Below are 143,813 nucleotides of genomic sequence, written 5' to 3'. Positions count from 1 at the left end.
AAACAATCCTCTTCAACTCTTATTGGTTTCAGTTCCCAACCTCGTTTTCAAATACCGTTTAAAAATATTTCTAGGTATTTTGCCGTCTTTTGTATACTTTTATTGGACCAACCACCTATCCTCCCCTTGATGGAGAACATTGCCACAATGTGGGAGGGTAGGACTGTCTCATTGTTGCACACAACTACACAACCCATTTTCAGCACATTGTTGATGCCAATAGTAAATTTTCCTGGGTGGGTGGGGTGTTTTGAACAGCCCTCCAAACTTTGGTGTAACTCATCTTTTTATATATAAACCAAATAGAGCAAAGTGGACCAAAATGGGTTGAAGTAGACCGAATGGACCTAAAAGGATCTAAGTGGATTGAATGAACCAAACTACTACGTTGATGTGGCTCAAGAGCGTAGCAATAATAAATGTTACACTTTAGTTTTTTTATATTACTATATAGCTATCACGTAATGATTTGGATTTGGTCATCATTATAATTTTGGAAAAGTTTTATTCATCTTCAATAGTTGCCAAAGGGGGGAGGTTTGGCTCCAGTGTCCAGTGGCATAGGACCCATTGAGATTGTTACACGTGTTCATTTTGGGACACGTGTCATCATCCGACCGGATCCAATGCACTGAAAGTACTAGACCTAATTTGGACCCTTGCCAAAGAGAATGAACACAATTGAATGGATCTATTCATTTAATTCAGAATGTTGAGTTCGTAATTCTCAAATGGTTAATGTTGCTGTCGATTAGACTATCAAAAGTTTCATTTCTTCTCCAAATATTATTATATGGGTGTCTAGACTAGTGTGACATTTCCATGGAACAGTTTATTGGGCTCTTTGCTATTTTGTATGAATTTGATTATTATTTATAAGGTGTTTTCTATATTTGTATTCTAATTAATATTTTGTGTTATTTTTTATGCCACGAGGGAATTCTTTATGAAAAAAAAAAAAAAAAAATTCTACATGTCTACAAACACAAGAATTTTAAGCAAGTCTATACTAATATGCCAATTAATGTTATATTTTGAGTTTTCTATTTCTTTTTCTTTTTTTAAATATAGTTACGTTATATTTTTACTTTTAATTCTATTATTATTATTATTTTTAATTTAGTGAGTGTTTGCTTGTGAAATGTTCCATCTAATGTAACATATTATTACTAATGATGTTTCCTGTTTCTGGTCAATACAAATGGAATTTGCAAAATATTGCTAATTTGTATTAAATAAGTTATGTGCATTATGTTCATGTGTCTAACTTTAGAGGCAGAACTAGTCCAGTTAGGGTTGCATGGCGCCAAGCATAAAAGTGCAAATTTTCAAATTCCAATTTGGTTTAATTATCTTTTTTTGATTTGAGAATTAACATGCATAGGATTGAAACAATGTCATTAGCTTGGCCCTGTTTCTAGTTCAATGTGCTACCGTACATTTAATGTGGATAATCTTGACAAACGAATTGTTTTTTAAAATTTCTTGATTAGGGTTTACCATATTGCATATAATTTTCCAATGGTTAGACGTTGAATGCAAGTATAGTCATGGACTCAATGGTAAATATATATATATATATATATTAAATTAAAAAAAAAAAAAAAAACAATTCCCTTTACTTTTGTTTTCCCGTCAAAACTTTAATCACATGCATGATTTCGTCAAATTATTAGGAGAATAAAAAAGTATAAAATGTAAATTCTTTCATTTGTTATTTTGTTCTAATAATTTATATTGTTGTATCAAAACTTGAGTTGATGAAATATGACATATATGGTTGCTTCTTAATAATTGCAGAATTATAACAAATTTGGTAGAATTTTGAAGGGAGGACATGACTGGGCAACTAATACTGCAGAGAATTTAGCTTAGTATGTTGCTATTTTGGTGGTTATAAAAGTTCCCAACATATGTTTATTAAAACCAAATATTTGTTTGTTTCCTCACATGATGGTGTGAAACACTGACTATTTAAAGTCAAAAGAAAGTTTCTAACTTTTTTTTTCTTCATACATTCAAAACTTTAATGTTTGATTGGATTGAATTTGTATCTTTTACTCAAATTAAGAATTATTAGCAAGTTCTTTCTTTGGGTAAAAGAGACGGAAAGAGCATAAATTTGGGTGTAATTGTATAGCTATATAAAAAAAATTTTAAAAATAAAAAATAAAGAGAAGAAGAAGAGAGAGAAAAGTTGGGTGCACAACAAGGCAATGTAGATGGTCCCATCAAATCACCACTCTTTCAAAGCCTGTAGAACAAAAAGATAACAACCCATTGGGCCCCATTGCTCTCACACATCGCTGGGCTGGGCCCCCTTTTTTACTTACCCAGCTGCTTAGCTCCTAAAAATAAACGAAGATAGATAGGGTTCATAAACTATTTCTCGATTGGATTTGCACAAAAACATCATCGTATATTTACTCTTGATTTGAAGAAAACATGTTTCACTCATTTCTTATTAGTTGTTAGAGATATTAATTAGTATTAGCTATTATAAGGATGTGCAATTCGCTATTAATTGAGCTGTCAAAATATATCAAAGATGGTTAAGGTCACATTACAATGACTGGAACAGTTATTTTTCTCCTTCAATAAGTCTCAGTCACTCATCTTCCAATTAAGGCTGTACCAAAAAAAATGAGGACATTTTAACAGATCTATTCATTCATTTCATCAGGAATGTTGCACGTGTATGTGTGCTGCATAGTCGACTTATCGAACATTTCATTTCTTCTTTCAATTTTATGATTTGGGTGTCCAACTTTAAGTAATGTTTTTGGGTGTATCGATTTATTGGGTTCTTTTTTTGCTATCTGGATTTGCTTATAAGTTACACCTTATGTACGTATGCCAAAATGCTGTTAAAGTATCTCTTTTGACTTGATAATGCTGGAACATGCATAGAATCGATTCGCTCTATCGTTGGCTTGATTATTTCTAATTGATTTGTTACAATACCATATGGACAAACGTTACTGATAGAACTAGTTCTTAAATTTTCCCAATCAATGCTTTACATTCTTCAAGTGATCTTTCAATGATCAGAGGCACTTCTAAATAATCTGATTGAGAGGTTAGCATGTAAGACTCAGATTAGCTTGAAACCTGGACCAGAAGTAAACCTTGGCCAAAACATGATTCAGAATTAGCAGCTTTGAACTGCATTGTAGTTATTAACAAAGCATAACAGGATAAGTTCAGCATTAAACACCCAGAACAATTTTAATACTTCCATTACTTGCATAAACAAGAATAGGGACTTGATTTCCCTTCTTTAGTCCATTTTAATCCTTTCAAATTAGCTGCTCAAAAAACCATTAAGGCAACAATAATTTGATGGGAAGCTATTCACTCTACCCTCAATCTTTGAAAAGGATTTGGGAATACCAATTGCAACGAGTGTTTAATTCCCCAGACCCATTATAGTTTGTCATGTGCCTTCATTTTTTAGGATATTTCAATTGCACATCTTGGGATCAAAGAGGTTTTGTTATAATTCTTTAGTCTCTTGAGCCAAGAATATGTTTCTGCCATTGTAGCTTTGCTATATCAACTAGTAGTAGCTTTGTTGTTGTTATATGCCTTTGCAGTCTGTACGAAGTATTACAACGTGATATTGACCTCGCTCACTCATCTTTGATGGACTAGGACCCTTATAATGAACCAGTATTATCGTTATTGCATTTACTTCCTACTTCACTAGAATGGAAGGAAGAGGGCATTGCATGAGTGATATATTTGCCTACTTCGGCCTTAGTAGCTTTGAGAATGCAAGCCATGTTAATCATCACCTTGTGGTTATGGAGCTTCAGCATATTTTGACTAAAAAGGAAAGTTTCTTTAATTTCCCCCGAGTAAAAAGAAAGGTTTTTGAGATTTAGCCATTTAACATTTGAGTTAGGTTTTGTAACAAAGAAGTCTCTAGCAAAAGAAAGTGATTTCTCTTTGAGTTGACTGCAATCTTCAAGGTTTTTCCCTTGCTCAATGAAAAAAAAAACCTATTTTTAACACATGTTTCTCAAGGAAGGGCTACAATTGGATGGAGCTAGCTTGAAGGTATTGAAGCAAACAATGAAAATGGGAGTAATAACATCAAATTCCTTCTCAAGCTACTTTCCCCTCTCACAATTAGAGTGGTTGTGCTTAGAAGAGGTTAACAATTTATTTCTATGTGCTTCAATATGGACAGCGGCCAAGAAGAATTAAAAGAAAAGAGATGCTTTAAAGGAATAATTCTTTTTGAAAATTTTCTCATTTAGAGTTTTGCATTCAGCAAGTACTCGTCCAATTGTCCAAGGTACTCCTAAATATCTTATTGGGAGCATGATTGTATCACAAAATGCTAACAAATTGTTCTGCATGTAAAAGATCTTGCACTTGGTTGGATTAACTTGAAGCCTAGACCATTGGTGAAACTTATCCATTACGTTCTATATCAACACAGGCTAATTTCATTAAGAAAGCATAAATAGGCTAATTTCTACTTTCAACACTTGGAACGATGTAAATACTTTTATTATAGACTATTCAAAGAACTATCATTTTGGGGACGTTATTTAGCCTGCAATCTTTGAAATGGCTTTGGAAATGCAATTGCAGTGAGAATATGAAGCCCCGTTATAGACTATCATATGCTTTCATGTGATTAACTTTTGGTAAGAAGAAACTTGTACAGACCAAGAAGACAAGGAATATGAACTTGGTAGTTTCACCATCATCAATCGATTGTCCATAGTACATTATTTGCTCCCAACTGTATTGCAGAAGACTGCACAATATACAAGAAAACGTAATTCAATCGCAAACAAAATTCAATTAATAATAGAAGTGAACTTCAATAGGACAAATACAATACATGCTCCAGCTGTGGAGAAAATTCCTACTTTTTTGTGGGTTTTTCAGCTCTATTAACCAAAGGTTAAGAAAAAAGATCCCCAGCAGCATAGTTTAAACACGATGAACACTGCATATTAACCTAATTTAATTTCTAGAAAATTGAAGTCTCTCAGTTTTTATGTCAGTTCAAAATTAATCTGAATATAAAACTAGCCTCAAAGTGTGCAAGCAGCAAGCAATCAGATCACGAAATTGCAAATATTTCTTGAATCAAATACACAAGCAAACATTGGTTTATTTAATTTTTTTTTTTTTTTTAAATCTGCATCTTTTCAACAATCAAATATGAAAAAAAGAAAAAAATTTACAGGAGAACATTTAAAAGGAACCTAAAGAAGTACCCAAAAATGTAAATAATAGAATCAATACAAGCAGATCTTATCGCTAATAAGTAATAAATTTTATTACAAAAGTGCTATCCTACTACATGGAGTGTATAAAAGGAATAACTACAAAGAAATAATTAATTCAAGCAGATCTGCCACAAGTTTGCTGTCATGGAGACCATAAAAGGACATAAAGAATTTGGCTTGGTAAATTATTGCCAATGAAGTGACACTGTGTCCAATGAAAATTAGGGGCTGGATTTGATTTTGTATTCCTAAGATAAGATTCTCTTATCATTAATTCATTATTAATGGTACTCCTAAAGGATTCATTCCTAGTACTCGTGGTCTGCAGCAAGGTGATCCTCTTTCACCTTTGTTGTTTGTTTTGGCAATGGAGGCATTTAGTAAACTAATGTTAAGTGCAAAGGAGGGTGGTCAATAGATGGTTTTTCGGTTTCATCAACTGGTGGGGATGCTATGGAAATTCTGATTGGTACTTCGGGATGTAGGATTTCGGATTTCCACTCTTCCTATAAAGTAACTGGGTCCTCATCTTGGAGGGTGTTCATAATGGAGAACACAAATTCCACCTGGTTAATTGGTCTACACTGTGTAAGCCAATACAACAAGGGGGTTTAGGTATCAGAAGTATCAAGTATGTTGTGTTTTAATGGTGTTCTACTGCTCAAATGGCTATGGAGGTATGGTTTTGGAGAGGAAGTCCTTGTGGAGTGAAGTCATTGACAGTAAATATGTTAAAGACATATGATCAGAAATCACTCTGAGGACAAGCATTGATCCCAGTTGAAACATGGGTAATTTCATTTGGGAGACATAAGAAAACAACTCCCATATAAAGTTTCCAGCTTTTTACTTGTTCCTCTTTTTTTTTTCTTTCTTTTTTTAATTTTTAAGTAATGCTTGTAAGAAGGTTTTCACACACCAACTTTTTCACGCACTCCAAATGCTCAAATTAACCAAGGTAGAGCTGAAGTCCTACCTTGTAAATTGAGAGCCAAATAAGACAAAGGCCATTAAAACAATCATTTGAAGTTAGAGAGCAGAGAAACTACAGGACATAAAGGTAAAACTTTTAAATTAATTCTATCCAAAACCGTTTCCACCGAAGATACATTGCCCTTCAAATCATAGATCTCTCTCAAACATTCAATTTATTTTACAAATAACAACATAAATATATATATATATATATTTTTTTTTTTTTCCGGGTGAGTTGCGCATGAACCCGGTGGGTCTTGAACTTACAACCTCTCATATACTAAACAAAAATAAAATGAACAGCAGCACAACAAAGGGATAATCAACGTTTGTTTAAATAACCATAATCACACCAAACATAAAAGGAAACAAAGCTGATACATGTTGATATATGATGTGTGAAATACCTAAGGTTTTATAACTTCCTGAACACTTCCTGAGAATAATAAACAACACATGCCATGATACTAACATTAATACCATAATAACCCTATGTGGTTTCCCTAAACAACACGAAAGCCGCTCAGAGTTTTGAGTTGAACACTTAACCCACGTATAAAACAGTACCATAGGTGGGGTTCTTTTGTTACACTCAAAACCCCCTAGAAGGTTTTAATGTTTACACAATTAACTTTATCACAAGGGTTTAAGTGTTAACACTCAAAACCTCAACTCGGGTAATGATAGTTAAACTGGGCAACTTTAGCATTCCACAAAGGATATTGGTTAGGCTTTTTTTTTAAAAGTAAATAAAGCAATGATAAACATAGAAATCAGAGTTTACATCTAACAATTTTAAATAAATGGGTGGAGATTAATGGAACTCTTGAACAATACGGTGATAAATATTTTACAAATTGTTAACAGCTATGCCGTACCCATGTATGAAATTTGGGAAAATAATAAAAATCAGATGGTAAACCAAAAACAATTTAAGGGAAGAAAAAAATAAATAGTGGAATCGACGGAACAAAATAAGAAGGCTTACCATGTTGATTTGTCGAAGAATTTCAAGCAAAACCTCAGAGAAAGCAATGAATGCACTCCAATCTGGAATCGACGGAAGGAATGGCAGAGAGCTAGAGAGAAAGAATAGCATTACTGATAAAACATCGCAACGCAATTCACCAACCCAACATGATTTTTGTGGGTTGGGTTAGGTTGGTTTTAACACACGTGATGGTTATGTTGGGTTGAAAAAATCATCTAACCTAAGTTAACTCAACCCAACCCAAACTGTGTACATCCCTACCACATGTAGCATAAAACATAATGTAAGGGATGACAAAATTTCCCTACGATTAGAAGTGTAGAGTGAGTCCCAATTTTGGCTTGTTGTAATTGATTTATAATAAAATGATGTTAATGGTAGATTGATAGACTCAAATGAAAAGATGTTGCTACAACCACAACATACCATGTAAATAGTTTTAAAAAGAGATGTGAAAAACCTTGATTTGACTAGTCTCATCACACGTGGTTTACTTTGACTCAAAGAGGGTAGGATGAGATGGATTTTGCCTTTCATACGGTAGAGGTAGAGCACCATGGTTAATCGATGGTCTGGCCTGGCCCAATATTTGAGCTCGAATCAGTCAGTGCCGGCCCATAAGGCCCCAAATTCAATGACCAATATCGGATGTGAGCCGACTCCAACAAACCTTTTTAGAGGAAAAAAATTTTATATAAAATTTTACAAAAAAATATTTTTATCATTTTCTTTCTTTTTTGGCTTTTGTTAAGGAGGCACTCGATAAAGATACATTACAAAATAGCAAAATTTAATAAATAAATAACTTAATTAGTGGTTTAATGTGACCCAACACCCTAAAATGTGATGATAAAATTATTAGGCGCACTTGTTTTTGTCATTTTGATAGACTTAAATGGTACGCATTAGATAGAACTAGCTAAAGAAGTACATTGAAAAAAAAAAAAAAAAAAGTAAAATGACTAAAACGGGAAAAATTATATGATTAAATTGAAAATATATTAAAGTTAGGGGTTTGTTTTGGGTCTATTGTCCTATACATTGTGTCCGATAGGATGTAGCCATGTTTTTAGGAACCATGTGGCAGCATCCCATCAGGTCCAACGCAACTGGACCTAAGCCGGTCCCCAAAGTTATAGGATATACTTTATAATTTAGCTTTAAAAATTATTATTGCTTAACTAATTATTACTTGGATAAAAATTCATATTGAGTTATCATTCAAATTTCTAAGCATAGCAACATGTCACCCTTTTCAATTTTAATTATGGATAATAACTCTTAGGCCAACATTTTTTTAAACCAAGTTTTCCGGCTTAAAACTAATAAATAACAATCAATCGATTATCCACACATATTTAACTATATACGGAGTAATTTATTTCATTAAAAAATCTATGTAATTTATCAAGCGAGTTAAACAAATCACATAATAGGGAAATAAGTCATATAGTTAAAAGTTATAACTATATGTGAGTAGGTATTGGTGGTTACATATTGGTGTAGAGAAACTTTTCTCTAAACTAGATTTTTTTTTTTGTGTGGTTATTTTTCTTAATATTCTTCACCATTCTTTACCCATCCAATCCAAGAGGCACCATATTTAAAATTAAAGAGAGAAAAAATGATCAATTTAAAAAAAAAAATAGAAAAAAAGGCGACAGAACAATTTATTAATGCACTAGAAGCATCAAAAAGGGTTGAATAAAACCATGGCACTCCTCTAACTACACTTACTGCTATAAATGAAGTATTGAATTTTCAAAATTATTTATTTAATTTTGGACAAAGTTTAGCTACTAAATTGGTTGTAACTTAAGGCTACAAACTCACTCAATAAAATAAATACTACAACATATTTTGAAAATCTAACCATTGAATTGCATGTTCTTTACTCCCTTAATATACATATTAAATTTTGTATCAATTGGATATCATTTACTATATGATCTATAAGTTTATATTTTGTGCATAATTTTAAATTACAAAAACTTGCAATTTAAAAAATTTATTGATGACATAACTATTGATCTTTAATTTTCTTGAAATTTTGCAAGCATGGAGGATATAAGAAGACAATGTAATCCAATGGTAGATTTGTCAAAATTCACATCCAATAAAAAGATATTAAGTAAGTTTGTAGCCTAAGGCTACAACTAATTTTATAGCCTAAGGCTACAACTAATTTTGTAACTAAACTTAGTTTTTTAATTTTATTACGAGCACAGGTTGAGTTTAAGTTTTTCAATGAACTAAATTACATGTTTAAGCTTGATTTATTTTATTATTAAACAATTTTTTGGACTTATTTACAAGTTACAATGACTAAAATTTTGTGTTCCTTCACAAATATATGTTGATAATTAATAAATAAATTATAATTTAAATTATATTATTTGAGTCACATAGTTATAATGATTTTGTTTAAAAACTTACAAAATATTACATTCACTAACCTTGTGTTAGGAAAAATTATATATCAAAGTCAATAATTTTGTATACAATATATTTATGAGTTATAATTAATTTTAGTATTAAGAATTTAAGATTTTTGGCTTCAAAGAATAAAAATAAAAATTTGTATTTACACACACACATATATGTTCATGAATATGTTTTTAGCTTATTTTAATTTGTTTGTCACTATAATAATTATGATCCCAAATAAAAACTCTTGACTCTGTCACTGCTTATTTGATAACAGTTATGATGATTTGGAAACAATGTCAACAACTTTTGACAAAAAGCCTCTATATCTTTACCATTAACAAAGAGAATTATAAAGTCGTGTATTTTCCTTTTCTAACAAGCCATCTCTTTCTTCTAAACTACTACGATATTCTCTTAATTATAAAAAATTATATTCATTTTAAATATTCAATAATTAATCTTAAGCATATGCATTGTAATAAGAAGATCAATTTATACATAAAAAGATAAAATAAATCATATCTAAAATGAATATTTATGAATGCTATGAAGTATGGTACTCTAATTTTTGACAAGCTAGGAAGTCTTAAGTGATTTGTATAGAATAAAGTGAATTAAACCACCTTTATTCCTTTCACCTCAAAATTTCACTTTCTTTCGAGGACTTGGCATTAATGACAATTGCTTATATCCTATCTACTCTCTAGAGTCCTTCCTCTCTTCTTTTCTAAGTTGGCAAGATTTGAATCTATTAATCTATATTCTCTAATAGGGTTGCGTGTGTTTGGGTACAATTTATATAAGCTAGTTTTTTTTTTTTTTTTTTTTTTTTTTTTTTTTTTTTAACTTTTATTTACTGGCTGCTATTGCATACTTTGAGAATATGCTCCCTCCTTGGCACAGATGGGTGGATCCTATGGTGGGTGGGACCCACCCCTTTGTGAGATGGAGTATACAATAATTTTTCTTTATGTACAATTTTTTAAAACCTCATTTTTTTTCTTGCTTTTTCAAAGTACAAGTATATTTTAGCACAGTTTCAACAAAAAACTAAATAAATTGTAAATAAAAATTTAGGGAAATATAATTATTTCTATATATTAAAAGGATTCGGAAAGTTAGTTAAAACATTTTTTACTGTAAAAAATACCCCTAATTTAATTAACTTATCATTATTCTTGAAACATAAGAAATGGGGTTAAAACAATAAATTGACAAAAATTAAAAACAAAAAACCCACCCATGTTTATAAAACTACCCCATATTCTATAAAACTTCTCACTTCCCCATGTACACAACCAAAACTACCCCATGTTCCTATAAAATAAAATAAATAAATAAATAAACCCTACCCCATGTTCTAAAAAAAAAAAAAAAAAAACTACCATAAGTTCCTTAAAAAAAAAAACTACAAAAAAAAAAAGAGCCTCATTGCATGCGCAAATTAAGCACATGTGATGAGGCTCGTATAAATTATTGTTCTATAAATTATGAATTATAATTTATTTATTAATTTATATTCTCAAGAACAAGAGTTCTGAAACGAACACGCATATGCCTCATACTTTAATTCATTCTAGATACATACTTGCCATATCAAAATTTAAGAAAGGAAATTTGTTTTAGTGTTAGCATCATATGAGATTTGCCAAACCAAATCTCATTGTTCTACCCATGTTAATGTTTATAAAACTACCCCATATTCTATAAAACTTCCCACTATCCCATGTACACAACCAAAACTACCCCACGTTCTTATAAAAAAGCCTACCCCATGTTCTAAAAAAAAAATAAAAAAACCTACCAAAAAAAGGAGCCTCATTACACGCGTGATGAGGCTAGTATAAATTATTTTTCTATAAATTATGAATTTCAATTTATTTATTAACTAGTATTATACCCGTGCAATGTACGGCTTAATCAAGAATCATGTGTAATCTAAAGAAAATAATAAATATTTTTTTAATTTAATTAAATTAAAATAATAACATATATTTAAGTGGTAAACTTAATTTAATAGTTAAGGATTATAAACAACCCAAATTACCAAACAAAATAAATAAATAAAAGTAGTGAGATTTACATAAGAATTGAATTTTTGTATTTGAAAGCAATGGAGGAGGCACCGAATTTCAACCTATCAAAACAAATGTGTAAATATAAACTTCAAGAAATATTTTTGAGAAATACTAAGAGTTAAGACCTTGGCAATAAGTTTGCATTGATAATTGAAAATAGCTTCATTTGCATTGAGATGTCATAAGAATTAAAAAGTAAAACCTTTTTGTGAGGTCTGCACATCCTCCTAGGTTATAACTTCAAGGTGTTTAAAACTTTAATGGATCATGCCATATCTTGACCAATACCCTTTTTTAACCCTACACCTTCAATAAATCTCATTTTAGCAATTATTTTCTTATCCAATTCCAGTGTATATTTCAATTGACCCAAACTTGCTAAGCCAACTATACCTTAATTTTTGAGATTTTTATCTCTCTTGAGAATCCTTTGTTGTGATCATATCCCAATAGATTATGGTTGATGAAGATCTAGTTAATTAAGTTCCAAAAATTCAAGCTTATTGTAAATAATCACTTTCAAAATTCTAATAACATGAATACTTCCATTTTTTCCTCCTTAGAAAATTTAGGTGAAAGAATAAAGAATACATACCAAAAGTAATGAGGATTGATCATACTTACCAATTATGGAATAAAAATCTTTATGATACATGAAAATAGCATCCATGACTCCACAAATGAGTACGTGCCTCCCTCCATGGCCAAATAGAGATGGTCAAAATAACTAAGCTTTTCAAAGTCCCCTTCAAAATCTATAGCTTTAAAGAGTTCCAATATAGTTAGTTGTAGTATAAATAATATGATATATTTTATGAACATAATGAAACAAAAGAGAAAAAAAATTACAGGATAGAGTTAAATAACCTTGGAGAGGAAATAGAACCTGTAGCTTTCATTGTAGGCATCCTTAAAATATATACCAAAAAAAAAAAAAAACTAACAATACAAAAAATATAACCTTCATGAATAGTCCGAATGAGAAGTTTGAGGGAGGCAGAGCAAAAATATTTATAATTTTCTTTTTCCTGATTGATTTTTTTTCCCTATGATCTAATCGCAAGTTTTAGATATACTTGAAGGTAAGCAAAAATTGCAGCAATTTTTTTAGATAGACACAAAATCTTAATTGTTCTTATCAACTTTTCCTCTACAAATCTTTGGATAAATACAAAATTTTACTTTTTCTTATCAACTTTCCTCTATTTAGCTTAATATTGATATCAACATTTTTTTTCCTTAACTTTATGAATAATTGTAACACGGTGGGAAAGATTAATTATTAAGAGTTTGAGTTTGAGACAAAGAGTTTAATTAGAATTAAGGATTTCAATCTTTGTATATCTCCATATAAACCACAACATATAAAGCACTTCAATTATAACATACGGATTCAATGAAACAACACATGTTCATAATTCAAGATTGAAATCTATTCAATCACACGTATACGTCCAGCCAAAAACAAAAACAACTGGCAATGTTATAATAAAGCTTTTGTTATAATAAAGCTTTAATAAAACATCAATTCTACACGTCCCTTGATTGGCAATGTTATAGATTTCAATCTATTCTATAATTATGGTTTGACAATGTTGGATTTTTATCCACTTAGAAATTATAGTTGAAGAAAAATTATATCCATTTAGAAATTATAGTTGAAGAAAACTTATATATATTTTTTCCTTAAAATCTAAAAATTTAAGAAAATTTCTATAATTTGGTGTCGCCACTTGGCGCAACTACGTCGTCTAAGCTCAACTTATTCAATGGAACAACACATGTTCATAGTTCAAGATTGAAATCTATTCAATCACACGTATACTGGCAATGTTATAATAAAGCTTTAATAAAACATCAATTCTACATGTCCCTTGATTGGCAATGTTATAGATTTCAATCTATTCTATAATTATGGTTTGACAATGTGGATTTTTATCCACTTAGAAATTATAGTTGAAGAAAAATTATATCCACTTAGAAATTATAGTTGAAGAAAAATTATATCCATTTAGAAATTATAGTTGAAGAAAACTTATACATATTTTTTTCCTTAAAATCTAAAAATTTAAGAAAATTTCTGTAATTTGGTGTCTCCACTTGGCACAACTATGGCGTCTAAGCCCAACTTTTATTATATATAATATGATTTATATTCTCAGGAACAAGGGTTCCCAAATGAACACGCATATGCCTCGTACTTTAATTCATTTTAGATGCATACTTGCCATATCAAAATTTAAGAAAGGAACATTGTTTTAGTTTTAGCATCATATGTTCTTCTTTGGTTCACTCAATTTGTCTGTATTGCCAAACCAAATCTCATCAACAAACAATATTTTACTTCAAACAACTTTTAAAAAATACATTGATTAAAATTTCTTGATGTTGATTGTTTTTTTAATAACATACTAGGCCATTTTATTTCTAGTTGGATGCTTCCCATAAGAAGTTGACATATGTTCAATGTTATGATAAGTATTGAGCAAAGAGGAAGTTTAAGTATATGACTGCAATCAAGTTTGTAATCAAATTTTGTACTTTCAATATAAGAAGAGTAAGAAGATTGAATAAACATTTCATGTCATAAGCAAAAGCATTGAACTTCCAAATGCTTGATAGCTTCCATGAAAGAATTAATTCCTCAAAGAAAAGAAGGTTATCACATTAGCCCCTGTTAATTCCACTTGCTATACTTATCGGAAAAAAATAAATAAATAAATTCCAGCCTAGGATTATACATCTACATATAGAAGGCCTAAAGTAATCTTTATTTATTTATTTTTCTTGAAATATAATAAGTAAATTATACTCTTATAATATTTGATCATGTTTGTATCAAATTACTTGTAATCCGTATGGAAAACTTTATACACCTCCCATTCACCATTTATTTTATTTTTTTGTGTTTGTTTATAAAAATTCTTAATTTACATTATACTAGCAATGTAAGATTCACATTGTAAACTAAACAAATGTGTAAAGTATAAACATTATACACGCTTGCACGTTTGTTTAGTCTACAATGTAAGATTTATATTGTTAGTACAATGTAAACTTATAATTACTTGTTTATTTATTTATTTATTTATTTTTAATGATTCTATCAACCCAGAATTGCTATCCAATCATAATTTATCCTTCCCTTTCATTAGTAATAAACCAATAATTCATTATTATTAAAGATAATCAACACAATATAAAAAATGGGAAATGCAAAAACACCTATAAATCTAGGTTGCAACACTGCAACGTATCTGAGGTATTACTTGATAAGTTGGTATGCTTTCAGATCTTAAGAACCACACAAAAATGGAGGAGAATAATATGGAATAAAATCAAGCCACCCTATGAAGAAAAGATCCTCGAACCACTCACGCGCAATCTGTGAAGGAAGGAATAATTGACAAAGTTGCTGGTGTTGCCTTTTGTAGAGGAGAAGTATGCATGGCTTTGTAATATTATTTGCGCAAGCATCATTAGAAGACAATTACAAGGAAAGTCCATCCTAAGAAGCCTTCAAATTCAATATAGCAAAAGCCAAAGTGAACTTTCACTTGCTTTGCCTAGGATTGTATATTAATTCTTGATACATACGTTGGTTCCGCATTTCCAATTTTTTTTTGGATGAACTTAACGGTATGGATCTGATAGAACTAGGCAAAAGAACTAAAGTGAAAATAAAATCATATATTAACACTATACAAATAAGCCATTGAAAATAAGCAAAATCCAAACTAATCCTAACTACAGATTATTAGAGATTTTCAAGACCTATGGAAGTCCATCCTAAGAAGCCTTCAAATTGAATATAGCAAAAGGCAAAGTGAACTTTCATACGTTGGTTAATTTAATTCTTGCTTTTTACTATCTATTAATTTCCGCATGCTCTGCCTAGGATTATATATATTATATATATTTACATAGAGGGCCTTAAGTACTTGCATCCCACATGGAGTAATTGCTTTATAGATCCCACCATTCACCATTTTTTTATCAACGAACAACCTGGCTACACAATAAGTTAGTTTTTCCGTTCCAAAAATTTCTACTATTCCCTTGCATTAGCTAAATCTAACAGCCCACTATTATTAAGAAGGAAAAAACATGATTAAAAATGGTGAAAACAACAAAAATACCTTAGATGGTTCAACTTAATCTTAGTCATTACTTGATTCATTACGTGATATACTTCCCAATAATCTTAAGGATCACAAAAAATGGATGAGAATTTAATGGAATTTACCTTTTGCTGATAAGCATGGCTTTGTAATATTACTTGCTTTCACCTGAAGAATTAATATTCTTTGTGCAAGCATCATTAGAAGACGATTACAAGGAAAGTATTTAACAAGGTTAATTACCCTCAAGGCTTATAAATATTTATGTGGTCATTCTAAGTTGGGCACAACTCAACAACCTGCTTCTTTATACTTTTATCATCCCACAAAACCATATTCTATTCCTGAAAGAAAAAAAGAAAAAATGGCGCAAGGAGTTGCCTTCAGCCTTGCCGGGAAAGTCCTTGAACTGCTGAGTCCCTTAATTTGTGAAGAGATCAAGTTGGCCTGCTGTCTGAAAGCTGATCTTGTAAATCTAAAGAGCACAGTTTCCATAATCAAAGATGTACTTCTTGATGCTGAAAAGCAGGCTCATCATAGAGCTGTGGTCAAAGGTTGGCTCGAAAAGCTCAAAGATGTCCTCCATGATGCTGATGACGTGCTGGATGATGTTGCCACTGAAGCTTTGCAGCGTAATGTGATGGCTGGAAATAAGAGGACGAAGGAGGTACGCATTTTCTTTTCAAGTTCAAACCAGCTTGCTTTTAGTCTTAAGATGGGTCATAAAATTAAGGCAATTAGGGAGAGACTAGATGTCATTAACAAAGAAAAGGAGGATTTCCACTTTAATGTAGGCTCCAATGAGCCACAAATCATGAATAGGGATAGAGAGTCTAGAGACACTAATTCTTTGGTAAGGGAAGATGAAGTTATTGGGAGAAAGAATGATAAGAATGAGATTATAGGTCTTTTCGATAACAATATTGTAGATGATATTTCTATCATTGCAATTGTTGGTATCGGAGGATTGGGCAAGACGACACTAGCTCAACTGGTATACAATGATGAAAATGTCAAAAACGAATTTGATCTAAAACTTTGGATTTGTATCTCTGATAATCTTGACATAAAGCGCATTGTTAAAGAAGTTTTAGAACAGATGAAAGAGTGGAATCATGAAGAAAGCATTGAGGTGATGCAACAAAAGCTTAGAGAGAAACTAAATGGACAAAAATGCCTGATAGTCTTGGACGATTTGTGGAATGAGGACTATGATGAATGGCTTCGTTTGATGAATTTGTTCATGGGTGCTAAAACGGGAAGTAGACTAATAGTGACCACACGCTCAAAAAGCGTAGCGAGGATAATAGGGCAACTTCATGTTATTTTCTAGGAGGCCTACCTAAAGAAGAGGCTTGGAATTTGTTTGTAAAAATGGCATTTGAACGAGGCCAAGAATCAAAATATAAAGCCTTAGTAGCAATAGGACAAAAGATTGTTGAAAAGTGTGATGGATTGCCTCTCGCTATAAGAACAATAGGAAGCATATTGTACGCTAATACTTCTGAGATAAGGTGGAAATCCTTCTTAGATAATGAACTCCCAAAAATAGGTCATCAAGAAAATGATAAGATTTTAAAAACTCTTAAGTTGAGTTATGATTATCTTCCATCACACTTAAAGCAATGTTTTGCTTATTATCGACTGTTTCCAAAAGATCATAGGATTAATGTATACACACTTATTAATCTTTGGGCAGCACAAGGATTTATTGTGCTAGTTAATCCAAAGCAACGTTTTGAGGATGTTGGTAGAGAATATTTTATAGAATTACTTTGGAGGTCATTTTTCCAAGATGTAGAAAATGATGGATTGGGCAATATAGAATCGTGTAAGATGCATGATCTCATTCATGATCTTGCAGGTCTTGTGTCTGGATCGGAAAGTGTCATATTAAATTCAAGTGGGGAAAATGATATTGAAAAAGTATGTCATGTATCATTTAATCTTGTGGATTCATCAATGCAATTTGAAAGTTCAAAAACGTGTATAAACACCTTTGAACGTTTAGACCCCCAAATTACAACTTAACCAATTCAAGCAATATGTCAAACAACTAGTGTGCGGAAACTTAACATAAGCTATAATATGGAATTGGTAAAAACTATCTAAACCGAAACAAAACACAATCCACAGCAGATAATAAAAAGGCAAAGATAGAGAGGAAGGAAGATGCAAACACAAAGACAACACGCGATGTGTTATCGAAGAGGAAACCGAAGCCTTTAGCGTAAAACCTCTCCGCCGCCCTCCAAGCGGTAAACAATCTACTAGAAAATACAGTTGGGATACATGGACAGCAATAGACCCTCCAAGCCTAATCTACCCAGTGCACCTAAGCCCTCCAAGCTTCTTACTCCAACGAGGTTGCGCCGAACCTTTTTCTTTTCTAGCTTCCCGGATTCCGCTACTAGACCGTAGCATCAACCAATGAAGATTGGTTCCTTCCTAACTGCTTCCCAGAAATCTAAACAGCTCTCTCACAGTAATGATAAGGGTGAGAATCAGGTTTGGTATAATGCCTCTCAAGGATTTGACAATGGAGAGGAAGAGGGTTGAGGAATTTGAAGAGACTCTAATGTATAGATTGTGGGTGAATCAATCTTGTTTTTCTTTAGGGTTTCTCTCTCAAAATTCTCTCTGGAAGCTCTCTTACAATCGTGGGTAAAAGGAGTATTTATACTCGAGTGGAAGAGGAATGTGAAACGTCAGGTTTTACAAAATAGGGGTGACTCGCGGCTTGACTAAGTCGCGAGATCCAGTCACAAGATAACCGTATGGCCAGTTGTCCTGTTTTGTCCTGTAGTGCTCCAACTTGCATGACTGTTCACCTTCCAGCATGCTTGGCACGTGTGTTACGTCTGGCGGCTTGAAGCCGCGAGTCACCCGCGAGGCCCAGCCGCAAGTCTCTGTTTTCTTACACACTCTTGAGCAATCTTCACTCTACCTCACTCACTACCCTTATATCAAACCCACCTAAATACAGGGTTACTAAATGCTGAATTACAAGCAAATTTGGCACGGAATAAAGCCAATTAGATGGTTGAATAAATTCAACCTTACACAATTTTCAATCCCCATACCTAATGGAAGGAAGATACACACAATTCTAATATCTATTGTAAGGGGAAACTTGGGTAACTTAACTTGTGACGCACTCATCTCAAATTTTAAGTATTTACGCATATTGGATTTGAGTTATCTAGGACTACATGTAGTGCCGCATTCAATTGGGAAATTGAAGCATTTGAGATACCTCGATCTTTCTGGAAATAATGATATTAAAATTCTCCCTAATTCCATTACTAAGATGCTGAGGGCAAAATTTGGTATTTAGACTGTTTTCAGAAAAAAAAATTTGTGAACAGCATGCGCGTCAAACTATTTAGTTACTTGGACTGATTTTCGAACTCGAGTTTGCCAAACTCGAGTTCCAGCCCAAAATTCAAACTATAGTGGCGTTTTTTTTAGTGGCGTTTGTCAAAAACGCCACTATATGTACCCTATAGTGGCGTTTTCTATAAACGCTGCTATAGGAACTAAAAAAACGCCACTATAAAGTTTGCTTGCCAGCCCAAAATCGAGTTTGACAAACTCGAGTTCCAAAAACAGTCCAACTAACTAATTAGTTTGACGCGCATGCTATTCTCCAAAAAAATTTCTAAATTCAGTCTAAATAGCAAATTTTGCCAAGATGCTGAATTTGCAGACATTAATACTACGATATTGTTATTTGCTTAGAGAATTACCCAAGGGCATTAAAACGTTGGTCAATCTCAGGTTTCTAGATATTACAGGTTGCAACTACAAATTGACTAATATGCCCCCTGAAATCGAACACCTTCCTAGTCTTGGACAATACTACCAGGGGTTGTTGTGAGAAAGGAAGGTTCTGGGGCTAGCTGTAGTGGTTCGTATAAGGAAAAAAAGGCCGAGTCCAATGGTGGGCCAAGTCAATTAAAGGAACTACACAACTTGGGGGGAGAATTAAGAATTGAAAATCTAGGACATGGAAAAGATGAGGTGCGGGAATGTAAAGATGCAAATTTAAAGGATAAACAACATCTTCAAAATCTGGTATTAAAGTGGATGTCTCCGAATGGGATGCAGAAAGCGAATGTTATGATGAAATGCTGCTAGAAGGGCTCCAGCCACATCCAAATCTTAAAGGGTTGGGATTGTATAATTATATGGGTGTGAGAATTCCAAGTTGGGTCTCTTCTCTCACTAATCTTGTTCTTTTTCAATTATATGAAAATAGGAGATTGCAGCACCTCCCACCGTTAAATCAACTCCCTTTTCTTAAGTCTGTCTCTCTTTCCGGAATGGAAGCACTTGGATACATATGGATAGATGAAGAGAGTGTTAGTAACGTGTTGGGTGATTCCTCTTCTTCTTCTTCTTCTTCTTCTTCAAAAACACCATTCTTCCCATCCTTATCTTCTCTTAGAATAGAGTGGTGCCCAAAACTGAAGGGATGGTGGAGGAATTCAGATGATGATGATGATAATGATAATGAGCCACACCATCTCTTACTTCCATCATTTCCTCCTTCTCTTTCGGAATTACTGATTCACAATTGCCCTAACCTGACTTCCATGCCCCTAATTCCATATTTGAAAGAAAGTCTGTTCTTGAGTAGGTGTAGCTGGAAGGTAACGGAGCAGACAATGAAAATGAAAATGAAAATGGGAGCAGCAACCACATCAACCTACCTTCCTCTCTCTCAATTACAGCAATTACGATTATATCAGATTAACGATTTCGAATCTCTTCCTCTTCCAGAGGAGTGGCTACGGAACCTCGTTTCTCTCCGAGAACTCGAAATACAAAGCTGCGATGGACTGAGTTCTTTCCATTGGATAGGCATCCTCACATCACTACAAACCCTTGACATTCGGAGATGTCCCAATCTGACGTCACTTCCTCAAGAGATTCGCAATCTCACCTCTTTAAAAGAGTTGAGAATTTGGGAGTGTCCCCTCTTAGGGCAAAGATGCAAGAGGCAAATAGGTGGCAAAATTTGCCAAACAGTAAAAATTCTGAAAAATTTTAGCCGGACAGCACGCGTCCAAACTTATTTAGTTAATTAGACTGTTTTTGAAAGTCGAGTTTGGCAAACTCGACTTTGGGTTGGATTACAGACACAATAGTGGCATTTTTAAAAATGCCACTATAGGTTCCCTATAGTGGCGTTTTCTATAAACGCTGCTATAGCCACTAAAAAAAGGCCACTATAGTGTACGTTTTTCAGCCCAAAGTCGAGTTTGCCAAACTCGACTTTCAAAAACAGTCTACCTTACTAAATAACTTTGAACACGTGCCACACGCCTAATTTTTTCCTAAAAATAGTCTGTTTGACAATTTTTTCCCAAATAGGTGAAGATTGGCCCTTCATTGCCCATGTCCCAATCGTAAGAGTGGATGGTCAGAACCAGCAAGAAGAAACAATTTCTTCAGGTATGCATCTCATCTATCTATCTTTTAATCCCAAATTAAAAATCGGCTTTTAAAACTATTCCACTTCTTTTTTTTATGCTGAACTGAACAAGTTTAAAACTCTCTTTCCTTCTTTTCGGTATTTTTCCTTTTTCCTGTCTATAAAATGTTAATTAGACACACGATTTCTTCACAAAGTTATTTGAACAAGAAAAATTAGGATAATCTATTCCATCCTTTTTTTATTTATTCTTTTCTTTTAATTCTAATGATTTATGTCTTTGTACCTAAGAGCATGTTGATAATATGATGTGTGTATGGTTGCTTCTTAATAATTGCAGAATCTGAGTCAGATTCAGTTTGTTAACACTCCGAGAGGAGGGCTTAATCTAGCAACTACCATTGCAGGAATTAGCTTATTTTCAGGTATTTTGTTGGTTGATTCTCTTTTGTTCATTTAAAAGTCTGTTATTTGTTCTTTTATTCTTTTGTTTCTTAAATTCTTTCTTTTGTTGAGGAAGTAACATATTTTATTTTAATGAGATGATTAAACAGGAATTTTTTGTTTGCTTCCTCACATGTTGAATTGTTGATGTAAGACTGACTTTGAAGTCAAAGAAGAATGAGAGAATGACTGAATGTGTCTAATTTGTTCATTCATGCACAAATTGAAATGTAGATTGGATTGAATTTGATCTTTTACTCGATTAAAATTTACCAATGAAGGTTTTCCTTTATGCTTGAATCCCAATTAAGATTAGAGGATACTATTACTTTACACATTTTTATATAATAGGTTGTTACACTCAAAACAGCTCCCAAGTTTTAGAACTTTTGGTTTTTCCAATGGTTGGTAATTTGGCTGTTTCTCTCTCTACTAAAGCTGTGGCCCTTGGTTTTGAATTTTGGCTGCAGGGTCCCTATGTGAACATGAGGCAGCAAACATGAATATAGGAGGGAAAGAGTTGAATCAGTTGGCATCTTTAACTACTTCAGGTATTTGGTTTTTTATGCAGATCCGAACACCAATTTTCTTGTACTTCTACTTCTTCTTCATCTTTACCTTTTCAGTTTTGATATTTTGAAGAACTTCTTAATCAAATGACTTCTCATGCAGAACAAATTAAGGAAACAACTAACCTGGTGCAAAATTTGGACCCTATTCAAAACTTTCTGGCCCTGATATTGTGCAACAAGTCATGAACTCAAGGTTATCATCTATATTTTCATTTGGCAAATCTCTTATCTATTTTGTTCCCTCTTTGTATGTTCAAAGGACTGTTCTACATTTATGATCTCATCGCATAAATGGAGAAGAAAGGATAACATCTATATCTTTGTACGTAAAACTTCTTTGATGTCATGAGGTGATGTTCTTGGTTGCATTTCTGACAATTGTAGAAATGGAGAAAATCTTTTAACACTTTGAGGGAGTATCTACCCTGCCAACTAAGACTGCAGGAATTAGCTTATTGTAATGTATTCTGTTTGGTCAATTGTTTTCCTTTATATTATAAGCTTTTGTATCAAAAAGGAAAATTACTAGCAGTATAAACTTTGTTACTTTTTTTATTTTTATTTTCCTACTTTTATAAGCCAAGTCACTTTAAAAACTTTTTTCTCTAGTGATTAAATCTTTTGGATCTTGTGGCACCTGCACTGGAATCCTCTAGTTGAGGAAGATTTCAAGCTGAAAGTGAAATAACACAAAGAAAGAACAAAAAGGGGCAGAAAAGTATCATCAAGCTTATTAGAAAAAATCAAATTTCCACTAAGATCACAATTAATTGGAGTTGTGCTAATGATAGGAATGTCTGTTTCATGTTATAGTATCAGTTTCCTAATAATATTCTCTCTTTTGTGGTTGGGATGAAGGTCACTGCAACAATTTCTTTGAAGTGCAAAGTGTGAAGATGATCCTATCTTTGGGTAATATGGAGAGGAAAGAAAAGTGAGAATTTTGGTTGAATTTCACTTAGAGGAGTACCTTGCCTTTTCACCTGAATTCTCCTGTTACATTTTGTGGTTGTAAGTTATAATCTTGGAATTTACCTTGTGCGAATATTGCTGCTTGGTGAAGTTATTAATCAAGGAAGAATTGGTGATTGAAGTTTTGTCCTTCTGTTTTCTCTCTAGAAGTAAGTTTTGAGAAGCCTTCAGAAAAGGCAATTTTTTACATATTTCTCACAACAAGTGAAGTTAAATCCAACTAGGTTACATTTTGTCCCCAAAAAAAAAAAAAAAAAAAATGAAGTTAAATCCAACTAATTCCTTCCACTTTCAGTGTGAGTGTATGCCTTCCAAATCTTGTCGATAGTTCACTCCTTTACCTCTTGCCAGTTTCAGTTTCAGCTCCCATTGTTACACTTATCCTTTGCCCATATGTTTGCTGGAGTTGTCTTAGATTTTTTTTGGTAAGCAGTCATTTTTTACTTCAAGATGTTCATGTTGGTTTATTCTTCTTTTTTTTTCTTGTTGAAGACTGTTGCAATATATTTTGTAGGTAAGGTACTTGGAGCCTCTATTCTCATTTTGCAGACTAATTGCTTCAATGTTGGACAGCTATTAGTTTGAATTATTATTAGAGTGCAAAATAGAGGTAGCTATAATATTTTGAGTAAATGATACAAGTATGCTGTTATTGATTAGTATCTAATATGATATTTTAACCATTGTTTCCTCTGTAGATGGCCATTGAGCACACAACTTGTCTCATGGCTCCTTTTCCATGAGAGGTGAGCCTACATGTTTCTTTTTTGTAAAATTGACAGTTCCTTTATATTTTTAAATATCTAATATTTAAATTGTAGACTCTTTTCTTTAATTTATTATGGAAATCTCCCTTGTTACCTTTCATTATGGGGTGAAAGTTATTTGCATGCATGATCATATCTCTAGGTATTTGAAGATAACAAAAGTTTCTCTAACTCCCTCATTCTTTGTCAGGGATATCAACCACTATGATTGTAAAGTTAACTATTGGAGGGTAATCAAAAGGGGATTATTCACCATTAATACAGAGAGCAAATTTTTTGTCAAGTCTAGAATTTGACCTATTACAAGGAAGATGGTTAAGATCACATAATTATGTGGATTGGTCATTGTTATCCTTTGGAAAAGTACTAGTCATCTTCAACAGTTGCGCCAGAGAATGAGAACAATTGAACAGATCCATTCATTTCATTAGGAATGCTTTGTCTGCAATTCTCAACTTGTTTAATGTTGCTGTCAGACTATCAAATATCTCATTTCTTCTTCAACAGTTGCGCCAGAGAATGAGAACACAACTGAACAGATCCATTCATTTCATTAGGAATGCTGAATTTGCAATTCTCAGCTTGTTTACTGTTACAGTCGGTTAGACTATCAAATATTTCATTTCTTCTTCAACAGTTGCGCCAGAGAATGAGAACAACTGAACAGATCCATTCATTTCATTAGGAATGCTGAATTTGCAATTCTCAACTTGTTTAATGTTTCTGTCAGTTTGACTATCAAATATTTCATTTCTTCTTCAAATTTTATGATTTGGGTGGCCAGCTTTGTGTGGCATTTTCGTGTGAAGCCAGTTTATTGGGTTCTTCTTTGCTACCTGGATTTGATTGTAGCTAGGGTGCTCCCCATTGTCCATACTTGTATGTCAATTTATGTTTTGTATTTTTATTTTTATATGGTGAAGGAATATTCCAAAAAGAAAATCTTTTTTTTTTTTTTTATAATAAAAATTCAGATTTATACAATGTGTTGTATCATGTATGACTCAAGGTTTACATATGTATGAACGCCCTTGCTGTAAATGAGACTATTATACGTCTGAAAGTGATCCTTTATTGTAGCAATCCTTGTTTCAACTTTTATTTTTTTTATTTTTTTAAAGGATTTTTATGAAATTTTTAAAGAGAATTTAATAGTATATTAGCATTAAGAAAAAGTTTTTTTTTTTTTTTTTTTAACAGGAAATAGGCTTTTTTTTTGGGGGGGGGGGGGGGGTAAAGATGATTCATTCAAAAGAAACTAAGGAGCAACAAACGGTTCAGGACATAACCTGTTAGAGTACATGCCGTTAAAATCATTTTCAAAAGAAAAAACAACATCTGCAGGTGGACTGTCATATAAAATAAAGTCTAGTTCCTGACTAATGCTCATTCTAGCAAGACTGTTCACACACTGGTTAGCTTGCCTGAAGCAGTGCTGGAACCAGATCTGCTGGAATTGAACCGAGTCATCAACAACCTGCAATCATCTAAAATAGGGGAGATAACATTATTTACATGTTAAGGATTTCCAAGCACATCAATAATAATAGCTTTAGCATATAATTCAACTATAAGAGATTGGATGTTTAAGTTCAAACACATCATTAACCCATCCCTCAATCCCCATAGTTCTGTTACATAGCTGTTTGCCAGTCCAATGCACCTTGAGAAACCTGCCAGCCAGTCACCATGCTCGTTCCTCGCTACCCCACCGCAACCAGCAACACCCATGCTACCAACAAAAGAAATAGGCACTTTTTGGACGGTAGGATTAATGGTGACAAAACATGTAAATTTTATGGACTGAATTATAAAAATGAAAGATGAAAATATCAACTGAACAATTTAAAAAATGTTATTTGTATTTTAGCCTAAAATTTTTGTTGTGTACTATTTTCTTTTTTAACCTATATTATTTAATGATACCAAACTTAAGAATATGATGACTTAATTTTTTTTTTTTTTTTTTTAATATTTGTTTTATAGTACTCTCCCCTGTGGAGCTCTCTCTCTCGTGTATACGAGTCTCTCCCTCCCTTGACTTAGGTCTAGGGCATCTTGGGTTTTTTTAGTAGTGAGTCTGGGTGAGCGATATTGTTTCCCATGGCGGATGATGTCGTGCATGGCATGGAGAACATTAAGTTGACTACGGAGGAGGAAGAGGTGATTCCAATCTCTGATGAAGGACGGTTGGAAGCATTGAGGACTGCACCCTCAGTTTGATGGGTAAGTTTTTGACATGCAAAACTTTGAACAAGCAAGCCGCAAAGCATACCATGAGAAGGGCTTGGGGTTTAGAGGATAGTCTACAAATCACAGAGGTAGGGCCAAATCTGTTTCAATTTAAATTCACATCTGAATTTGATTTGAATAGAGTTTTCAGAGGCGGCCCGTGGACTTTTGACAACCAATTACTATTGCTTAAGCGGTGGAAGAGAGGCATGACTGTTGAGAATATAACCATGGAGACAGCATCTCTTTGGATTCAGATATGGGGGGCGCCGCTTGACATGTTTACATCACAAGTTGCTAAGGAAGTGGGGAGTAGACTTGGGACTGTTGAGGAAGTTGAACAGAGGAAAGGTCAGGACGAGTTGCACTACTTCATGAGGGTTAGAGTGGCGCTACCAATTTCGAAGCCCATTCGCAGAGGAAGCTTCATTGTAGGGTCTGAGGGAGTAAAACATTGGGTGAAGTTTAAATATGAACGGTTGCCGTTGTTTTGCCATTACTGTGGCTTGCTTGGCCATGATGTAAAGAACTGTGCAGAACACTTCGCGGCAACGAAGAATGGAGGCATGGTCGACTACCAATATGGGGATTTTCTTAAAGCTATGGGAGGTCGAGCAAGGAGTGGTCCGGTTGAAAGAAAGGCAGGGGCTGCTGAATACAGTCCAAAGGGGGGTGGTGAAACTTCCGGCGCTGGTCGGTACAGGTCAAAGGGAGATCCGATCAGGTGTGAAGAAGCGTTGCAGCATAGCAGAGCTGAGGCGGCGGACGATGGACAGTGTCGAAACCCTAGATACGAGGATGAAGTCCATTCCGAATTTTCAGGAATCACGCCGCACGGTCAGGGAGGCAATCACGCCCATGCAGGTTTCGTGGTGAGTAGCACTGCTGACGTGCACAATTCTGTAACTGAGCTGAAGGAAGAATTGATAAAAAACATGACTGACTTACCTAATGGGCTGGTGAGCAAAGCACATGATAATAAAATGTTGGGCTTAAGTAGGGAAGAGATGGGCTGTGAAAAATATTCAGATGGGCTAAATGCTAGTAAGCCCAAGTCATCTTGGACTAGATCCCAAAGGATGGACTTTGGGCTTGGGAGCTTGCAACAGATGTTGTTACCGGCCAATGGAAAAAGGCCAATGACAGTAGAATTTGATGGGAACCAAATTTTGAAGGAAGATGAGGGAAGAGCTAAGAGGGGGAAATTAGAGAATGGGGAAGCTTTTGTGTTTGAGAGATCGGCGGGGGTGGATGACCACCCTTGCCAGGAGCAATGAGGTTGTTATGCTGGAACTGCCAAGGGCTTGGGAACCCTTGGACAGGTCGAAACTTTCGCAAACTTGTGAGGGAACAAGCTCCCACTGTGTGTTTTCTTATGGAAACACGTCTGGATAAGGAAGGATTTGATAATTTGTATGGAGACTTGCAATTTCAGAATAAAATTATAGTTAAACAACCAAATGCAGGAGGTGGATTGGCTTTACTATGGAAGAAGGAAGTTGGGATGGATCTGATTAATTATTCGCCTAATCACATTCTGATGAAGGTCACTGAAGAGGATGGGTTTGTCTGGTTTTTTACTGGCTTTTATGGTTGGCCTGAGGCTCAGAATAAAGAAAAATCTTGGCATTTACTGGAACATCTGAGGAGTTTTGTTAATGGTGCATGGCTTTGTGCAGGAGATTTCAATGCAGTTCTAAATAGTGCAGAGAAGTTAAGCTTAAGGCCTCCTAATTCAGCAGAGATTGATGCTTTCAGGACTGTGTTAGATTCCTGTTCTTTGGAGGATTTGGGATACAGAGGGTATACCTACATGTGGTCTAATAAGAGGCCTGGTGTAGCTAATACCAAATTAAGACTTGATAGAGCTGTGGCAACTATGGAGTGGCGGGAAAAATTTCCGATATCTACAGTTTCTCATCTTCCACCCCATGCATCGGATCATTTGCCAATTTTGGTGCATGTGAAGAGTGTTCAAAGGTTTCAGAAAAAATTTAAAAAGGGGTTTAAATTTGAAGAAAATTGGTTACTGTGGGAGGATTGTGGCGGAGTGGTTAAAGATGCTTAGGAGATGGTGGGAGGGGGGGTGTCGGGCCTAGTTTCAATAAAGGAGAAGATTAAGTTCTGCGGTGAGGAGTTGCAAGCTTAGGGATCTTCAAAGTCAGAGCCGAATGATGTAGCAATTAAAACTCTCCAAAACCGACTGGAGGTATTAAATAGTGCTGAAGTAGTGACTGAAGAATGAAAGGCCGAATATTTGAGTGTTAGTAAATAGCTGGATGATTTGCTACTAAAGCAGGAAGTTTACTGGGCACAACGGTCACGGATCCCGTGGCTTAAACATGGAGATAAAAATACTAAATACTTTCACTCAAAAGCCTCCCAGAGACAAAGGCGAAATTATGTTAAGGGAATTCGAAGTGAACAAGGGCTTTGGGTGGAGGAGATGGAGGAGATAGCTACTGTGGCTACTGATTATTTTGACAATTTATTTTGTGCAGGTAATTATGACCAGATGGAGGAATGTCTCAATGCGGTCCCCAGGAAGGTGACACCGGAGATGCATGATACCCTGTCCAGTGAGTTTAGTGCTGATGAAGTTAAGATAGCGTTGTTCCAAATGGGACCAACAAAGGCACCTGGACCTGATGGTATGAATGCTTTATTTTACCAAAGATTTTGGCATGTTGTGGGTGATACTGTGGTTGATGCAGTGTTGGATTTTCTGAATAATGGTCATATGTTGCCTGATATTAATCATACTTACATTGTGCTGATCCCTAAAGTGAAGAATCCGGAGAAAATGTCTGATTTTAGGCCCATCAGTCTGTGTAATGTGATTTACAAAATAATTTCTAAAGTTTTAGCAAATAGACTGAAGCAGGTGTTACCTAGTATCATATCTTCCACTCAGAGTGCTTTTGTCCCTGGGCGTCTTATTACTGATAATGTGTTGATAGCATATGAAACACTACACACTATGCACTGCAGGAAGAAAGGAAAAAAAGGGTATATGGCGTTGAAATTGGATGTGAGTAAAGCATATGATAGGGTGGAGTGGCCTTTCCTTCAGGGGGTTTTGCAGCGGTTGGGTTTTCCTAAAACATGGATAGAAAGGGTTATGAGTTGTGTGACAACGACGTCTTTCTCTGTTCTGGTAAATGGGAGACCATTTGGTAATGTCTTGCCTTCTAGGGGAATCCATCAGGGTGATCCTCTCTCACCATATTTATTTCTGCTATGTACTGAAGGGTTTACTTCGCTATTGGACAGAGCAGAGAGTGGAGGGAGTCTGCATGGGGTATCTATCTGTAGAAGTGCACCAAAGATAACTAATCTTCTTTTTGCAGATGATTCATTGATTTTTGGTAGGGCCACACCAGAAGAGATTAATGCCATTGTTGACATCCTTCAAGTTTATGCTAAAGCCTCTGGACAATGCATAAATTTGGAAAAGTCTTCAGTGTATTTCAGTAATAACACCACTGTTAGCCAGAAGCAGGAGGCATTGGGGATTCTGGGAGTGAAGGAAGTGGTTCGGTTCGAATTATATCTGGGTTTGCCTACTCTAGTTGGAAGGGCAAAATACCATACTTTTTCTTTTATTAAAGATAGGGTGTGGAAAAAATTACAGGGGTGGAAGGGGATGATGCTTTCTAGAGCTGGGAAAGAAGTTCTCATTAAGGCAGTTGCTCAATCTATTCCAACGTATACAATGAGTGTGTTTCAGCTTCCAGGGAAATTATGTGAGGAGTTGGATGGCTTATGTGCTAGATTTTGGTGGGGCCAAGTAAGGAATGAACGGAAAATTCATTGGAAAAGCTGGGATAAACTGACATTGTCAAAGAAGGATGGTGGAATGGGGTTTCGAGACCTTAGAGCATTTAATTTAGCTATGTTGGCCAAGCAGGGGTGGAGATTATTAACTGATACAACTTCTCTAGTCTATCAATGCTTTAAAGCAAGGTACTTCCCTAGAACTTCAGTACTTGAGGCTTCAGAATCACCTAACTGTTCTTTTGTGTGGAGGAGTTTAGTGGCGGCCTTGCCTATTTTGAGATTGGGACATTGTTGGCGAGTGGGTGATGGACTTTCTATTAATGTCTATCGGGATAGGTGGATTCCTGAGTATCCTACTAATAAGCCCTTTTTGTCGGTAAGGGATGATGAAGAGGAAGATTGGGTGTCAAGGTTGATTAACCAAGACCTCCATGTATGGCGACGAGATTTTATTATGGCTCATTTCAATCGGGATGAGGGGGAAGCTATTTGCAATATACCTTTAAGTCGAAGGCAAGTATCTGACTCTATTTTTTGGAAGCATAATAAGGATGGTATTTTCACAGTGAAGTCAGCCTATAAGGTTGCCAAAGCTCAATTGTGGAAGTTGGATCGGGCTGAATCATCATCAAGCAATGGTGGTAGTCCGGTGTGGGCTGCTATATGGAAGCTTCGGATCCCCAATAAGATTAAGGTGTTTGGGTGGAGGGCGTGTCATGATATTCTCCCTACTAGAAGGAACCTCAAGAAGAAACGGGTGTTAACGGATGATGTGTGCTCGTTATGTGGTCTATTCCAAGAATCAGCTATCCATGCTTTATGGGAATGCTCAGTAGCGCAGGATGTATGGTATGGGAGTGTAAGGGCATTGCAGAAGTGTGGTACGGGTCAGATTGATGTTGTTGCTTTATTGGAGTATTTGCTAGACCGGCTGGACAGAACAGAGGTGGAATTGTGGTTGGTGCAGGCATGGTTGATTTGGAACCAGCGGAATAGAGTTGTGCATGGAGGCAAATTAATTGATCCGGGCTGCTTGAATAGGCGTGCATCTGAATTGCTTGAGGAGTTTCAGCAAGCACAGGTGAGTCTACAGGCGGCTGTGGAAGTTGGAGCGACTCGGCAGGCGGTACAGAATGATGGAACGCGCTGGATACCCCCACCACATAATGTGTACAAGCTCAACTATGACGCTGCAGTGTTTAAGGACTCTGCTAGCTCTGGCTTCGATGCAGTGATCAGGAATTTTTCTGGAGAAGTTATGGCGGCAATGACAGTTAAAGGTCCGGCGGTACAGGGAAGTGATTTGGCTGAACTACTTGCATGTCGCAAGGCGCTAGAATTCGCTATTGATGCTGGTTTCACAAGGCTTGTCGTGGAAGGGGACAGTGTTAATGCTACACGGTGGATTGCTTCAGGTACGGAGAACCAGTCAGCCATTGGCCACGTTGTTGGAGACATCCGACACCTGGCAGGAGCTTTGGAATGGACGTCTGTGAGCTGCACTAAAAGAAATGGTAATCAGATAGAACATGAGCTTGCTAGGTATGCCCAAAAGGTGAATGTTGACTTATTTTGGATGGAAGAGGTTCCATCAGTTGCTGTTGAGTATGTAAACATTGATGCATCTTTGATTTAATGAAAGTATGTTTTCAGTTTCAAAAAAAAAAAATTGTACATTTCCATTTGAAAGATATCGTATTAAATAACAATCTTCTAAAAAGTTGGATTTTTCAAATAAGGCCAATAGTATAGGACAGATAGAGCAATACATACTAAAGATTAGGTATTATACAAGATTATGTCGTATGAATATATGCTTTCACATAAGTGTTACATTTTGTAGGACATGTTTTTTATATAACACACTTTTTTAAGTATACTAAAAAAAGATTATGCCCTTATCTACACCCAAAGCGGACAATACCTTTTAAGGGAGAGAATCGTCCCTCCACAAAAAAGGCTATTTTAGATGAATATAGTTTTTAAAATTTTTATTTTTATTTTCTAGATATATAGTTGTACTTTAACACAACGACTTTCTCCTAGTGTCAGCATCAACAGAACCGTGTGGGATGGTGTGTGTGCCACCACCAACCATTCAAAGACAAACTACAAGATTTTGGATTAGAAGATAAATGTGTGTGTGACTACTCTAAGCTCATCTAATAATCCTGTAAGAAAAACAATGGCTGAAGGAGCTTTGTTCCACCTTGCAGAAAAAGTCCTTGAACTGCTGCGTTCCTTAACTCTCCAAGAGGTCAAACTGGCCTCTAGTGTAAAAGCAGAGATTGAAAAACTAACAAACACTGTTACCACAATCCAAGCTGTGATTCTAGATGCAGAAAAGCAAAGTTCTGAAGACCATCAGATCAAAGATTGGCTCAAAAAGCTTAAGGATGTTCTCCATGATGCAGATGACTTGCTGGATGATTTCTCCACCGATGTTTTGCGACAGAAAGTGATGACAAAGAAGGTACGCATTTTCTGTTCAAGTTCTAACCGGCTTACTTTTAGTCCTAAGATGGGTCATGAAATAAAAGCAATTAGGGAGAGACTAAATGCCATTGCAAAAGATAAGGAGGATTTTCATTTTAGTCAAAGCTTCGTTGGGCCACAAGTCATGAATAGGGAAAGGGGAGCTTATTCTTTTGTATTTGAAGAAGTTGTTGGAAGAGAGAATGATAAGGAAGTGATTATAGAACGTCTTTTTAATGATAATGTTGTAGAGAATATTACTATCATTCCAATAGTTGGCATTGGGGGATTGAGGAAGACAACTTTAGCTCAGCTAGTATATAATGATGAAAATGTGGACAAAAATTTTGAGCTAAAGCTTTGGATTTGTATCTCTGATATCTTTGATGTAAAACGAATTGTTAGAGAAAGTTTAGAACAATTGACAAAGAGGAAGCATGAAGGAAGCTTTGAGATCTTGGAAAAACAGTTTCGAGAAGGATTTAATGGAAAAAAATACTTGCTTGTCCTGGACAATTTGTGGATTGAGGATAAAAAGAAATGGCTTCTCTTGAGAAATTTGCTAATGGTTGGTGCAAGGGGAAGTAGGATAATCGTGACCACACGCTCAAAAAGGGTTGCATGGATAATAGGGTCAATTTCATGGTATGCTCTAAAAGGCCTACCTATAGAAAAGAGTTGGAGCTTGTTTGTAAAAATGGCATTTGAACAAGGCCAGCTGCTAGAACACCAAGCCGTTATAAGCATAGGAAAAGAGATTGTAGAAAAGTGTGGTGGGGTACCTCTCATCATAAGGACGATAGCAAGCTTGCTACGTTCCAAACCTTCAGAAAATGAATGGCAATCCTTCAAAAACTATGAACTCTCAAAAATAACACAACAAGAAGAATATAATATTTCATTAACACTTAAGTTGATTTATGATCATCTACCATTACACTTAAAGCAATGCTTTGGTTATTGTAAATTGTTTCCAAAAGATTCCAAAATTGATGTAAAAACACTAATTCATCTTTGGGCCGCGCAAGGTTTTATTAAGTTATCAAATTCAAAGCAACGTATTGAGGATGTTGGCAAAGATTATTTTATGGAATTACTTTGGAGGTCTTTTTTTCAGGATGTAATAAAAGATGAATTGGGCAATATAGTATTTTGCAAAATGCATGATCTCATGCATGATCTAGTAAATCTTGTGGCTGGGGCAGAAAGTACCATGTTAACTTTAAGTGAGGAAAATATTGATGAAAAACTTCGTCATGTATCATTTGATCTTAGGTATTCATTGAGGCAATTCCCAATCTCCATGGTTAAAGGAATGAAAATACGAACAATTCTTGGAGCTAGTGTAGGGCAAGAGTTGGGTAAATTAACTTGTGATGCACTCATTTCAAATCTTAATTATTTACGCACATTAGATTTGAGTAAATTAAAGCTATGTGTAGTGCCAAATTCAATTGGAGAATTAAAGCATTTACGATATCTTGATCTTTCTGAAAATGAAGATATTGAATTTCTCCCTAATTCTATTACTAAACTGTTGAATTTGCAAACACTAAAACTCAAGTATTGTAAGTCGCTTAGAGAATTACAGAGGGAAATTAAAAATTTTGTCAATCTCAGGCATCTAGATATTTTTGAATGTCAAAGATTGACTCATATGCCACTTGGACTTGAACTTTGTACTTCTCTTGAGATACTACCACTTTTTGTTGTAAGCAAGGGTAAGTGTAGTGGTGGATTGAGTGAATTGAAGGAGTTAAGCAATTTGGGAGGAAGCCTAAGTATTAACAATTTGGGACATGGAAAAGATGACATGCTGGAGCTGGAATGTAAGGCTGCAATACTAAAGGAGAAACAACAACTTCAACAGTTGAAATTATGGTGGGACTCGAGGTGGGCTGAAAATAATGTATGTTATGATGAAATGTCACTAGAAAAGCTCCAACCACATCCAAATCTTAAAGCTTTGAAGTTGGGTTTTTATATGGGTGTGATAATTCCAAGTTGGGTCGCTTCACTCACTAATATTGTACATTTGGAATTCTATAGAAATATCAAATTGCAACACCTCCCACCATTATGTCAACTACCTTTTCTAAAGTCTGTCATCCTTAAATATATGGAAGCACTTGAATACATATCAAAAGACATTCTTAGAAAAGCAATTGGTTCCTCAAAAACAACATTCTTCCCATCCTTATCTTCTCTCATAATGTATGAATGCCCAAATTTGAAGGGTTGGTGGAGGAAATTTGATGGTAATGAGCTAGACCATCTTTTACTACCATCATTTCCTTGCCTCTCTCTTTTAAAGATTACTGAATGTCCTAATCTAACTTCCATGCCTTTGTTTCCGTATCTCAAAGAAGGGCTAATATTAGACAAAACTAGCTTGAAGGCCTTTCATCATACATTGATTATGGGAGAAACAGAGAGCCCATCAACAGCAGGCACCACATCAACCTCTTCCTCATTAGAAGAGATTAACAATTTGGAATCTCTTCCAGAGGAGAAGCGTGTGCGGAACCTTATTTCTCTCAAGAAACTTTCCATTTACAACTGCAATGGACTCAAATCTCTCCCTTGTAAAGGTATTCAACATCTCACATCACTTCAAGAGATGGAAATCATGCACTGCAATGAGCTTGCTCTAATAAATGATGAAGATGATGGCATGCAATAGCAAGGCCTTAGGAGCCTCCGTTTTCTGCATTTAGAGAGAATTCCAAAGATGCCAGAGGCAAACCGGTGAAGATTGGCCCAACATTGCTCATGTCCGATACGTGTATGTGGATAATAAAGCAACACAAAACTTCTTAAGGTATGCATCTATCTTTTAACCCCCAAAATTTGAACCTTATTCAAAAATTGCACTTGTGGATCAAGAACTCAATGGTAATCATCTTCTTTTGGTTTTCTTAATATAAAATTTATTTAACTATTTTTCTATAGAATTGAACTTTAATTAGACACATGATTTCTTCAAAATGCTAGAAGAAAAAGGATAATTTAAATTCATTCATTTATAAAAGTTTCCAACGTGTCTATCAAATTCTCTCCTTTTTTTGTGGATAGATATCTACATGTTGGTGACTTGGTGTGAAGAAACTTTTAGAGTCAAAGAAGAATAAGAGAATGATTTAATGAGTACAATTTGTTCATACATGCACAAATTCAAAGGTAGATTGGACTTAAGGATATTGTCATTTCTTCCCAAATGTTTAAGGAGAATAAGAATTCATTAAAGTAAAAAGAATTTGCTAATTTGATCAAGCTTTCTTAACCTTACTTTTTCAAAGCACAATTTCTTTTAAACTTTACTTTTTTCTTTTTAAGTATAATTTTTTCAAATAACTACATTTATAAAAAAGCTATACCAAAGGATGAGACTGACTATAATTTAGTCTAGCATGTCTAGACGTGCACAAATTTTAATGGTAGATTTAAAAGGAAAAAGGAATAAAACAATCTCCATCGTTCATCGTTGCATTTCTTATCGGTGTTTCCAACAAAGAGGTTGAGAATTCATAAATCCTTTACCCCCAACTATCAAATTATTAAAAAAAAAATAAAGGAATAAAAAAATCCAATTAGATTTCTGGATGTATTCTTAAATTTCAGAAAATCCTTGAACTTCCTTATGTTTTTTGATCTTTTTTGTTTCAATTTTTATAAGTCAGGTTGCTAATGCTCAAACCTGACCATAGGAACTTTTTATTTTCCAATTGTTGAATCTTTTGGATTTTGCCCCACCTTCTACTGCTGCAGTCTCTACCTCTCCTCCCAATATATCAAAGGTAAAATATTCTCTTCTTTTTATTGTGCTTAGCTTCTTATATATATTTGTCCTGACAAAAAGAAAACTTCTTTGTTCTTTCTTTGGTAAACACAATAATAAAACTTTTGTTCTTGTGCTGAAAATGTTCCATTTTTTCTGGTGCTTCATAACTTTTATTGTATGCTTTTCATTTTTTTTTTTTTTTTTGGGTGTGTTCCCAATTATATGTAAGCTTTCTGTATTAAAGTTTGAATTTACCTCCTAAATTTTAAACAAAATTTTAGAATACTCTCTTTTTGCTTACAAATTTATCTATGAGTTTTTTATGATGGGTTATTAATGCTCAAAGCAGCAAAATCTTAGCTTAGGATATTTTCATTCTCTATGTTTTGGTGTTTTGTTTATATCTCTACCTCTACCTCTACCTCCTAAAGCCTTAGCATTTGGTTCTTAACTGTTGGTTGTGCAGTCTCTGTTCAAACATTCGGCAACAATGTGCATGTTCTTTTCTTTAATCACTAGAAAGAAAAGAATATGGGGAATTGCGAAATGGGTGGATAGAGTTTTTGGGCCAAAGAGAGGTGGAACGAGTATGAATAGTTGAGCCGTGATAGGCAAGAGAAGCAGTTTGATTAAATGTACCAAAGATGGAGTAATTTGCTGCAAAGTGATGTAGAGGTAAGCAAATTCTAGCCTTTTAATTATTCTTACCTTATCATTTTTGTGCCAACTTCCAAAAGAATATATAGAAACCAATATCAACATTCTTCCCATAGATCATTTAGAAACCAATACAATATCTCTCTCATGAATTCATTTCTGATGGACATGTATGGCCACAAATTTAATAAATTATTGGTTAAATTGGTCAATTCTGTATGTTGATCTCACATTGGAAGGGGTGGCTTGTATGCAATCCTACTGATTTGCACTTGCCCTTGAGTATACCTTTTTCTGATATTAAATGACATGTATTTTCTTACAAAAATTAGTGGAAGTTGTTTCTCAATTTTAAAAACTTTGAATTGAGATTACAATTTGAAGGTAGTTTCTTTTGTAATTATAACCAGAAATGCATGTAGTGTATGCAATTTTACACTTTAGGTTAGTTCCATATGTCAACCCCTTTGTGCTTTGGAAGCTGTTGATACCCATATTTACGACACATGTTTTACAAGCCTGATTCAACCAAGCCCGACTTCCTTGTGGGCTCAATTCATGTATTATATTTTATTTTATTCTTTTAAACGTGGCCCAAGCCTATGCGACATATTGGGGGAAATTGAGAAAGTGTGGTTTGGAGGGTATAATTCAGTTTCTTTTGGACTTTTTGCATGAGCCTATCCCATGCGTGCTACCAAGTGGGTAAGGGACATTAGTAGCAACTTAGACTCATGGAGGAGGTTTTGTACTCGAAATTTCCACCCCAAAAGAACTTTTATACTCTGGTTGATTGTTACTCTACTTTTCTGCACTACACTTTTTTTGCATAAAACACATAGCTGACCTGAGTGGCTAGCCTTGTCTGCTACAACAACCAAATGCAACCTCCAAGGACCTGCCATGTCTAGGAAATATCAGCCCATGAATTTAGGTCACTTCATTTCCCAAATTATGCAAAAAGCAAGCTAACCCTTTTACCTAATCAAAGCAAATCTGACCATAACCTCTTTGATTGATAACTTGGGGTTCAAAGCCTCTTTTATTGACAGAAAACCAGTCACTTAGAGCACTCCAAACTCAATAAAAAAAGCCTCAATCAGATTCAAAAGGAACCAGCCACATTTTACCCTTAGAATTGAAATTTTAGAGCAAAACCTCATTTAGCCAACTAACATTCTCACAATTCTAAAACCATGGTTGGATATATGAGTACTAGGGAGTGGGGGGAGGGAACCTTCCTTCTCTTCCTTACAACCTCTCTCAATTTCATCTTTTCACTAACTGTGGGTCAAAGTTTCGAACTTGTGTTGTTTTTATGCATTTTTCAACATTTTTGTTATTGTGATTTTGATTTTTCTCTTGTTAAAGCACCATTAGCCTTTATTTACTAAATATTGAAATTTTGAACTTGATACTCTCTACAAATAATCACTTCTAAAGAACTCAATGGGAGATTTGGGTCATTCTCACATTTTTTGCCCTTGTCGCAAAAACGTCCTCGACAGAAGCTAAGTGATTAATTATTTTAATTTAATGGAAAGACACATAAATTATCTAAAACAACTACGAAGTTTTTGTTTCATAAATTGAAAATAAAGTTGTAATCAAAGAGGAAGAAAAAGAAACTTTAAAGACCAAGATGACAAATTATCAATTTTAAATGGTGCAATTTGTATTCCTATCTTTTTTTCTTAATTTTAATAAATGAAAAGAGACGATGGTTTATTGTTTTTATTCTAGGTCTATTATTAGATACTTTTTTTTTTTAATTTTTTTTTTTTATACAAGAGATCGATTATTAGATACTTAAGAAAACTAATAGATTTACTTTTCAGCTGAAGCAAAGTTTGTCTCTAGCTGGCTACCCATAATTGATTTTGTAGATTTTTATATATAACTCCTTAAAATTTTAAATCATTCCAGCTCCAAATAAATCTTCAGTGCTTATAATTGAAAAATTTTATACTTAAAAAAAAGGGTTTTGTTTCTTCCTTGCTCATGTATGATTAGTTTTTTATTTATTTATGTGAGAATAAGTTTTAAAAAAATTACTAGTAATTAGTATTATGGAAATTGAATTACATAAATATTTTATTTTTCTTGTAGGTCATCAAGAGAAGATCCTATCTAGGATCCTAATCATGACAACCTTGGCCTTAGGCCATTCCTCCCTTTAAAGTTTCTGTTCAAAGAATTATTAAGGATGGTGAATCTTGGGCATGCTGTTCATTTTGCAATCAATTTTTGACAAGGCTCTGGGAATATCCATAGAAGTGAGCGTTGTAGGCCCCAAGCCCCTAATTATAGACTCATATACCTTCATGAGGTTAACCTCAATTGCACATCTTGGGATCAAATAGGTTTTATTGTAGATCTTTATAAACTCTTAAGCCAGAAATGTGTTTTCTCAATTCTCCTTTTTTTGAACATAATATTGTACACATTGTGGATTGTGATGGCAAAACTATGGCAAATAAAGACCCTCAATAGGGACAAAATTGCCTTATGCCATTTTCACCCAAATTATATAGCCTTATATCCCCTTCCCAAACTAATTAGGGAAATGCCCATTTTTTGAAACTTGACTTTCTCAAAATCGATTTAAGTCCTATAGTGACGTTTTTAAGGACTTATAGTGGCGTTTTTAAGGACTTATAGTGGCGTTTTGTAACTCAATCTCCATGAAAAACGTCACTATAGGTCCTTAAAACGTCACTATAGGTCTTTAAAAACGTCACTATAGGGCTCCATATATATATATATATATATATTTTAACTCAATTTTGAGAAAATCAAGTTACAAAAGAGGAGCATTTCCCTAATTAGTTTGGGAAGGGGGGCATAAGGCTATATAATTTGGGTGAAAATGGCATAAGGCATTTTTGTCCCCCTCAATAGTCATGGAATTTCATTCCTCACTCAAGTTGTATTGCATGCTTGGAACCAGTATGCTCTATCCATTTAAAGACTAATGATAAGAGTATTGGTGGTGATAGATAATTTCCTTTAGTTATATTTCTAAGGACAAGGTTTACCTACAAAATTGATTGTAGTCTAAGACTACAACCTTAAACTATATCTTTTTATTGGACGTAAATTTTGACAAATTCACCATTGGATTACATATTTTTCTTATATCCTCCATGCTTGCAAAATTTCTAGAAAATTAAAGATCAATAGTTATGTCATCAATAAATTATTTAAATGCAAGTTTTTGTTGTTTAAAACTATGCATAAAATATAAGCTTATAGATCATATAGTAAATAATATTCAATTGACACAAAATTTGACATGTATATTAAGAGTATAAAGATTATGCAATTTAATGGTTAGATTTTCAAAATATGTAATAATGCTTATTTTAAAGGTTACAACCAATTATGTAGTTAAATTTTGCCATCTTTCTAATTTATATTATAGCCAGGGAGACTTTTTTTTGTTGATGAAAATAGACTATTATTTTTTATGTCACATTTAAATGGGGAAACAGATTAGTTTCTAAATTATCAATATTTTTAAAGGTTCAAAACCTATAAAAGGAAAACAAATGTTGAAAAATTGAATAAATAAGCAACAATTTTAATTGGAAAAAGGAAAAAACCAAAACTAGACACGTGTCCACATTCTAACCTGTCCAGTGCACTAATGCACGGGACATAAACCCAACCCTCTTCTAGGTTCTACCCTTAACAATATTTAAAATATATATATTAAACATGTCTTCTTCTTCTTCTTCTTCTTTTTATGGTTATTTGAAAAATATTATTTTTGTTTCTAATTTCTAAAAGGCAGTATGGTAAGAATCATGAGTTTAAGCTTAGTAGTATGATCTGTAATGTTCAGAAATCTATCAATGTGTCCTCACCCAAAGGAGCTTGGGAGTTTTTCTCTCTAGGTTTCCTTGGAAACTTTAGAGGTGAAAAACGGGGCTTTCATAGCATTCGGGCTGCCGTCAGGCAAACTCTCTCTCTGCATTAGCGGTAGAAAATCTTACTTGGGAGAACATATGGATGACATTACAGAGAGATGTGCAGGTCTAAAGTTATCACGAAGGGAAGATGCTGAAGTGGAGATCAATGTGCCACGGCTAGAGGATGGCCCAGTTCTCATAGGGAAGTTTTGCACGAAGCGGAGAATAAATCTGGAGTCGGTGGCCAGAGTTTTGAAAACGGTGTGGAAGGCGGAGAATGGTTTCGAAGTAAATGACTTAGGCGACAACAAGGTGATGTTTTTGTTTCACACAATGGAAGACATGGACAGAGTTCTCTTGCTCAGCCTGTGGTCCTTTGATAAGTATCTATTGATTCTGCACAAAATGGTACATGGTGAGGCAGTGAAAGACGCAAAGTTTGACAAATCTCCCTTTTGGATCCAAATCCACGGGCTCCCCACCATGTGCCAAACGAAGGAAGTGGGTGAAAGCATTGGTGCTACTCTGGGAAAGGTGGAGAAAGTGGATGCCAATGGGAAAGGTTTTTGCTTGGGAAACTACCTACGCATAAGAGTGCTCCTAGATATCACCCTGCCGCTATGCCGGGGTCGGAAAGTTCGTCTAGGTGAACAGGGCCTGAAATGGGTGGATCTCAAGTACGAGAGACTCCCAATATTCTGCTATCTCTGTGGAAGAGTGGACCACGACGAAAAGGATTGCATGCAGGGGCTTCGCAGCAACAGCACCCTGAGCCCAGAGGAGAAGCAGTTTGGACCATGATTACGTGCGACGCAGGACAGATATCAAAAGCCTCAGATGATAACCACGGAAAAAACTGGAGAAATAAACACTGGAAGAAAGGAGAGCGGCTTACCGAAAATTCGATGTGAGCACGAGAAGGAAGCGAAGCGGATAGAAACACCGGCGGAAAAAGCAAACCCAGGCAAAGAGATAGGGGTGGGAATCCCGAGGGCTGACATGGTGAGAGTAGGTGACCTGACTCCTCACATCAAACTCAAATCCCCGGATATCCAGCAGGCCTTAAGTTTCAAGCAGCAAATCCGGGATATCGATGCTGCAATAAATGGGGAGGGGACTGATGTCCACTCTGAACCACGCATAGAGGAGATCTTGACAGAGAAGGAAATCACGCTTCCTCTGACTGATATAGCACGGGTAAAGAAGGAGAGAGCCAACACAAATGGGCCGGTTCAAGAAGCCCAATACCACACATCCATACTTAATGTTCAAGGCCCAACTACCATGCATGGGAAGCTACAGGAGACTAACGTGGGCTTGTCAAATATTGGGCCGAACTTCAGTTTAGGCCCTGCATCCCCAAAGAAACCAAAAGGCCATACTACAAGAAAGGCCAAAGGAAGTGAGCTGAAGAAGTATAAAGAAAATAAAGGCCCAATGGGGAAAGAAAGAGCTACGGACTGGTTAAGAAAACAAGCTCAAGGAGACGACATAAGTAATGAAATGAAAATAGAGATTGATCACTCAGAAGTAGGAGGAAAAAGGAGAGCCCGGTTTCCCTTGTCGGAACTAGTCAATAATGAAGGTAATGGAAAACAAATTAGAGTGGAAGGGGAGCTCAAAGAGCTGGGAAAACCATTAGCTCAACATTTAGGATCGGCGGAGGCTGCCAACCAGCCCCGCCGGGTGCAATGAGTGCCATCAGCTGGAACTGTAGGGGGCTTGGGAACCCCCTAACAGTTAATGCACTCCAAAAGATAGTTTTGGAAAAAGATCCCACACTAGTCTTCCTCATGGAGACTAAACTGGAGACTACGGAGATGGATAATATTAAACGTAAAGTAGAAAGGCAGCAAGGCCTGGTGGTTCCTAGCATAAACCGGGCAGGTGGTCTTGCCTTGTTATGGAAAAACTCAATGCAGGTAGACATACAGACTTACTCCCCACGACACATTGATGCAGTTATAACTGAAAAACAGGGGATGAAGAAATGGCGGTTCACTGGTTTTTACGAGCATCCGGAGACTAGAAAAAGGGAGGAGTCGTGGAAGTTGATGGAAAATCTCAGTCATAGAAGCAACCTTCCTTGGGTATGCATGGGGGACTTCAACGAAATTATGCATGCCAAGGAGAAAGAGGGTGGTGGTGTAAGGTCGGGTGGGCAAATGCAGGCTTTCCGTGGGGCAATCAACAAATCCCAACTAAGGGACTTGGGGTACGTGGGCTCAGATTTTACATGGAGTAGAAGGCTTGGTTGTCGAGGGTGGGTCCGGGAAAGATTGGACAGGGCTCTGGTATCAACAAATTGGGATGAGTCTTTCCCTGCAGCAAGACTCTTTCATGTTGCCACCTCAGTTTCTGACCACAGTATTCTAGTTCTTAAGGAAACAACCCACCCAAGAAAACAAATGCAACGTACCAAAGTGTGGAGATTCGAATCCATGTGGCTTGAGGATGTAAGTTGTAAAGAGGTGGTGCAAGGGGCGTGGGACATGGGTAAGTCCAGGGGATCTTCTTGGCCTCTGGAAACTTGCATTGAGGAATGCCAAGTCTCTTTGAAGAATTGGAACAAGCAAACGTTTGGCCACGTGGGAAAACAGGTTGCTGAGCTTCAAAGGAGAATCCAAGCTCTTGAGTCCATGAAGGGTGATAACACGGTCTTAGAAACAGTCCATGCAACAAAAAAGGAATTGAACAGGTGGCTTGGCATTGAAGAAGAAATGTGGCACCAGAGGAGCCGAAACAACTGGCTGAAGGCAGGTGACAGAAACACCTCCTTTTTCCACACCAAAGCCTCAAATAGACTCCGCAGAAATACCATCAGCAGGATTCTGGATGCAAATAATTTGTGGCATGAGGACTTGGAGCAGGTTGGAAAAACTTTTGTAGATTATTTTGATCAACTTTTCTCCTCCTCTCAACCAAGGGTGGAGCGTGAGCTTTTAGATGCTATAACTTCCAAGGTCTCAGAGGGGAGGAATGCTACCCTCACTAAAGACTTCCACGCAGGTGAGGTAGAAAAGGCCCTAAAACAAATGCACCCCCTCACTGCTCCAGGCCCCGACGATATGCCTCCCTTATTTTTTCAGCAATTTTGGCCCACGGTCAAGTCCATTGTTATTACTACTGCTTTGAATTTCTTAAACCATGGTATTGCCCCCCGTAAGTTCCATGATACTCACATTGTTCTTATTCCAAAGACAAAGAACCCAGAAAAAGTAACTGATTATAGACCAATATCTCTTTGCAATGTGGCTTATAAAATAGCCTCAAAAGCTGTGGCGAATAGAATGAAATTGGTTTTACAAGAAATTATAGGTGAAAACCAAAGTGCATTTGTGGCTGGGCGACTCATCACCGACAATGTACTGGTGGCGCACGAGCTGATGAGCCATATTAGCAAGAAAAAGAAAGGAAACTGTGGGGAGATGGCGATCAAGCTCGATATGAGGAAAGCTTACGACCGAGTCGAATGGGGCTGCCTACAACAAATCATGCAAAAACTTGGGTTCCATGATAAATGGATTAGTCTTGTGATGCGGTGTGTGACCTCGGTAAAATATGTCGTTCGTGTCAATGGGCTTCCATGCGGCCACATCCAGCCGACCCGCGGTCTTAGGCAGGGTGATCCACTATCACCCTACCTCTTCCTCATCTGTGCTGAAGGCTTATCGGCCTTACTTCATCAGGCCACCATTCGGAAAGCCATCAAAGGGGTGGCTGCCTCAGTCCGGGGTCCAAGGGTGTCACACCTATTTTTTGCGGATGATAGTTTGGTGTTCGGAAGAGCCACGGTGAGCGAAGCAAAGGAAATCCAACGAATCCTAAAGGCCTATGAACTCTCCTCCGGCCAACAATTAAATAGCAATAAAACCTCCTTGTACTTCAGTCCCAACACTGATAATGCAACAAGGGAGAGGGTGAAACTCTTGTTCGGTGCTCAAGTCATCAAACCCCACGAAGCCTACCTCGGGTTGCCATCTCTTGTGGGAAGGTCAAAAAATAACACCTTCGCCCATCTCAAGCAGCGGGTGGCTAACAAAGTGTCGGGGTGGAAGGAGAAGCTCTTAACACATGCTGGAAAGGAAGTCCTAATTAAGTCGGTAGCCCAAGCAGTGCCTTCGTATACAATGAGCTGTTTTTTGCTTCCTAAGAAATTGTGTGAGGAGCTGACAGGAATGATAAGACAATTCTGGTGGGGTCAGGTAAAGAATGAGAAGAAACTTGCATGGCTAAGCTGGGATAAAATGTGCATGCCAAAGGACAGGGGAGGGCTGGGCTTTCGGGACCTGCGGAGTTTCAACTTGGCTTTGTTGGCTAAACAGGGATGGCGGCTGCAAACAAACTCATCATCCCTGTTCTGCCGAGTATACAAGGCAAAATATTTCCTGCATTGTAGTTTTGTCGAGGCAACTATGGGCCGGAGTCCGTCTTATGCTTAGAGAAGCTTGATGGCGGCTCAAGGAGTAATCGAAAAAGGGATGAGATGGCAGGTTGGGTCCAGAAACAAAATCAGGGTGTGGAGGGATAAATGGGTTCCTAGGCCGAGCTCATACAAAGTCATTTCTCCTGTGTTACAAAATTCAAAGGATTCTCTGGTTTGTGAGCTCATAAACAGAGCATCCAATGAATGGGATATCGACAAACTCGGCCAATGGTTCATTTCGGAGGATAGGGACACGATCTTAGGCATCCCCCTGAGTTCTTCCATCACCAGTGACCGGTTGGTCTAGGCAGCAACTAAGAATGGGAAGTTCACAGTGAAAAGTGCATACATTTTGGCGCTTGAGGAGCTCAAGATAACAGGGCCTGCAGATTGCTCAAACGGAGTGGCTAGGAGGAAGTTATGGAAGACAATTTGGAGCTTGAATATCCCACAGAAAATTAAGCATTTTGCATGGAAAGCGAGTCGAAACATCCTCGCTTCAAAGGAAAACTTGGCAAAAAGGAAGATAACTCCGGACGGTGTGTGCGATCTTTGTGGGAAAGATGAGGAGACCACTGGCCATCTTCTTTGGCTCTGCGAACATGCTAAGGAAGTTTGGAATTGCAGCAAGTTCGTTCTTCCCTTCGACTTCTCAGCGAACGGAAATTTCCTTGATGTTGTTGAGTGCCTACATCGGCGCGAACACCATCGGCCTGGGCTGTTGGAACAATTCATCTTAGTCTGCTGGGGCATTTGGAAGAACCGGAACGACCTCCGAATGGGTGGCAAGGGAAAGGCTGGTCGCACCATCCTTAGGAACGCCTTGGTGCTGGTCGAGGATTACCGTGTCGCAAACGCTCCAAAAACAGAGCATCCAGTGGTTCCTGCTAGTCCGGTCTCCTGGCATCCCCCAAGCCACAGGTTTTACAAAGTAAACATTGACGGAGCGGTCTTCTCAAACAGGAAACAAGCTGGGGCAGGGGTGGTCATTAGAGATGAAGAAGGAGAGGTGATCGCTGCCCTCAGCAAACGGTGGAATTTCCCACTAGGAGCAACAAAGGCCGAAGCTAAAGCATGGGAAGCTGGTATTCTCTTTGCCAGGGACGTGGGGGTTAGAGAGGTGGAATTTGAGGGAGACTCTTTGGAAGTGTGCAATGCTCTCTTAGGCTTGGCTTCCCCTCCTTCATCTGTGGCTAACGTTCTTTCTGGTTTCTTAAACCATGTCCCTGTTTTTAGGCAGTGCAAGGTGTCTCACATCAAACGGCAAGGAAATGTCCCAGCCCACTTACTAGCCCAACATGCTCAACATGTTGGTGATTATGTTGCATGGCTAGAGGAATGTCCTAGCCTGATTGAGCACGCTTGTGCTCAAGACAAATGTAATCTTTTATCTTCTGTGCAATGAAGCTAAGTATTTCCTATCAAAAAAAAAAAAAAGGAGCTTGTCCATTTCAATGGCAATACATAGGATCTTGTTCCTCACCAAAAACATTTCCGAATGATCTTGTCCACTAGAACATGACTTAGACACCTCTTACAATTCAAAAGATAGAGACCCATATCACATGGGCCTATTTAATTTTACACTAAATTATAGATTACAGTATTCAACTTTAGTTGGTTTTTAATTAGTCAATCCTTTATTTTAGTCATTTAACTTTTGTTCTATTCTCGAAAAAAAAACTTTTGTTTGTTTTTAATATAATCCTTCTGTCCACTTCTGTTAGTGGATTGCTGATAAGAGTGCGTTCGAGATTTGCTTTTATATATATATATATATATATATATTTGCCTTTTGTCTTTGCTTCCTTTTTTTTTTTTTTTTTTTGGCAAATAATTTAACTTTTATTTTTATTTTTAAATAAGTAAATATGGATCAACTTCTTGATGGCTTCTGGGGGCATATATCAATTTATTTATTTATGCCCAAGGGCCTGGGGATTCACCTTTATCCAGATTAGTTGCCACTTACTTCTCTGGCCTCCCATGCCTTTGGTACAATTAATTTTTTTTTTTTTTTTTCTGTAATGATTCTCAAAAAACTAGCTTTAGCTTTTTCAACACATTTACAATAAAAATTACCAAAAATCATATACAATAAACTTAACATTATGTAAATGAGCTATTGGAAATAAGCAAAATTAAAACACACTTTAACTAAGTATCCAAAAACTTAATAGAAAATAATTTTTCAAATTTAAGTGATTTGGCCTAATGACCTACGATTACAAATGAAGCTCTTGATAACTACAACTTCACTATATTGAATTATATATTACAATGAACCCAACGTGAGTATTTATAGAAGATTAAACACTAGGCTAACCATGTATTAAATCAATATTAACAGACTTAAAAGTACAAATATTATTCTTTGCTTGCATACCAAGACTTGACTAGAATTGGGTGCCATATTTATAACATCAAAGCTTCTACATTCTTAGGTAATAAAAGAAGATCCATAATGAGTAAGAATTTTACCTCAAGTATTTAAGTTGATTCATCCAACTCTGCATATTACCTTCATTTTTTTTTTATTAAAAAATATAAAAATAAAAAGCAAAACGTCAACCCAACCTGATTTGGCTAGGTACGGGCAGACCTGTTTCCCATACAGGTCAAAAAAATGAGGTTCAGGTCTAATTTTTTCTTTAGGTCAGGTTGATTGGTTCAACTCCGGCCAATTTTGTCAATTCCATTTTCTACATCTTTTTGATGAGTGCGCAAGGCAAATTGAAATTCTATCGTATTTAAATAATAAGAAAAAAAATTATGCTCTCTAACAAAATATTTTAAAACAAAGTGGAAATCGTATGTGTTCCCGAAATTATAAACTAGGGACCATGGTGTGTGCGATTCAATTGTTGGTACATTGTATATGACTTTAGTTTTCATCAACTAAGGATCTTAACCTACACAAAAGGTTAGCTTTTCCCCTTTTCAATCCCCTCCTACCCCAAGTTATCTTTCTTTCTCGTTATATCAAACCTAAAATTTCGGCATTATTTGCTTCCTTTCATTACTTAGCCATAAAAAATAACCTTAGAACATAGAATAGATTCAGTTCACATCTAAATTGAACTTGAAATAAAATCATATCTGTGGGGCCAAAGAATTTGTGATCCTGGCCCATTTTACATTAGGGACCAAGGCCCGAGCCGAGGAGAGGCGTTGCCGAGGATGTGCAACGAAAGCCCAAATAGCCTAGAGGTGTAGCTGAGGACGATCCTGTCCTCGGCATCCCAAAACTTAGAAGGAAAGAATGGCACGCCATCAAAGGCAGCCTCCAGAGCGCTCCCAGAAGAAAGGGCGAGTACAGTGTAGGAGCGGTTCAAGTGAAAGGCTGCCAACACTGCAATTAAGTACTCTGCGCCTGACAGGGCTATGCTCTTCAGCTTTTACAATCACCCTCAACCACTTTGGGTATAGGCTGAAAAGACAAGTATCAGCCCTAAAAAGCGGAACCTACACGTGGACACATGAGAGAGGGGAAAAGCTAGTATAAAAGGAGGAGGAAGCGCCAAGAAAAGATGGTGGTCTCCAAGGCCATTGAACCCTAAAGTAAAAAGAATAAAAAGATCATTAAACTCCTCGGATGAGGTCCCAAGGGCCAGAGCCACTCAGGCCGTGCTGGAGAGAAAGCCTTCTGAGATACGCTAGGTTTACCTCTGTGCAATCACCACGAGCACCATGACTAATGGCTGTCCGTTTATCAAGGCCTAGCCTTTTTGCCCACTCTCTATAATTTTATTGTTTGAGTCTTTAACGTTCGAACCCAATACCAATTTGGAATCGTTACAAATTGAGTCCTTACAATTGGCGCCGTCTATGGGAAGGCTTGTGCTTTGGCACAGGTAGCGGTTAGTCATGGCAGGATCAAGCTCCTGTCAAACCAGGGTCTACGAAAGCCCCTCCATCATTTCCAATAGCACGCAGTTGTCGTCCTAACTCAGCTCCCACTCAAGGCTGCACTTCGAAGTGCCAGTGGCACGGGTAGTTCTAGGGGCTTCCAACATCAAGTTTATGCCCAACACACCTTTGCCAAGGGGCTAATCCTCGCGGGTCCAGTAGCCCGATTCACCGAATTCATATAAATTTTTGGACAGAACCAAGGTCTTGTATGGTCCTCGGACTCAAACCTATGGGGAAACCAACTACTTTAAGAAAATATAAAGTTTTGGACAGAACCATGGTCTTGCATGGTCCTCGGACTCAAACCTATGGGGAAACCAATTACTTTAAGAAAATATAAAGTTTTGGACAGAATCAAGGTCTTGCATGGTCCTCGAACTCAAACCTAAGGGGAAACCAACTATTTTAGAAAACTATATAAGTTTTAGACAGAACCAAGGTCTTGTATGGTCCTCGAACTCAAACCTATGGGGAAACCAACTGCTTTAAGAAAATATAAAGTTTTGGACAGAACCAAGATCTTGGATGGTCCTCGGACTCAAACCTATAGAGAAACCAACTACTTTAGAAAAATATATAAGTTTTGGACAGAACCAAAATCATGCGTGGTTCTCGGACTGAAACCTATGGTGAAACTAGCCACTAGAAAATGGCTTAAGTCCTAGATAGAATGGAAATCTTGCACGGTCCTCGGACTCCCAACTCTAAGGAAACTAACACAACCAAGTGTTTAGGCCTGTTACAATTGTGTCTTGGTCCTCAAACCGGATGCCCAAAATAAGTTAAGGCTATGAGTACTATATGTGAAAGTTCAAATATGTGTATAAACACCTTTGAACGTTTAGACCCCCAATTTACAAATTAACCAATTCAAGCATTATGTTAAACAACTAGTGTGCGGAAAATGAACATAAACTATAATATAGAATTGGATAAACTATCTAAGCCAAATTAAAATCACAACCCACAGCAGATAATAAAAGGCAAAGATAAAAGGGAAGGAAGATACAAACACAAAGACAACACGCGATGTGTTATCGAAGAGGAAACCGAAACCCTCGGCGTAAAACCTCTCCGCCGCCCTCCAAGCGGTAAACAATCCACTAGAAAATGTAGTTGGGATATAAGGACAGCAATAGACCCTCCAAGCCTAATCTACCTAGTGCACCTAAGCCCTCCAAGCTTTTTGCTCCAACGAGGTTGCGCCGAACATTTTTCTTTTCTAACTTTCCGGATTCCACTACTAGACCATAGCATCAACCAATGTATATTGGTTCCTTCCTAACTGCTTCCTAGCAAACCAAACAACCCTCTCACAGTGATGAATATGGTGAGAACAAGGTTTTGGTAAAATGCCTCTCAAGGATTTGACAATGGAGAGGAAGAGAGTTGAGGAATTTGAAGAGACTCTAATGTATAGATTGTTGGTGAATCAATCTTGTTTTTCTTTAGGGTTTCTCTCTCAAAATTCTCTCTAGAAACTCTCATACATTTGTGGGTATAAGGGGTATTTATACTGGAGTGAGAGAGGAATGTGAAATGTCAGGTTTTACAAAACAGGGGTGGCTCGCAGCTTGGCCTCACGACTTGACTGAGTCGCGAGATAACCATATGCCCAGTTGTCCTGTTTTGTCTTGTAGTACTCCAGCTAGCATGACTGTTCACCTTCTGGCACGTGTGCTGCGTTTGGCAGCTTGAAGCCGCGAGTCACCCGCGAGAGCAAGCCACGAGTCTCTGTTTTCTTGCATACTCTTGAGCAATCAACACTCTATCTCACTCACTACCCTTACATCAAACTCACCTAAATACAGGATTACTAAATGCTGAAATACAAGCAAATTTGGCACGGAATAAAGCCAATAAAATGGTTGATTAAATTCAACCTTACAATCTCCCCCTTTGGCTATTCCATGACAAAACCCTAAAACAGACTCTAGACTTAACATGTGAGTTGAGAACAGTTGAATAAAACTCACTCACACCTAACTCTAGAAGCTGTGAAGCACTTGAATCATAAGATCATGAAACTCCTGAAACACAACAATACACCATGATCATTGAATGCAGAAAAGCATGAAATGCATATGAAACAAGCTAAAGATGATCAAGCAAAGATGAAGTGAAGATTCAAATCATGGCTTGATCAACTAAGTAATCACCACAAGGTAGTGATCACAGTGCTCATTCACACTTGGAATGAACACTTGAACGTACAAGTTAACAAGAACAAAGCAAGATACTTGTATGCTTAACACTCAACCAATGCATAATACACTAAGTATATGTATCTAGGAACAATCCTACAAGGGCACAAGAGTGACAGTACTGAAAACAAAATGCAGGACATTTAGATTAAAGTACTGATTTCAACATAGCATAAAAGGCTGCAATAAGCAAGGTACAAACTATAAAGCCTACAAATTATGCATAAAAATATTAATCCTAAAAGCTTACATAAGCACATGGGTACAAACATAATATATCCTGAATAACATCAACAATGTATATAAAAGATTAAACCAAGATTATAAGTTATGAGTTAGAAACAAGAATACACCAAAAACCACAGTGTATCAAACTCATATAAACACTAAATACCCAAAACATAAGCATATATAAACAATGTCTCTGATTTTGACAACTCCCCCTTAACACATTACTCTCCCTTAAGAGCTGCTTTTTTGCTTCTCATCAACAATCTCATCAACAAAAGAAAGAACATCTCCCCCTTTTTGACCGGAATGGCCAAAGGGTCACTATCTATGCTGGGTGATGAAGCTGTCAAGTTTTGCAGACAAAATATCAATCTGGTCCTGCATGGCTCTCATCCTCTCAGAGTGCTCAGTCTGGACTCCTCTGATCCCATCAAGTCGTTCCAAAATGATTTGAAAAGCATCTGGAGGTGTATCTGAAGAAGTTGATGCTCTAGTCTTTTTGCCACTCCTCCTGGGTGTTGAGGTTGATGCATGCCCTGCTGTCTCTGCCTTAGTCTCCATTGGGACACCCTCTCCTTCATCACCTTCATCTTCTTCACCTGGAAGCCTAACACTTATCCTTTTGAGGGTAAGCTTGTTAATTGCAGAGGGTGTGGACATGGGACTGATGTCTCGAGGGATTGGAACACCCTTCTTTTTGAAGATCCTCATCAGCAAACTAGGGAAGATCAGTTTTGGCCTAGAAGTGGTTCTAGTCTCATCCACAATAGTGTCATATATGTGGGAACTGATGTCTATGAATGTCTTTTCTTTGAGATCCATCAGAAAAATTGCTCTTGCACAGTTGATTGTAGTCAAGTTCTTTATGGGGTATAGGTTAAACATCATGATTATAGTTAGACATCTCATGTCCACTGGAAAAGCTGTGGTATTCAGACATTTCCCTTCTCTCTGTCCACCTATCCTCTGTTGAATAGTTTCAATAGACACAATTCTATCTTTGTAATTAACAAACTCCTGATCTTCTAATCCTTCAAGCCCTAGCACATCATCAATGTCATGTGCATCCAAAGTGAACTCCTTACCTCTAACCCAGCAACTTAAATCATCCTCCCTTATCACAGCATTTGAATAAAACTCCCTAATCAGGGGTTCACACACTACAGGGAGATCACTCAGAAGCTTTTCCCATCCTGCTTTCAAGAAGAAGTCCTTGTATCTCTCAAAGTGAGAGACAGACCTAAACAAATTAGGATCCATTTTCATTCTCTTATCTGCCTTCTTTGCAGGTGTTTTCTTTTTTGGGGATGAAGGTGCCATCTGTGAACAATCAGAAAAGGCCACAACAACATAGAACAATACATGTGTAGAACTAATCAGTACCATGTAATTAACAAAGAAATTGCAGCCACACAGATGAACTTGAACACTTAAACATTAAGCTACTTAGATCAACCACATGGATGAACAAGCCTAAAAGAGGAAACACAAGAACAACAGGGAGAATGCAAGGGAGAATTAAAGCAGCAGAGATAGAAAATATCCTAAAGACAGATATATGTCAATGAGACATAGAATGTGATGAGAATGACATGACTCATAATCAGCATAGTAAAACTCATAGATGCTCCCAATAAATGCACACATTAGAACTGGCATATTCAACACAGTGAACCACACATTCAAAATAGGAACATTATGAAACAACATAACAACATAAGATCAGACAAGATGAGTTACCAATAAACAAACCCTAGTTTAGCACATGATGAAGAACAAAACCAACACCAAAATTAAGCTCAAACTAAATCAATAGTTTTCACAGACTAAGCATGGACAAAGAGTAACTGACGAAATACAAACCCATCTCAAAATCATAAACAAATGCGAACAATCCAGAGGGAAAAACACAAAAACAAGTAAAATAGAGTTCAAGACAGAAAACCCATACCTGTTACTTGAAGAATTTGAGCTGAAAAGAAGCAACAATGGAGTTTGAAAAATGGGTGCACGGAGTGTTTGGGAAGGAGACAGTTGAGAAAGAAGATGAACAGTCACAAAAGTAAGAGGGAAAACTGAAAAAAATTTAAAAACTGCCCCTATTTTTGCCAAACACGCGTTTTTCGCGACTTAAGTGAGTCGCCATCAAGTCGCCAGTTCAAGTCGCCAAAACACTCAAAGACAAAAATTCAAAAAAAATTTCTAAGTGTTTTTCGCGACTGGAAGGTCTACCCGTGAGAGAGTCGCGAGCTGAGCCGCGAAAATCTTTGAGTAACCCTCGCGACTAGACCTTCCACTCGCGAACAAGTCGCCAAAAATGACCCGCGAACACGCGACTAAGGCTCGCGACTTGACTAACCCGTAACAGAGTCGCCAAAACAGGGCAAAACTGAATTTTTGAAATTTTCAAATTTTGAGAACAAAATACATTTCAAAAACACTTAAAACACTCAAAAATCTTTTTGTGCTTGAATTAACAAAGATTAAGCATGTGAAAATACATTTCATCAAGTACAATCACACAAATGATTATGGCATTTATCAAACATAAAATTGTGTGTTGTGTGTGGATATCAACAATGAGATAGTCCTTAGTCTAATGTGAAGCTTCAATGATCAATTCAACCAAGGCAACACAATTAGCACTAGATCATGTGATCTATCTCAATTATAGAAGTATGTATATATGACCTCCCACAAAACTTGATAACATATCTTGGAGCTTTACATTTGACTCCACTTTCAAACATAACATTTGATCTTTTTGATTCTTTGAGACAATTACCTCTCATTGTGAGAGTGATATTTGATATTTCACTTTAGTGAACTAGCCTTTGACTTTTTGAATAAACATTCACTTGAATTTTAGGTCGTTTACCCTTTTTCCTAGTCAAATACTAGAATATGCGACAGGCTTTTGCAGCTCAATATCTCTTTTCATTTGGAAATTTACATTTGGTGAGCTTTTTTTAGCAAAAAATAAAGAGTGGGAAGATATATAGACACAAGTCTATGCATGTCTCAAGATCATCATAACCATTCACTAATCATTCATGACAAGTTTGAAGATCTATTTACAACAATCACATAGATTTCAAGATTTCTCCCATAGTGATATGAGTGCAATGAACCAAGCTATGCTTGAAAATGCACAAAGCCATTAGCACAAAGGTACAAGGCAAAACAAGTTTTAAGACAAAAACTCAACAATGTCAATCAAACTTTTTGATTTTCTAATTTTTTTATGTGCTTTTGGATTTTTGACACAAGAAGAAAAAGATTGATCAAAAACAAAAGAAAACCAAAAGTATGCACAAATAAACAAAACACACAACCATCAACAAAAACAACAAGCAATCAAACAAACATTGTCACAAAGCATAGGAAGTATTAATACATGAACATGTTGTAATGCTTATGCATGAGTACCCTTTTTCACCCACACGTCACTTGCGTTTAGGATGATTTCCTTATAGGATTGGGTACGGGAGTTAGGGCTTTCAAACCTTCGTGAGAAGCTTTTCAAGCAATTGGTGAATGCACCAATCATTTTCATCACGTTCATCATTCCGGGATCACCATTTTGATCTCTTGATTGTTCACCTGCCCACTTTCTTCAATCATTTCTAGGTCCTCGTGACCTTTGAGGAGTTGCACTATTCTTTACTCTCAACTTTTGGCAATTTAGTCGAGTATGCCCTTGAAGTCCGCAATGATGACACACATAAGTTGATCTAGGACCTCTTTGTAGTCGTGGACGAGACTTGGCACGAGATTCAGACCTGCCCACAGATTGATTACGGGAATTCAACAACCATTCTTTCCCCACATTTCTCTTCTCCTTTATCTTGGGCTTCTCAGCAGTAGGACCAACATTAGCTGATTCTTTGGCCTTTATAAACTTCACTTCTTTAGTGACATTTCCAGATGAGTTACTTCCTCCGGTATATCCCAACTCGGATTTTTCTGAAAAGCACTTTTGCGATGAAATAACATCATCTAGTTTTTTGGTGGTGACCCTCTTAATTTTGGCATTTGCTTGCACAACCTTTTGCTCAAGAAATCTCACTTTTGTGTAAGCTTCTGACAGCTCACCATTCAGTGTTTCTATCTCACATTTGGCCTCCCTATATCGGATTAGGAGACTTTTATAATCCTCCTCTGCCTTCTTCATTTTTCTCATAGCTGCCTTGGCCACCCTTGTGTACTTACTCGACTTCTTCAGGAGTGAGTTATAATTCTCTTGAAGGTTGGTTGTGCATTCATCTTCTTCAGCATCTGATTCTTCAACAATTCCTATTGATTCTTCATCACTATGTTCTCCAAGGTCTCGTACAAGCAAATTCAACTCGTCTGAAGACTCAACATGAGCAATAGTCATAAAGGCTGAGTAGTTCCCATCTCCATCACAGCTTTCTTCAGATTCTGAGTCGGATGAATCCGAGTCACTCAATGTCGTGGCATACACTTTGCCTTTCGATTTCAAATAATTCGGACATTCTTTCTTAAAGTGTCCATGCCCGTTACATTCGAAACAAGTGACACCTTGTGTAGGTTGGGATTCTTTTCCATCTTTCCTTTTGAATTCCCTTTTCTCCCTTCCTGAACTTTGGAATTTTCCTTTATCACCAAATTTGCCATTATTTTTTAATTTCAAGAATTTTCTGAAATTTTTCACAAGGTAAGCAACATCTTTGTCAACCACATCTTCTCCCGATGAGTCATGATCCTCCACCTTCTCACTAATGGTCTTAAGAGCAAGAGATTTACTCTTTCGTTGATTGGGCAGCGACATCTCATAGGTCTGAAGAGAACCAACCAGCTCCTGGACTTTGATGTCATCAAGGTCCTTACTCTCTTTAATCGCTGTTACTTTAGCACGAAAACTTTCCGGTAATGATCGAAGGATCTTCCTTACAATTTTAGAGTCCTCCGTTTTCTCTCCCAAATTGAACTTGCTTACAATCACCTCATTTAGCTTGCTATAGAAAGAGTCAAAGGACTCATCCTCACTCATTTTTAACTCCTCAAACCGAGTGGTTAGCATCTGCAGCTTGGTGTCTTTTACCTTCTTCGTGCCTTCGTAAGTGGTCTCCAATATCTCCCATGCTTCTTTAGCAACGGTAATGTGAGAGATCCTGTGAAATTCATATGGGGACACACCACAGAAAATAGCATTGAGTGCTTTACTGTTAGCATTAGATGCAGCAAGTGCTGCCTTATCCCATGTGGATTTGGCTTCCTCAGGCCTAGTCCAACCTATCTCAACAGCATCCCAAACAGATTCATCAATAGAACACAGAAAAACTCTCATGCGAACCTTCCAAAAAGTATAATTACTACCATCAAAATATGGAGGTGCATTTAGGGATTGAGACCAATCCATCTCAAAAGGGGGTCAAGGATCACACAATGGTAATGAAACCACTAGAGGTGTACCCGCTCTGATACCAATTGAAAGTTCAAATATGTGTATAAACACCCTTGAACGTTTAGACCCCCAATTTACAAATTAACCAATTCAAGCATTATGTCAAACAACTAGTGTGCGAAAAATGAACATAAGCTATAATATAGAATTGGATAAACTATCTAAGCCAAATTAAAATCACAACTCATAGCAGATAATAAAAGGCAAAGATAAAAGGGAAGGAAGATGCAAACACAAAGACAACACACGATGTGTTATCGAAGAGGAAACCGAAGCCCTCGGCGTAAAACCTCTCCGCAGCCCTCTAAGCGGTAAACAATCCACTAGAAAATGTAGTTGGGATACAAGGACAACAATAGACCCTCCAAGCCTAATCTACCCAGTGCACCAAAGCCCTTCAAGCTTCTTGCTCCAATGAGGTTGCGCCGAACCTTTTTCTTTTCTAGCTTCCCGGATTCCGCTACTAGACCATAGCATCAACCAATGTAGATTAGTTTCTTCCTAATTGTTTCCCAGCAAACCAAACAACCTTCTCACAGTGATGAATATGGTGAGAACAAGGTTTTGGTAAAATGCCTCTGAAGGATTTGACAATGGAGAGGAAGAGAGTTGAGGAATTTGAAGAGACTCTAATGTATAAATTGTTGGTGAATCAATCTTGTTTTTCTTTAAGGTTTCTCTCTCAAAATTCTCTCTAGAAACTCTCATACATTTGTGGGTATAAGAGGTATTTATACTGGAGTGAGAGAGGAATGTGAAACGTCAGGTTTTACAAAACAGGGGTGGCTTGCGGCTTGGCCTCGCGACTTGACTAAGTTGCGAGATCTAGTCGCGAGATAACTGTATGCCCAGTTGTCCTGTTTTGTCCTGTAGTGCTCTAACTAGCATGACTGTTCACCTTCTGGCACGCTTGGCACGTGTGCTACGTTTGGCGGCTTGAAGCCGCGAGTCACCCGCGAGAGCAAGCCGCGAGTCTCTGTTTTCTTGCACACTCTTGAGCAATCAACACTCTATCTCACTCACTACCCTTACATCAAACCCACCTAAATACAGGGTTACTAAATGCTGAAATACAAGCAAATTTGGTACGGAATAAAACCAATAAAATGGTTGATTAAATTCAACCTTACAATATGAAACGTGGTGAAGCACCCTAATGCCCGGCGATCCCCTTGGACAGTTCATCTTAGGTTATGCGTCCTCGAATGGTCACCCCATATACAATACAGAACACTCAGTTGTTATCCAGGTTAGTCTCATATGGTTAACCTACTTAAGATCGACATTGTTGTGCCCGTCATTTTTGATAAGGTCAAAGTGATAACTTTTTATTAACAAGGGCATCGGCCCTAAGTACTGTTCGAAAGAAAAGAATATCAGCATATCCATTCACAAAATTGCTGATGCAGAAAAGAAAAAACACGCAAAATGGAATGAAGTCATTTTTTATTAGATAAAAAAGTAGTACAGCATACAAAAAAGGGGCTTAGACAAGCCTATACCAGAAGTTAACTACAGAAACAAAAAAAGAAAAAAGAAAAAAAAAAAGGGATGCACGGGAATGATAGGTCCTTCAACTTTGTTCTAGCAGCGACTAAGCACGTCTGGATGACCCCGGTAGTGGAAGAGAAGAAGAAGCAGAGACACTTGGACCACCATCTTGCTCTAGCAGCAATTAGGCGAGGTTGGATGGCGCTAGTGATGGAAGAGAGGAAGAAGCGGGGATGTCAAATCCCTGTACCAGCTCTGACTGCAATCGAGCAAGTATCATATTAGCAGCACTCGAGAGAGAGCGGATGGTACCGACGATGAGAAATCTCAGTGTTGTCGCACCAAAAGTCTGATGCAACCTCCACCTGCTTCGGATTTTGGCTGAAGGAAAAGGAGGCACCTTCCTTGTCTTATCAAGGGGAAGAAGTGTCTTGAGTCTTTGTTTCCCTTGCCCTGACCGGGCCATCTTGAATCTCGGGGAAATCCAATGCTTCTGGAGTGGGTGTGGTCCCTTTGCCCTCATCCTGGACGTGACCATATCACTCCCTAAGGCTTAGTCACACTGGTAGTGGGGACTTTAAGCACAGCTGAAGGGTTAGGAATTTGAAAAGCTTGAGGGGTCTGTACGTAAAGGGAATGACCTCCCACCGTGCTTCTTATATGGAGGGCAACCCTAGTGGCATTTAATCTGTATAACTCTCCAAGAAAAACTACAAACGAGATAAGTCCCGCTCAATTTCCAAAGCCGTCTTTAGCCGTTGGATTTGCGTCACCTCGTAAAGAGACCTTATTAAAGACGCGCCTCGTGCATTGAAACGACAGGAACGCAGCATGGGTAAAGCTAAAAGAATGTCTCATAACTAGGAGCGTGTCCCAGGCAAACGAAGAGGCTTCGGCATTGATGAAGGATAAGACTTGGCAAGCCATGACATAGGCCCAATGTCACCAAAATCCTCCTCTCCGTCCGAGGGGTCGGATAGCAGGATTTTGAGGGGCTATTATGGGGCCAGAGAATTTGTGATCCCAACCCACTTTACATTAGGGCCCAAGGCCCAAGCCGAGGAGATGCATTGCCAAGGACGTGCAACGAAAGCCCAAATAGCCTAGAGGTGTAGCCGAGGACGATCCTATCCTCGCCATCCCAAAACTAAGAAGGAAAGAATGGCACGCTATCAAAGGCAGCCCCCAGAGCGCTTCTAGAAGAAAGGGCGAGTACAGTGTAGGAGCGGTTCATGTGAAAGGCTGCCAACATTGCCATTAAGTACTCTGCGCCTGACAGGGCCATGCTCTTCAGTTTTTATAACCACCCCCAACCACTTTGGGTATGGGCTGAAAAGACGAGTATCAGCCCTAAAAAGCAGAACCTACACGTGGACGTATGAGAGAGGGGAAAAGCTAGTATAAAAGGAGGAGGAAGTGCCAAGAAAAGATGGTGGTCTCCAAGGCCATTGAACCCTAAAGTAAAAAGAATAATAAGATCATTAAGCTCCTTGGATGAGGTCCAAGGGCCGGAGCCACTCAGGCCGTGCTAGAGAGAAAGTCTTCTGAGATACACTAGGTTTACCTCCGTGCAATCACCACGAGACCATGACGAATGGCTGTCCGTTCACCAAGGCCTAGCCTTTTTGCCCACTCTCTTTAAATTTTATTGTTTGGTCCTTTAACATTCGAACTCAATACCAATTTGGGATCGTTACGAATTGAGTCCTTACAATATCAATTTTGAACTTTTTTTTTTTTTTTATATCTAGTTTTCTAGACTCTCTAATTGGAAAAAATTTTGATTAAGATCATATGTTTAAAATTATACACATATATGCATACTTAATCAATAAACAAAGCCAATGTTTAATACTTTGAAAAATATAACCGGAAAATCCATTTCCAATTCACTTTCATGTCAAATGTAAAATTATTAGTTAATTGATCTTGGAATGTAGGCAACGAATGACGATCGAGGTATTCTACACCAATTAAAACTAATCACCTTATTATTACATAATATTTTTTTTAATTAAATTGTTTGTAATCCCTAAATTATTAAAGACTAGTAAAATATTTTACTTTAAAGATTTTTATTTTTTAATGGTTTTTTTTTTTGTTTGTGACTCAGTGCAGGAGGAAAACTTGCTCCGAGTATCGTGGGAGAGTATTTCTAAAATTGCTGGGCAGGCTGTAAAAAATGGAGAGAATGGACAAGCTTGATGCTTCTTTGTCCTTTTATTTTTTATTTATTTTTTAATGTTTCTTTCAGCTCTTTTTTTTTTGATGAGAAATCTGGAAATTTCATTAATAGAAAAAGGAGTACAACAGCATGCACATGGACAAACAAAAAACAGGACAAAGTTAACAATTCGCCCTATCAGCTAAAAGGAGATGTTGTAGTGTTGCTGGCTCTACACCATCCCAAATCTGAGATTCTGCAGAACTCTTTGCTAACTGTGCCAGCTCATGCGCCACTCTGTTGTAGTCCCTTTTCAAGTGCTGAATCTTCCAGCTACTAAAGGAATCCAACAGGACAAGAACTCCTCGAATAACTGTACCTACTTCTCCATGGCTTGACCGTGTGCTGATTGCTTGAGCCACTGCCAAAGAGTCTGTCTCAATTATGATCTGGTGTAGTCCTCTTTCACTGGCTAAAAGGACACCTTCTTCCACTGCCAAAGCTTCAGAAATTTCTGCCTCATATGATCCAGCCAAAACCTTGCTTTTTGCCACCAAGACTGTACCCCTGCAGTCACGGATTACTACTCCCACACCAGATAATCCTCCCACACTTGTTGCACCATCTACATTTATTTTGTAGACTTCAGGGGGAGGTGCAGCCCAACCAACATCAGGGGGTTGTTTCCTTAGCTGACACACTGTTATTGCTCCCTTGTAGTCTCCATGGATTTGCTGGCCATACCCCCAAACTTGGGCTGGTGTTTCCCATTGGGATTCATGGACCACCCGATTACGATTATACCATATAGACCACGCCGTGGCAAAGAGAGTTTCAAGGTCCTGGGGGGTACCTACATTCATAATCAACATAGCAACATCCACCAAGTCTTTATTTTCTGCCAGCAATTGTATTGGGCAAGTATTCCAGCTCCACCATACATCCCGAAGTTTAGTGCAGTACAATAGGGCGTGACAAGTGCTCTCAATCTCCTTTTCACACAGGGGGCACTTTGTTTCAATGTTCACCCCTCTCTTCCCCAAGTTTAGTCGAGTTGGTAGTCCCTCCATGCAAGCTCTCCATGCGAATATTCGAATCTTGGCAGGGAGTTTTAGCTGCCATATCTTCTTCCATAAAGGGGTTCTATAATCCCCAGATGAGCTTTCCCCGACCTCCATCTCTTCCACCACCGTCATAGCTACATAGTAGGCACTTTCGACTGAAAAAATGCCCCTTTTGTTGCCCACCCAGATTATCTTGTCCTCTGGCAGAGTATAGCTAAGTGAAATGTTGAGAATGACATCCACCTCAAAAGGTAAGAAATACCTTCTGAGTTTTTCCACCTTCCAACGCCTTGTGTCCACATCAATCAGGGACGAGACCATAGGAAAATCCTCAATATCCACCTGGGGAGAGCAGATTTTATACGTGGTTGGAGTGGGCAGCCATTTGTCCTCCCATATATGTATTCTCCTTCCATTCCCTACCCTCCATCTTGTCCCTTTTCTAATGACTTCCAAGCTTTTATAAATACTTCGCCAAGCATATGAAGGGTTGTGCCCAAGTTTTGCCTCCATGATGTCATCATACGGGAAATATCTAGCTTTGTACATACGCGCCACAAGGCTGCTTGGATTATTCAAGATACGCCACCCCTGTTTTGACAGCATGGCTAGATTGAAAGCATGGATGTTGCGAAAACCCATGCCTCCTTGTGCCTTTGACTTGCACATTTTCCTCCAGCCAACCCAAGCCATCTTTGATTCCTGATCTTTCTGCCCCCACCAAAAGTTCCGCTCCATTCTTTCCAAATCTTCACATAAACCCTTTGGAAGAAGAAAACAGCTCATAGTATATGTGGGTATCGCTTGTGTGACCGCTTTGATCAAAATTTCCTTTCCCCCCATCGACAACATTTTTTCCTTCCACCCAGAGAGTTTTCTTTCAACCCTCTCTTTTATTTCTGCAAAAACTTGGGTTTTGGATTTAGCTATTACCGCTGGGAGACCAAGATATTTACCTTGTCTTGAGTCTTGCATGGGCCCAAGGATGTCAAAAACTTCCTGCCTAACCTCAAGAGCTGTATTATGGCTGAAGGTAACAGAGGACTTATATGTATTAATTTTTTGCCCTGAAGCTATCTCATAGAGATTAAGGATTTCCACCAATTTGGTACACTCCTGCTCCTCTGCCTTGCAAAACACAAGGCTATCATCCGCAAAGAGCAGATGGGTAACCTTTGGGCAGCCCCTACAAACAGAAATCCCAGTGAGGCTCCGTTTGTTGTTTGCATCAAAAATGAGGGCAGAGAAAGCTTCCGTACACAGCAGAAAAAGGTAGGAGGACAATGGGTCTCCTTGCCGAAGCCCTCTAGTTGGATTGATAGTTCCATGAGCCTCCCCATTAATTAGGATTGAATAAGTGACAGTTGTGATGCATTTCAGAATCCAGCCAACCCATTTGTCATGAAATCCAAGCCTCCTCATCACCTTCTCAACAAACCCCCACTCAACTCGATCATAAGCTTTGCTCATGTCGAGTTTAACCGCCATAAAGCAATCTAACCCACTCTTTTTGTGGTCCAAGTAGTGCATTAGCTCAAAAGCTACAAGCACATTATCAGTTATTAGTCTCTCGGGTAAGAAGGCGCTTTGATTTTCCGATATAATCTGTGGAAGAATTGCCTTAAGGCGATTTGCAAGGACCTTGGACACTAGCTTGTAACACACATTGCTTAGGCTAATAGGACGAAAGTCCTTCATTTTGCTGGGGTTTTTCACTTTCGGTACCAAAACAATGTTAGTACTATTAATATCAGACAAGGGAGCATCAGAATTTAAAACATTAAGCACCATATTAGTAACACTAGGTCCAATAATTTCCCAATATTTTTGGTAAAAAATTGCTGACATACCGTCTGGGCCTGGCGCTTTCGTTGGGTGCATCTGGTAGAGGGCTGTCCGGACTTCTTCACTAGTAAAATCTCTGGTGAGCTCTACATTCATTTCCCCTGTTACTTTGACCGGGATCATGTTCGTCACTTCATCAATTCTAGTAGGGTGGGAGCTTGTATATATGCCCTCAAAGTATGTCATTACTGTATTGGCAATGTTTTCTTTACTCTCACACCAGACCCCATTCTCACTCCATATTCCAGAAATTGTGTTCTTTTTTCTACGCTCTGATGCCCGATGGTGAAAATACTTAGTGTTGCGGTCCCCTTCCCCTAACCATTGCACCCTTGACCTTTGTTGCCACCACATTTCTTCCTCATCCAGTAGGTTATTTATTTCTCTTCTTAGTCTGTTTATCTCAGGGCCATTCTGCCCTTCACTATCACCCTTGATCAAAACACTTATTGCCCTTTTTTTCTCCTGTATCTTCTTTGGAATCTGCCCAAAAGTAACTGTGCTCCAATTTGAGAGGGCTTCTGCACATTGTTTGAGTCCTGTACTAAGTCCATTCGGACTACTTAGGTTTGTTCCCCCATCCCAGACTTCCTTGATTAACTCCTTACAATCCACTCGCCTAGTCCATATGGCTTCAAAATGAAATCTGCGCTTCCTTCGTTCCTTCAACACTTTCGCATCAGCTAATAAAATAGGGAAATGATCAGAGGTTGTGTCCACCAGATGCTGTACCTTGATATTTTGAAAGTGATCCAGCCAATCCATTGTTGCAAGGGCTCTATCAAGCCTCAAGTATACCCTATCTTCCCCATCCTGTTGGTTGCACCAAGTATAATCAGGCCCATGGTACCCCATATCCTTGAATCCGCATTTGTCAACGATACTTCGAAAAGCTTCAATTTGCTGATAGGGTCTCGGTGGACCTCCTAATTTTTCCTCCCTTTTAAGAATCTCATTAAAATCACCAAGGCATAACCATGGTAATTGATATTGTCTATTGAGTGTGTTAAGAAAGCTCCAAGATTCCTTTCTACAATGAGTCTTTGGGTGCCCATAAAAACCAGTTATCCTCCATTTAAAACCAGAATCTTCCTCAACAATCACATCATCAATATGGTGTCTGGAATAGCTTTTTATTTCTAAGTTAACTTCCTTTTTCCAAAACATTGCTAAGCCCCCTCCCTTCCCTTTTTGTTGGACATAAAAACCATTTACAAACCCTATCTTACCTTTCACTTTCTTCATACCTGCAACCTTTCTCTTAGTCTCCGACAAGAAGACCACCATGGGATCCCAGCGTCGCACATAATCACGCAACGCTCCAACTGACCGGGGGTTCCCAAGCCCCCGGCAGTTCCAGCTCAAGGCAATCATGGTTCTCGGCGGTGCTGCTCAGCAGCCACCGCCGTTTCGCAAGATGCTGGTGCATCGTTGGTTAAGTTCTTCTCACATCTCCTTTTACTTTTTCTTTCCCCGTCCACTTCTGTTTTTTCTGCCCTTCTTCCACGTTTGCCTCCAATCCCAGACTCTTGGCCCTTCATAACTGCATCCTCTGTTGGGCCTTGTTCCCTAGCTAGTTTCTTCCATTTCCTTCCTTCAGTAGCCTTTTTTTCTTTGTTTTGCCCCACATCAAGGAAGCCCAAAACTTCATCTGCGCTTACACCCACTTTGGGCTTCATTGGGCTTGTAACTTCGGGCTCTTCAATCATTTTTCCTTTTTGTAAGCCCACTATTGAGTTTTCCTCGTTACACACTTTGTCGCTACCCCTTTCTGAAGCCAGGTGCACAGACTTTTGAATTTCACGTGTGGGCTCTGTTTTCCTCATGGTTGCTAAGCTCTTTAATTACTTACTAAGAAGAAAATGGCATGCGTAATTTTAAACAAACATTTTTTAGAGAACAGGGCTGCGCATTGTTAGCAACAAGACCCGATTATCTTGTATAAAGAAAATGTAATGTTGATTCATTGAGCAACTAATCCCGATTTCCACATTCCCTCCATATGCATGTGAATATCTGTTATTTTATTTCATTTATATTTGAAAGCATGTGAGTATCAACTATCAACAGAGTTGACTTTCTTAACAAAATATTATGTCAACAAAGTGGAAATCGGAAACAATGTATGTTGTTCAAGCAATGTCCGATTACAATAAACCAAGAACCACAGTGTCTACCAAAAGCCTTATAACTTAATTAATATCGCTTCATGCACAACATATTTGAGGGTCTAGAAGAAGAAATGGTTCAAACTGCAAGATTATAAGCGGTTATAATAATTTCTTAGAGAGTGGGGACAATGGTCGAGCTTCTTTTTCCTTTTATTTTTTATTTTGGATAACTACATTCTCATCCCTTGATTTTTGATTAAATGACACCCCACCCAAACTTTTATGGAAAAAACATTTTCCCCACTTGACTAAACTTTCTTATATTAATGTTAAAAATGTTGTGTACTAACATGCCCTTTGACGAAGAGTAGATTTCCAAAATTACCCTTCCTCTTAGAGTTACAATTTCTAAAACTATCATGCCCTTTGGTAATGTGTGACTAAAAAATAAGACTCATCACCCTTTTCTTTTTCTTTTAAAATTGTAATTCACAAATGTGTTTTGAGGAAGGAGGGAGATTTAAGATATATTTACAAAGCAATATATATATATAAATATATATATATATATATATTTATATTTATATTTATTTATTTATGAAAAGTACAACGTTTTACTAAGTAAGGTTAATAAACAACTAAATCTTAGCATATTGAGATAGTAAACACCTATGTTTGGCAATTCAAACTTGAATAATATTAGTTGAATATGTAGCTCAGTCTTCAATTTAATTTGATTTGCTTCTATAAAAAAAAATAATAATAAATAAAAGAGTTGACTTTTTTATACATCAAATAGAATTGAGTTTATAATATGCTATTTTTACTAATTGGACTTTAGTATTGAGAATCTTTTAAAAATTGGAATATTCCATTATTAATATTAACAGAAAGGGAACATTTAGGGTGGAATATCATTCTCCCACTGGAATATCATTCTGTGGGGGAGTTCAGATAGTAAAAGGAAACTTCACATGGTGGGATGGAAGAAAATCACTAAGCCAAAAAAGGAGGGGGGTTTGGGGTTGCAATCAGCCAAGGAGAAAAATATAGCTTTGTTAGCAAAGCTAAACTGGAGATTACACTCTGAAAAAGAATCTATTTGGGCGCGAGTCCTTTGACAAAAATATGGTTCTTTTAGAAGAGCTCGATCCTTCAGAAACCGACCAAGGCAACGTTCTGTCACCTGGGCAGGTATGAAGAAGGGTGCAAGTATCTTTAATAAGGGAATTAAATGGCTTCCTGGCAGGGAGAGTGGGCTTTCTCTATGGTTTGATAAGTGGCATAAGAAGGGCCCCTTGAGAAGCCTTATAGAAGGCCCTTTGAACCGTGGTGAGGATCATATGCTAATGAGAGACATCAGCGACTTTAACGGGTGGACATGGGAGGCCATATCTTTTGACTTCCCCAAATCTTTGGCGTTAGAAATTAAAGCAACCCCTTTACCCCTTTCAGCCAACGGGGAGGACTGAATTGCTTGGGCCACTTCTACTAGTGGGGACTTTGTTCTCAAAGAAGCTTACAACTTAGCCAGGGATGATGAAAGTGGAGCGGATCCACCTTGTGATCTAGATTGGGTTTGGAAGGTGCCCACTATCCCGAAAATCAACTGCTTCATTTGGCAGTGCTGTCACCTCATTCTGTACTTAATGCGAGAGGTATGAATCTGCCTAACCATTGCCCCTTATGTAACGAAGGGTCTGAATCTATTATCCACCTGCTAAGGGACTGTCCTATTGCTAAGGACCTTTGGAATTCTCTCCATCCTCCCATGGCCTCTGATGCTTTCTTTGGAAACAACCCCATGACTTGGATCCGATATAATTGTCGTAACACTAGTCCGTCGTCCACGTTGGGAATCAACTGGAATACCCTTTTCTCCTTCGGTATATGGACCTTGTGGCTGCACAGGAACAATGTGATATTTAGAGGTAAGCCCCTCCAAAACAACCTGAAGGCAGAAACCATCTCTAAAGCTGTTGAGTTTGCTTTTCTGGGATTGGAGGACAAACACCACACACATCAGACCACCATTCGGGTTAAGTGGAATGCTCCTCTTGTGAACTGGTATAAGGTGAACTCTTGACGGATCTTCCTTAGGCAACCCAGGCCTAGCGGGCGGAGGAGGACTGATCAGGAATGATAGAGGTGATTGGATTAGAGGCTATGCAAGGGCCATTGGATCAACCACAAGTGCAGCAGCTGAACTATGGGCGTTAAGGGATGGCATTCGACTCTGCATAGCTCTGAACTTACAAGCTGTGGTGTCTGAACTTGATGCTAAGCTAGTCATTGACTTACTTAACAAAGAGGAAAAGAGCATGAATCGCAATGAGATCATCATGGCAGATTGCAAAGAAGGCCTTCAAAGAATTCCACAAGTTAGAATTCAGCATTGTTATAGGGAGGCGAATAAGTGCGCAGTTGCTTTGGCAAGAAGAGGCGCCTTTCTCCCTCAGGATTTTGTTTTATTTCTTGAACCCCCCTCTGATGTCTCTCTGTTGTTGAGATTAGATGTTGTAGGGACTTTGTATGATCGTAGCGTTTCTTTAGCTACCCCTCTGTTTTAGTTTTAATTTTCAGCGTTGTTTCCCAAAAAAAAAAAAAAAAAGGAGAACGCAATTACATTTTTTTTTTTAATTGTTTCTTATATGCCATGCGTAGTTTTAAAAATTCATATATTGCTTAGTAGACAGGGGCAGCCATTGTTATCTGACTTGTGGGCAAGGGCGGAGCTAAGGGGGGCGAGGGGGGGGCAACTGCCCCCCCTGACCTTCCTCTCAAACCCCTTTAGTATAGGATTTCTGGATTACTTTGCACCCCCATGCCAAGAATTTCTGGACAAATTTCAAAAACAACCAAATTAACATCAAATTCTAACCCATAATTTCAATTAACTATGCAAATGATACAAATTTGATAGTTTGATGCCGAAATTAATTACCCCCAACAAAGAGAAGAGTATACAATATGTTATATATCTTAAAACGAAAACAAAGAGCTATTTAACAGCGTTCGAGACATCTGCAAAATTAGAATTGGCTACCACAGTGTTGATACAAAGAGCTGCTTAATATGCTTCTGCAGGGCCGGCCCAAGGCCTAGGCAACTTAGGCCTAGGCCTAAGGCCCACAATAAAATAAAAAATTCCCTATTAAAAAAAGGCCTCATCTATCTTCATAAAAAGCCCAAAATTTTATAAAAATATAATATTTTTTAAATAATTGATACTTTTTTTAAAGAGTAATGCTAAAAATATTACAAAATTTACTATAGATTTAATTGACATATAACCAATCACATAAAAAAGTAATTTAAATACAAATGAATTAAGTTGTTGAAATTCATCAATTACAGTTATCATAATATTGTATTGTGAACATTTTGTAATATTTTTAGTATTTTTTTTTTAATTTCTAACAAGGCTTCTAAAATAGGAGACCAATAGAAATTTAAACCATTTGAAACCCTAGAATGTTTCAAAAAAGATGTTGCAAATGTGATAAATCATCAATGATGACTAATCTCCTCTAATAGTTTGAGAGCTTAATTTTTGTAAACTAACTTCTTACAAAGCCATGCATCAAATAATATCTATCTATCTCTGTCTCTTAAAAAGAATATGTAAAAGTAAAATTTAAATTACAACTGTACTTAATTATGCATAGTCATATATCCAAGTTAAAGTAAGTTTTTTTTTTAAAAATAATTTTTTTTAGTTATTTTTGTTTAAATTTATGGTTCAACTATGATATTCAATCCTCTATATGAAATTAAACTTAGTTTAGTTAGTATTTTTTTTTTTTTTTTTGAGAAAGAATACTATTATTTTATTGATTCAATAGTGACTCCTGTCCATCATTACAAAATTGGCAGCATCATGGTGAATGTCCTCCAACCAAATTTGAGGAAAATTACAAAACTTTGCCAGTTTGGCCAATTTATCAACTACATTGTTACCCATTCGTTTCGTGTGGCTGAACGAGTAATATCTAAAGGACGAAGCAATGGCTCTAGAGTCGTCTATGATGTGTCCGAAAGAAGCCAGGCATGGGCTTTTGGAGTTTAAGAGGTTGATGACAGTTTCGGAATCACCTTCAACGATGACATCTCGGAGACCTATCTCTTGTGCGAAGGTGATTGCGCGGCGACATGCTATTGCTTCCACGGCCTCCACTGTCGAAGGTAGTGCAGTCTGTTCAGACAAAGAGGCAACTGTCTGGCCTAAATGATCCCTGATTACCACACCTATACCAGCTGCGTGTATGTCAGGGAAGAGTGCTCCGTCGAAGTTTGCTTTGTAAAGGTCCTTTGATGGAGCTTGCCATTTGACCAAGGGTGGGTGTGAACCTCATTTGCATGGTGGTCAAGACATGAATGGTATTCATTTAGGCGATCCACTGCATCCGAGTAAATCATAGAGTATGGTAAATAATGAGACTGCGTCCGAATTGCATTACGTTTGCTCCACAGACTCCATGCAACGTATGCAAATGTTTCTGCTAGGAATGGAGCTCCAATATTGAAGATTCTTATCAGAAGGTCTTGGAAAGATTGAAATCGTTCCCAAAGTTGATTACGGTCTTGTAGAGCCTCCCACCATGTTTCTTTGACTACTTGGCATCCCCATAGTGCATGCACTGTGTCTTCCGTCTCTTCCCTACATCCGTCGCATGTTGTAGTTCTTATTACTTGTCTCCGAAAAAGGTTCTTTTTTATTGGCAGTGATTCATTGCAAGCCTGCCAGAGAAAGTGCTTTACTTTGCTTGGTACAGTGAGCTCCCATATGTGCTTCCATATCACGTCCTGACCCGAAAGATGCGACGTACCCGGTTTTTCTATACGCTCCGATCTTTGGAGCATTAGATATGCACTTTTGGTTGAGTACACCCCATTCTTCGTTCCTGACCATATAAGAGTGTCCTTAATTCGACGGCAGCTCAAGGGGATGCTTAGAATAATTTGAGCCTCATGAGGCAGAAATTCCTCTGTAACCCTCTCCGTTAACCACCGTGAACCATCTTCTTCTAGCAATGCACAGACCCGAGTGTTCCCTGGGAAATTTTTTTGTGGTGATATGACTTTATTTGAGTGTGGATCGGGGAGCCATCTGTCACCACGTATGAAAACACTCTCACCATTGCCTATTCTCCATGTTGCACCCATAGAAATCACATGCCTCGCCTTTAGGATGCTTTGCCACGCATACGACCCATTCAAGTTTACCTCATCATCCATAATTGTGCACCTAGGAAAGTACCGAGCTTTGAAAACCTTATACAGTAGGGAGTCTGTGTTATGGATGAGTCTCCAGACTTGCTTCCCTAATAGCGCGAGGTTAAAGTTTTCAGTGTCCCGGAATCCTAGTCCTCCTTCAACCTTTGGCTTGCATAGTTTGTTCCATGCCAACCAGTGAATTTTCCTATTCTCTCCATTACATCCCCACCAGAATTTCCGAAACAGAGCTTCGATGTCCCTGCATAAGCTCTTGGGAATTTTAAAGCAATTCATAGTATATGTGGGCATGGCTTGTAATACGGCTTTTAACAGTACTTCACGACCTGCCTGCGATAGGAGTTTTTCTTTCCACCCTTGGATTTTATGCCATACTCTCTCACGTATGTAGCTGAAACTTTGTCTCTTTGCCCGCCCAATGAATGATGGGAGTCCTAGGTATTTCTCGAAGTGAGAAGTGGCCGAGACACCTAACATTCCTTTGATTGTGGACTGGGTCTGAGGATCAGTATTGGAGCTGAAGAAGAGCTGAGTTTTTTCTCGGTTTATACATTGACCAGAGGCTTTTTCGTATGTATCCAGCAACTCCAATATAGCAGTGCAGTTATGAACATTTGCTTGGCAAAACAAAAGGCTGTCATCGGCGAAGAAAAGGTGAGAGATTTTCGGACCATCTCGGCATAAAGAGACCCCTTTTATAGAACCTCGTTCTTCTACCTGCTGCATAAGAGAGTGTAGCCCTTCTGCACATAAAATAAAAAGGTAAGGCGATAAAGGGTCTCCTTGACGGAGACCCCTTTGAGGGTGAAACATCCCATGAGGAACACCATTGATCATAACTGAGAAAGATACAGACCGAATACAAGTGCTTATAAGATTTATCAGTTTTTGATCAAACCCCAACTTAGCCATCAATTTTTCTAAGAATGCCCATTCAACTCGGTCATAGGCTTTGCTCATGTCGAGCTTCAGAGCCATGTACCCAGACCTGCCAGTTCATCAATATCTGTATTATTCATCAATATCTGTATTTACATCAAATTAGTATTATATAATTTTATTTAAATAATGTGTACATATAAAATGGTCCATATAAAATTTTTGCCTTAGGACCCAAATTTTCTTGGGCCGGCCCTGTGCTTCTGTCAAATACCTAAAGTTCAAGTAATTGAGATTTTACATTCTATTGATCTAATATCATGAATGTTTGTGAGAGTTAGTGCCTTATGAGGTGGCTTGTTATTCTCTGGCAGCACATGCAAGAACTTGCTTTGCTGTCATGAGATGTGCTACACACTTGTACCTTTATCAACAAAGTTATACTAAATATCATACTAGAGAAAAAAGATACAAAGAGATAATACTAAATTGGACACATTGACACTTACTATTATTTTTTTTTTAAAGGGAGATACACAACACTTAATCTTTACACCAATTGAAATTCAATTTTCATCACATTTTTTAAGTTTAAATAAAAATCGTCTACTAAATTGTGTTTAAAATATTTCATGGCTCCAACTCTAAGTAGCGGATCCATACTTTCAAATTATGTCTTATTTTTTCATGACACTTAAATCTCTAATGCTTACATCTTTCCACTAATCTTTTCTTTTTCCCCTCAATCTCTTTGACTCTTTCATTGTTTCAAATTCTATGTTTTGGTAACGAACTTTGAGGCTTTTTAGCAATGAAGTGTTAAAAATTAATTAAAAAATTGAGAGGAAGATCAATAGATGAATGATTGTGTTTCCAAAGTTCCCAATAATTTTGCCCCCCTGAATTGAAATCTTGGCTCCACTACTGCTTGTGGGCATGGCAACTAATCCTGTTTCCACCTTCCCTGTATATGTATGTGAATATTTTTTTAATTTTTGAATGCATGTTAATATCAAAAGAGTTGACTCTCATGGGCGGAGCTACATGTTAGGGTGGGGGGGCCAAAAATTTTTGAAAATTTTTTTTTTACTATATAGAAATATTTAATATTTTAATAATTAGCCCTCAAAAATGGGACTTGGCCCCCCCCCCCCCCAACTATTTGAGTTGGTCCAATAATGTTCTTAAAAAAAATTGTCCAATTTGTCTAGTAGTTATAGAGAACATATTGTTTCTCAAATTCATTTTTTATGGTAAAATGTGTTCTCATATTTTTTAAAATTTTGGATCATTTATGTCTTTGAACACTTTATTAATTCAATTGAAATTTTTTTACTCACAATGGTAGACAATTTGGTAACTTATATTGAAAATGAAAATTGTAAAGATTTCACTATGGAAGATGGTGAAAGATTAATTTAATTCTATGAAACATTTAATTTTAAGGATTCATTATGAAAGACACTAATTTTTTGTGTGTGTGTATAGATACATGTGTTTGTGTATGTGTACAAAAGTTTGTTTAGACTAATAAATTAGCAACACAAATCGGCCTCCCCAATCAAAAATTTTTGGCTCCGCCCCTGTTGACTCTCTAACAAAATTTTATGTCTACAGAGTGGAATACGGGTTTTTAGTATCAAAAGAGTTGACTCTCATTTTTTATTACCACAATTAACAATTTCCAGGAAAGTGGTGAGCAAGATTTTTCTCAAGGCTTACTGTAAAATTTGATGTGGCTGTTCCAAGTGTACACAACAACAACAACAACAACCTGCCTCTTATCACTTTCATCATCCCACAAAACCCACATGGTATTCCTGAAAGAAAGAAAAAAATGGTGGAAGGAGTTCTTTTCAACCTTGCTGGGAAAGTCCTTGAAATGATGGGTCCCTTAACTCTCCAAGAGATCAACTTGGCGTATGGTGATGTCAAAACTGAGCTTGAAAACATAAAGAACACAGTTTCCATAATCCAAGCTGTGCTTCTAGATGCAGAAAAGCAGGGTTCTCATAACAACAAGGTCAAAGACTGGCTCAACAAGCTTAGAGATGTGTTACTTGATGCAGATGACGTGCTGGACGATTTATCCACTGAAGATTCGAGATACAAAATGATGACTGGAAATAAGATGACAAAGGATGTACGAATTTTCTTTTCCAGTTCAAACCAGCTTGCTTATAGTCTTAAGATTGGTCATAGAATAAAGGCAATTAGGGAGAGACTAGATGCCATTACAATAGATAAGGACTTCCAGTTTATTCAAAGCTCTATTGAGCCACAAGTCATGAATAGGGGGAGGGAAACTTATTCTTTTGTATTGGAAGAAAATGTGGTTGGGAGAGAGGATGATAAGAAAGAAATTATAAAACTTCTTTTGGATACCAACACTGTAGAGAATGTGTCAGTTATTCCAATAGTTGGGAGTGGAGGTTTAGGGAAAACTACACTAGCTCAACTCATATACAAAGATGAAAATGTCAAAAATAATTTTGAGCTAATGTTGTGGACTTGTGTCTCTGATAACTTTGTTGTAAAACGGATTGTGAAACAAATCTTAGAACGTTTTGGAGGCAAGAGGTATGAAGAAATTGAAAACCTTGATATTTTACAAAAACACCTTCAACGAAAACTTAATGGAAAAAAATATTTCGTTGTCTTAGATGATGTGTGGAATGAGGACAAAAATCAATGGATTCTTTTAAAAGATTTATTAATGGGTGGTGCAAGGGGGAGTAGGCTTGTGGTAACTACTCGCTCTATAAAGGTAGCTGAGATAATGGGCACGACTTCACCTCATGAACTTAAAGGCTTAGCTCCTGAAAAGGCTTGGTCATTGTTTGTAAAAATGGCATTTAAAGAGGGTAAAGAGCCAGAAACCAAACCTTAGTAGCCCTAGGAAAACAGATTGTGGGAAACTGCATTGGAGTGCCCCTCGCTATAAGAACAATAGGAAGCTTGTTGTATGGCAAAAGCTCTGAAATTGAGTGGCAATCTTTTTTAGATAATGAACTCTCAAAAATAGCTCAACAAGAAAATAACATTTCATTAACTCTTAAGTTGAGTTATGATCACCTTCCATCACACTTGAAGCAATATTTTGCTTATTGTAGATTGTTTCCAAAAGATCATAGAATTTATGTAAATACATTGATCTTTGGATAGCACAAGGTTTTATTGAGCTAGAAGGTCCAAGGCAGCATTTTGCGGATATTGGTAGAAAATACTTTATGGAATTACTTTGGAGTTCATTTTTTCAAGATGTAGAGAATGATGATTTGGGCAACATAAAATCAAGTAAAATGCATGATCTCATGCATGATCTTGCAAGTCTTATGTTTCAAATGGAATGTACCATATTAAATTCAAGTGGGAAAAATTTTATTGAAAAAGTTTGCCATGTATCAACTCCCAAGCTTAGTAAAAGGAAGATACGAACAATTCTTACGTCTTGCAGAGGGGAAAATTTCGGTAACTTTACTTGTAATGCACTCGTTTCAAAATTTAAGTATTTGCGTTCATTAGATTTGAGCAATTTAAGTCTACGTGTAGTGCCACATTCAATTGGAGAATTGAAACATTTACGATATCTTGATCTTTCTAAAAATAAATTAAATTTTCTCCCTAATACCATTACCAAGCTACTGCATTTGCAGACACTAAAACTTAATAGTTGTTACTCACTTATAGAATTACCCCGAGGCATTATAAAGTTGGTCAATCTTAGGCAACTAGACATTGCTTCTTGCTCGAATTTGACTCATATGCCCCTTGGACTTGGTCGTCTTAATTCTCTTGAGATACTAACAATGTTTGTGGTGAGGGAAGAACGTTTGAAGGGTAGCTCTTGTAGTTGGTATAAGAAAAAACAGGGTAGGACTAGTGGTGGGCTAAGTGAATTGAAGGAGCTGAGCAATCTGGGAGGAAGCCTTATGATCAGAAATTTGGGACATGAAAAAGATGACATAGTGGAATGTAAAGCCACAAACATGAAGGAGAAACAACATCTTCAAGAGCTGCATTTATGGTGGGATCGAGTATGGGATGATGGAGAAACCAAATTTTATGATGAAATGTCATTGGAAGGGCTCCAGCCACATCCAAATCTTCAAATGTTGTGGTTATCTTTATATATGGGTGTGAGAATTCCAAGTTGGGTCTCTTCGCTCACTAATCTTGTCAAATTGGTAGTATTTAATAATAAAAGATTGCAGCACCTCCCACCATTAAATCATCTCCCTTTTCTCAAGTCTATATGTCTTTAATTTATGGCAGCACTTGAATACATATCAGATGAAGACTGTGTTAGTCATGTGTTGAGTGGTTCCTCTTTTTCAAAAACACCATTCTTCCCATCCTTATCTCATCTTGAATTATGGAATTGCTCAAATTTGAAGGGGTGGTGGAGAATTCAGATGATGATGATGATAATCAACCAAACCATCTCTTACTTCCATCATTTCCTCCTTGTCTTTCTCAGTTAAAGATTGTCGGATGCTCTAACCTGACTTGCATGCCTCTGTTTCCATATCTCAAAGAAGATCTAAAAATGGTTAGAGTTAGTTCAAAGGTATTGCAACAGACAATGAAAATGAAAATGGGAGCAACCACGTCACCCTCCTCGTGCTACTTTCCTCTCTCTCAATTACAGTCTATGGAGTTATGTTCAGTCAAGGATTTAGAATCTTATCCAGAGGAGTGGCTGCAAAACCTCGATTCTCTCTGGAAACTCAAAATATACAACTGTGAAGAACTGGGTTCTCTCCCTTGGATGGCCAACCTCACATCACTACAACCACTTTCAATTCAGGGTTGTCTCAATCTTACTTCACTTCCTCAAGGGATTCGCAATACCACCTCTTTAAAGCAGTTAACAATTGAGAATTGTCCAATCTTATGGCGAAGATGCTTGAGGCCTACAGGTGAAGATTGGCCCATCATTTCTCATGTCCCACGCATGATCGTGGAATATGAGAAATAGCAAGAAGAAACAAATTCTCCAAGTAAGCATCTATCTATCTATCTATCCTTTAATCCCAAATTAAAATTCAGCTACTGGTTTTGAGGGTTTTGATATTCTAGACAACTTCTAAAAACCATTCAACTTCTTTCTTATGCTGAATTGAACCAATTTAAAACTCTCTTTCATTCAATTTGTTTTTCTTTTTCCTGTCTATAAAATGTTAATTAGACACCTGATTTCTCCAAAAAGTTATTTGAACAAGAAAAATTAGGATAAGATAATCCTTCCCTTGATTTTTTTTTTTTTTTTTAAATTGTAATGATTTATATCTTTGTACATAAGACCATGTTGATAATATGATGTCTGTATGGTTGCTTCTTAATAATTGCAGAAATAGAGTGGTTTTTAAAACACGTCGAGAGGACTGAATCTAGCAACTACCATTGCAAGAATTAGCTTATTTTGCAGGTATTTTGTTGGTTCTCTCTCTCTCTCTCTCTCTCTTGGGGGGTGGGGGTCTATATATCTACTAATATTAATTTTAATATTCGCATTTGAACTGTTGATCTATAGAAAATTCATACTTTTGTGCTGGGCTGTGTGAGATATTACTTTTAGGTGCAAGAGTTCTTATCTAATACTAGCTTAAAGATTACAAACTAAATTTGAATTTTTCTAAAATTTAAAATAACCATCTTTTTTCTTATGTTCTTTTACCCATTATTATATGGTAGGCTGTTACTGCTCAGAGAAGCTTCCAAATGTAGGAGCTTTTCATTTTCCAAAAGGTTGATAAGCCATAGGATTTTCTTCTTGACGTGACTGCAGTCTCTGTTCAAACATGAGGCAGCATTCTGCATGTTCTTTTGGCCATAGATGAATGGAATAGATGGAAGTCATGGAACCTTTCAGGCCAAAGAGAGTAAAAAGTGTAAAGATGGTAGAGCATGACAGCAAAAGAAGCAGTTCAGATAAACATCCCAAACTGGAATAATTCGTTGCAAAGCATAGCAATGGTAAACAAAGCTTAGCCTTTTAATTACTCTTACATTATGATGATTTCTGTACCAGAAGTCAGTGAATCATGTAGACAATATACTAAATACTGTATATATTTTCCAGGAATTCATTTAGATAGTAAAATAAATACAATATCCCCCACACTTATGTGTCCTTTTCTAGCGGTGGTAAGGCCACAAATTTAATAAATTAATGGTTTAATTGCCTAATTTTGAATATTTTGAGTTTTTGAGCATATCTAAGGACCATTACCTAACAATGGTCTCAACTAGATACGGTCCTAGGAGGGGGTGCCTTGACTAGGTGCTACCCTTTAGCACTGTCTCTTGTGTATACCTTTACTATACTAAATGATGCACTTTTTTCTTACAAAAATTTGCAGTTGTTCCACATTTTTTATAGTGTTGTATTGCTGTTTGAAGGAACTTATCAATTTTTTTCTTTATATATAAGCTTTTAATATGTTCTTATTGCACACTAGTAAATAACTAATGTCTTATGTAGTTATTGCAATAAGATAATTAGGGTGAATAATATCTTCAGTTTCTCAAATGTAGCTTGGAGAATTTGTTTAATTCAAAAGCATAAATGATATCGTGTCTAGTGTGTCTAGACATGCACAAATCCTTAGGTAGATTTAAATAAAATTTCCATCCTAAATACATTTCTGGTCTCTTGATTAAAAAAAAAAAAAAATCTAATCTCATTTGGAATGTGTTATAATTTTCAGACAACAGCTTTCAAATCTATCAATTTTCTTACCCTTTTCTCCCTCTTTTTACAAGTCAGGTTGGTAATGGCGTAATGCTCAAACCACAGGACTTTTGGAATTTTTATTTTCCCAGTAGTTGAATCTTGAATCTTTTGGATCTTGATACACCTTCTACTGTTGTAGCATCTGCCTCATCTCCATATATTTCAAAGGTAAGATATTCTTATCATTTTATTCTGCTTTTCCTCTTATTGTTGTCCTGCCAAAAGAAAAGTTGTTTCTCTGGTATACACATAATAAATACTTTGGTTGCTGTTGTGCCAATATTTTTTTACTTTGGTAGATGCTTCGTAACACTTTGATTAGGGTGTATGAATAATAATCGAGCCTCCAACTATACTACAAGAACTAGCATATAATGCAGGTGTGCCCCTTGTTATAAATAAGCTTTCAACAATGTGTATTAGAATCATAATTGTCGAAGTTTCAGACAAAATTTTAGAATAATATTTTTAGAGGTGCTATAAAAATTAAGCATTATCATGCAATAGATTGAGACATACATATCTCATTTTTTTTTTTTTTAAGACAATTTTTGTAACAAACTGTTTGGTTTGCTTGAAACATGTTCTATATGAAGGGTAAAGGCTGTGCATAAGTATGTATCTAAACCCAGATCATCTTATTTAAAATCATGAATATTTGGCATAATTTGTGAAAACGCTTACAAATTTTATTACTTGTTTTAGGTTGACAATTTGAAGTCCCAAGAAAATTAGTGATTGCTCCATTGAGATGGTTTTTGCCACAACAAAACTTTAGTAATTGCTGTAATCAGCAAACACTTACCTGAACTGGAAACTTTTTTACGCATGCATTGGATCCATTTTGTCTGGTCTAGGAAGTTTTCAGGTTAGAAGTGAAATAAAATATAGAAAAGAAAAATTAGGGATAGAATACTATTATTCTTAGCTTTGTGAACTAAAAATAAAAAATGAAGCATTTTCCCGCAAGGGACTAGGCTTGAAGAGTTAGAGATTATGTACTTGGTGAACTTCCACTCTACTGAAGTATCTTGTGTTTTTTTTTTTTTCACCTGAATTCTTGCATTAATTAGTAAAAATTTCAAATATGATATTGAGCTATTGTTTCCTCTATAGATGATGGTTCCATTAATCATGCAACCCGTCTCATAACTCCTTTTCAGTGAGAGGTGAGCTTGCATGTTTTTTTTAAGTCCTTTATATTTTTAGTATCTAAGATTTGCAATTTAGACTTTTTTAGTTACTATGTCTCCTTATGTTGTAAGATGAAGTTGCTTTCATGCATAACCATATCTGTTGGTATCCAAAGACAATAACATGTTTCTCACTCTCCTTTCTAATTTTGTTAGGGATATCAACCATTATATGGTCACACAATTCCCACTGAAGCTGACAAAGGGAAATTTAACCATGTTTGACTTAGATTTGCTCAAATTCGGCGACGTTTGGCCTAGATTCGGCAAGGTTTGGCTCAGATCTGCTTAAATCCGGCTGAATCTTTCTCTCCTCCACTAAGATCTGGCGAAGATCTACCACCCTCCACCATCCACCCACCACCCACCACCACTCCTTCATCAGTTTCAACCAAACTGACCGATCATCTGTCAGAGCCCGATCAATCTATTAATTTTCTTTTTGGTGTTCGTTTTTCAAATTCAATGAGCTTTTGCCTAAAATTTGTTCCGTCTAGTGAAGCATCTTGCCAACAGGTTTTCTTGCTTACGAATTAATATAATTAAAATAAAATGTTGCTTATATGTATAAACTGAATTAGGTACATTGCATGTGTTTGTCTTTGGGAGGCAAATCTGATACCTTTAGAATTGTGTGGTGTAAAGAAGTTCAAAATTCCAATTTTCAATTTGGTTTGATCAACTTTTTTGTCTTGAGATATCTCACTCCATCATTAGCCCCTTTTTTTGTGCCACAATACAATATGGACAGTCAAAAGATACTGATATTCAAGACAGTTCAATAAAGTATATTTCTCAACCAGAGGTTTGCATGCTACAAGGCATCTTTCAATGATAGTAGACACTCCTGAATTTCTAATGGGAGCATAGCATTGCTTATATCACAAAATGCTACCATACTGCTTCTTCATGTAGTAAATTTCACTCTAAGATGGAAAAAATTGGAGCCTGGACGGAAAGTGAAATCAATCCAAAACATCCTTTACAAACATGGAAAGAATTAGCGGTTGCTATGACCTCAATTAAGTTATTAACAAGTATAGTGAGAGAGAATCCCCTAGTCCATTCGTCACTTCAAATTAACTATTGGAAGGACTGTTAAAGGCAAACAGTGGGAGATTATTTTGAAGGTAGCAGCTCACAAAAATAGGAGGTCAAAGAGAAGTGGATATGCTTATGAAGCGAAGACTTTGGAAGGGAATGAGCTTTTCTCTGGTGGAGCTAGCTGTGGACGAAAGACTCAACAGCTTGCAATCCAAGATGCAGTGGGAGAAGCGATTTTGAAGGCTATGCAGACGGGATACAACAAGATTTTGGTTCTAAGCAACAACACCAGGCTTGTGCAGCTGTGCAACCAAGGAAAGGATCCAACTTGGACAGAGCAGAATTTTGTTGCAGACATGAATCAGCTCCAATAACAGGGTTTGACCACTCATTACTTGTTTGTACCCAAAGATATTATCTCACATATAATAGACTTAGCTGCTATAACTACTTGCTTCTCTGTTAGCCACTGTAGACTCAATCCGGACCATGTATAAGTCAGGTGGCCCTCTTTTGTACTATCTCTTTTTTTTTTTTTTTTTTTATCTAATGTTTATCTGGTATCAAAAAAAAGGCAAACAGTGAATCTTGGGGTGGTGTTCGTGTTCACTGTACAATCAATCTTTGTAAAGGTTTCGAAAATACCAATCGTAATGCACGTTGGTGCCAACACCATTATAGACGATCATATTCTAATATTTTTGAATGAGGTTAACTTCAATTGCACATAGATCATCATAGGTTTTATTGTAGTTCTTGATAACATATTCAGCCAAGGATATGTTGCCCCAATTATCCAATTAATGAACAATGGCTGGTTATTCTGATGAAATAACATGCATTGATTATCAAATAGTAGCTTTGCTATTGATGCCTTTCAAGTTGACTTAGCAAAAAAAATAAAAAAGCTTTTCCTATTGAGGACTACTTTTGTGCAATCACTGCATAATCCATTCTATGCTCCTAGCAGCTCTGAGAAAGTAAATTGTGTGGGCATGAGCTTTACCATATCTTTAAGACATGCTATCTCATTGAGCCATGAGACTCTTGTTGCTTTAATTCATCTCTTATTTCTAAAGCTTCATACTACATAATTGTAATGCTTAAATACGTATATAACATGATAGATCCAATGCTATAGAATTTTTGATTTTATAATTAATAATTGTTGATGGTCGTTTTCGCGACACATTTTCTACGAGTCCAATTTGGCCGAGTTTAATTTATTTTGGGCTTAATTCATGTATTATAATTTATTTCGTTCTTTTAAGCATGTCCTAGATCCATATGATATAAGGAGAAGTTGAGAGAGTGTGGTCTGGAGGGCATGAGTTAACTTTTCTTTGTGTCTTTTGCATGAGCCCAAGTCATGTGTGTTGTAAAGTGGGCTAGGGACATTTGCATCACCTAAGGCTCATGGAAAGGGTCTAATACCCGAAATTTTCACCCAATTAGAGGTTTCTAGCTCTTGCTACGTGTGGCTGAACATTCTGACCAACCTATTGTAGCCCCTAAAGCTTGGCTGGCACCCTTGGCTGAACTTGGCTGTTGGACACCACTAAGAACATCTTCCCAATGAATTGAAATGGTTGGGGAAGAACACCCAATCAAAATTGGTCAAAACATTTCCCTAATTGTGATTAAAGCATGTTATGGCTTTACTCAAGCAAAGGCTAACTAAAACATTACCCTTATTCAACATCTTGAAGGTCTAAAGTCTCAGCCATTAGCTAAAAACCAGTCATTAAACACACCCAGTACTTACTATAAACCCCCCTTCATCAGTTCAAAATGAATTAGCTACATTTTATCTTTAGAGTTGAAACTTTAGAGTAAAAAGCTCATTCAACCAACAAAGATTCTCACTATTCTAAAGCTTGGGGGGGGTTGGGGGGGTGGAAATACTATTATAGAGGAACTTTCCCTTTCCCTCTCACGAACTCACTCAATTGCCTCTTCTAGTTGTTTATGGGTCAAAGTTTTAGGCCTAAAGTTCTAAGTGTATTTTAGCATCTTTATTATTGTAGTTTCGATTTATTTCTTGTTAAATCACTCTTAGCCTTTATTCATAATACATTTGGAATTCTGAGCTTGACTAGCTACAAATAAGAAACTCAAGGGGAATTTAGAGATTCTCTAAAAAAAAAAAAAAAAGGGCACCGACCCCATTGGGCCCATTGCTCACACAAGTTTGGGCTGGGCCCCCTTTTTCACATACCCAGACTAAGTTCAAAACCAAAGGGTTTTTTCCAACTTCAAGCCCAAAAAACACTTCCGTTAGTCACCGTCATCCTCGCCGTAACGATAGACTTCAGTAGCACACTCTCCCTCTCCATAACGGAGAAAATTTTGGCGGTAAATAAGAGAGACAAAGAAACCAAAACAAAAGGAAAAAAAAAAACCAAACCTTCAAACCACCATGACGTGTCAGAACCCCATTGGGCAACTCATGCATGTATGAATGTCGGCCATGATGATGATGATGATAACTGATAAGCATCATCCATGTGTGGATTTTTTCCCGCGCGAGACCAACCCACACGAGAGGGTTTCCCCAATAAAAAAAACCCCTAAAATAGATGAGAGAGAAAGAAACGAAGAGAGAGAAAATTTAGAGGGAAAAAAAATAAAAATAAAAAAGATAGATAGGGTTCAGAGAGAACTGAAGAAAGAGAGTGTGTGCGAGAGAGAAACAGAAACCCAAAAATCCCTATTTCTGGTTTCGATCTGAACAAAAACGCCTTCGTATCTTCATTCTTCATACCTACAGTTTAGGTCAGAGAGATCCACCAGATCTATACCAAATTCGTAAGTTTTTTTTTTTTTTTTCAATTTTTTGTTCGTTAAAATCTCAGTCTTGTTAATACTATTTTTCTTCAATGTGATTTTTTTTTTAATAATTAGAAAGTATTTTCTTTGTTTTTTAAAATTTGCTTTATTTTTTTTTTTTTACATACTTTAACTTTTAATTTTAGAAATTCCGTAAATTTTTTTTTTTTTTTTTTTTGAATTTGGATGATGAGGTTTGGTTTTTAAGGGTTTTGTGGACTCAGAATATTGACTTTGGAAATTTAAGTTTTTAAGTGATATTAGCTTTTTCTTTTTCTTTTTTCTTTTTCTTTTTTTATAATTATTTGTGAAAGATTTGAAATTGGTGCGTTATTGTGATGGATTGAATCAGCTAGGGTTTGGATGAGTCCAGCTGCATTGGAGAAGATGGAAGATGCTAAGCCTTCGGAAGCAGCATCGGCCAACAATTCACAAACAGATAGCGCGGCGGCTACTGTCGACCCATCTGAAGCTCGATTCTCCGACTACTGCAAGGTTTTTTTTTTTTTTTTTTAATTTATTTATTCTCTTGTTCATTGTTATCAATGTTATATTTCATTGTATGCGTTTAAATTGAGGTTTGCGCGGTTCAATTCTTTATTTGTTTTTAGTTTTTACTGCTTGCTTTCCCTGGCATTACTCAGTTTTTATAAGCGAAAAGTGAGTTTTCTGTGAATTTAGGCTTGCAAGGTTTATTTTTCTCTTCATTCCTTGTTAGTAATGTTATATTTAAATTTGGGTTTGGCGGGTTGGTTCTATATTTTTATGTTATTAAAAAAAATGTGGGCTTTCTGTGAATTTAATATGGGTTTTGATGACAGAATGGAATGTCGTTGGATGAGAACACTTGCACACAAGCTATGAAGCTGTTGAAAGAAACCAAACACCTTTTACAGACTAATGTTTCAGCTTTTGGCAACGGAACGGTATGTGTTATTGGTTTGTATTGTCCCATAAATGTGAAGATAAGGTGAGGAAAGGTCTTTATGTGAACTAACAGAATTGTGTTTTGTCTGTACCAGGTTGATGAAGCAGAAAGGTTTTGGTTTGCTTTTATTCTGTTTTCTATTAAAAGGCTAAGTGAGAAGAAGCAAGGGTCTGATGATAATGGATATACGTTATGCCAGATATTGAGAGCTGCGAAGCTGAAGTATGTTTATTCAAATTTCCTTTATTTTGTGATCGATTGCTTTTTTGTGTTTCGGGGTCATCCTCATATTTTTGTTTTTCATAGCATTGTGGACTTCTTCAAGGAGCTTCCTCAGTTTGTTGTTAAGGCTGGTCCAACTTTGAGTAATATATATGGTGCAGATTGGGAGAACAGACTAGAGGTATTGGTGTGACAGTAATTTATGCCTATAATTAAAAAAATAGTGTAAATATGTGTCTGTTTATTTGGGCTTCTATTCATGGTTTTGTTTTCATTTTTATCCGATCAGGCAAAAGAGATGCAGGCCAATTTTGTGCACTTGAGTCTACTAAGCCAGTGCGTATCTTTTCTTTTGCATCTTTTATTTTAAGTAATGACTTTAGTATCTGCTGCATCATCAATTGACTTTTTGTTTAAGATTTTGCCTTCTCCATTGAGTACACCACATGTTTCTGTTTTAATCCCTTTCTTTTTGCTTGAGTTGGTTTTACTGTTTTATACTGTATGCAAGAAGGATGAGACCAGGATGCAATTTAATACAGCTACTTCCAGAAGCTCTTTTGTTAGTGGAGATCATGCAAATCTCTTTAGTTTTATTTGTGTATTTTAGTAGTCATGATGTGTGTGCTGAAGTATTGAGTGTCCATATTGAAATTAATGCTTTTGGTTGTAGTGCGCATTGATGATCTCCATTGTTTGCCATGGTAGATTGGGTTGGCAAACTGTGTTAAGGTGGCAATAGGTTGTGTAGGGCAGTGGTGGCCACATGGTGGTACTTGCTTGGTATATGGAGACAATTTTGTGTCAAAGATTGGATTTTGTAAAGCTTTTGACTTTTCTTTGAGCTCCACTAATTACTTTGGAGGAACTCAACAGCTCTAGTGATATTTTTTTATTCTTATATGTTAAAAGTATTATTCTATTTCTGTATCTGAATTTCACTGTGCATATGATGAAACTTTCTTATATTGCAATACACAACTGTGTTTTTCAGTACTTTCTCTCTTAATAATTTTTTGAGTTTGTGCAAGTGGCATAATTATCTTCACATTAATAATTCAAGGTCCTACAAACGTGCAATCCGGGAATTTTTCTTGACAACTGAAGCAAATGTTGATAAGCAGTCTGCTGTTGCTAGTGCATCTGGCTATGTCTCAGACTACCACCGTTTTGGATGGTTGCTTTTTCTGGCACTCCGTGTACATGCGTTCAGCCGTTTTAAGGACTTGGTGACTTGCATGAATGGTTTGGTTTCCATATTGGTAAGTCATTTTTCTGCTTTACTCAATTCCATTGCTTAGTAAAGTTTTGGGATGTTGTTCTGGTTAGGGGCATGAAATGTTATGTGTCTTATTTTAAATGTTGCTATTCTGAAGCTTAGGAGAGGACAGTCTCACTGTCGTTAGATTGTGTGGCAACATGAGCCAACGTCATAGATGGAGGATTAGAAAACAATTAAAGCTAAAGATTTTGTATATTGTACATTATGGTTGACAATTTGACTGTGTTGATAATAATTTTTGGCTATACTTTTTACCTTTTTAGAAGATTGTGTGGTAATGTAGAAACAGCATTTCCAATAAGAGTGTTTTCTTATTGCTTATTGAAATCTGTAACAGGCTATCTTAATTATTCATGTTCCTGTTCGCTTCAGAAATTTCAAATTTGATGATTCTCAACTATTTGGTAATTCCTCATTTATCCCTTTTAGCAGATTTTGTTAGATGATTTCTTCTTCTTTTTCAGAAGAGATGTCTATTTTTTACATGATTCGTGGCTATCTGATCCCTTATTTTCATTCTTCATCTGTGCTGATTGTGTTAATGTGTGGTTCAGTTAAGAAAGACGGCAAAGGTGTAGACATCCTCGCATCACTTTGCAACAAATATCAAACATCAGAAGATGAGTTGAGGAAAATAATGGAAAAGGCCAATAATTTAATAGCAGATATCTTGAGTAAAAAGCCTCAACCAGCATCTGAGTGTAGAATTGGAAACTTGGAGAATATCGACACAGGTACACACACACACATATATATTATAACTATTGATTTTATAATTTAGGAGACGCATCTGAAATTTTGATACCCATGCAGATGGTTTGACATATTTTGAAGATCTACTGGAGGACTCATCTTTGTCATCCAGTTTAGGTATTTTAGAAAAGGATTATGATGGTGCAATTCGCAGTAAGGCCGAACTGGATGAGAGGGTTTTCATTAATGATGAGGACAGCTTACTTGGTTCAGGGAGCTTGTCAGGAGGTTCTGTGAATATAAGTGGTGTGAAGGTATGTTTTCAATGAAGAATGCGTGTGCAAATGATGTCAATTTGAGTATTTGTGTGGAAGAAAATATGTTCAATATTGATGTTTATTATTTTGTTCAGAGGAAATTTGATTCGATAGCCTCACCTGCTAAGACAATTACAAGTCCACTCTCTCCTCAGCGCTCTCCTGCATCTCATGCAAATGGAAATATGGGGGTTTCTAATTCAAAGATGGTAGCTACGCCTGTAAGCACAGCAATGACAACTGCAAAGTGGCTTCGTACTGTCATTTCACCACTTCCACCAAAGCCCTCAGCAGAGCTGAAGCGTTTCCTGGCATCTTGTGATAGGGATTTAACTGAGGAAGTAGATACAAGGGCAAAAATAATATTGTTTGCTACATTTCCAAGTACTGCTCAGGGAGAACATTGTATGTCTACAAACCTGCAATCTGCAAATCTCATGGACAGCATCTGGGCAGAACAACGGAAATTTGAAGCACTCAAGTTATATTATAGGGTATTGGAAGCAATTTGTAGAGCAGAGGCCCAAATATTGCATGCAAGTAATTTGACAGCTCTATTGACTAACGAGAGGTTCCATAGATGTATGCTCGCCTGTTCTGCTGAACTAGTTCTGGCAACCCATAAGACTGTTACAATGTTGTTTCCTGCGGTGTTGGAGAGGACTGGCATTACAGCTTTTGATCTTAGCAAGGTTATCGAAAGTTTCATTAGACATGAGGAATCCCTCCCGAGAGAATTGAGGCGGCATCTGAATTCATTAGAAGAACGACTTTTGGAGAGTATGGTATGGGAAAAGGGGTCCTCCATGTATAATTCTTTGACAGTTGCAAGGCCTAACCTCTCCGCAGAAATAAACCGTCTTGGACTATTGTCAGAACCAATGCCACCTTTGGATGCAATTTGCATGCACATTAACATGAATTCTAAATTTATTTCTGGAGGGGTTCCTCCCTTCCCTTCTTTGCAGAAGCATGAGACTTCATCAGGTAATGGTTTCTTTACTCCTTTTTAAGTTTTGCAATATTTTTCTCAAAGTAACATAATATGCAATGCACAAGTTCTTAACATCAGAAAACTTGTACTGTGAAGGGATGATAACTCATCGTGGTGTATGAAAAGTAGTTGTTGCAAATGTAAGAGTTAAACTCATGGCATCTACCACAATGGTTATGCCTTACTATCAAGCTGAGACACATGGGGATGTGCAGAAGTAGTTGGAATAGCTTTATTTTGTTGAAATAAATTGTGATATCAATTTTATTAACGTCTTACTCTATTAGCTAATTATTATTCAGGTCAGAATGGGGATATCAGATCCCCAAAGAGATCATGCCCGGACTATCGAAGTGTATTAGTGGAGCGGAATTCCTTTACATCACCAGTCAAGGAACGCCTCCTGGCCTTCAGTAACCTTAAATCAAAGCCACCACCACCTCCTTTGCAGTCTGCGTTTGCTAGGTACTAATTAAGAGAGATGTATTCTCAGGAGGCAGGAAGTGGTGACTCTAATTTATTTGCATGATTTTATTTGTGGCTATTCTCTAACTAGGGTTCTACATTTGGATATTTATGTGTGCAGTCCAACACGGCCAAATCCAAGTGGTGGAGGGGAGACATGTGCAGAAACTGAAATCAATATATTCTTTAGCAAGGTATTAAGCACAATTCTGATGAAAATTATTGCTTTGTACACTAACTCAAGAGTCTAAGAGAACTTGCCAGATGGATGTATCATGAATATGGCTAAGGTTTTGGAGATAATTTGTCTCTCCGCCTTTCCTCCATGTTGTGTTGGGGACTCTGTGTGTGTGTGTGTTGGGGGGGGGGGGGGGGGTGTGGAGAGGGGATTTTACAAATGATATTTATTAGACCTTATGAGGTTAGCTATCCATTTGGTGGCATATTTTATCTGGCCAATAATTTTTTTAGCCATCCCATTTGAAGCTTTTCTGTGGAAAGATCAGAAGTCTTCCTGTAGATGACATGTAGATCAAACTGTGAGCCATCTGTCTGGTCTGTGGTGGAGGATTTTGGAGACAATCTAAAAGTGAATGTGTTCTGTAATACTTTTGTCCCTATGCTAATTTCTCTGTGTCTGCATTTAATTTTGCACTATTTTTATAAATTTACAAATGAAATATTATGGTAAACATCTGCTCCAGTCATTAATTGTACTTGTGGTGAGTTTGCTACGTGGCCTCACTTTCTGGACTTAGTTAGCAATCAATTCCTCTGCTGCTTTACTTTCTTTTTGGTTATGCATTAACAGTTAAATGTTGTGTACTTGTGCTTCTAGATTACTAAGTTGGCTGCTGTCAGAATCAATGGTATGGTCGAAAGGCTACAACAGTCTCAGCAGATTAGGGAGAATGTGTATTGTCTTTTTCAACAAATACTAAGTCAGCGGACATCTCTATTTTTTAACCATCACATTGACCAAATCATCCTTTGTTGTTTCTATGGAGTTGCAAAGGTTTGCTATGATGAACTCATGAGAGTTTTTGGACTTCTGTTCAATCATTCTCCTTTTATCTTACCCTTGACCTGTTTTTGCCTGCAGATATCTCAACTCAATCTGACCTTTAGGGAAATTATTTACAACTATAGGAAGCAACCGCAATGTAAACCTCAAGTTTTTCGCAGTGTCTTTGTTGATTGGTCATCTGCACGGCGCAATGGGGTATGTGGTCTAATCTCTAATCTCTACTCTTTAGTTGTCAGTTTTATAGATAAGTTTAACCACCTGAACCGTTTGGAAACAGAAAACAGGACCAGGTCACGTTGATATCATTACATTCTACAATGAAATTTTTATCCCCGCTGTAAAGCCTCTGCTGGTTGAGCTTGGCCCTGCTGGAGCAACTACAAAAACTAACCGAGTTCCTGAAGTCCACAATAATAATGATGGTATACTTTTGTTACAAATTTATATGTAATTGTTAAGCTCATTTTATTGCAAATGCCATCCTGCTTGTCATTGCCTGATATGCCTCTTTTGTCTTTCTTGGCTGATTAGCTCAATGTCCTGGATCGCCTAAAATATCTCCTTTTCCAAGTCTCCCTGATATGTCTCCGAAGAAAGTATCAGCTACACACAATGTGTACGTCTCTCCATTGCGATCATCCAAGGTACTTGTATGTTTCTTTAGGTGTTATTAGTAGGATATTTGCTCCTTTTCCTTCTTGATCAAATTTGTCGACCTCACATATTGATGAGTCACCTCTAGCAAAAGACAACAAGCATTTGGAGATGAGTTCATGTGCATCTTTCATCAGAGGGTTGACTATGCAATTCCGTTACATTTTCAGTTTGTTGGAACCTTGACACCCCCCCCCCCCCCCCCTCCCAAAAAGATGATTTTGTTTCACTTAATTTTGGTGTGAGAATTACCAATTGAATGGACATGAAATATATATATATATATATATATATTTCATAGTTAACTGTTAAGGGGGTGTGTAGATTTGTATGAATTCGGTGGTATGATTAGAAAGCAAATCAACTGCTTTTTTATGTAGAAATTTCCCTTAATTTAATATCTCATTGATGGGCAAATAAATTTGTAGGCTAGGCATGGAAATAAGTCTGTAGAACTTGTGTTTCTTACAATTTCCTTGGAACAAAAATTTTAAGCTCTACACAATGAATTCTTTATAGGAAGGAGTATGTTCAAAATGGTATTTTTGTGGAGGGTGTTGAGATTCCACTTCTTGGACTAAAGTTGGTGTTTTTGAGATCTTCAAACCAGAGTTTCCAGTGGATGTTGAGGGTCCTTTTAATAGAATTTGATCAATGTCCTCTCTCTCTCTCTCTCTCTCTCTCTCTCTCTACAATCTGAGATGATGATTTTCATGTCTTTTTTTATTTTTTAGTGTAGCATTTGACCTTCACCTATATTTTCTTCTTCCAAAAAAAATGTATTTATTAAAATAAAAAAGAAAGGTTATGTTGATGATGAAGCATCCATAATAAGGAATTGTTATGGGTGCTTGATGACATATTTGACCACCTAAATGCTGTGATGCATTTCTTGTTCTCATTCAACATTGAATGCTAACAGTGATAACTTATTTCCTTTGGATCAATATTATTTTTTAGCTTCCTCTGTTGATTGTGATGCTGATACTTTGACCAAACCCAAAAATATAAAATATAAAATGTTGGTGATAATAATGCAGTGACTGTGATCTCAAAGCAGACTTGAATCAAAAGAACTTGAATCAGCAAATACCCTGTTCTTAAATTAGGAGCTAAGCATCCTTGGACTAGTTATTGATTCCTTATGCTGAAAAAAAAAATTAATAAAAATTGAATTATGTCTGCAGATGGATGCTCTGATATCACATAGCTCGAAAAGCTATTATGCTTGCGTTGGAGAAAGTACTCATGCATATCAGAGCCCTTCAAAAGACCTGACTGCCATCAATAACCGCTTGAATGGGTATGCTTTTCTATATGCTTCAACTTCTAAGGTTTGAGGCTGTTTCCCCGTTATTGTACTATATTGACCATATCCTCATCTGAATTACTTCTTTCTTTAGTACCCGGAAGCTTAGAGGCACCCTAAACTTTGACGATGTTGACGTTGGCTTGGTTAGTGATTCTATGGTTGCCAACAGCCTCTACCTTCAAAATGGGAGTTGTGCATCCTCATCAGGTGCACCACTGAAATCTGAGCAACCTGACTCCTGATTCAATGGGCTACTGTCCTTTTTTGTAAATTCTTGTTCTTCTCTCATTTCTTCACTTATTTAATCTATACTTGTTTAGCTTATGATGGGGTGTTGTGTGAGCAGTGAGTTATTGTAGAATGGCTGCCACCACCCCCATGTGCTTATGTAAGTTAGGTATGGAGCTTGAAAAATGTAGTGGCTCTAATTGACTAATTTAATAAAATTTGTTTTCTGCTTATTGTGGTTGTAAGTATATTGTTAATCTTTCTCCTGTTAGTGCCTATTCCATATGGGATTTGGTGTGACATAATTTGTCCAGTCATTGTAAACAGCCAGACCCTAAAACCATGTTTGGGCTTACTTCTCTTCCCTGATTATCTTGGAGGTATAACCTATGTATGCACATACCAGCAGCTAAACCTTTCACATTATTCACATTATTTTTGCTGCCCCTTTACTCTCAGAGAAAAGCCGAATGGCACATTAATATGCACAGTTGCCTTGGCCTGTAGGCATCTTGTGGAACGGAACACCGCTCTCATGCCCTTCCCACCACCCCCCTTCCCATAAGAAAAAAGGGTTATAAACAAGAAGGTTTGAATTTTCAAATGATGAGCTAGCTTATAAGGTGTGCGTATCCAAGTACTCCCAGTCCTAGGGACCTTCAATCTTAAATTCATCCAAGTCCAAAATATAAAAAAGAAAACCAAGAGGATATTAAGTAGTGTTCAACATCATGAAAAACTCCATTGTTTCTCTTTTCAAATCATTCATAACACAAAAAAAGGGGAATGGAAGGGCACTAATTCTAGAATCCAAGTAAAATAGAGTTGGTTGGAAATTAGACTAATTTTTGATCAATTCTACTCTACTCCCTTTCTTCCTCTCTCTCTCCCTCGATCCAAACAAGTCGTAAAAGATTGAAATGATAGTGCTTCCTCAATCATGGGCTTGTTACCTAGTAATCCAGGCAAGAACCCACCCATAGTTAAAGAGATAACAGGCACTACTCAGGCAACAAAGTTAAGTCGAGAGCAGATCATTTGTTCTTTGTTGAGAATACCAATTCAACATGCATAAACTAATTACTGAGTGAGAAGATGGAAAATTTACATTCACAATGTAAATTGATAGAACAAATATCTTGTGATAAGAAAAAAAATAATTGCTTTAAATTGCGGTTGTTTCAGGCTTTCTATGAGTTCTCTAAGGCTGCCACTACTCACAAAGTTTAATCTACAGAACATTTCAGTGTTCAAGTTTGTGTGGTAAAAAATTATATATAAAAGATAAGTTTATTGATAGAATAATAACTAACATTCAATTTGAATGAAATTTAACATACGTTTTAAAGAGCATAAAAATATGCAATACAATGATTATATTTTCAAATTTTACATTTAATAAAAGAGATATAGAAAGAGTTTGAAGGGCTTTGGAGAGAAACCTTTTCCAGCAAAAAGTTTGAGTTAATGAAGATACACCGCTTTATAGATTATAACGAGATACTAAAACCAGCAAAAAGTTTGGGGCAGATGTAACTTGAAATAGAATCACCTATTTCTTCGTCTTATTTTTTTAAGGCTTCTACAAGTTTTTTTTAAAAATGGTATTTTTAACTTATCGAGTCCTTAGAGAGTATTATTATTCACTATCTAGAGATATGAAAGAAAACTGTAGTAGCGAAAATTTTAAAATAATTTATATTTGTAACTTTTAAGTTGGTAGTGTGCTAAACAATAAAAATCGAATTCCTTGTTTTATTTTTTTCCAACATAACAATAATTCAGAACCAGCACTACGTTAACTTTCATGTAAAATCCAAAAGGTTACCATTGTTGAAAGAAAGCACTAAAGGGGAAACAAACAATTTAGAACAGTGAACAGATGGGACAACAAAGACAAGTCAGCAATAGGAATCTAAAAGCAAACAAGTGACATGCAGCAAACCAGGCCAAGCAGATGATCTACTGATTCCCATTAGAAAATGCATTAAGATAAGTGTCCCTACCTCTCAAATTATTTAAGATAACTTAGCATGCCTGAGCATGTAAAAGCACCATCCTAACTACCCATTTCTCACCATTCCCAATTGTTGTCCAGTCAACGATAAGTCAGCTTTACAGGTTGGAGCTCCCATTTCTTAAAGGACTACTTTGGTGTTTAGCAGAGACACACTATTAAGCAGATGAGCCAACTATTTATATGGTATTCTGTATGAAGCAAAAAACCTCACCAAGCAGCAAGGCATAAGCTTCTACTAGGAGACAACCCACTACCTTGTCCCTTCTTTTTTTTCATTTTTTTACGTTTAGAAAACTTAGGATACGACCATGAGAGATTGAGAGAGATATCTTCTCGTACTCCTGGTCAGGGAGAAACCCATTCGAAGTAATGGCAGAGGGCTCCTCTAGTGACAGTCCAGTTCCCGCATCCAAAGAAAATGCACCCTTGCTTTGGCCCTGGCTTCTTGATTGTCGCTCTGCTGCTCTTCACCCCACAGTAACAATAAGGGTGATGCTGGAAAATAGGAATCTGCATGTCTTTCGGTTTTTGGGGTTGATTAGGGGAAAAGGACACTTGGTCTGGGGACTGCTTCCACATCAATGAATGATCAGTTGTCTGCCACATTAGAGAGTTTGTAATGGAGAATTTGAATCCCTTGCGCATTAGAAGCACAAGTAGGCGAGCAGTGTTTCTGGCATCATCCAGGCCACAGTGAGCACGGCCCTGCCATACCAATCCTGCCATCTCAACTGCCTCCTTAAGATTGCACCTCACACCACCAAAAACCTCATGGAAAGGAACCTTCAAGTTGATCCATCTACGAAAACAACACCAACAGAGAAACTGAATCACAAGATATCCACATGCCAAGAGTTCAAATTAATGATATTTACTTATCTGCATAAATATTTACCGGTTAAAATAAGGAGGCTTCCTAATCTTCTTGAATCGACACTCAGATTCCAGCATCACCCGACAATCCCAATTCGACCATGTCACCACAGCAAAATTGGTGTTCTTTATCCCCTTCTCCTCAAGCCATTTATCATGCCTAAGGAGAGCCTCACTCAGAGTAACACCTCTGTCCACCTGGCACCAGACAATAAAGTAAGAACAACGTTAAAATTTAAAAAGGCAAACAGGTAAGATGACAGAATATTCAAAGAAAGAAAAAGATTTAGAAGACAGAAAATATGAGAAGTCTGGTCATGGCACAGTTTAGTAAATATATTATAGAAATACAGAATTTTTTTTTTTTTTTTTTTTGATAAGCTATAGAAATCCAGTATTTTTCTTGTACAAGTTTCTATTTCTTCTATCATTTAATCACATATTCCATCAGTTTCAGGCAGCAGCATCCAGATACTTTTACCTATTAATCATCAAGTCATCTAAAATCACATCATCTTTTTTGAGATGGAAGGAGTAGTAATAGAAAAAATCCATGATAGCAATTACCATGTACAGTGACACCCAACATCAACATACATTAAAGTTGGAGAATATTTTTCACGATGAACAGCTGATATTCCACTTATATCAATGTAAAGTTGCACACAAATCTAAGACCATGATCCAACAAAGCACATATCAGCATGGTCAACTTCAGAATCCATGCATAAAAATTCTTCTCTCTTTTAGGGAAAAAAAAAAAATATATATATATATATATATAGATTTTAATATATATATAAAAAAAAAAATATAATGACCTAGATTATGATTGGAAAAAAGACCAAAACCTAATGCTGTTACCAATATAGGCTGCATACAGTCCTACTGACATTTCCCCCAAAGTTCCAAAGACAGTAAATAGGCTGGTGTGATGGTGGATGGGGATCTAAAACATAAATTAGCACTTCATCGAGGAAATATTTTCCTCAGAACTCTTAGCAATGTTTAACCATCTGTCAAATCTCCAGATACTAAAATCCACAAATCAAAGACAAACACATAGCTACACCAGTCTGAAGTTAAACTTTCTACATAAAGTAAGAACCAAACTACCATTGACAATATCAATTATTGCTAATGTCACAAAATATTTCTCAATGCCCTAATTAGAAACTAGAAATTTTATGAGACACTAAACTATAATAAAAAAAGGTTCTCCAAAGATAAGCATATGCTTGTCTATTCAGTTAATTCATCACAAGTCTAAGAAAAGAAGTTGGAGTTCACTTCTTGAGCGAGTTCAGAACAAACCTGAAATTGCTGAATACCAGTAAGATCCTTGCAAAAATCACTCAGGTGCTGATTGCAAGTTGGCCGCACATATGTCTGAAAATTTGATTCCAGCTGGCCAGTCACACTGCTCACAATGACAGACGGAAACTCTATTATCTCTTGTGGATGGGGATTTCTATCCTTGTCACAAGTAGCCTCAAAGTCTATGACCACAAAATACTGAAAATCTTGAAATTGGAAATCATAGGGGTGACCTTGAGCAATCATATTAATTGGAACATATGGGAACTGATTCTCCACAGTAAATGGGTAAAACTGGCTCTCAAATGCATTGATTTGGCATTGTGGCACCTTGTGAGAGTCAAATTGGAAGGTCGACCAGGTACCAAAATCATGTTGATAGGTAGGTTTGCTGTAATAATCATTAGGTGGCTCAAGAAACCCACCACCCAATGGGCGGTCTGGATCAACATCCACACCTTGGTGAGTACTTATTTCATTTTTAAGCTGTGTAAAGCTGTCTATAGAATTCCCATTACAACGCGGGTTGTAAGGAATTCCCTGGCTCTGGAGGCATTTTACGGATGCCTCAGAGTTCCTTTGCATAGTTTCTGTGGTAAGAATGAAGAAGCAGAAAACAATTTATTAGGATATAGAATATCATTAGCATCAACCATAAATAAGCCCCCTTTTATTTTACAGCTAATTAAATAAAAAATACCAACTCAAGTTTTTCCTATAAGAAGAATTGGACAAAGCACAAAAGAGAAATTCATGGATTTATTAGATGTCAACGTCTCATTAATAATGCTTTAAAAGGATGTAGTTTTTGGAAAGTGATAAATAAGTTAAAAAGGAGGCTTTTGGTTATAAATTACAAGACAAAAAACAGAACTTTCCATGCAATCAATGGACATTTATTTTTTCCATTTTTGCCAGATTTTATTGATTATTTGCATTTTTAACATTCTCTTTAGTTGATTTTTTTCTCTCATGTTCTTCTTGTCCACTCTTTTTTATTGGAAATTTACACAAGTACCTAGTGGATTATGAATCCATGAGCTCAATGGAATACTTGAGTTCCACATCCTCATCTCCATCACTGTTTTCTTTTTTATGACATGGAACCTCACCAAGGTAGGGCCTTTTGGACCCACTCTGGAGAGTAAACCACAGATATACAACCCCACCCCCATCTTCATCAATAAATTTATAATCAAACAAAAGAAAAAACATGCAAGAAAACATTTTTTTTTTTTTTTTGAAAAAAAAAGAAAAAGAAAAAGTAATCTATAAAGCAAATGCTTTTAATGGAAATTCTCAAGAAAGCTCCAAAAGGAATTTCTTGCTCAAAATTTGACACAGACTGGATTGGTCAATCAACTAAATTAAACTCAACAGATCACTGTCATCTTCTTCTTCTTCCTTTGTTTATATTTATATTTTATTTTATTTTTTATAACTTAAACTCATCAAAGCAAAATCATCTGGCTGGATTGCTAAGGACAAAAATGACAGAGCAGGGTCCACTTTTTTCTCTTGCTATTTTTAATTTTATTTTTTGCTAAATATGTGCTTCCAATCAACTAATGAAGAGTATATATATGGGAAGGATTAGAATGAAAAGTCATGCTCAACCTTATACACAGAGAAAAAGAGAAATAAAGACCCTCAAGACATTAGGTTAAGAAGCGCACAAACAGAAGAAACAAGGCACCATCGGACCATACGCTAAGAGGAACCTCAACCGAAATTGGTAGAGTTCCAAGACCACCTAAAGAGACCCTTTTGTTTGCTTGAGAACTCAAAGCAGGCCAATATGAGTAATTGTAGGAAATTAACATACTAAGTTAACATCTTCAAAATCAAACTTATATCATCTGCTACCACATGCAGTAGAGTAGCTATCATGGCTGTATATGTAGATATAAATTGCACTACAAAACTATGTTTTTGACTCAAGCAAACATTCAGACTGCCCAAGGAAATTCTAACTTGGGTTAGGATCTACTAAGAACTTCATTGAAGCAAGTCTAGGACAAATACAGAAAACTTCATTAACACCTTAATTCATTTACACTTCAAGTTCATTGTTCAACTAAATTTATTCAATCACACTTCGATTTTAAGACACCATCACTCCACTACAATTACAAATATCCATCATACAAATGCCAAGGGGAAAACATGAAACAAAAGGCTTCTTAAGAACATCTAAGCTAAAAGTTGTTGATAGGTTTCACAAAACCAAACTGTTTGATAGAATGCTCGGCTTCAGAATTTCCCCAGCCATGGCATACACCCCGGCTCAACTGGTCAATTGGGTTTGATTCTCACTCTAATTTCACATTCTAGAAACAAAAAGATAACCAAGAATGAAACTTTCTATCAAATAGCTCCCACGTGTAAATTCACACACTCAACCACTACCTTGTAAGTTGCAAATTCAAACCCGAAAACGACTCGAATTTACTCAAAACACCTCGAAATTCAAAACCCAGATCACAATTATTTCTCACATCCCCACCAATCACTCACTACTACCAATTATCATTATCCCAACACTGCCACTGACACCAATTCCTCCTTTTCCTCGAACAAACACTAATTCTCAAAATAAAAATTTCATCTTTCATTCCTTAAAAGTTTCATTCTACACACCACCATACAATAACATAATCAAACCAATCAAAGAGTCAGAATTACACTGACACAAGGAGAATTCAGAGCAGTAACCGTCAGATCAAAAAACAAAAATGAATTCAACAAACAAAAAATTTGGTACCTTTGGTTTCAAGGGCCATCATGATCTTGTGTATAGTTGAGATCCCCCGGCAAGTACATCAGATCTTTCTCTACAAATTCCCACCTTCACACACCACCATAATTTTTCACAAAAATTAAAACTTTATTAATCTCACACACACACACACATATACACACATACACACGTATATATACACAATATATACATATATATAAATATACACACAAAGAATCAAAAAAAAAAATTTTGAGAGAGAGAGAGAGAAAGAAAACCTGTTCTCTTTGAGGAAGAGAGAGAGAATGAGAGCGAGAAGAGAAGAGAGTAAGTTGAGCTAATAAGAAGTTTTTTTTTTTTTTTTTTTTAATTTTTTAATAAGTTTTTTTTTTGGTAGTGTTTTTTTATATAATAGGTAGTGGAATTAGTTATATAAGGAAAGTGTGTATTGGTGAATAGATTGGGGCCCACGCAACGTCAGTAAGAAACGTAGTACTTTAAACTATAAAACTACTCTCTATCTCTCTCTCTCTCTCTTTTGTTGTTGTAACTGGTTTTTGTGGGAAGAGAGGACACGTGTTGCGCATTCAGTGGGTGGTTACGCTGGCGCGGGCTTTAAGATATTTTATAAAAGATACGAGGTTTGATGGGATCTTGGCCGTTGGTTTCTGTGTTTGGTTCTTGGGTTTTTTTTTTGGGTGTGGCGGTGGAAGTGTGTCAGTTAGTTTTTGACCGTACGATTGTGTTGTTGTATCTGTGGGGTCTACAAGTGTTGTTGGTATATGGTCGGACTTAGGTGATTTTAAAAATAAATAAATAAAAAATAATTTTCCGTGTGTGTGAATGTTAATGTTAATATTTATCATGTCTACGGTTGATATACATCATTATGAAATAAAAAAATTTAAACAATAGAGTTTGTGAAAAAAAATACTACTAGATTCCATTTACTAAGAATTTAATTAAAGTAATTATTCATTACGACTAGTTTATTTAAATTTTGGTAAAATAAGAGGTGAGTTTGAAATAGTTTAACCCGTAAAGTTTATTTTTGACAAACATGAGATCTGAGGTTTGTACTCAGTTTATATAAAAAATTAATGGATTCTTTAAAAAATAAAAAATTAATTAGTGTAATAAGCTAAATACGAGTAGTTATTATAGAGTTGATATCACAATGCATTTCAATTTACCAAGGAAAAAAAAAGTAAATGAATATGTCTATGAGTGTTTTATTTTGTGTGTGTAGTGTATGTATGAGTCTTCTTTTTCCTCTCATGAAGTATTAGTAGTTTTGTTATCTTATATATAAAGGAGTGGTGTCCCAAATTTTTTACTAACTTTCGTTCATTGCCTATGAGATACCCAGAAAAATGATGAATAATATGGTGGATGTAACTTAAAATAGATTAATTGATTTGGATAGGGTTGTCAAAAAAAAAAACCTTCCAATGATGGTGTGTTCAGGTAGCAAGATTTTGGCAAGTGAATTTGAATTAGGATGATTAAAATTCAGATACCTTTTTTTGGGTAGTTTTTAAAAAAAATCAAAGATTTGGATTTAGCCAAATCCACCAAAGATCTTAAACTTTGAAGTATTTTGATATAAAATAACGTCTAACTTCATAGTTTAGATATTTTTAGCCATACCTCAATAGATTTCAAATTTTATAATTTAAAATAGTCATAGGTGTGAAACACATCCAGATAATAAATTTATAAATTTAGAATTGAGAAATTTCAAATCCAATAAAGATTTTTAAATTTTATAAATTTTAGACCTCCTAGTGTTTCTAACAAAGAGGTATAAGGTTGAATTCACTTGAAATATATCAAAGTGACATAAACAAAACAATTTTTTTTTTTTTAATAGAACCATTTGAAAATTTCATACCAATATATAGATACATACATACATACACACACATATATATATAAATAAATTTTTTTTTTGACATTGTTGACTTCTTTTAATGTTGTGGCATAAATTTTGAAATCTCACATTTGTCCAAATCATCGTTATAATTGTATATATTTTTTAATTTTCTTTTTAGTATTACTTATAATTTTAGAATATGTTAATATAAATTAATCAAACATCTTCCACAAAAATTAAATTAAAATTAAGAAAACCTCACCTTCTTTTCTATAAAGCATTAAAACACTACACAAATTCATTAAATTAGGTTTGATATTTTTTCTAAACAAATTATAATACACTAGGAATTTATTTGATCTAAAATTTGGCCTTTCAATTAAACAGATATCACTTATAATTTTTTTATTATCATTTCTTGTATATTGCAAATCTTGGAGAATTGTAACAAATATAAAATGAATGTCTTTGGATTTTTCTTTGCTTATTTACTGTTGTTACGTAAGCTTTTGAAATTTCATTTATTCTTCATTAGAATTGTGCCCTTAATAACCCCAAGATTTGAATTGAAATTAGAAAAATGAATCAAATGAAAGTAAAGTTATTATAATGAATTGAATTATAATGCTTCATTTTTTTCGATCGTAAATCTTGTGTGAATATAATCTTTTTCGTTATCTTGTATTTGGTAGTATAAAAAAAATTAAAAGAAAACTATCTTACAACGTTCCTTATTTAGCTTGACTTGGGACAGAGACACAAAGTTGTTTTCTACAAACGCTTTGATTTTTTAGAGATGATCATTTTTTAAAAACCATTTTCTACAAACCATTTTTATAGAAAAATGTCTTATTTTCTTATGTTTGGTAGGAACCTTAAAATGATTTGAAAAATTATCTCTTGATTTTCCTTATTTAACTTTGCATTAGATAGCTTCGTGTGGATAGAGTTATTTTCCAAAAAAATGTTGGTGAAAACAACTATATCTCATGCCAAGTTAAATTTGGAAAGTTAAGGAATAATTTTACTTAGAAAATTTTTTATATATTACAAAATACAGAAAAATACAAAAAAGCTATTTTCACATTGACAAAGTTTAACTATAAAATTGGTTATAGCCTAAGGTTACAACCTTACTCAATGTCTTTTTATTTGAGGTGCATTTTGATAAATCTACTATTGGATTATATCTTTTTCTTATATTCTCCATACTTGCAAAATTTATAGAAAATTAAAAATTAATAGCTATGTCATCAAAGTTAAAAAAAATTTGTAGTTTAAAATTATGCATAATATATAAGCTAATAGATCATATAGTAAATAATATCCGATTGACACAAAATTTGATATGTGTGATGGTGTTATAAAAATGCTCCAACTCCAATACTCGTCCATATAGCTCGTCCTAAGGAAGTGATAGATGGCGTACGGCTTACTCGTCCAAAGGTAAGCTTGTCCGTCCATAAAGTTGGTCGGACAAGCTTACTGTGTCTTAAACATACTTGGAACTATTTTTGTTTCCCTACCAAGACTACAAATCCCTCCCTCAATTAACGGTTTTAGAAGATGAACCCCAAAAGATATAACTTCCTTGGTAGTTATGAAAGGTAGTTATGGAAGTTACCTGCGGATTCTCCGAACTCTACAACGATTGGAGAGATAACTGCCTCTGATAAACACTATATAAGGGTTCTTCTACAGAAAGGCATTCATTTGGACACTTTTCAGAGAATACTTCATTTTTACTTGGAATCACAAATCCACTGACTTTATCATCGGAGGACTTTTGGCCGATCTCCTCTGACTTAGTATTTGTATTTTCAGGCTCAAGCCCTAAGATCATCAACGCCCAAGACTTTCAACCTACTGATTTCCAAGGAATCATCAATGTGTATTAAGAGCGTAAAGAACATGTAATTCAACGATCGAATTTTCAAAATATGCAGTAATGTTTATTTTATTGAGTAATGTTTTAGCCTTAGGCTGTAACTAGTTTTGTAGCTAAATTTTTATTTTTTTCACATAATGTTTTCCATTGAAACAATCAATTTTTTTTTTCCATACTATTAATAACAGGATCCTCTATTTGGGTTTCATCATTTTGTGTATTAAAATATATTCACACAAAATTTTAAATTCTCTAAAATACTCCTATATTTTAGTTAAATAATTTTAAATTTAAAACACAAATTAGTTAAAAGAGTAATTTATTATTTTTAAAAAAGCTAATAAATTTTAAACTATTTCCTTTCTCTTCTTCAATCTAAATTATAACTTTTCATTTTAAATTCAATATTTCTAACTTTTAAACGATCATAAAAATTAAGATACTATTTCTATTTCACTTTTAAACATTATGACACTAAACCTAAAATAAAAATAAAAAAGTCTCATTTTATAACTCTATCTCTTTTTATTTATTTTTTATTTTTTTATACAAGATAGAAATTCTACTATAACCTAATTGAAATGTATATGTGTGTGAAACTTCCTCTTAAAAACTTGAACCCTAATTCTTATCATTTACACTCCACAAATACTTAAACTTATAGAGTGATTATTATGCCAAAGGTGCGTAGTGGTTCTATCTCATTTTAAAGTATCTAATTTTTTTTTTTTTTTTTTGTTGAGAAAATTTTAAAGTTGCTAATTGAACGTAGAAAAAGAAGAAGGTAAATTTGTATATATATATATATAAACAGTTTGGATCAGGTGGGTGGATACCATGACATAAAAAGCCCAAGTCACATAAAAAGCCCAAACCAAACCCGAACCCTAAAACCCCCCTCTCTCTCTTAAAACCCTTTTCTTTCTCGTTTTGTCACTCAAAAACCTCTTCAAAACCCCAACGAACAGCTCCCTCCTCCTCCTTCTCCTTCTCCTCTCACTCCAAAACCATCACATTCAGACCACACCTGCGTTTTCATTCAATACAGACAGAGAGCGCAAAAAGCAAAAAGCAAAAAGCAAAAGCAAAGATGTCACAACAAAAGCAAGAAGACAAGGAGCCGCCCTTTGTTCCCCAGTATTTCGGAACACAGCAGCCGAAACGGAACGTGAAGCCGAGGCCGATGCCGGCTCCGGAGGACCTCGAGCCGCTACGGGAGCTGTTCCGCCACCAAATCGAGTCGTTCGATTACATGGCGGACGCGGGTCTCTCGATCCTCTTCGACAGCATCAAGCCCGTCCAGATTCACGACTCCTTCTCCAACCGCAACCTCAAGATCTCCTTCGAGAACCCCAAGCTGTTCCCTCCAATGAAGGACCGGTCGTCCTCGTCCTCGGCTCTGTCCTCTTCCAAGTCCACGTTTCGCGAGTTCCTGTACCCTTACGAATGCAGGCAGTTCAAGAGCTCGTATACCGGGGCGTTGATGGCGGAGGTTTGCTTTCAGTACGACGACGGACCTGTCATTAGAGAGCGGTTCAATTTCGGACAGTTTCCAATCATGCTCAAGGTTCGTGCTCTGCTTCGTTTCGTTTCGTTTCGGGTTTTGTAAAATTCATGACATGAATTTTGTTGCTATGTGTGTGTATGTATGTTCATCATTACTAGGTTCATGCTCTGAGTGCTTTTGTTTGTATTTTTATGGATTAGTTAAAGAACTATGTGTCTATATGCTTGTTGATCACAAAAGACTCTACATTTTGGACTAGTTTGAGAGAGTTTGGATAGCCACAATACCCAAGTTTTTTTTTTTGGATAGATTAGAAAAAAATTGATTGAAAAAAAGACTACTTCATGCAAAAAAAGACCATGAAGCAGCGGACCTTAGATTTGAGTCTCCAAGCCTGATACCGATCAAATAAAGTTTGGTACGCGTGTTCCACTCCCTCTGTATACATCACATTGAACATAAAGGTGTCAAGTTCCATATAGTGGAAAAATGTTTTCCCAACCAGTTCCATGAAGCAGCGGAACATAGATTTGTTTCATTTTGTTTCGGGTTTTGTAAAATTCATGACATAAGTTTTGTTGCTTGTTTGGCTTTTTTTTATTTTTTATATATGGATTAGCTATGAACAATATATGTGTATGTTTATTTATCACAAAAGACTCTAAATTTGATTTGTTCATATGCTTTTGTTTGTTTGTTTTTATTTATTTATTTTATGGATTAGTTAAAAACTATGTGCCTATGCTTATTTATCACCAAAGACTCCAAATTTGATAAAATGGACTAGTTTGAGAGAGTTTGAATCGCTGCAATACATGTGTTCCTTTTTTTTATTTTTTTATTTTTTTGTTTGGCTACTTTATGCAAAAAGACCATGAAGCAATGACCATGGATGTGAGTCCCCAAGCCTGATACCTATCAAATAAAGTTCCTATGAATGAAGCAAGGAGCTGTCCTCCTGAGCTCTCCACATCCCCAAATGTACGCCTGTTCCTCTCCCTCCATATACACCACGTAAAACATAAAGGTGTCAAGTTCCACATAGTGGACTGATGTTTCTCCAGTCAGTTTCTCCATTCTATCAAAAGATCAATGATCAATAACTCTCTTAGGCATCACCCATGCAACTCGAAATGATCTTAAAGCAAAGCTCCACGACTGGTGGGCCCTCCCACAATGGATCAAAGATTCAAACGATAGTTCATTGATTCCCCCATTACACGGGCACATACAACACCAATCTACTATAGAAAAACCTCTTCTCCTTAAATTGTATGAAATGAGCATCTTTCCTTGTGCCACTTTCAAATCAAAAAAGGAAACTCTTTGAGAGGTCTTGACCCCCCAAGTACCTAGAGGCAGAGGAAGACCCCTTCAACACACCATAAAAGAATGAATCTCAAAAGTCCCCACTCTTCCTCAACTTCCGCCTCATTCAATCCCCACCATCAGTAGGAGGGATGTGAGACTCCTAAAGATGGATGAAAGCTGCCACCGAGTCCATCTTCCCATTATTAAAGTCACAATGGAACTGCACATCCCAACTCCTCCCCCCCCCCCCTTCTGCTGCCTCATCAATAAAGACTCAACAGAAGCCTCCCGATCAGTAGCATTCTCATACAAGATTGGAAAAGATTCTAAGAGGATGGTCGCTACACCAGCAGCCATGCCAAAACTGAACCCAATTCCCCTGACCAGCTTCATATCGGACATGTTTTGATCAGTACTTGCCTATTATACCTGCTTAAGGTTTGTGCTTTGTGTTTCGTTCTGGTTTTATAGAATTCATCACAATTTGTGGTTTTGTTTTGATTAGTTAACTTTGAGTGCTTGTTTGTTTATTCTGGTTTAGTTAAGAACTATATGTCTATGCTCATTTATCACAAAATGTGATATATTGCATGAATTTACGTAGTGATTATAGTTAAATATAATGGAAAGTTACAAAAACTAGCTTCAAGGGAACCAATGCCTTCAAATTTGATAAAATGGACACAAGTGTTTTCACATAATTAAAGTGCATATAACTTTATTGATTCAAGGCTAGAAATTGGGTACCACTAGTCTATAACACTACAACAATCAAGTCCTAAGAAGTAGCAGCAAATGGTGGAACAAACAACCAAAACAAGTGCACTAACGTTTCTACAAATTTAAACTAACTAATAAATAAAAGTAATGCTTGCACATAACAAGTGTGCCATAGGCTTTGGTGCTCTTTCATTGTGGGTTTGCTAGTGCACTTTTGTCTATATGTTAGTGGCTGTTGAGCAACTTTAGGTTGGCCCATCAGATGGGTACCTATTTCTGGTGGGGAAGGGGTATGGGTTGAGTTGAAGTAATATTTGGAGAATTAGAACTAAGTTTGTGATTCAAAGAACTCATGAGTGAATATATATATATATATATATATAACAGTGTAACTGCACAAAACGGCGTAACTTAAGAACCCAACTCATAGGGGGCATATGACAATTAATATATCACTTAATTTAGGTATATTTATTTATTAAGCATATCTTATGTTTATTTTAAGGTTTCAGAATAAATTAAAAGTATCAAAATCTTTAAAAATGTATCTGAAATTGAAGAAATTATTTACTTAATTTTTATCCTTCTCAACATATTGAGGATACACATGCAGGAGTGTCCCGTGCATGTTTGTGTCCAACATGTGAGCATGTGATTGACATGGATATGCCGTATTTTTGGAATGTCTGTGCTTAAGTATACAAGAGATGCACCAACAACTATTGTGTAAAATTTCACAGATTTATCATTTCAAATGAATTAGAAAAGGAAAGTTGTCATGAATTGATACCCATTCATATAAGGATCTAAGGAATATGAACTTCAATTCTTAAATTGATGTTTCATGACCCTCGATGTACATTGAGGGTTTCTGTCATTCCAAATACACCACATATGGAAATGATGAATTGCATTCCAAATGCCTATGCCATGATGCCTTCCAAAACAGCCTTGCCAACAAGCTAGTAAATCAATCTCACCGCTAGGCATTAGGCATCACAATGATGTCACTTCCTAAGATTATCCATGGTGAGGATTCTTCCCAAAGCTGTTTTCCAAGCAAAAATGGCGCTCTAAGTGGAGCCTTGGGCTTCCAAATACACCATGGGAAAGATGAACCGTCACAAAAGAAGTCTTACAAAGCTTTATCCAGACCCTAGAATTTCTTGGTCCTCATTGGATTTCATTACTATATAAAAAGACTTGACTTCAAACACACTATATTTGAATGGCTTCCAACACAATGTTGTTCTCTACATTTCTTCTTACTCTGGAGGAGTACAATAAATAATTTTTTTTATAAGAAATATTTCATTGATTTTTTTTGTTTTGTTTTGTTTTGTTTTGTTTTTTTTTTTTTTTTTGTTTTGTTTTGTTTTGTTTTGTTTTGTTTTGTTTTTTTTTTTGATTTGGAACATGATATTTTTTTTGTTTGGGGTTCATTAAGCTATGCCAAAAGGTGTTATGGATCTGTTAGCTAGTTGGAAAGGCAACTTTAGTGGGTAGTAATGGTAGGATTTGGAGTATGATTCCCCGTTGCCTCATGCAGGGCATTTGGCGGGAACGGAATGCTCGGACACTTGAGGGTTATGAAAGATTGGTTCATGACCTGAATTTATTATTCCTCAAGACTTTGTTTGTGTGGATACATGCTTCGGGTTTGTTTGAGTGGTAATCAAGTGTTCTTTTGTCGTATCTTTCCTCTACTTCATTTGCTCGAACTCATGTAGCCACCCCTTGCTTACTGTTATTTATTTTCCTTAGAGGGGTGTTTATTCATTTTTGAATGTTCTTTTATGTAAATTTGGTCTTTATAATATGTTGCAATGATTTTTTGTTTCATTTATGCAATAATTCAATTTTTTTAATGTGGAAATTTGTGAAGCAGCATTTTTCTAGAATTTAATTCATCCACCAATGAAGTCAGTAATTTAAAAAAAAAAAATTCACCGAACAAAAAGAGAAATTATTTTGATTTTTTGATCTCTTTAGTACCATTTGTTTGTTGTGATCTAACCTGTATCTTGTCATCCTATTCGGATGTTGGTATGAGTGTATATGCAGGGTTCAATACACGTTGTTGAATATAGTTATGCATAGTGCATACACATGAAGTTACATTTTGAATGCCTATGCTTTCGGTGCTCAATAAAGATAACAACACATAAATTGGTTGCTTGTTATTTAAATTAAGCCATACTGTATTTTATATGGTGGAATCACCTAAATTATCCTCTTCTTCTTTTTTCCATTCTGGTATTTCATGAATGTATTATATGCAGTCAAAGTATTGTCATTTGAGAGGTGCAGATCCCCAGAAACTAGTCTCTTGCAAAGAAGAACCATCAGAAATGGGCGGGTAAGTATTGTGATGTCCTTCAAAGTAATAAAAACATAGTGAATGCATTATCTTGCTTATGAAACTAATGAGAATATGGTTGCATTATCTTGCTTATGAAACTTAGACGTATATTAGTATATAGTTGCATCATATTGTCAATCAAAAGACTAGAATTTGCTAACATAGTGAATGCAAATAAGTTAAGTGTTTCTACAATTGTGCTGGAGATTTCAGTACCATTATAAATGTGATAAAAGCTTGAAATCTACTTATCGTGGTCTTTTAAGATTCAAGTATCAATCCCCGCCTATACCAAAAGCCGATTGGTGTCTTGGTTTGATGATAAAGAGCACAATCATTAAAAACGGACGCCATAGATTGAAACTCTAAAAAAAAAAAAAAGATTCAAGTATTATTTACTGTCGCATTTTTCTCAACTATGTTCTTCAGGGAGGAGAGTTTGTTAAAGATATTTATCAGTGTTTTTAAAAAAAAAAAAATTTAATTATATTTTTATAGTTTTTTTTTTTGTTTTATCTGAATATAATTCCTAGTTCATTAAATTTCTTCCCCCCCTAATTTTTCGTTGTTTCTATAGATACTTCATCTTGAATGGTCTTGAAAGAGTGGTTCGACTCTTAATATTGCCAAAGCGGAATTATGTAAGTGAGCCCTTTTGTCTTTTGCATATCTTTTGTGATAGTCAAGTGGGTGAAGGTGTTCGACCTTATATTATGGCTTGAGCTTGGATTTATTGTAATATTGGGAAGATCTAAAAAAAAACTTGAGCTAGTTAGTTGCTTTTTTTGTTTTTGATAGGTAATAGATATTTTCATTAAAAAAGTCCATCATGTTTATGATGATGAACATATTGTACTAGAAACAAATACAAACAAATCAAACAGAAACAGAAACAAGTTACACGAAATCAAAAACGGAAATACATTGTGTAAAACCCCGAATACGAGACCACCCAAACAATTTCCCAACTAGTTAGTTGCTTAATTTATGTTATTTTATGTTTGGTTAACATTGAAATTTTTGATGCATCAAGGATAGTTTTTGAAGTGAATCAGTACTTTTTTTGATGTAATCTTTTTCTCTTTTTTATTTTTATTTTTAAAAATTTTCCACCTTACTAATAAATATTGCATAGCTGAAGTAAGCTGTTTTTGATCCAGCCAATGAGTATGGTGCGGAATTCATTTAGTGATCGCAGAGAAGGATATACCGATAAAGCAGTTGTCATAAGGTCCTCTCTTCATACTATGCCAGTGGAGTATCTTCTTGTCTTATTTACATATCTAATTTTTATGTTCCTATCAGATATCTCATGCTGATTTAGTAGGATAACTGAGGATTTAAATATGGATTTATTTTGTGTAATTTTGAAATATGATAATCTAATTTGACAGCTTATTCTTGTATATAGAATTTTAAAGATACCACAATATAGAATTCTGTAGATGCGTATAGCTGTGACATTTATTTACAAATTTTTGGTCCAATAATTTCACATTCTTATTTATATATAAGTCTCACTTATGTAGGGTGAAATATGATATCTAAGCCTGTCACCAAGTTCATTCATCCTACCCTGATTCTGTGAAAAAGAGCTTTGAAACTAAAATTTCTGGTTGATGTCCAGCTTTTTAGCTAATAAAATTTCTAAGAAAGAAGATATTATAAGCCTGTAATCACCCTAGGGTTCCTGGGAGTCAGTAGTTAGGATTTTGCATTTCACACCCTAGGGGTGACACTTCAGGGTTCAGACATTCACTTGAAGTAATAGTAATTGGATTCTGATCCTTGTTCATATTTTGACAAGAAAACTAAGAGACCCAATAAACTTGGGGGACGAGCACGTATACTCGGACCTAATATGAGATTAAAAACAAATGTCACATTGGACAAGGGCCATAAATGATAAAGCCCTATTGAACCACAAGATAGGTCCAACGTAGTATACCACCAATGTATGGTATACCTTTGCCTAACAACTTCAAAATTTAAAACTAATAGCGTTGCAGCTCCAACATATATCATCATTCCTGCAGCCAACTGTAAGACCAGAAAGATCTCCCCAATTAATGCATTTGATGTCATTCTGTTTGTGAGCTCTTGCGCAAAAAATAAAACAATGAAAACAAATTCTTTTGCATCAACTTTGCTGTACTTAATGGCTATTGAATTCCCCTAAGAGGCATGTGTTAGGTAGGCAATTAGATTGTAAAATAGAAAACAGATTTAAGAACAATTAAGTCTTAAACAAGAAGTTGACCATGGCCTAAAAGGATAATACTTAAGTACAATTCCTAGGGTGCAGTACATTAGGTTCCCCAATTAAATTCAAACACATAGCTGTATTGAATTAATTGTCCTAAGAAAATATTACACTGTTTGTGCTTCATTGGTCAATGCAACCATGCATTTGAATTTAATTAAAGAGCCTAATGTAGTGTACTTAAGTTTTGCCCAGCCCAAAATACATCATTGATTTACCTCTAGAATGAGAGTCAAATGTGTCAGACTACTAAAATTTGTAATCTTTTCTTTTCCTGCACCAGCCTGACCCCCCTAAAAAGTCATTTCATTTAATTTTTTCCCCGAATAGACAACAATAAGGCAATGCAATGAACTTTTAATAACCTCTCTTTGTCCTGCCTAGCTATTTGAAAGGGAAGGCTTTGCCCAAGAGAGTGGTTGTTATTTTTTTTAGCGTTTGTTAGTAAACTTTGGAGTTTGAGCAATTGAATGCCTTTTGTTTTTTGGTTTTTCCTTTTCCTTTTTAGCTCTTGGTTCATTCCTCTGTTTTTAGATAGTTCAGTTAGGACCCAAGTTTTAAGTGGGACATTTACAAGTCTTTTGAGATTGAATTGTCACTAATGACAAAGGTTTTTTTTTTTTTTTTTGCATGAACATCTTTGTTACATTAAGTGTTTCAAGTGCACATATTATCAAAAAATTCTTGCTTTTAGGTACCTGGTTCTTCTCTAACCGTTACCTATTTTTTTGGCCTGTTTTCTCATTTGAGGTATCATAAATACAAAGTTTCATTTCAGTTTCTGTGATATGCATGTTAATGATTAGATCCCTTTTTCTATGTTGATTATGAAATAGTGTCATATTAGTAATGTTTCTTTGTGGACATGGATGGAATTCCCATTATTGTTAATAGTCAACCAACAAAAAATCCCTTTGTTGTGTCAGCTTTCACAAATTATTGCTTATTTACTCGTTTTCACTTTGTGGTTGTGATTGCTTTTTAATTGTCATTTCAGGTGTGAAAGAAAAAATCAGTCTTCAGTATCAGTCAAATTGTATTACCTTCGTAACGGAAGTGCAAGACTTGGATTTTGGTAAAGCTATGCTTGGGTCTAAGAAACTAACTTTTTTGGCTTGTGATTTTGAACGTGCCTAATTAATTTGTCCTTATATTTTATTTTATAGGATACAAGGGAGGGAGTACTTGCTTCCTGTAGGCGTTGTTCTAAAGGTGGGGTTTGTTGCATGCAATTTCTTTCAGATATCCTTGGGCCTTTTGCATTTTGTGGAATGATTCTATTTTATGAATAACGCTTTCCAGTTATTAAGGAATGTGATTTTTGCTGAAGCAGATGCATGTTCTTCATATCAACTACCCTTCTCATGGTGATTCAACCAGTCACTAAGTTCAGCAAAGTTGATGCAAAAGAAGTTCTTTTAATTTTTTCACTTAAGATTTCAAGCCCAGGCTCATTAGGCTAATATTAGTACACTAATCCTGTTTGTAAAATATGACCTTCCTACCTTTTGTATGGATCAAAGTTTGGTTTACCAACATATTCTTTTTATAAATTGACACTATCCACATGAGGTCTACTCCGTTAGTATACCTAAAATCCACTGTAACTTGCACTTGCATATGACGTTTTTTGAGAAAAGTGATACTTTTTTGACCAGTAATTTGGAAAAATGACACTTTGAATTCATTTGTGTGTGTGTGTGTGTTTAAATTATAAGTTGCAGTTTCAAATATAATGACATATTTTAGGAGATACTAATTGAGCATTAGGTGAGCAAAGTGCCACATTTGAACCATGGGATTAGGGGTTTGGCTTGTTTTGTGGTGACCAATTACAACCTTTCCTATAAATGGATGGGGTGGAGGGGAATTTTTATTTTATAACCCAACCTGCATTCAAGGTGAGGGGTAGGTTTTGTCCTCCATGCCTTTCGTGGATATGATTGTAAGTATAAATAAGTGTGATATCTATACATGTGTACATAACTATTTCTTAGGGTAAAAAATTTCCATGGGGCAAGGACTTCTATTTCCAAGTGTTGTTAACATCGGGCTTGGGCTAGCACATGGGCGATCCTTAGCCCGCTGGCAGTGGTCTTGTAAAGCTTATGACAGAGATTGTTTCTTTGTGGTAAAAGACAACAATAACAGTATACAAAACATTTGTGATATTTTATTGTAATTCTAGTGTACTTACTGTTAGGAACAATCCTAGACATCAAATATAGGCTATAGTGTCTTTTTGAGTGAAAAGGAATTATGGAAGGTGCTAAAATGTAATATGAACTTCCCCATTTATATGATGGGCATATTGAGAAATTTTAGCCATCCATTCAAATATTAAAAGCTGTGTGAAAGTGCTTTCCTTTGGCAATGTAGCTTAGGCCTTTCTCTCTCTCTCTGTGTTTTAGGTTCTGATGTTTGGAGTCTTTTGTTTTGTTTGGTTTTTTGATGAATGGATTAGTATTATTATTATTTTTCATTTGAGCTACATTTCTGTTCCCCATTTTTCTTTCATATTTCTTGCCATCCACCACCAGGAATCGATTTTTTGTTCATTCTCTCTTTGGTTAGTCCTATGGATTGATCTAATCCTTGATAGCAGCTCATATTAGCTCTTTATGAGAAGATACAGATTTCAAGGGATGCCTTTAAAATTGCCTTTATTTTATTGTTTTTCCTAAAATTTAATTTCTACTTTACAATTTCTTATTTACCAAAACACGGACTACAATTTTCTTTTCTTTTTATTTTTGTTAGTTTGCATGTCTGTGAGGTCCATCTTGGTTTAATAAATAAATAATTAACCATCATTTAAGATTGACATATGCTTCCATTCATGGAGGTAAATAAATTGCTATCTCTTGTATTGTTTAATATGTATTTTTCCCTTTTTGATTCCTCTATTTTGTTCTTAATTATAAAATGCTCGTCAGCTCTTAATCTTTGTGTTATGCCAATAAAATAAAATTTATTGAATGGCCCAATTGTTTTTACACAACATTTATGCAGTTAGGGTGCCAATATGCCAAAGTTTTTAATGAATTAGTTTTCGAGAAGCTTGTTGACATTCTTCAACAAATTTGAAGAGTTAGTATGGAGTGAATATTTGCAATAACCTTATGAATTTTTTTAAAATATTTTTATTTTTAAGCATGAGATAGACTTTTATGTAATGTGTATTTTTAGTTCTATTTTGTGGTTGGCCTATTGTATTATCATGCACAATTGCTTATTTATTTATATCTGTTATGTTGGTCTAATGGATTTGCATATTTTAATAAACAGGCTCTTGTTGACACGACTGATCATGAAATTTATGTGAGTTTGACGTGCTGCTATAGTGAGCGAGATGAGATGGAAAAGGGTGCTGTTGGCACTCAGCTTATGGGTGAAAGGGCAAAAATTATTCTTGATGAAGTTCGTGATCTGTCTCTTTTCACTCGTCTTCAATGTCTAGAGCATATTGGTACTTGCTATGGGATATTGCATTTTCAGTATTGATTTTAAATAATAATTATATAAGTTAACCTTGGTTAATGCTAAATTAGGAGAGCATTTCCAACCTGTTATGGAGGGACTGGAAACCAAAAATTATTCTGATGTAAGTCATGATTTGTTTCCTGTTACACTTTATTCTATCCTGAAATAGAATTAGGGTAAAAATTACTTTGCACGCAGAACCTGAAGTGTAACTACTATATAATTGTTTTCTCTGTTAATTGGTTTCATCTTTCCTTTCTTGGCAGGTTGCTGATTCTGTTCTTGAAGACTACATATTTGTTCACCTTGATAACAATTATGACAAGTTCAATCTGCTCATGTTAGCCATTCTCTCTTTCCCCTCTTATGTTTCTCTTTCCCAACACAATGGTGCTGCCTTTTGTCTCACAGATTAATTTGTATTTGGCTTCTTTTCCTTAGCTTTATGCTGCAGAAACTTTTCTCACTTATAGATCAGACATCTGTACCAGACAACTCAGACTCCTTGCAGAATCAGGAAGTCTTACTCCCCGGTCATCTGATTACCATTTATCTCAAGGTAAAAAACTGAACGGCTATGTTCCATAGGAAGTTTTCTAGTATAACGTATGATTGCAACCATTTTTTTAATTAAATGCATTGCATCCATATCATTTTGTTATCTTCTACTGTTTGAAGACTCAAGCTTTTGACTACTCTAATTCCACTTCAACTCAAACAGATTCCCTAACCTGATCAAGTTGTAATGTCTATTGGTAACAACTTAAATGTCTTTTTATTTGGGGAATATTATATTTTTTAAATGAAAACGTTTATCTTTTACCCTTCCTCTGTTTGATGTGGGATTTTGAATAATGTGTCTGTGTCCTTGCAGCACTTATTGCAATGATGTGTTTTTAACATTTTGGTTAAAATATAGTGCTAAGAAATTCACAACCCTGAATATTAGAATTATATGAACAAGTCTTGGTATAGAAACCCAGTGCCTATTATGCAACTGTTATCATCTCTCTCTTTATACTATGTTGTCATCTTTTGTGGCATATCTTTTCATAAAATATTCATTTATGGATAAAGGAACATTCCCTCATTTTGCCATAGTATGGGCCTTGAATTTGTGCCATACTGCTTACTCATATTAATTTATCACCATATTTTGCTGATGCATTGTACACAGGTTGTCATGGTCATCCGATGAACTTTTCTTGCATTTTTATAATGATTCTCATGCCTGCTAATTTAATTTTTTTCCAGTGTTTTATGAGTTTTGGTTGTATATACTGTTTTTTTGACTTTATATATTTTGTGATTTCTAGGAAAAGCTAGAAGATTGGCTGCGCAAGGCAAAAAAGTCTCTTCAAGATGAGATCAATAAAAAGAGCAACATCAACAACAAGGGCAGCAACAACAAGAACAAAAGTTTTGATTTTTGCAGCTGTATGTTATATTTTTGAGTGCCTAAAGAATTGCCATCTCTTTTCTCCTCTTCTTTTTTATTCCCTTCTCTTGATTTCATTTCCATATGAAATGTGTCTCAAATGTCAGGGCAGCATCCCTTTTTTGATTCTTCTTGAGATGCTTGATCTTTGTAATTTTCCATTCATAACAGTTGGGGTATATCTTTTTTGCTTCCTGTGTACTTGGGTGCATCCCTTTTGCATTTAATTAATGATTCATTTACTTAAAAAAAGTGTCTCAACAAGTGTAGCTAGCTGTGGATGTATTCTTTGGATTATTTTCAGGGCTGATAGGAATAGATTTGTGGGTTATTCAATGTGTTGTTGAGATGTTTTCAGAGTGAGTTGTTGGCATAATGTTTGGTGTGGAACTCAACTGTTGAAGGTGTTATATCCCAAATTGTATTCTTTATCTGTGGAGAAGGATGTTTTTGTTCACTCCTGTTTGGAGGTGCTGAAGAGGAGACAAGCTCACAGTTTGTGGATATTAATTTTGACTTGATCTTATGATTGGAATCAGTAATCATTTGAATTGTTCTTTGATACCTTGTATCCCAAAATCCTAAGAGGTATGGGCCAATATAGATTGAGTTGGAGACTTAAGGGATGATAAGTTTGATATTTGTACCCATGAGGCTTTAAGATGCTCTGTAGTGGCTTTTCCTTGGAGGAGTGAATTATGTGCAATGCTCCCAAAAGATTGGCTTTCTTTGTTTGGACTGTAGTGTGGAGCAAAATACATACATGTGATAATCTTATGAGGGGGTACACCTTTGGTAAATAGGTGTTGTACGTCCAAAGATAGAGGTGAAACAAGTGGACAGCTCACTAATTCATTGTGTTTTTGCTAAAGGGTTGTGATCCTCTGTTTTTCCATGATTGGAGTTCTTTGGGTGTTACCTTAGCATGTTGTGGATATATTCACTGGGTGGATGGTTGATGTTAGTATTCATGGTAACTCATTTGCTTGGATGATAGCTCCATTGTGTTTAATGTGGGCTACATGGAGGGGGAGGAATAACTACATTTTTAATGGTGTGTGGACTTCGGTTGTGGTGTTGGAAAATTAGGTTTTCAGTGTTGTTTGAGTGGTGCTATACACTTGGAAATTATGATGAGCGTTTGATTGTAGATTTAATAGGCTTTCTTTCTTTGAGTGCCTAATGTTTTATCTCTTTTTTGTGTGGGTAATTTTAAGGAATCTTAGTATTTTTGTCTACATTTTTTTTAGTGCAATTAATGAATAATTTTATTCTGATACTTGTTGATTATATTAAATCATCAGACATTTTTAGTTTTATGGCCATAGTTGTCTGTTTTTTTTTTTTTTTTCTCTCTCAATTAATGCCTGAATTTGATTTTTAAGAAGAATCAAGTTAAACACATGTTGATAATCATCCATCCTTTTGAATTGAATTTGAATTACTGTTTATTGATTCTTTAAATGCAGAGAAAATTGTTTATAATTGAATTACGTTTTTAAAGTTGCTTCTTAGCATGTATTGTAATTGTTTTACTGATATTGAAATGCAGCCTAAGGAAGTTTTCTCATCATATAATTTAAGGATTTATATGATGTATGACTTTTTTGTTCATTTTTTTTTTCTTTTTATTGTTAAGTTATACACGGCACCTAGTTTTGAATAACGAATTCTCTCCACTCATTATTTAGGGGAGGATGAAGTGCTGTTTGAGCTAGAGCTCATTGGCAGTTTTTTATACTTATTTCTCCCAATTTTTTTTCTATACCTGTCATGTTCTCCGCTGCTTCTTCTGTGTGTAGGAAAGGGTAACACTGCATATGCAATTAAGGATTTAGAGCTGTTAATGTCTTTAGAGGTCTAGCCTTGGTGCGTGCCTTACACCAAGAGTGACAGGTTGTAGGTATGAGTCTGGAAATCAGCCTCTCAAAAAAAATTGGGGATAAGGCTGCTTATTATGACCTCTCTCAAACCTCACAAAAAGTGGGAGGTTTGTGCACTAGGTATGACTTGTTAATGTCTTTGCTTATTTCCTTGGAGGAGTTGTGGGGGCAGGACAACCCTAGTATTCTTGCCTCTCTGCTCTGTGCATGTGCTTGTATTTTCTTTCTTTATCCTCCTTTGTTTGAGGAGTTCTTTTTTCCTTTATCCTTGTTTTGCGCTTGGTAGATGGGGGTGAGAGTAAATAAAAAGATGGGGAAGAAGAAAAAGGTAGATTTAAGGTGTTCTTTTTATAGCTAGTATGTAGTAATAAGTGGTCTTGGCTCTTGACAAGTTTGTACTTTTTCCTTGGTCGTGGAAATGTTGCCATTGATTGGCGGTGAACACTTCCTCATATTGATGATTAATCGATTGTTAAATATACAATGAAATCTCCTCCACTTGTAAGAACAAGATTTGGGGGGGGGTGGTCAAGGTCACGGGCCCCTTGTACCTTTTTAACTTACTAATAAAAACCATCTCCTGGCATCCTTTCTCATGCAGTGCAGGAGAACAATGCCACAATAAAAGGTTTGCTTATGATTGATTGTTTTGATATTATAACACTATCTTCTCATTTGAACATTAATTTTAGGTTTACCCTGAAGTGAATTTATCAATTTAGACATTCAGAAATTTATCTTTTGGTATGGTGTTCTACATGACTAAGACAATAACATAGCATGCCAAGACCCTTGTAGCACAATGGTATTTCTTGGTTTCCTTGATAAGGAGAACCAAGGTTTGAATCCCTCTCCCTTACACTTGTTTTAACAATTGAAATTATATAAAAAAAAAAGGTAAATAACAGAGCATGCATTTTGCTTAGAATATTGCACAGAAGGTTATTTATATTTTAATTTAGACAGTATTCACTTATTATTTTACTCATTAAAAAAAAGACAGTATTCATTATGCGTTATTATTCTTTCAAGACTTAACATTTCCATCTTCTTTCATGGATAATGCAGTAGCTGATGTCAAGAAGATTTTGGATAAAAATCCTGTGAAGCAAATCAGTTCTTCTGTTGAAAACTTGTTAAAAACTGGAAGACTGATTACACAAACAGGTCTAGATTTGCAGCAGGTATTGACTTACTGGTGATCATTTTTGTTTTAACATTCATAAATTGAACTGTTTCTTCTTCATTCTCTGTTCGTGATAGTTTTTGTTTATGCTCAGCTCTGTTTGTTATAGTTGTCATGCATAAAAGATGCATCAACCTAAACTTTCAGTTGCTACTTAACAAGGTGGAGTGTTCCATCTTGCTAAACCAGCTATACACATCTTGTTCCTGGTTGAGCTCATTAGGAGATTATGCTTACATACAGTGTTACATGGACTAGGGTACAGTGCAGGGTGTGAGCAAGTTGTGATGTGTGACTCTTCTGGTGCCCACAATGTAGGATATGGAGACTTAGCCTTGACCAAAAACATTAAAAAAAAAAGAATATACATGTTATGGTATAAGTCCATGTTTTTTTGGATTGATTCAAATGCACACACATGGGCTCAGCCAAGAAAAAAGCTATAGCCCAAGTCAATGTTTGGTTTTTTGGTTGAGTCTGTGTATGTGCAAGTTATTCTAAACATGGATGACTGTATTTTTGTGATTTAAGTCTAAGTACACACTTACATGATTAAAAAGTGAAGCAATGTGTTCATTGTTTGGTTGCAGCTGTGGAATTAGAATGTAGAGTTAGTAAATTTTGTTTGAAATATTGAAGAACTAAGTTTGAAAATGAAAGACTAAAAAAAATGAAATTTTGATATTTTAATATTTGTTCTGATATTCTTATTTAAATTATAATATTTTTTGATAAGTAACATAAAGATTTTATTAAAAAAATAACACAGCCCAGTACGTAGGAAATGTACTAAAGGGGCAAAAACATCAAGAAACCAAGTTACAATGATCAAGCAAAACTGGGAGGGAAAAACAAGAAAAAATGGTAAAACTAAACACCATTCGAGAAGAGTAAAAAAGACAAAAGACTTTAACTCAAGATTGGATTGTTCGCAAACTGAACACCAATTTTTCCTTTATTGCCCCCATCCCCCTTCTCTTCTTCTTTGGATATTTCTTGTCCTTCAAGGTTATACCTCATTTCGCCTACTTCTTGACTCTGTAAAATAAGCCAAATTTTACCATTAGGAAAAAAAATGTTCAGTTCACCTCTATCAGGTGCTTGCGTGGGCTTTGTGCTTTGCGCCTAGGCTCCAAGAGGCCTTTGTTCTTAAGTTTGCCTTGTGCTTTTACCAACATTGGTCCCAAGTAGCCTTGGAATAAGAGAATTAGTTTTGGGGCACCTTCTAATGGTCAAATAGGTGCTGCCATGGTTTCCATCATTGGATCTTAAATCATGTTGTACACTGTTTTTCTCTCTAGACCATATTCAACTCATTACATGAGCATCTGGCTTCCTAGTCATTTTGAGCAAAATAATGATTCCATTTCCTATTTTAAGTACTAAACTTTTATTAATATAGATGCGTTGCGACTTTATTACATAAAATCTTCTGTTTGCTTGGGAAACTTAATCTTTTATATGTAAAATATCAGAATGTTGAAAATAAATAAAAACATACTGTTCACTTTTATCTGGTTACCGTTGTCTCTGTAAATCTTTTGAAAGTTTGCTATTTTTTTTAAATATATATTAAAGTAGGATTATTCTTTTTGTATTTTGTTTTGCTTTGCTAGAGGGCAGGCTTTACGGTTCAGGCAGAAAGGCTTAATTTCTTACGTTTTATTTCGCATTTTCGTGCTGTTCATCGAGGGGCTTCATTTGCTGGACTTCGCACCACAACTGTGCGGAAGTTGCTACCTGAGTATGTATTTATTGGCTAACGTAATCAGTCAGTTAACATGTATTTCATCTTGTTTTATATATTTTTATATTTATTTTTGTTTGTAGATCTTGGGGTTTTCTTTGCCCCGTGCACACACCTGATGGGGAGCCATGTGGCTTGCTGAATCATATGACTAGCAACTGTCGTAAGTTCATATATTTACTTTTTTTTTTTAATTATTTATTTATTTTTTATAATGAAATTATATATTTCTTAGATTCTATGTCCTTTATCTTTATGACTAATATGGTGCCATCCTGCCCATATATGACTAATTATGACTATTATATGATACTACGTGTAAATAATGTTGAGAGTGATATGAATATGTTATATATCATTTTGTTTGAATTAACTATGTATTTACCTTTTGTGTCTGGTGATTTTTTAAATTAGAAGCTTGATATATAGAATTGGGTTACTTTTGGATGCTTTGTTTTCTAATTAAGTTAAAATTAAAATTATTTATTAATTAAAAAAACTAATATTCAAGATGATGTTTGCAAATGAGCTATAGTTCAAATCGCACTTGGTTCTCTCTCAATAATGGGATGGAAGCTAAGGTCCTGGGTTCAAGATCCATGCTGTTTTGTTTATCAGCATTCCTATCCAAATGAATGTTCCTTCTAAGAAGAGTCTTATACTATCTTCTATTTTTCAGGAATTACATCTTTCTTTGATTCTCAAGGAAATATCAGAGATTTTAAGAAAATAAGAAAGACTATTCTCAGTGTTTTGATTGCGGTTGGAATGACACCTTCACTGCCAAAGCTAGTTCAAGCTGGCCCTCCCGAAGTTCTTTCTGTCCTTTTAGATGGTCGTGTTGTTGGTTCTTTACCTTCCTCTATGGTTGAGAAAGTTGTGGGTCACTTACGGAGATTAAAAGTTTCAGCTAATTCAATGGTTTGTTCATGATAAATTTTCCTTGCCTTTTCTTCCCATATGTTCCTTGGATTTATCGCTAATATGTGCATACTATATATGTGGCAGATTGCAAATGATCTGGAGGTAGGATATGTTCCATTGAGTCTAGGTGGAGCATACCCTGGTTTGTACTTGTTCACATCTCCTGCCAGATTTGTTCGGCCAGTTAGAAATATTTCAATTCCTTCCGAGGAAAGTCAGAATATTGAACTTATTGGGCCATTTGAGCAGGTCAATACATGATTTTCAAATGCATTTCCTACCTTCAAAATTTTTAGGTGAATTTGGGTTTGGGTCATCTGCTGAACTTTTTCACAGCAGATAGGCTCCATGAATGAAAAGCTAATTCATTTTATTATTCCATTTTAGGTTTTTATGGAAATAAGATGTCCTGATGGTGGAGATGGTGGGAGAAGAAATGCTTTTCCTGCAACTCATGAAGAAATCCACCCAACTGGAATGCTCAGTGTGGTTGCTAATCTTACACCTTGGTCAGATCATAATCAAAGCCCACGTAATATGTACCAGTGTCAGGTATTTTTCTTTTCCATTATTTATTTTTAATTTGTATACTTGTGCATGCTGCTCCGTTGTTTTTTGAAATCTCTTTCATTCAGTTTGTCACATTCTTCTTTATAAATTGTAGATGGCAAAACAAACAATGGCCTTCTCTTCACAAGCAATTAACTTTCGTGCAGATCAAAAGCTATACCATCTTCAGGTCAGCACATGTCATTTGTTTTATTTGTTTGAGAAGAGCTGTCCTCAGTGCAGCTTTGCTAATTTAAGTCTCATAAAGGTTATTATCTAGTGCTGGTCCTGCCTAGCTGGGATCTTGGGAGGGGTCATCACATATTAATTTTCATAGGAGTCCATGATTCCTCTGGGCAATCCAAGATTCCAGATAAAACTTTTTTTTTCTTTTAATTTTTTATTTATTTTAGTGTGTGGTTATTAGATTATGTGGTTTTAGTTTGGGAATGAGCGTTTGATAGTAAAGTCTCTGGTGGTTGAATAAGAGATCCAAGACTCAATCCCTGCCTCCCCCAAAAACCAATTGGTGTCTTGATCTAATGATAGAGCTATTATCAGGAGTGGATGTTATCCGTTGAAACTAAAAAAAAAAAAAAAAAATTTGGGAATGGGTGTCTTATTTATTTAAGTATTTCGAAGGTTAAAGCTATGTTAACAGTGGCTTTTTTCACGTGGACAATGTCATTGGGAAAGATTTAGTAGTGGACAATCTTAGTAGGGAGACAATGGATCATCTTCTTCACTAATTTTTTGCATATTTGGGAAGGTCATAATAAAAAGAATTTAACTATTTGGAGGGAGTGTATATGAAGAGTATGAAGGTGGAGAGGTCATTTAGCTACCTTTTGATCGATTGAAGTCCTTGTTGATTTGTACCTTGTCTGATTGGTCTTGTGCTTGGGTTTTACTCATTGTAATTCATTGTTGGAGTTTCACAACTTTGTTCAATTTTCTATATGATTCTTTGTAATGTTTAAGATACTTTGTGTTCATCAAGTAATCTTCTTTTTCAATAAATACAATTACTTATTAAAAAAAGAAGAGTATAGAGGTGGGTGGTACACTTTTTGAGGAGGATTCGGAGGTGAGGATCAAGTGCTGCCATTTTATGAGTCTCTGCATCAAGAAATTGGGAGCTGTAGACCTAGGGTGGATGGGCTAGACTCTACTTCTAAAAGGGAGAGTGAGAGTCGAGAGCTTTGGAAGGAATGGATTCTACAGGTTGTGAGGGATTTACAAGGAGAAAAAGCACCAGGACCATATGGGTTCACCATGGCTTTTTTTTTTTTTTTCCAATTGTGGTGGTAGGTGATCAAGGTGGATGTATTGGCATTCTTTGAGGAGTTCCATGAGCCGCAAGTTTGAAAAATCTCTTATTGCATTCATCCCTAAGAAGAATAACGCTTCAAATTTCAGGGATGGGAGTGTTTGCAAAATTCTGGCAAAGGTGTTGGCAAATAGGTTGAACGGGTCTTGCAAAAGCTAATATCATAATCACTGAATGCCTTTGTGGGAGGTGGGCAAATCCTAGATTTGGTTCTTATTACTCCTTAATGCTTGGATAGCAAGGTTAAAAGCAATATTCCATGTCGTATTTGCAAATTGGACATTGAGAAAGCGTACGACCATGTAATTGGGAGTTGCTACTTTACCTCTTGGAAAGGAAAGGGTGTAGGGGAAGATGGAGAGGTTGGATTTGTATGTGTATTTCATCGGTTTGGTTCTCAATTTGAGTGGATGGTGTCCTGCATGGTTTCTTTGATAGGTTGGGGGGATTGAGACAAGGTGATCCTTTATCTCATTTACTGTTCATATTGGTTCTGGAATAAGGAGGTACTAAGTAGGATGTTGGGGAGAATAGATAAAGGAGTTTTAATTTGGGGCTTCAGATTTGGTACAACTACACAAGAAGGGTTGTGTGTCTCCCATCATTTATTTGCTGATGACTCTCTGTTGTTTTGTTGCCAATATTGAACAATAAGAATGGTGTTGACTTGCTTTGAAGCAGTAACTGGTTGAAGGTTAGTCTGAGCAGGAGTGAGATGGTGGGCAGTTGATAACGTGACAGTGCTTGTTGATATTATGCTGTATGGTATGGTCTTTATCGATGACCTATCTGGGAATGCCATTGGGGGCTTCCTTCAAATCAAATCTGGTTAGCCTGGAGAAAGAGGGACCTACTTATTACCTTTCACCGATCCTATTAGTGTGGCTAATATGATTGGGAGATTACGAAGGCATTATTGTGAAGTGGCATGGGAGATGAGTTCAAACATTATTTGTTGGTGTTTTGGGATGGAGGATGCATGCTTATGGAGACATGTAGTAGCTGTGAAGTATGGTGAAGAATGGGACTCATGAATGTGGTTTATGGGAGAGCATTAGGATGGTAGATTCCTAAATCACTCTCATTTTGACATTGGTAATGGTAATTGGGCTTGGTTTTGGCGTGGCGATCAACCTTTGTAAGAGACTTTTCAAGCCTTCTATGACTGTTCTTTAGCTAAAGACAAGTTGATGGGCTCCATGCTGGTGAGACAAACTGTGGGGGGTAGGAGGAATTGGAATGTGCGACTTCTTCAGGATTTTAATGATTGAGGGTTAGATATGATAGCTGAATTTCTCAATCTGCTTGATTCCAATATCCCACCTAGGATAGGAAAGGATGTGACAAGATGTGTTGGAGGTTGAGCAGTGGAGAATTTCATGTGTATTCATTCTGGAGGTTGGGGGAAGATCCTCATGTGTGATAATCTTATTAAGTGTGTTTACATGTTAGAAGGGTAATGTTGTATGTGTAGGTGTAGTGGGGTGATGGTGGATAATCTGTTGTCGCATTGTTTTGTTTTGTTTGTTTGTTTGTTTGTTTTTATTTATTTTATTTTTATTTTTTTATTTATAAGTAAAGAAAATTTATTTAAAGTCATAAAATGGAGTCACCCAAGTATACAGCAAGGGGCCAAATCAATCAAATACACAAGTTACAAGCTTCCATCAAGTCATATACCAAAAAAATAGAATGACTTCTTACGATAGACATCCAATCTGATAGTGTTTTAAAAAAGAAAAGTGTTAATTTGATGTTGTTGCATTGTTTTGTTGCATTTTACTTGTGGAGTTTTACCTTTAGATCTTTTAGGAGTCGGTAGGTGTTATTGGAAAAGGTCATTGACCTCTTATTTGGTTGGAGAAATGGAATTGGCAACATTTGTTGGATGTTTGGAATTTAGTTCTGTTATGTTTGATGTCAACAATTTGACGGGAACTAAATTGCTGTATGTTTGAAGATGCGTAAACTATAGGGACTCAATTTTTAGCTTTGTTTAGTTGTTCTTTATTCCATTGGTCTTGAGCATTGGGTTCCACTCGTACAATTTCCCTCCCAAAATAAATAGAATTGTTGTGTGTACAAAATTTTGTTTTGTTTTGTTTTTTTTTTATTTGTTAGACTCCTATGTGCTCTTTACACATGGAATAGTCTCTTTGCAATAAAATAAATCTTGTTAAAATATATAAATAACATACAATGATGTTGACCTTCAGCTCAGGGGTTCGAGCCCCTGCACCTGCATAAACAATTACCTAGCAAAAAAACATAAAAATTGGAGGCAGAGGTAGTTAGATTTGGAAGGCTATCCTTTTATGGATTGTATGACCACTTTGGAAGGAGAGATCAAAGCACTAAAGCTGCAATAATAAACAAAATGTAACAAAGTTTGAGCAAGAAAAAATCCTGTTGCTGTCATCTATTCAAACAAAGTTATAAAAGGATGTAGTTACAGATCTAAGATGGGTCTTTCATACCCCTCAAATCTGCGTGCATTCCTCTCCCTTTAAATACATGTCATCAAGCAATGAGGGATGGCCTTTTAAATCTCACTATTCTGATGTTGGCCAAAACATATTACCAGCAAGCTAATAAATCAAACACCCCTCTAGGAAGCACCCACTAAACCTTAATGAGGGCAAAAATCATATCCTACAACTCTAGCAAACGGACGCTGAAGAAGCAAGTTATCAATTGTCTCCTTATAAACCTTAATGAGGGCAAAAATCATATCCTACAACTCTAGCAAACAGACGCTGAAGAAGCAAGTTATCAATTGTCTCCTTATCCATTAGGTGCTTATGTAGCTTATTGATGTGAAAAAACACATTATTGTGATAAAATAATGATATTTTAATCTTCTATCTACATTTATTGTGCAAGGTAAAACCTAGTGGCCTAATATATACTAGAAATGAAAATCCATCTCATCTGAATGGATCTTATGGATTGCCTTCATAGGTTATTTTATGTTTATCCTGTGTATTGCTATCGTTTTCTCTCATTTCAGTTTTTAGATTGAAAATATTTTGAGGTATTTACAGACTCCTCAAAGTCCCATTGTTCGCACGAGTTCATATACAAAGTATGGCATTGACGAATACCCATCAGGCACAAATGCAATTGTTGCAGTGCTAGCATATACAGGGTAAGATCTTCAAGCAATCCCCCCCTCCCCCTCTCCTCTCTTTGCTCTCCTCTTTTTTTTTTTCTTTTGGTAACGTCTTTTTTTAAAAAGAATATCTCTATGAAGTTCAGGTATGACATGGAGGATGCCATGATTTTAAATAAGTCATCTGTGGAGCGTGGGATGTGTCGTGGACAAATATACCAGGTTTGCTTCTTTCTCTCCTCCAGGTGCTACTTTGAAAGGTTAAATTTTCTAGACATATTCAATTGCAATAAATAATAGCTCTTAACATAGTATATTGCAATATTTCTTATCAAAAAAAAAAAAAAAAAAAAAAAAAAAACATAGTATATTGCAATATATAATTGAACTAAGTCTCAAAACAATTCAAATTGGGGGTTGGCAATGGATCTCTGTCAGTGGCAACGAATCATCATATATTGCAATATATCTTCATAATTTCTTCTACTTTGGTCTTTTTTTCCCCTCCTTTGGTTTGTCTTATATCCACCTGCTTTTCTGTTGGTTCAACCTTTTTGTTCCCTCAGTGTGTCTTTCCCAGATATATGGATTCCTGTACTGAAGTTTTAGAATAGGTGATTTGTTTTTTACGAAATGAAAATTTCCTCATTAGAGTTTTTCTATTGAAACTAGTTCATTGGGTCTATAGCTATTTTGCCTAATAATCATCTTGTTTGTTCAGAATGAGTTAGGCTTGAAATTTGTGTCTTAGTGATTTAATCATCCTTTTGTGTGTTAATTTTTCATCTACAAGTATATGCATGTATTACTGTTTGTATATATGAGAAAATACTTGCAAGAAAGCAAATGTGAACAGTTGTTAAAGGCTGGGTTACCTGGTTAATATACAAATTTTTAGTGTTATTTTCTATTACAGATTATGATGTTTTGCTCTGATTGATATAGATGCAGAACTTTATGGTTTTTCTATTTGCTCATTCTAATTACCCGATTTCTGGGCAGACGGAAACTATTGACTTAACTGAGCAGAGCAGCAGGTCAGATCATTCCCAGAAAATATTTCGAAGAAGTAATGTTAATAAGTCAATGCATTCTACGATTGATTCGGATGGGCTGCCATATGTTGGTCAGGTTGGTCTTGTCTTCTACTCATCTTATTTAAATATTATCTTTTTGGTATTAAGGTTGACCAACAATCTGAAAACTTTCAGACAATACAACAAAATCAACCCTATTACTGCACTTATGATGAGGTAACAAGTACCACAAGACCCTACAACCGGAAGGGTTCTGAGCCTGTTGTTGTTGATTATGTTGCCCTTGATGGGAAAAACAAGGAGCATCCTCGAAAGGTAAGTGGACAGGATGTTTTCTGGTTGATACTTGTCGGGCAATGAGTCAAAAAATTTGAATATTTATATAATGATGATATCGTGGTTGTGGATTTTTTCTTTTGGCTCCCCTCCTCCTTATTCCTATCTGTATGCTAAGTTTAGTCTACCACTAAGAGTTTTAGGTTTCTTCTCTTTTCCAACCACTTTGATTTGAAAATAAGAGAGAACATAAAGGAGATAATGAGACCAATTGTTATAATTTACAAGATAAAAGGGATTTGGAGAGAAATTTTGGTTGTAAGGGTAGGAAGGCATCAAATTTATTTATTGTTATTTTTCCCTTTCTCTGAATAAAAACATGAGGAATCTTTCTTTTCTCTACTCTATTTCCTTTTTTATTTTTTATTTTTATTTTTTCTAAACTATGAGCCAGGGGTTTGGGGGATTCATTTCATTGTGCTACTTTGACTGTATCTGATGCTGTGGATGGTTTTAAGACAAGTTAAAAAAATGCTGTGCGCAGAGGATTAACTAATTGCACTTTAATGCGTTAACACTGCCTTGAAGAGCAAAGAGTGGGGCCATCTTTGTTTGACTGGGCTTGGGGGACTCACTTCTAGTGGTTCCTCTCCCCTAATTCCTAAACTCTCTTTTCCTTTGTAATTAATCTTCTGTTTTGTTTTTTTTTTCTCTTATTTTTGGTTTGCTTTGTGCTTTTCATGCATAAAGTAGCTTCATGAATATACATCTTTCTTACTTTGAAGATTGTGAGAAATCAGTCTTGGACTTGAAGCTTGTGCTGTTGAAGACCTTATATGATTGGAATTTGGTGGCTTTCAACACATGTTTTTATTTCGCTGATTTATTTGAATTTCTTTATCTTTTTGCTTTGTCTCAATTTTGTTGTAATTGTTGTATACTTCCTGAGGTTACACTCCTTTTTGTTTTTTCAATGAGGTTACTTATAAGCTAAATGGAAGTGATAGAGCATCAAATCTACGTGTATATAGTGAATCATGAAGAGCAATAGGAAGACTTGGGATATGGAGATGAAGGAAAAGAAAATGATTCAAGTCATAAAATGATAACTGAAAATTTGAAATAAAATAACAGTATGGTTTAGAAGAGTTTAAATAAAAAGAAGTAACAAGAATTCTAAGTAGAAAAAAAAAAAGGACAAAGGGAGGTATATGCGTTGGATATGGTATTGATTGATATCCAATAAAGGAAAAAGGATAGGCATTGAATATGATAGTTATAGGTATCAAATGAAATGGTAAATGCCTTTGGTTGGATTGTATTTCTTGTATTTGTCTAGATGCAAGTCTATATTGTTGTGTGTGGGTAAAAATTCTAAGGTTAAGAAGCTTTTACTAGTTTTGGAAAAAGGCTTGTAAAGATCATAGGGACCCTATAGAGGTTGTGTGGTGGGTTTTGGAAAGGAGGAATATTAAGTTGATTAAGGATATTTATGACCGAGCTATATAACTAGTGTGAGAACAAGTAGAGGCATCAAAAGTGAGTTTCCTATCATTATAGGTTTGCATCAAGGATCAAATTAAGTTCATATCTCATTGCACTAGTGATGGATGAGCTCACTAAAATGATTCAAGAGGAAGTCCCTTGGAGTATTCTTATTGCAGATGATATAGTTTTAATGAATGATACTAGAAGTGTAATGCTAAGTTAGAATTTTGGTGAGACACTCGAGAATCTAAAGGCTTTTGATTAAGTAGGACTAATACAAAGTAAATGGAATGTAATTTTGGTAAAAATTAGAAACAGAGATGAAAGGGCAGTGAAACTTGATGGCAAGAGACATGGGTTCTAGTCAACTCAATTAGTAAAGTCTCTTGTTTGTTGTTGAGCAAGAAATTTGAGGTTTAAACCTTGCCTCCACCAAGAAATGATTGGTGTATTGGCCTCATGTTAAGGATCAATCGTCATGGAGCGAACACCATATGTTGAAATTATATTGTATCTATTAAAAAAAAAAAGACACTCGATGGTCAATAGATGCAAAAGAGCGAGAGTTTTTGATATTTTGGATCAATAGTTCATAAAGATGGGAATCTTGAAGGGGATGTGAATCCTAGGATAAGAGTAGGATGGTTGAAATGGAGAAGCGTTATGAGTGTTATGTGATTGTAGAATACATATTAAGTTAAAAGGTAAAATTTTATGACTACTAGAAAACCAACTATGCTCTATGGTATTGAATGTTGAGCTGCTCTTATCAATAAAAAAAAAAAAAATGGTATTGAATGCTGAGCTGCTACATATTCGTAGAATGAGTGTAGTTAAAATGAGAATGTTAAGATGGACAAGTGGAAATCTGCAGAAAGATAGGATTTAAAATGAGGAAATCTGCTTAAAGATGGGGGGCGGCCCTTATTGATGATTAGATGAGGATAGTCACTTGAGATGATTCGTTTGTGTTCAAAGGAGAGTGATTAATGCATTGGTAAGAAATAGTAAGTAAATTCAAGTTGAGGGAACAAAAAAGGTAGAGGAAGACCAAAATACCATTAGTAGAAGTAGGTGAAAACTGCATGTCAATTAAGAAAGTAACAGATGCAATGACTTTGGGTAGAATAGAATTGAGGAAAAGAATACATGTAGCTAACCTTGACTAATCTGTTGAGAATCCATAGTTGATCTCAAAAATTTTGGGACTCACAACCTAAATGTGCACAATAACAATGAAGAAATTTGAGCGCTGATGTAGCTAACAGTCACCTTCAAAGCTTTTTTGTTGTAGTGGTTGTTTTCATATTTTGCCTGTCAGATTAAAAGCCACGGGCATTGCCTTTTTGTGTACAACGAATGGACATTACATTCATTCCACTTCTAATGAAGGTCAAAATTTTAAATTTAAAGAAAAAAAGGGCCTTTAATTTACATGCCTTGTCTGGCTATAATATCCTCAATTTAAATTAATTAGTTAAGCACTACAAACACTGCAGCATACATCATTACTAGTGATAGTAAGATCTATTTTATGCCTATAGCTGTTAATATAAATCTTTAGCTCATCAAAAAGGAAAAAGAAAAAAAATTGATTTTATTTATTTTTATTTTTATATATTTTATTTTTTACGGCTATTCCTCTTTGCTATGTGGACCATTTTATGTGCATAGCTATTTAATTAAATTGACTATACTATCAATAAGCCATGGCTTAAATAGCAGCTATGTGCATAACTTACTAAAAAATGCTGACTATACCTATATTCTGGAATTAATGTTTTCTGTTCACATTTTTGAGCAGGCGAATATACGTTTTCGACATCCTAGAAACCCCGTCATTGGCGATAAATTTAGCAGTAGACATGGTCAGAAAGGTGTGTGCTCCCAATTGTGGCCAGATATTGATATGCCATTTTCTGGAGTTACAGGAATGCGTCCAGATTTGATAATTAACCCACATGCGTTTCCATCAAGGATGACAATTGCAATGCTTTTGGAGTCTGTTGCTGCTAAGGTACTCCCAACAAATTGAAAAGTATAGATATATGAAATTTTGTTTCCCTAGAACCTTATAAATTAACTGGTCTCTTTATATAATATGGTGTTGATTCATAATCCCAAATGTTCTTCAATGGATCACCCAAACCTTGTTCTACCTTGCCAATGAATTCTAGTTCATATGACAATTTCATCTCTCATAAGAATTGTTGGAGGATAAGGTCAAGGGTTCAAAACCACTGGGTTGTGTAGCATACTAACACAAACTTCTTATTTTGTTGTGTGATTCTGTTTAGACTTGATTTTTTTTGTAGATTTTTCTTGTTCTTTTGTGTCTTTTTTTTGCCTACTATATTTTCTTATGATTATTTTGAAGTAGGGAATTTAAGTAACTAGCGGATGCAATTCATTATGTAAAAAGTAGGGTGATTATTTTGCAATGTTTTGTTTTCTGTGGAGTTTAAAAGATATATTTGTTTTCTTTGTGGAATATTGAGTGCATCCCATGCTTTTTGGCATTATGTGATAGAAGGAAAATGCATTGCAGAAGTAGGTGATTGATAAGAAGTATGGAATCTCTTGGAGTGTGTCTATGTAAAAACAGCTTTGATGTGGGGAGTGGGACCAAGAATTCATTTTTGGCATGATATATGGAGTAGTGATACGGGTGTGGCATGATATTCAAGTAAAAGCATCCTGTGCTTTTCCTAATTGTTGGGGATGGCAGTTTGGTTGATTATCTATAATATCAAAATGGGTGCCCTTATGGGAATGTTATATTCTTCAAAGATATTCATGATTGGGAGCTATAATCTATTGAGCATCTTCTTGATGGTTTATATGCTATCACATACAATTGGAGGGGGAAGATAAAATGATTTAGTTCCTGCTTGAAATCATGATTTCCAGGTGGTGAGTGGGAGGATGAAGATAAAATGATTTGGTTCCTGCTGGAAATCATGATTTCTGGGTGATGAGTTACTACAAGGCATTATTTTAATTTTTTGGCGGGGAGATATCCTCCACGGCAAAGCATATGAAAAAGTTAAAAGAGTATCCTTGAGAGTGGTCCTTTCTCTTGGGAGTGCTGTGTTCGGGAAAATTTTGGCAACATATAAGGTGGGGGGATAATTATTATTGATTGGTGTTATAGGTGAAAGGATTATAGGAAGTTGTGGCAAACCAATTTTTACCTTCTGAAATTACTCGGGAGATGCAGTCATTAGTATTATGCTTGTTTGGTGTTAGTGGGGGAATGCCTAACTCTTTTATTGATTCCTTGCCTTGTTGGAAGGACATATTGGCAAGAGAACCAATATTGAAACATGGAAGTCTTTTCGGTTATGCTTAATATGGTGCATATAGGGAGAACAGAATGCTCACCTCTTTAAGGGAACAAGTAGTTACCCTTAACATTAAATGAACTTGAAGTTCTTTGTAGTCATTAAATGAATGTACTTCAGCCTGTATAATTGATTCTTTACTTCTAATAACTTTGCGACATGAAATTAAAGAACTGGAAAAATAAAGTTAGAGAACCTAGGGTAGGCACCTAGGTTTGCTTGGAGTCAATACTAAGCAAACTAACCTAAACCTCTAAGAGTCAACACCTAGGTTTGGCTAGAGTTGGCACTGGACCATGGAGACAATTTCAATAGATATTTTATTCATCCAAATAATCTCTTTGATAGGTACTTGCTTATATAGGAGTACTAAACCCCAATTCTAAGTAGCATAGGAAACCCTGATTTCAATAAAAATACAATTGGGCAACAAAAATTGACTTGCAAAATAAAATAAAACTAAATTAAAATAGTTTTCTCTTTGAGGATACTGAGAAATCTCTGGCTTAGTTTTTAGATTTGTGCCAACGGACTTTCTTTGATTGGTCTCGGTGTTGGGGTCTCTCTGATTGTTTTGGTCTGATGGATTTTCTTTTTTCTCTTAGATTAGTTTAATGATTGTTTGTTCCTCTTTGTTTCTATTTGTTCTATGTTCACTATTGTGAACTTTGTGTATCTTTCCATCTATTCCTTTTTTAATAATATTTACTTCTTACCTATAATTTTTTTTTTGAGCTTCCACACACACACACACACACACACATATATAGCATTCAAAAACCTATAAAGGATTCTTAAAAATTTTCACCACAGGGAGGTAGCTTACATGGTTATTTTGTGGATGCGACACCATTTACTATTCCAGTCAAGAAAGATAATGGAGATTCTAAACCAAAAACTAGTTCTCTTGAGGAAACTGACGGAAAGACCGAATCAAAACCTAATTCACTTGTTGAGGAGCTTGGTGAAATGCTAAAAATAAAGGGGTTCAATTACCATGGTGTGGAGGTATTATATAGTGGTGTATATGGAACAGAGCTCACATGTGAGATCTTTATTGGGCCTGTTTATTATCAGAGACTCCGGCACATGGTTTCAGACAAATATCAGGTATGAAGTTTTTTCATTGTTATTATTTTTTTTAATGATATTGAACTCGAAGCTCAAAATTTAAATATATTGTCATCTTTTTTATTTTTATTTTTTTTAGATTAATTTTATAATAGTGGGTGGAGAGCATTCAAATACAGGTTCTACCAGTGGGGTTGACAACTGGGTAGTGCCATTGAGCCACAATGCTCGTGGCTAGAGATATCAATATCTTCCTCTTTCTTTTTCAGTGGTTAATTCTGTGCTTTCATTAAAAGAATGGTATACTTATTAAAAAAAATCATAAGCTTAACAAAGAGTCCAAATAGTGATGTATTTAGCTCATTTCAAATGGTAAGAGCGTATGACATGAGCACATGAAATCATTTTATACCTGTATATGATGAGTGAATTGCAATTGTTAGATTAATCAGAGTATTCTCTTTGGACATATGCTGGTGTGCAGGTCCGATCGACTGGAACTATTGATCAGGTCACCCGACAACCTATCAAAGGACGAAAGCGTGGTGGTGGTATTCGTTTTGGAGAAATGGAACGAGACTCCATGCTTGCACATGGGGCGGCATATTTGTTGCACGATAGGCTCCACACGTGTTCTGATTATCACATTGCTGATGTGTGTACACTATGCGGAAGCATCCTCGCAACGACATCTATCCAGCAACAAAAGCAGATACAAAAGCCGAAGAAGTTTGGGGGGCTACCCCCGGCTAGACCACCCAAAAAGGTCATTTGCCATGCTTGCCAGTCGAGTAAAGGGATGGAGACAGTTGCTATGCCTTATGTGTTCCGATATTTGGCTGCAGAGTTGGCAGCTATGAATATAAAAATGACCCTTCAGCTAAGCAATGCTGCTGGAGCCTGACAGTTGTAGCTCAGAAAGTACAGAATTGTGTTAAATGGTGCCATGATCAAGGCTTTCTTAAATGGTGTATCATTAGTTGTGCCAGAGACAGGTTTCAATATGTTGAAGGCGTAGGTGTTATATATGATGATGATGCTGAAATCTCAATGGCTTGATATATATTGAGTGGCCACGAGAGGGGGTCTATTTATCTGTATTCTCATACCAAGAAGATGGAATGCTTTTTTCATTTTTCCAATTTTGTGGTGTTGGTATTTTTCTCCCCTTGTTCAGCTTAATGCGATTCTAATTTATAGAAGGGAAAGCTTTGTAATATAGACTGTTTATTTTCTTCAAATATAATCTGTGAGAAAATTCAAAAGTTCTTTTAATGAATTCCTTTTTTTTTTTTTTTTTGCTAAAAGAAAATTTTATTGAACCAAAACAGAAACAGAAGCCTGGGCAGCCTTAGCCAAGATAACAACAACAAAACTTGGAGGGCCAAAACCCATATCAAAAGAACCAAAAAAAGACTGGCTAAGAGACCAATTGGCTAGCACATGCGTAGCCTGATTAGCCTCCCTATGAACCCAATTAAAAAATACATGGCCATAATCACTAATTACATTCTTAACTGAGTCCACAAAATTCACAAGCCTCCAAGGAATTACCTTCCCACCAGCTAATGGCATCTATACAAACTTTACAATCACTCTCTATAATGCAATTACAAAATGTGAAGTTCAAAGCAATGTGGGCAGCCAGAAGAATGGCATAAGCCTCGGCTTGAACAGGGATATTGGTGTTAACTTTCTTTGAAATTGCAAACACCAACATCCCTCTCCAATCTCTAGCAACAACCGCTATACATGAAGACAAATCACCAACCGCTGCATCACAATTCAATTTTAGCATACCTTGATTTGGACAACACCACCTAGTACTGTTTCTAGCTGGAATGTTTGTCAACACTGGAACTTCAGGCCGCCAATGCTCCAAGAACAGCTTTTGAATGCTTCTGTTAATTTGACCCTCCATTGGAAGAGATTTCTCATTAATTGCTTCGTTTCTCCACATCCAAATTAAATATAAAGCTAGAGCACCAAATAACAGGAATTCATTTCTTTGCTCTTTATCCAGTTGAAGAGATGGAGGAGGATTAATAAGTAACTCAATCAAATGAGACGGAGATTGAACAGGCCAACTATCAATTCTAATGTTCCAACGACTACCAAACCAAATAGCTCTAGCAATGTGGCAATGAGTAAAAAGATGTAGGGTTGACTCTGTCTCAGCATTACAAAGAGGGCAGCTAGTATCAGATGAAGGGGAAAACTCTCTCAACTTGTCCCTAGTGGGCAGAAGATTGAATGCAATTCTCCAAAGATGCATCTTCAGCCTCTCATGAATGCTGGCCTTCCATATCTTCCTTGTAAGAGAAACACTACCACGTGAAATGTCTCCTTCAGAAATGAGACGATAACAAGATTTCATCGAGAACTTCCCATTTTCAGATTTGGTCCAAGTCCATCTATCTTCCATATCAAAAGACCAAATTGGGATGTTTTTAATAGCTGCAATAGACTCATGGTCAAACAGATCATTTAACAAAATATCATTCCAGCCTGAACCTGAAGAATTTAGAAGTTGAGAAACTACCAAACAAGAATTATTTACTTGAGCCCTTGGAGTTGGAATAAAACCTAATTTGTCAGGTAACCAAGGGTCTTCCCAAACTAAAATAGTATTCCCAGAACCTACTAATTTACATGCTCCCAACTTGATTATATCCTTCACCCTTTCAATGCTCTTCCAAACCCAAGATGCATTAGAGGCTTTTGGAGCTCTAAGCCAATCAGCTTTAACCTTGTACTTCGCATCCAATTGCTTCACACAAAAACAATTTTTCTTGGACAAAATCCACCATCCCAATTTGGAAACTAAAGCTTGATTCATTTTCTCAAACTTTTTAAAACCAAGACCATCTTCATCTTTCAGCCTACACAAATCATCCCATGCCATAGGAGTGTAAAACTTATTAGAATCCTCTTTTGGCTTCCACCAAAAACGTCTCACAGCCGCATCTAACTTGTCATTAATTTTCCTTGGGAGCAAAAAGGTGGACATTGTATAATTAGGGATGGATTGGGCAACAGAGTTAATCAAAGTAGCTCTACCTGCCCAAGAAAGGCTTTTGCTCTTCCAACTAGCCAATCTTGCATCTACCTTATCCTTCACATAGGCAAAATCTCTAGCCTTGTTATTTGATAAGAATAATGGCACCCCCAAGTACTTAGTTCCATGCCTGAGCTTTTTAATTCCCAACTGATCTTTAACTTGTCTCAGAAACTCAGGATGGACTCCTTTCGAACTAAAAATGTCGGACTTCTCAACACTTATAATTTGCCCAGACCATTTGCCATAGCAATCCAGGCAATTCAGCAGAGTTCTTATTTCTGACAATTTGGCGTTGCAAAATAGCATCACATCATCAGCATAGAAAAGCTTTGTGATAGGTGGAGCTCCGTTCGCTAAATGCACCCCTCTAATATTACCCTTAATCTCCTCTCTACTAATTAGTCTAGCCAAGACCTCACAGCCAATGATGAAGAGATAGGGAGAAAGGGGATCCCCCTATCTCAGACCCCTAGATGGGTTAATTTTAGCTTCATGACTCCCATTAATTAATAAGGTGTAGCTGACTGTGGATAGACATTGTTGAATTAAGGAGATAAATCTCTCACAAAACCCAAAGGCCTTAAGTGTAGTCAACAAGAAACTCCACTCCATTCTATCGTATGCTTTTTGAAAATCAATTTTCAAACCGATGCAGCCTTTTTTCTTTCTCGTAGTTCTGAAACTATGAACAATTTCTTGCGCAAGGATTATATTTTCAGCAATATTTCTATCTGGAATAAAAGCTACTTGAGTAGGATCAATCATCTTTTCTAACAAAGGTCTTAGCCTAGAGACTAAAATTTTTAAAATCACCTTATAGCAAACATTGCAGAGACTGATAGGTCTGAATTGATTGAAATTATGAGCATCTTTGAACTTTGGGGATAAGTGTGATATAAGTGTGATTCAACTCATGGAGCAGCCAGCCCTGTTTGAAAAAACTTTGAACAGCGGCTACAAGTTGATCTCCTACTATCGACCAATAATGCCTATAAAATAAACCAGACATTCCATTTGGCCCCGGAGCTTTGAGGGGGTGCATTTCAAACACTACTCTTTTGATATCATCAGCTGAAGGCACAGTAATCAACATATCATTCTCCTGAGCTGAAATACAAGGCTTGATTAGACCATCTAAATCTGGAGGAACATTGGAAAAGAAGGAATGAAACACTTCTGAGAATTTGGATGAAAAGTACTCCCCAATATCTTTCCTATTCATCAATCGAAGCCCATTCTCTTCCCTTATCTCTGTAATAAGATTTCTTCTCCTCCTCACCAAAGTGGACAAATGAAAATATTTTGTATTTCGATCTACTTCTTTGATCCATAACTCTTTGGATTTTTGTTTCCATTTAAGGTCCTCCCTTTCTAGCCATTCATCCAACTGAAGATATAATTCAACTTCCAACTCCGGATTTTCTTTAGTAGGAGCTCTGTCTTGTACTTCTTTAATTCTTGCTTCTATTTCTCTAATTTTGGTCTTAGCATAGCCAAACTGATTCCTATTCCAAACTTGTAAATCATGTCTGGTTTGCTGAATTTTCCTAGCCAACTTGAAACCATGAGAGCCTTCTACCAAACCTTGCCAAGCTTTTTCTACAATCCCAGAACTTGAATCATCTCTGGTCCACATAGCTTCAAATCTGAAGGGCCTAGCCCTCACTGACTGATCCATATGGGTGTCCAATATAATTGGAGCATGATTTGAAGCAGGGGCAACTAAATGCTTAACTCCAGCTTTCGGGAAAAGGCATTGCCACTCTTGGTTGCACACAGCTTTGTCCAGCCTTTCTTTAATGTTGGCAAGACCTTCACGTTTATTAGACCACGTGAATCGAGAATCGATAAAACCAAGATCGATTGCCCCAGTACCATGAACAAAATTGCTAAAGCTTCTAGTTGAACCTTCACCAGGATATCTACCACCTCTTTTATCCAAATTACTATCGACACAGTTAAAGTCCCCCATAACCAACCAGGGGCTTGCAAAGGCACTAACCAAATCCTCCAAACACTTCCAAAATCTTGCCCTGCCATTTACATGAGGAGGGCCATATATCAAAAGAAATAGCCAAGGTGAGGAAGGAGGATCAGAGAGATGCAATAACATTTTTGTCAAAGTACACAATCTCTAAATCTACACTAGCTTTCCAAAAAATGGCTAGACCTCCAGATTTACCAACAGGATCCACACTAAACTTATCAACAAAACCAATACTTGAGCGAATTCTTTCAATCCTATGCGACTTAGATTTGGATTCAACAATAAAAACTACATCAGGACTTTCATCCCTAATGAGAGCCTTGAGGGCTTTAACTGTCGAGGCCCTACCAGCACCTTGACAGTTCCAAGCAAGGGTCCTCATACCCAATCCAAGAGCAACAATTTGTATAAAACCCAATCTCAAATTAAAAGGACTACCAAATCCAAACAATTTATTTGCCAAAACAAAAGCCAAGTAAAACCAAACCTCGAAGAACCCAGCAATTATGGCAGCGAGACCCACCATCCAGAAGAAAACGCCTACTATAAGGAGGAAAGAGAGACCCACAAATGCAGCGAAACCTCCAGATCGGCCAAGTTTTGCCCACACTATCAAAACTAACCGAACGCCGACAGCAAGATGCAATTTGGGCTTTCTTTGATTCAGATAGATCCTTGAATCATGATCTCAACGGACCCACCATCAACCGGAAATTACTACCTCACACAAGAGGAAAACCAGCCCACACAGCAGCAAGGAGCCACCGAGGGCGGGAAACAGCCACTTCCCGAAGCAAAGCTCACAAGAATGGCAGAGAAAAGGCTCGTGCGCACGATAGCAATTGAAGTGTATCGTGCGCCGAGAGAGAAAGGAGAGACTGGGCTCTCAGAAAAATCCTTGGCACTATGTATTTTTAATGAATTCCTTTTGAGCCAATTTAAGATTGTAAGCGGTATGAAATTTCAGATTTTACTGTATTGTGTGATTTATTCTTTTTGCTGACTGCTAAGTTAATTTCCCTTTGCACTCTGCTTCATTGTGTTGGGTGGTACAGTGCTTCGGATCCTTGCAGAGTTATGTACACAGATAGATTGGTGATTCTTCAAAAGTTGATCTGCCGCGATTATGGAGTGAAAGAGGCAGATTTCATTTGGTTGGTATGGCATTAGATTAAAATGTGTGAAATTTGATTGGGGTTTAGGGTTTTTTTTTTAATTAAACACAAATCTTTTTATTCTATATGCATTCCTTTTTACTTGTCTATTATTATAAATCGCATTCCTTTTTCTTAAAAAAATCTAGTCACATAATTTAGCCATATCTATTATTGGGTGCATACATTGTAACGAAAATTTAATATCACTTATTCTTCACCATGAGGCCAAAATGAAAAAAAATACATACTGCCTAAAAGGACTTTAGACAATTCCACCATCCAAATGCAATTATCCAAACCGATTCCCCATACAAAGTTAACTGGTAAGCTACTGTAATGCCACTTCGTGTTGAGCAACTGAAACAGCATTGACGAAAACCCTGAAGAAACGAAAGCATCACCTCAGCTATATGACCATAACTTCGCTCTCCAAAAACTTAAAATAAAAAAATACAGGCAGCATTAAATGCCGTAGAATTTGATCCTGACAGATCCAAACGATACTCGACAAGAGAGTTTCTAAACTTTTCACACTGATCTCTAGAATATATATATATATATATATATATATATATATATATATATATTTATTTATTTATTGACAAAGCCGGCTGTGGTCAGCTAATTAAAGAGCAACCTTCTCCCACTCATAGACACATCACTACTCATAGTTGCAGTACCGGCTCAATGAATTTGGGACCTTGGCGAAAGCTTTAAACGGGCTTTTTATTATATTTAATTATAAATTTATATATTTTTTTCAATTAAAATTTATTTTTCTTGCTTTTTGATAGGCAAAATTACTAATTAAATTTTTGCATTTAAGTTCCGCTAACATTTTCTTTTCAATTGGTAATATAACTAATCCACTTAATCTTTCTTGTGACATAGTTGATCTTAAATAGGATTTTATTAATTTTAATTTTAATTTTGAAAAACTTATTTCTACGGAAGCAACTGTAACAGGTATAGTTAGTATTATTCTGAAAGCAATACATACATTTGGAAAAGATTCTAACCTTTTTATATAATTTAGTACATTAATTGGAGAGTTTTCATTTATTTGCAAAACTTTTTTTAAAACTTTTAGTTTTGAAAATAAATTTAAACCATCAATATCGGAATAAGTTTCATGTGTGAGAAAACATTCAAGATTAAGGCAATTTTTTTTCAAACTATACAATTTTTTGATGGGATATAATATAATATATTATTACTATTTGGGGCCTCTTTATCAGTGGGGGCCTTAGGCCACTGCCTAAGTGGCTTGTAGCTTTAGCCGGCCCTTAGCCGGCCCTGCATAGTTGATCTCTTCAGCAATTATAAAATTTATTGGGAAAAAAATTGTATCAGTAGCATTATTGACAATCTTTTGAGTTCGGCCAGCATCACATCACTTGAAGATCCCACAATGTCCTCCTTTACATGGTATAAAAATGTGCTTAATATCCTTTTGAGTGCAATGCTTGAAAATCAAACCCTTTGTTTTGGCAAACCAAAAACCACGTCTACCGACTTTCCACAGGGCTTTCCCACTTGAGTCCAGCTCCAACATCCTCGTTTTTTTATTCTTGGAATGACAGTATTCATTTTCGCCAATGGCAAGGTTATCTATAATCAGCTACATCATAGGGTTACTACCTTAGACCTATGATCTCTCAAACTGGTACGTTCCCTATCACCATATGTTGGAGATTTAAGTACTTTGAGGAGTCTAATCCTTCGGGATTGGGGAGCATGATTCTCTTCCTTAAGACATTGGATAATACTCGGTACTTTCGGGTTGAGTCGGTCTGGGTGCCCGTTTTCCAGTGGGGTTTGGCCATCCCTAACCACTTGCCTTCGTGCTAGTATTTTTCATTCTAGCAAACTTGAAAAAATATTGGAGGGACTTAAAATTTAATAAGCTCATTCTACTATAATATGAATAGGAATGAGCCCAATATCTCTTATGTAATACCTATGCAAGTTTTTTTCTTTGGTCTAAATAGCTTGTCCAAAATAAAATTTTTGCTTGTTTATAATAATAAAATATCCAAGGCTTATTATTTTAATACATTGAAGTTTATCTTTCTTCACCACATGCAGGTGAACAAGGTTGATGACTTATTATGAAGGTTGCTATCATGGTTTGCCAAAGTTTATGATATAGTACAATATATAGGCATTGGAGCAAAAAGTCAAACCAGATCGCATGTTGTTTAATTCAGCAGTCATGTATTTTTCTTTTTCTCCCATAAATTTACTACGTACATTGATTAACTTTGGGTCTTTAATGAACCATTTTCTATTGGTTTACAATTTGTAGGGAAAGTTTCGTACACAAAATAGCACTAGGCTACAGAATTAGATGCTCAAGAAATTTAGGGCTGATTTGATAATGTTATTCTAATAATGTTGTTTAAATATTGTGAAAATATGTATAGATAAAAAAATATTGTAAAAATACGTGTTGTGTTGTTTAAATAATGAAAACTATTGTTTAAACCGCACAACCAATCAGTCCTTGCAGCTGATGTATGAACTATGAAGAAGTCAATGTGGTACGTACTGCGTACTCAGGGATGCATCATACATGACAAATTGACAAAACTTCTACCGAACTTTTTGGACTCTGTCGTGAGTCAAAACACTGAAGATAACGATCAGAATATAAAAAATTATCATAAAACTTGCACCTCAAGTATATAATTTTTAATAGTTAAAAAAAAAAAAAAATGACGGGTAGTTCGATCGGTAAGTGTAAGACTAGGTCATATTTGATGACTTGATGTTAAAACTTAAAAAGTACCCACAGATACATCATTTCGCATTTTTCTAACATGTGTCCATCTCGCGGGCTAGACTAGGTAGCGATTTCATCTTCACAGCAGCTTTGACCAGGCTCAAGTGTTTCTACCCAATTACAAATATTCTCCAAAATTATATGAAAATTAAGTAGCAATTACAAGTAAATTTGTCATGAAATTAAAGCTAACAAAATAAGGACATCACAATATACAAACAACTAGTAATATATAAGAGCATTCACAGCAGTGGAATTAAAATTCAATTGAATTATTGATGGCTGTGATGTGGCGTGAATGGCATACGATAAATTTAGAGAAAAAAAAAAATCCTTATTTTTTGGAAAAATTATATAAAAAGGCACAAATTTTATATCATATTTTAGATTAGGTATCAAGTTTTTAATTTTTGTTAATTAAAGTACCAAATTTATTAAATAATTTCAATTTGAATTTTCTGTCCACCTCCGTTATTCATTTTTGTTACTTTGTATAGTAATTGAACAAAGAAAAGTAAGAAACTATTGATTAAACTATGTGTTTTTGTTAGAGTCATATTTTTATGTAGTTGGTATATTCTATGACAAAACATACTTTACTTATATTTGGGTAGATCTAAGTGATTTCAAGATCATCATAAAGTAATTTGAAGAAGTATAACAAGTGGTAGTATTGACGACATGAAGATTGCTCACAAAATAAGTGGTGAAAATTTGAAAACTGGGATCTTGATACCTAGCTCGACACCTTTGATCTATACCACCTATCTCGATCTATCGAGCTAAAGGATTTCAGAATATAACCTGCAGTGTTTTATTCTAATTGGCTATTTGTTTATGGGTTTGTGTAAACCTAATAAGAATAGGAGAGCCTATTAAAAGGTCCATTAAGCTCCTATTTAAATAATGTGGTAGAAAAAGAAAATCCTAACCCTAATGCTTCATAAGGTTTTCTTTTTGAAACCATAGCTTCCACCTTTTGAACTTGTGAGTTCATAAAAACATAAGAAAGATTTTGTTGCGACTCTTGTGCGCCTTTGGGTTTTGTACCAAGTAAAATCTATGGCACAAATAATTGAAGATCTTATTGGTGTTTTTTATGTGAAATTGTTGCACATCCACTACAACAATAAAAAAGGTTGCTATGGAGTTAATTACGTACTGGGATTCGTGCAAAGCTATTGGACACGGATTGGAGATTTGTGCAATTGAAGAAGTCTCTACAAGATCAAGTCTAATTGGAGATTAGCACAAAAGTTCAATTGTAAATTGGT

General features: G+C 36.1%; 10 protein-coding genes and 1 long non-coding RNA gene across 18 annotated transcripts; 9 read left to right on the top strand and 2 right to left on the bottom strand.

The window, feature by feature from the left end:
* The first annotated feature begins 20,170 nt into the window (after positions 1-20,170).
* LOC115983803 lies at positions 20,171-23,427 on the top strand. 2 transcript variants are annotated; one of them, XR_004090232.1, is made up of 6 exons: positions 20,171-20,863; positions 21,230-21,310; positions 21,631-21,715; positions 22,205-22,285; positions 22,407-22,499; positions 23,165-23,427. XR_004090232.1 is itself a non-coding variant. In XM_031106602.1 (6 exons), exons 2-5 carry the CDS (start codon positions 21,275-21,277, stop codon positions 22,490-22,492), a joined length of 288 nt encoding a protein of 95 aa, XP_030962462.1. In that variant the 5' UTR covers positions 20,176-20,863; positions 21,230-21,274; the 3' UTR covers positions 22,493-22,499; positions 22,916-23,130. The 2 variants fall into 2 exon arrangements, 1 of the variants encoding a protein (XP_030962462.1); XM_031106602.1 differs by lacking the exon at positions 23,165-23,427 and adding an exon at positions 22,916-23,130 and having other exon boundaries at positions 20,176-20,863.
* A 4,123-nt stretch (positions 23,428-27,550) lies between these two features.
* On the top strand, positions 27,551-28,345 carry LOC115984822. Its single transcript, XM_031107821.1, has one exon. The coding sequence runs from the start codon at positions 27,551-27,553 to the stop codon at positions 28,343-28,345; it is 795 nt and encodes a 264-aa protein (XP_030963681.1).
* A 3,890-nt stretch (positions 28,346-32,235) lies between these two features.
* On the top strand, positions 32,236-39,455 carry LOC115983631 (disease resistance protein PIK6-NP-like). Of its 3 annotated transcripts, none has more exons than XM_031106360.1 (4): positions 32,236-32,530; positions 36,240-36,329; positions 36,780-36,988; positions 39,080-39,455. In XM_031106360.1, exons 1-3 carry the CDS (start codon positions 32,243-32,245, stop codon positions 36,912-36,914), a joined length of 513 nt encoding a protein of 170 aa, XP_030962220.1. In that variant the 5' UTR covers positions 32,236-32,242; the 3' UTR covers positions 36,915-36,988; positions 39,080-39,455. The 3 variants fall into 3 exon arrangements, 1 of the variants encoding a protein (XP_030962220.1); XR_004090131.1 differs by lacking the exon at positions 32,236-32,530 and adding an exon at positions 34,971-35,353; XR_004090130.1 differs by lacking the exon at positions 32,236-32,530 and adding an exon at positions 34,971-35,712.
* A 1,525-nt stretch (positions 39,456-40,980) lies between these two features.
* LOC115984821 lies at positions 40,981-41,685 on the top strand. Its single transcript, XM_031107819.1, has one exon. The coding sequence runs from the start codon at positions 40,981-40,983 to the stop codon at positions 41,683-41,685; it is 705 nt and encodes a 234-aa protein (XP_030963679.1).
* Positions 41,686-42,575: 890 nt separating this feature from the next.
* On the top strand, positions 42,576-46,715 carry LOC115984820. The gene is made up of 2 exons (XM_031107818.1): positions 42,576-45,089; positions 45,618-46,715. The coding sequence occupies exons 1-2, from the start codon at positions 42,576-42,578 to the stop codon at positions 46,713-46,715; spliced, it is 3,612 nt and encodes a 1,203-aa protein (XP_030963678.1).
* A 26,999-nt stretch (positions 46,716-73,714) lies between these two features.
* Positions 73,715-74,767, top strand: LOC115984818 (putative disease resistance protein RGA1). The gene has a single exon (XM_031107817.1). The coding sequence runs from the start codon at positions 73,715-73,717 to the stop codon at positions 74,765-74,767; it is 1,053 nt and encodes a 350-aa protein (XP_030963677.1).
* A 937-nt stretch (positions 74,768-75,704) lies between these two features.
* LOC115984254 lies at positions 75,705-80,315 on the top strand. Its single transcript, XR_004090451.1, has 9 exons — positions 75,705-76,880; positions 77,232-77,308; positions 77,575-77,856; positions 78,650-78,784; positions 78,916-78,996; positions 79,213-79,230; positions 79,322-79,393; positions 79,733-79,785; positions 79,966-80,315. It is a non-coding gene; the product is annotated as an uncharacterized LOC115984254 (long non-coding RNA).
* A 3,086-nt stretch (positions 80,316-83,401) lies between these two features.
* Positions 83,402-92,099, top strand: LOC115986789 (retinoblastoma-related protein-like). Of its 5 annotated transcripts, none has more exons than XM_031110100.1 (19): positions 83,409-83,661; positions 84,035-84,177; positions 84,504-84,608; positions 84,705-84,832; positions 84,917-85,013; positions 85,122-85,168; positions 85,896-86,094; positions 86,452-86,518; positions 86,669-86,848; positions 86,928-87,121; positions 87,220-88,111; positions 88,406-88,583; positions 88,705-88,777; positions 89,422-89,598; positions 89,686-89,805; positions 89,888-90,032; positions 90,142-90,254; positions 91,452-91,567; positions 91,668-92,099. In XM_031110100.1, exons 2-19 carry the CDS (start codon positions 84,046-84,048, stop codon positions 91,816-91,818), a joined length of 3,114 nt encoding a protein of 1,037 aa, XP_030965960.1. In that variant the 5' UTR covers positions 83,409-83,661; positions 84,035-84,045; the 3' UTR covers positions 91,819-92,099. The 5 variants fall into 5 exon arrangements, with proteins under 5 accessions (XP_030965959.1, XP_030965957.1, XP_030965956.1 ...); XM_031110101.1 differs by having other exon boundaries at positions 83,410-83,661; positions 88,421-88,583; XM_031110099.1 differs by having other exon boundaries at positions 83,402-83,661; positions 84,025-84,177; positions 84,705-85,013; positions 88,421-88,583.
* Positions 92,100-93,739: 1,640 nt separating this feature from the next.
* LOC115986998 (ERI1 exoribonuclease 2-like) lies at positions 93,740-99,120 on the bottom strand. Its single transcript, XM_031110435.1, has 5 exons — positions 99,033-99,120; positions 98,779-98,862; positions 96,012-96,604; positions 94,720-94,895; positions 93,740-94,623 (listed from the first exon to the last, which is right to left on the bottom strand). The coding sequence occupies exons 2-5, from the start codon at positions 98,798-98,800 to the stop codon at positions 94,170-94,172; spliced, it is 1,245 nt and encodes a 414-aa protein (XP_030966295.1). The 5' UTR covers positions 98,801-98,862; positions 99,033-99,120; the 3' UTR covers positions 93,740-94,169.
* Positions 99,121-103,437: 4,317 nt separating this feature from the next.
* LOC115987108 (DNA-directed RNA polymerase I subunit 2) lies at positions 103,438-134,819 on the top strand. Its single transcript, XM_031110574.1, has 25 exons — positions 103,438-104,085; positions 108,339-108,415; positions 108,996-109,059; positions 109,579-109,649; positions 111,679-111,756; positions 111,848-111,893; positions 113,970-114,150; positions 114,233-114,285; positions 114,431-114,504; positions 114,606-114,723; positions 115,481-115,601; positions 118,554-118,669; positions 120,288-120,415; positions 120,502-120,581; positions 121,098-121,339; positions 121,427-121,591; positions 121,730-121,894; positions 122,007-122,081; positions 126,266-126,369; positions 126,480-126,555; positions 127,336-127,464; positions 127,545-127,685; positions 130,939-131,151; positions 133,292-133,588; positions 134,034-134,819. The coding sequence occupies exons 1-25, from the start codon at positions 103,609-103,611 to the stop codon at positions 134,451-134,453; spliced, it is 3,711 nt and encodes a 1,236-aa protein (XP_030966434.1). The 5' UTR covers positions 103,438-103,608; the 3' UTR covers positions 134,454-134,819.
* A 243-nt stretch (positions 134,820-135,062) lies between these two features.
* Positions 135,063-139,123, bottom strand: LOC115984817. The gene is made up of 3 exons (XM_031107816.1): positions 138,738-139,123; positions 137,618-138,643; positions 135,063-137,013 (listed from the first exon to the last, which is right to left on the bottom strand). Exons 1-3 carry the CDS (start codon positions 139,121-139,123, stop codon positions 135,063-135,065), a joined length of 3,363 nt encoding a protein of 1,120 aa, XP_030963676.1.
* Between the last annotated feature and the right edge of the window lie 4,690 nt (positions 139,124-143,813).

The sequence above is a fragment of the Quercus lobata genome, chromosome 4 (genome assembly GCF_001633185.2).
Source record: "Quercus lobata isolate SW786 chromosome 4, ValleyOak3.0 Primary Assembly, whole genome shotgun sequence".
Taxonomy (NCBI): Eukaryota; Viridiplantae; Streptophyta; class Magnoliopsida; order Fagales; family Fagaceae; genus Quercus; species Quercus lobata.
Note: the sequence above shows the minus strand (reverse complement) of the source record. Positions and strands in the feature narration are given on the sequence as shown.

Excerpts from the sequence above, each read along its gene's own strand:
- LOC115983803 (XM_031106602.1), top strand. The coding sequence starts at position 21,275 with ATGGTCAGAACCAGCAAGAAGAAACAATTTCTTCAG. Across the intron at positions 21,311-21,630 it reads AGAAGAAACAATTTCTTCAG|AATCTGAGTCAGATTCAGTT; the intron begins GTATGCATCTCA and ends TAATAATTGCAG. Across the intron at positions 21,716-22,204 it reads AGGAATTAGCTTATTTTCAG|GGTCCCTATGTGAACATGAG; the intron begins GTATTTTGTTGG and ends TTTTGGCTGCAG.
- LOC115984822 (XM_031107821.1), top strand. The coding sequence starts at position 27,551 with ATGAGGTTGTTATGCTGGAACTGCCAAGGGCTTGGGAACCCTTGGACA.
- LOC115983631 (XM_031106360.1), top strand. The coding sequence starts at position 32,243 with ATGGCTGAAGGAGCTTTGTTCCACCTTGCAGAAAAAGTCCTTGAACTG. Across the intron at positions 32,531-36,239 it reads AGAAAGTGATGACAAAGAAG|GAACTTTTTATTTTCCAATT; the intron begins GTACGCATTTTC and ends ACCTGACCATAG. Across the intron at positions 36,330-36,779 it reads CTCCTCCCAATATATCAAAG|TCTCTGTTCAAACATTCGGC; the intron begins GTAAAATATTCT and ends TTGGTTGTGCAG.
- LOC115984821 (XM_031107819.1), top strand. The coding sequence starts at position 40,981 with ATGGATGACATTACAGAGAGATGTGCAGGTCTAAAGTTATCACGAAGG.
- LOC115984820 (XM_031107818.1), top strand. The coding sequence starts at position 42,576 with ATGAGTGCCATCAGCTGGAACTGTAGGGGGCTTGGGAACCCCCTAACA. Across the intron at positions 45,090-45,617 it reads GACAATTCTGGTGGGGTCAG|GCAGCAACTAAGAATGGGAA; the intron begins GTAAAGAATGAG and ends CGGTTGGTCTAG.
- LOC115984818 (XM_031107817.1), top strand. The coding sequence starts at position 73,715 with ATGGTGGAAGGAGTTCTTTTCAACCTTGCTGGGAAAGTCCTTGAAATG.
- LOC115986789 (XM_031110099.1), top strand. The coding sequence starts at position 84,046 with ATGAGTCCAGCTGCATTGGAGAAGATGGAAGATGCTAAGCCTTCGGAA. Across the intron at positions 84,609-84,704 it reads CAGCTTTTGGCAACGGAACG|GTTGATGAAGCAGAAAGGTT; the intron begins GTATGTGTTATT and ends TGTCTGTACCAG. Across the intron at positions 85,169-85,895 it reads CACTTGAGTCTACTAAGCCA|GTCCTACAAACGTGCAATCC; the intron begins GTGCGTATCTTT and ends TAATAATTCAAG.
- LOC115986998 (XM_031110435.1), bottom strand. The coding sequence starts at position 98,800 with ATGATGGCCCTTGAAACCAAAG. Across the intron at positions 96,605-98,778 it reads GATGGCCCTTGAAACCAAAG|AAACTATGCAAAGGAACTCT; the intron begins GTACCAAATTTT and ends TTCTTACCACAG. Across the intron at positions 94,896-96,011 it reads CTGGTATTCAGCAATTTCAG|GTGGACAGAGGTGTTACTCT; the intron begins GTTTGTTCTGAA and ends GTCTGGTGCCAG.
- LOC115987108 (XM_031110574.1), top strand. The coding sequence starts at position 103,609 with ATGTCACAACAAAAGCAAGAAGACAAGGAGCCGCCCTTTGTTCCCCAG. Across the intron at positions 118,670-120,287 it reads CAGGTCTAGATTTGCAGCAG|AGGGCAGGCTTTACGGTTCA; the intron begins GTATTGACTTAC and ends TTGCTTTGCTAG. Across the intron at positions 126,556-127,335 it reads GTCGTGGACAAATATACCAG|ACGGAAACTATTGACTTAAC; the intron begins GTTTGCTTCTTT and ends ATTTCTGGGCAG.
- LOC115984817 (XM_031107816.1), bottom strand. The coding sequence starts at position 139,123 with ATGGTGGGTCTCGCTGCCATAATTGCTGGGTTCTTCGAGGTTTGGTTT. Across the intron at positions 138,644-138,737 it reads AGTGTAGATTTAGAGATTGT|GGCAAGATTTTGGAAGTGTT; the intron begins GTACTTTGACAA and ends TGTAAATGGCAG. Across the intron at positions 137,014-137,617 it reads GCTCCGGGGCCAAATGGAAT|ACTAATTAGTAGAGAGGAGA; the intron begins GTCTGGTTTATT and ends GGTCTTGGCTAG.